The 121,745-nt window shown below is 47.5% G+C and overlaps 5 protein-coding genes and 1 pseudogene across 5 annotated transcripts; 1 reads left to right on the top strand and 5 right to left on the bottom strand.

Annotated features, from left to right (window-relative positions):
* Positions 1 to 23,530: 23,530 nt before the first annotated feature.
* On the bottom strand, positions 23,531 to 24,495 carry LOC118642274 (alpha hemoglobin stabilizing protein). The gene is made up of 3 exons (XM_036279943.1): positions 24,363 to 24,495; positions 24,106 to 24,184; positions 23,531 to 23,892 (listed from the first exon to the last, which is right to left on the bottom strand). Exons 2-3 carry the CDS (start codon positions 24,178 to 24,180, stop codon positions 23,689 to 23,691), a joined length of 279 nt encoding a protein of 92 aa, XP_036135836.1. The 5' UTR covers positions 24,181 to 24,184; positions 24,363 to 24,495; the 3' UTR covers positions 23,531 to 23,688.
* Positions 24,496 to 40,972: 16,477 nt separating this feature from the next.
* RUSF1 (RUS family member 1) lies at positions 40,973 to 75,937 on the top strand. Its single transcript, XM_036279342.1, has 13 exons — positions 40,973 to 41,257; positions 41,409 to 41,523; positions 51,876 to 51,921; positions 53,576 to 53,608; positions 53,688 to 53,793; positions 56,866 to 56,967; positions 58,899 to 58,969; positions 59,048 to 59,232; positions 59,313 to 59,370; positions 72,139 to 72,209; positions 73,720 to 73,863; positions 73,965 to 74,042; positions 74,500 to 75,937. Exons 1-13 carry the CDS (start codon positions 40,988 to 40,990, stop codon positions 74,595 to 74,597), a joined length of 1,377 nt encoding a protein of 458 aa, XP_036135235.1. The 5' UTR covers positions 40,973 to 40,987; the 3' UTR covers positions 74,598 to 75,937.
* On the bottom strand, positions 74,883 to 80,724 carry SLC5A2 (solute carrier family 5 member 2). Its single transcript, XM_036279341.1, has 14 exons — positions 80,599 to 80,724; positions 79,988 to 80,059; positions 79,808 to 79,912; positions 78,816 to 78,980; positions 78,434 to 78,539; positions 78,133 to 78,213; positions 77,757 to 77,986; positions 77,308 to 77,443; positions 76,959 to 77,066; positions 76,695 to 76,845; positions 76,398 to 76,566; positions 76,105 to 76,320; positions 75,211 to 75,340; positions 74,883 to 75,127 (listed from the first exon to the last, which is right to left on the bottom strand). The coding sequence occupies exons 1-14, from the start codon at positions 80,722 to 80,724 to the stop codon at positions 74,901 to 74,903; spliced, it is 2,022 nt and encodes a 673-aa protein (XP_036135234.1). The 3' UTR covers positions 74,883 to 74,900.
* A 3,890-nt stretch (positions 80,725 to 84,614) lies between these two features.
* Positions 84,615 to 89,535, bottom strand: TGFB1I1 (transforming growth factor beta 1 induced transcript 1). Its single transcript, XM_036279662.1, has 11 exons — positions 89,457 to 89,535; positions 88,091 to 88,206; positions 87,925 to 87,977; positions 87,683 to 87,825; positions 87,447 to 87,534; positions 87,226 to 87,331; positions 86,914 to 87,108; positions 85,896 to 86,069; positions 85,552 to 85,633; positions 85,093 to 85,241; positions 84,615 to 84,881 (listed from the first exon to the last, which is right to left on the bottom strand). The coding sequence occupies exons 1-11, from the start codon at positions 89,467 to 89,469 to the stop codon at positions 84,615 to 84,617; spliced, it is 1,386 nt and encodes a 461-aa protein (XP_036135555.1). The 5' UTR covers positions 89,470 to 89,535.
* Positions 89,536 to 91,885: 2,350 nt separating this feature from the next.
* ARMC5 (armadillo repeat containing 5) lies at positions 91,886 to 98,682 on the bottom strand. Its single transcript, XM_036280218.1, has 6 exons — positions 98,193 to 98,682; positions 96,461 to 96,568; positions 95,574 to 96,360; positions 93,848 to 94,338; positions 93,076 to 93,208; positions 91,886 to 92,975 (listed from the first exon to the last, which is right to left on the bottom strand). Exons 1-6 carry the CDS (start codon positions 98,665 to 98,667, stop codon positions 92,156 to 92,158), a joined length of 2,814 nt encoding a protein of 937 aa, XP_036136111.1. The 5' UTR covers positions 98,668 to 98,682; the 3' UTR covers positions 91,886 to 92,155.
* An 11,737-nt stretch (positions 98,683 to 110,419) lies between these two features.
* Positions 110,420 to 118,444, bottom strand: LOC118642172 (annotated as a pseudogene).
* Positions 118,445 to 121,745: the final 3,301 nt, after the last annotated feature.

Genomic DNA, 121,745 nt, shown 5'->3' with positions numbered 1-121,745 from the left:
GGGGGCTGGAGTGAAGAATTTATATTTTGGCTTAAATGCACCTTATCCCCACTTACTGAGAAACATGGTCCAATGGACACCAGTCTCTCTTCAATCTCCCCAATCCCAAAATGTAACCTGCCCATAAGCAGGAGCTAATGAGAGGAGCCCCTGAAAGTGTTCCTCCAATAGGACACCCTCCCACCTTCCCCCCGACACCAGCGCCTGGTTAAAACCCTCACTGCTGACACTCTCACTCCGGAGTAAAGTGACTCCCACTAGGACTGAGCTGATTAGCACATGGGAATAGTTCTTGGAATTTCTCTGACAAAAGCCTTCTGAAATGTTCCTTAAAATCTGGTCCTTGGCCTCCCAAGCCCTGGTCTCCAAATTAGATATGAAACCCCAAGGGTCTTTGGGGCACAGAAGTCTAGAATTCTCAGCCCGGAGGACCCGGAGAGGCCACTGCTCCAGGCTTCCTCCAAACTTCCCTGCAGGCTCCCACTGTTGGTTAATGTGACACGGGAATCCACAGCTTCTGGCCTCTCCGGGTCCCCCACGCTCTCTGGCTTCTACCCAGTCCTCCCAGTCAGGACTTCACGCTAGGCTCACTCCTTCATTCAAATATTTATGAAATAATTACTCCCTGAGAAGCAATTGTTAAACGAAAAATACATCTCATATTATGAGCATGGATCAAAGTTTTACTTTAGATTTACAGGAAGGAAATCAGAAAAAAAAAAAAAAGAACTTTAGTTCAACGAACAATTTTAGGAAGTGGTTTTATAGCAAGACATGAGTGTCTGGGACGGTGCTGTCCAACAGAACTTCTCACCATGGAAACGTTTCACTGTCCGGTACCCTGGCCACTAGCCACGTTCGGCTGTCAAGCATTTGAAATGTGGCTAGTGTGGCTGAGGAAATAATTTTTAAATTTGAATTGACCTGTAAATTTAAATAGCCACACATGGCTAGTGATTCCAGTATTGGACAGGGCAGGGCTAGTAGATCACTTTAGTTCACTTACAACCTAATTGTCTCAGCGTGGAGGGGGGAGGTAATGACCAGAAAGATGGAGGGAGAGAAGGGGAGCGACAGACTGCACCAAATGTCTGTCTCCAGAGCCACGAGGGCGGGTCTAGAGGATCCGGTGGGCCCAGCCCAGGTCCGTCCCGCCTGAGCTGGAAGTAGGCGGTGGGTGTGAGCAGTTTGGCCCCTCAAGGCTGGGCTGGAGCTGGAGCAGCTCAGAGGGGGCTGGGGGGGCTCTGGGGAGGGCCTTGGCTCATCCCCAGGAGGCCTCCAGAGCCATCGATTTCAGGATCCCCATGCCGCAATTTTGCACACCCTCAGCCTGGACTTTACAAAGATTTTTCCTGGGGGGTGGGGTGCTTTAGTTTTTTGTTTGTTTTTTAACATAAAACCGACTTTTTGCTTTTTTCTGATTACTAGGTTGGCACGTGCCAACCTTCTCCGATTCAGAGAAAACTTAAAGGTATAAATAGAAAAGAGAAAACCACCGGAAATCCCATCCTCCGCCCCAGCACCTGGCTCCATGTGGGCGTCACAAATGAATGTTTCTGAAGATCTATCTTCATCTTGTAGAATAGCCTCTGATATTTTTTTTCTATAAAAGATATTAATTAAATTTTTAAAAATACAGCAAGAGAGGCATGACCTCACCAGCTCCTCACAGCTGCGGAGACCTCTGTAGGACTTGCCCATGATGCACCCTGATTCCTAACCACCCCTCCCCCACAGATCCTTACACTTCCTTTTACAGGTGAGAACACTGAAACTCAGAGAAGCAGGGGCTCTACCTTCATCCTGTCTCATTTTGAACCTGCTTTTGCCAGTGGAGCTGTGTGACCATGGGAAAGGTACTTGACCACTCTGGGCCTCAGTTTCATCCCCATCAAAGACAGATGAGAGAAGTACCCTGCAGCCCACAGTGGTGGGGTGAGGATCGAATGTCAAGATCAGCGAAGGCCCGATGGTGCCAGCTGCTCTTGTGATTAGCTTACCTAAAGCACCTGGCAGCAGCAGGACCCTGCCAAGGCTTCCTCAAAATCCCATCCTTTCGGATCATGTCTATTGACAAGCTGGCCAGTGGAGAGGCAGGCCGCATCAGATCGGTCCCTGCTGCCCCCTAGTGGCCTGCTCCGGCCCCAGCGCCTGCCTCTGTTCCAGTAGCTTGAGGTTCAGGTTCAGGTCCAGTCCCCGTGCCCTGTCAAGCCCAGAAAACCAGGCCTGGGAGATTCCCACCCTCTCTTTCATCTTCGCATTTCTTCCCCACCCCGTCCAGCACCTGGGAAAAGGGCTTAGTTGAATTACATTAGGAACTCCTGGTGCTCCAAGGCCAGTCATATAACCTCTCTGTGCTTGCTTCTGTTATCATTGTAACTAGCTAGTTATTAATAATTGGGAAGGAGCAAAAGGGAAGCCAGACATTAAAGCATGGACACCTGGGCAGCTTCACCAGGAAGCTGCAACTCTGCTCCCCTCCCTATAGACGCAGGTTTCAGAGCTTCCAAAAGGTCCTTCCAGAGGAGAATGAGACAAGAGAGACAGGGTTGTACAGAGAGAGAAAGACATTAAACCAAACTTCTGACGCTAGCTGCAGGCTGATACCTGACTCCAGCCACAGAATGACCTCTGACTCAAACCATAGACTGATTCTTTACCCACACTATGGACCTATTTGTGATGCTGGCTGCAGACTGATTCCAGGCATATGCTAATCCCTAGCTCTGACTGTTGTAACCCAGGAGAGTCATCCTCACTCAGACATCAAGTAATTTTGAATATTAGGAGTTTTATTACCTGTGCAGGGACTGCAGCCAATCTACACAGAGGAGAACTGCAGCCCCGAGCTCAGGGGGAGGGTTGCTTATATAGGACAGGGGTTACTCAAGAGTTTTGCAGAGCAAGCAAGCTATGTGTACAGAAGCAGATATCAGCAGTTAGTAGCTGTACAAGTTGTTTATTTTATATTTCTTAACATTTACTAGACCCCAGCCTTGAATGCCTCATTGCCCCGTCTGGCATCTCCTGATTAGTTAAGCTCATGGTCAATACCCTCGTGGTCATGGCTGATGCATACCTTCCTCTTCAAGAATTTTTGCAAAAACAACTCGGGTTCAAGGAACCCAGGAGAGGTTCCTTCTTCTAGCGGATGGAGAATTACTGGATTATAACACTGACCACAGACTAATCACTGATCCCAGGCATAGACAGATCTCTGAGTCTGGATGCCCGGATCCCTCACTGACACTCCACCCCATCCAGGAACTGACATTTCCTGATTTCTAGCTGGTAAATTCAGCTTGAGTTGGTCAACACATCTTGTCTGTCTGTCCTGCCTCTCTACCATAGAATCACAGGGCGGCAAGCTGATGGTTCTTTTTAATCAAAGAGAGCAGCATTGAAGGCCCCTTTGCCAACTTTCCTCTGCTTTGGATGTAATGTCTGGTGGTTTGGCAGCCATCTTGTGATCATGAGGAGACAAGCCTGGAGATAAAAGACAGTTTTCTGAATATGGCACAGTGGGAGAAGAAAAGAGCCTGCATCCTAGATCACTTCATCAGGTGATCAAATCGACCTCTGGGTTCTTAATAAACCATAAACCTGCTTTTGTTGAAACCATTGTGGAGTTGCTTTTGCAGCTATAAAGCAGCCTTAAAGATCATGGGGGGTGGGGGTGGGGATCATGGTAGGTAGAAAAATGGACCTCCAAAGAAATTCACATCCTAAGCGATCTGGAGATACTATGACGCTGGCTCTAAAGACGGAAGAAAGAGCCATGGGTTCAGGAATGCAGGTGACCACTAGAAGCTGGAAAAATCAAGAAGCAGGTTCTCTCCTGGAGTCTCCAGAAGAAACATGACTGCTGAGACTGTGGTTTTTAGCCTGCCCACTCCTGACCTGGCTACTGAGACCCACTATCTCGAATTCTCAGCTTTTTGAAAAAAGAAGTCCTGAATTTTCATTTTGCACTGCGCCCTCAAATTCTACAGCCATTACTGACATAGCGTCATTCATTCTCTACAAAGTTGACTTGTCACTCCCTCTGGACCCCCAAACACCATCACCCCCGTGTTGCAGCTTCTTCCTCCTGCTGCGGGCTTCTTCCCATCGCTGTGGTAATCCGTTCAAGTCCCTTCCATCTGCAGATGGCCAGATTCCTCCACCGCGCCGCCTGCTCCTCCCTCTCCCGCTGTCCCCAGAAGGGGTCTCCTGAGCGGTCTCGTCGGGCTGCACTCCCTTCCTGCGCACCGGCTCCTCGGCCCTCTGTGCAGCCGCTGCCCGCGTCTGCCACCAGCCTGCTGTCGCCGCGCCAGCGCCAAGGCCGGTCTGTTTCAGCCCGCACCCGTCCGCCCCGAGCCTCTGCCCCTGTGCTCGCTGCTGCTGGCCGCTTGCCCCTGCTCAGGCTCATTTCCCAGAGTCCTCTCCTCTGCCCTCCCTTAAGCCTGGGGGTCCTCGGGGCTCATCTCAGGCCCTGCACACGCGCATGCGCACGCACTCCATGGGCAAGCTCGTCTGTGTCCATAGACTTCACTACAACCTTTACTAAATCTACTGGGGTTTCCTGAGGCGGGGACTGGGTCGCCCAGCACCCAGCACAGTGGCTGGCACACCAGTGTGCTCGACAATCATTTGTTGAATGAATGGATGATGCCTTCTGAGTGTATCTCCCAGCCCAGATCTCTTGCCCCAACCGCAGACCCATGTGTCTGTCTGGGTTTCCACATCTCCCGCACACACTCCCTGTCCCATCTGTGCGCATCACTGTCCATGTGACACATATGAGGAGGTCTCGTGTATTCACTGCGTCCTTCATGTCCCATCAGGCCTCCCATGCCTCCCCTCCAGGAGGTAGAGACTCCATGGGTACAGAGGCCTTTCGTTGGTTGGTTCCATGTATTCCAGGGCCTTCGAACAGTGTGCGGTACACAGCAAGTGCTCAGTGAATACTTCCTGAGCAAATAAATGGATCTCCACATGGATGGCCACACACTCAGAGCCAGTGTATCCAAAACCGAGCCCCGCTTCTTCCCCACACCTGCTTCCCTAGCTAGGCCCCGTCTCAGTTGTTAAAGCTCAGGAGCAGGCATTTCCCCAGCTCGCCTGTCTCCTCCTCCTCCCCACCGAGAGGCAGGTGCGCGAGTCTGTCCCGAGGACCCCTTCTCTCCCCCAGCTCTGGACAAGTCCGCCTCCTCATTTTTATCACCTAGAATTATGCAAATAGCACCTTACTTCTCAAACACTCTCCCACCAGGACCAGAGTTGTGTGTGTGTTTATTGTGTCCTTTCTCTGCTCACATAGCCTCCTGACTCCCATTTGCCAAAATCATGGGACACGTGCCCGCAGGGTAACCCAGGTAAGGGGCACAACGCCCTAAGGAGATTTTAGGTGGCATAGGGGTGTGCTGTATAAGGACAAGGGTGTAAAAGGGCATCAAACCAAGGAAAAATTTCTTTGTCAATTCTCCTTCTTCTGACCAGCCCTCCACAGGCCATACAGCAAGCTAGGGTTTAGTAACTCTGAGTTTACTTCCAATTTTTCCTCTTTTTGGTTTTCTAGAAAATAGTTTCAATTTATGGGTGAATACTGACACTTTATTATTAACTAAATTCCATATTTTTCAGGTTCCCAATTCAGGCTCAGTCTCAGTGCTGCCGTTGTACCTCCCTCTGAGGTCTCAGCTGCCAAGAGCTTCCCAGTGGCTCAGGGTGGATCCAGGGCGGCAGCTCCTGATGCAGAGTGGCTGAGCTCCAGACAGGCACTGCGCTGGCCAGCTCCCCCCCCTCCCCCCAGGGGCTCAGGGTGGATCCAGGGCGGCAGCTCCTGATGCAGAGTGGCTGAGCTCCAGACAGGCACTGCACTGGCCAGCTCTCCCCCCACAGCGGCTAGGACTGTTGGGGTTACTCTATAGTCCAGGACACTGTGTGTGCGTGCTCTCAGGCACATCTTAGCCCATTTAGGCCTTGGTTCTGGACCCAGAACTGTCTTAGAATTAGATCATTGTCCCTGCTTCGTCTGGCAAATGGAAGCAATGAGATGATGGATACGAAGAGCCTAAAATAGGATTTATGTCAAAGTGAGCTTAGTACCATGGGTGTGGATTCTAATTTTATTTATTTACTCATTTATTTTTTAATTACAGTTGACATTCAATATTATATTAGTTTCAGGTGTATGGCATAGTGGTTAGACGTTTATATAACTTATGAAATGATCCTCCATGTAAGTCTAGTACCCACCTGGTATCACACATACTTATTACAATATTATTGACTATATTCCCTATGCAGTACTTTATTTACATCCCCATGACTGTTTTGTAACAACTAATTTGTGCTTCTTAATTCCTTCCCCTTTTTCATCCAGACCCCCAAGCCCCCTCTAGCAACTGTCAAAGTGTTCTCTGTATCTATGAATCTGTTTCTGGTTTTTTGTTTATTTGTTTGTTCTTTTATTTTCTTATTTATATTCCACATGTAAGTGAAATCACATGGTGTTTGTCTTTCTCTGCCTAACTTATTTCACTTAGCATAATACCCTCTAGACCCATCCATGTTGTCAAAAATGGCCGAGTAATATTTTGTTCTGTGTATGTACCACCTCTTATTCACTCGTCTATTGATGCACATGTACACTGCTTCCATATCTTGGCTATTGTAAATAATGCTGCAATGAACAGAGGGGTGCATATATCTTTTTGAATTAGTGTTTTGGATTCCTTCACATAAATACTCAGAAGTGGGAGTGCTGGATTGTATGACAGCTCTGCTTTCAATTATTTAAGGAACCTCCATACTGTTTTCCACAACAGCTGCACCAATTTGCAATCCCACCAAAAGTGCACTAAGTTTCCCTTTTCTCCACATCCTCACCAACACTTGCTGTTTGTTGATTTATTGGTGATCACTATTCTGACAGGTGTGAGGTGATATCTCATTGTGGTTTTAATTTGCATCTCCCTGATGATTAGGGACATTGAGCATCTTTTCATATGTCTATTTATCATTTGAATGTCCTCTTTGGAGAAATGTCTACTCAGGTCCTCTGCCTGTGTTTTTTTGTGCATGTTTTTTTTAAATCCTCACCCAAGGATATTTTTCCATCTATCTTCAGATAGAATGGGAGGGACAGAGAGAAAGAAAAATATCAATGTGAAAGAGACACATCTACTGGTTGCCTCCTGCAGGACCCCGACCAGGGCCAGAAACCAAACTGCAACCGAAGTAAGTGCCCTTGACTCTTTGGTCCAAGGGCCAAGGCTCTAACCGCTGAGCCAAACTGGCCAGGACCTCTGCCTGTTTTTTACTCTGATTGTGTGTTTTACTTTGGTGGTAAATTATGAGTTCTTTATATATTTTGGATATCAGCCCCTTATTGGATGTATCATTGGCGAATATCTTCCTCCATTTGGTAGGCTGTCTTTTTGTTTTATTTATGGTTTCCTTTGCTGTGCAAAACTTTTTCATTTGATTTATTTTATTTTTTCGTTTGTTTCCCTTGCCCTAAGATATATAGATATAGATATAGATATAGATATAGATATAGATATAGATATAGATATAGATATAGATAGATAATTTACTGAGAGCAATGTCAAAGAGTTTACTGCCATCATGGTCAGTTTGCTCAGCAGTTAGAGCATCGGCCCACAGACTGAAGGGTCATGGGTTCGATTCTCTGTTAGGGGTACATACCTGGGTTGCATGTTTGATCTCCAGTCCCGGTGAGGATTGTGTGGGAGGCAATCAACCAATGTGTCTCTCTCATATCTATGTTTCTCTCTCTCTCCTTCTCTCCCTTCCACTCTAAAAAGCAATGGAAAAATATCCTCAGGTAAGGATTTAAAAAAAAAAAAGAGTTTACTGCCTATGTTTTCTTCTATGAGTTTTATGTTTTCAGATCTTACATTTAAATCTTTAATCCATTTTGAGTTTATTCTTATATATGGTGTAAAAAATGCCATTGGTATTTTGTTAAGTATTGCATTTAATCTATAGAATGCTTTGGCCAGTATGAGCATTTTAATGATGTTAATTCTTCCTATCCATGAACATGGTATAGGTTTCCACTTACTTGTATCTTCAATTACTTTGTTCAATGTTTTTTGGGGTTTTTTTGTTACAGATATTTATCCTTTTTTTCCCCATTGACACCCTCTTCCCCATCCCCCCCACCCCATCCCCTGCTTTGATGTCCGTGTCCATTGGTTATGCATACATGCATATAAGTTCTGTGGTTTATCTCTTTCCTCCCCCCACCACCCCCTCTTCTGGGGGTTGTCAGTCTGTACCCTACTTCCTCATCTCTGGGTCTACCCTATTCCTCAGACTGTTATGTTCATTATGTTCCACAAATAAGTGAAATCATTTGGTATTTGTCTTTCCTGCTTGGTTTTTTTCACTTAGGATAATACTTTCCAGGTCCCTCCATGTCGTCTCAAAGGATAAGAGATCTTTCTTTCTTACAGCTGCATAGTACTCCATTGTGTATATGTACCACAGCATTTTTATCCATTCGTTTACTGATGGACACTTAGGCTGTTTCCAAATTTTAGCTATTGAAAATAGTGCTGGTATGAACATGGGGGTACATATATTCTTTCTGATTGGTGTTTCAGGATTCTTAGAGTATATTTCTAGAAGTAGGATCACTGGGTCAAATGGAAGTTCAATTTTTAATTTTTGTATGTAACACCATATTGTTTTCCATAGTGGCTGCACCAGTCTGCATTCCCACCAGCAGTGTACTAGACTCCCCTTTTCTCCACACCCTCGCCAACACTTGTTGTTTGATGATTTGTTGATGGCGGACATTCTGACAGGTGTAAGGTGATACCTCATTGTTGTTTTAATTTGCATCTCTCTGATTATTAATGATGTTGAGCATTTCTTCATGTGTCTCTTGGCCATTTGTATGTCCTGTTTGGAGAGGTGTCTATTTAGTTCCTCTGCCCATTTTTTAACTGGGTTCTTTGTCTTCCTTTTGTTGAGTTGTATGAGCACTCTATATATTTTGGAAATTAACCCCTTATCTGATGAATCATTGGCAATGATGCTCTCCCACTCAGTGGGTTGCCTTTCCATTTTGATGGTTGTTTCTTTTGATGTGCAGAAGCTTTTGAGTTTGATGTAGTCCCATGTGTTCATTTTCTCCTTTGTTTCTGTTGCCTTATGTGATATATCAGTGAAAATTCTGCTGTGTCTGATGTCTGAAATTTTGTTGCCTACAGTTTCTTCTAGGATTTTTATGAATTCATGAGTCACATTTAAATCTGTTATCCATTTTGAGTTTATTCTTGTGTATGGTGTAAGTTGATGGTCTAGTTTCATTTCTTTGCAGGTAGCTGTCCAATTTTCCCAACACCATTTATTAAAGAGGCTGTCTTTACTCCACTGTATGCTCTTGCCCCCTTTGTCAAATATTAATTGAGCATACTGCCTTGGGTCCATTTCTGGGTTCTCTGTTCTGTTCCACTGGTCTATATACCTGTTTTTGTGCCAGTACCAGGCTGTTTTGATTACAGTAGCTTTGTAGTATAACCTGAAATCTGGTAATGTGATCCCTCCTACTTTGTCCTTTTTCAAGATTGCTGTGGCTATTCGGGGTCTTTTTTGGTTCCATATGAACTTTTGGAGTGTTTGTTCTAGTTCTGTGAAGTATGTCGTTGGTATTTTGATGGGGATTGCATTGAATCTATAAATTGCTTTGGACAATATGGACATTTTAATGATGTTAAATTCTTCCAATCCATGAACAAGGTATGTGCTTCCACTTTTTTATATCTCCCTCTATTTCTTTTTTTAATGTCCTATGGTTTTCTGCAGATAGGTTCTTTACTTCTTTGGTTAAATTTATTCCTAGGTATCTTAATTTTTGTGCCGCGATGGTAAATGGGATTGTTTTTTCAGTTTCACTTTCTGTGAGTTCATCATTGGTGTATAAGAATGCCATCGATTTCTTGACTTTTATTTTGTATTCTGCTACTTTGCCAAATTCATTTATTAAGTCTAGTAGATTTTTGATGGAGTCTTTGGGGTTTTCTATGTATAAAATCATGTCATCTGCAAATAATGAAAGTTTCATTTCCTCCGTTCCAATTTGGATCCCTTTTATTTTTACTTCATGTCTGATTGCTGTGGCTAAGACTTACAGTACTATGTTAAATAAGAGTGGAAAAAGTGGGCATCCCTGTCTTGTTCCTGTTCTTAAGGAAAATGCTTTTAGTTTCTGCCCATTGAGTATGATGTTGGCTGTAGGTCTTTCATATATGGCCTTTATAATGTCAAGATATGATCCCTCTATTCCCACATTGCTGAGCATTTTTATCAGAAATGGATGCTGGATTTTATCAAATGCTTTTTCAGCATCTATTGATATGATCATGTAGTTATTATTCTTCATTTTATTTATGTGGTATATCACATTTATTGATTTGTGAATATTGTACCAGCCTTGCATTCCTGGAATGAATCCCATTTGGTCATGGTGAATAATATTTTTTTTTATTTATTTATTTATTTTTTTTATCCTCACCTGAGGACATTTTTCCATTTTTAGTTCAGGTAGAGTGGGGGGGGGGGGACAGAGAGAGAGAGAGAAACATCGATGTGAAAGGGACACATCGAGTGGCTGCCACCAGCACAACCGACCAGTGCCAGGGACAAACTGCAACCGAGGTACGCGCCCTTAGCGGGAACCGAACCCGGGTCTCTCAGGACCGCAGGCCGATGCTCTAACCGCTGAGCCAAACCGGCCAGGGCTCATGGTGAATAATTTTTTGATGTATTACTGTATCCAATTTGCTAGCATTTTGTTCAGGATTTTGGCATCTATGTTCATCAGGGATATTGGCCTGTAGTTTTCTTTCTTTGTAGTGTCTTTTTCTGGTTTTGAAGTTAGAATTATACTGGCCTCATAAAACTAGTTTAGAAGGCTTCCTTCTTGAATTTTTTCAAATAGTTTGAGGAGAATGGGTGTTAGTTCTTCTTTGAATGTTCGGTAAAATTGCCCTGCGAAGCTATCGGGGCCTGGGCTTTTGTTTGCTGGGAGAATCTTGATTACCTCTTCAATGTCCTTAGTTGTTATTGGTCTGTTCAAGTTTTCTATATCTTCTTGGTCCAACTTTCTTCGATGTTTTATAGTTTTTTGAGTAAAGGTCTCTCACATCCTTGGTTAAATTTATTTCTAGGTATTTTTTATGCTATTGTAAATAGAATTGTTTCTTTCTTATAGTTCTTTATTAGTGTATAAATATGCAATCTATTTCTGGGTATTAATTTTGTGGCCTGATACTTTGCTGAATTTATTTATTAGTTCTAATCATTTTGTTTTGTTTTGTTTTGTTTTTGGTACTCTTTAGGGTTCTTTATAGAGAGTACCATGTCACTAGCAAACAATGACAGTTTTACTTCTTCCTTTCCGATTCGGATGCCTTTTTTTCTTTTTCTTGTCTGTGACTAGAACTTCCAATACTATGTTGAGTAAAAGCGGTGAAAGTGGACATCTTGTTTTGTTTCTGATCTTAAAGAAAAAGCTTTCAGCTTTTCACTGTTGAGTATGATGTTAGCTGTGGGTTTATCATCTACGACCTCTATTATGTTGAGATATATTTTCTTTATCTTCACTTTGCCAAGAGTTTTTATCATAAATAGATGTTAGATTTTGTCAAATGCTTTTTCTGCATCTATTGATATGATCTTTATCCTTCATTATGGCTGTGTAGTGTATCACATTAATTGATTTGTGAATATTGAACCATCCTTGCAACCAGGAATAAATCCCACTTGATCGTGTATGATTTGTTTAATGTATTGCTGAATTTGGTTTGCTAATATTTGTTGAGGATTTTTACATCTATCAGGGATATTAGCCTAAATTTTTTTTTTTGTAGTGTCTTTGTCTCGTTTTGTTATCCAGGTAATGCTGGCCTCATAAAATGAGTTTGGGGGACTTCCCTCCTCTTCAATTTTATGGAATAGTTTAAGAAGTATTGGTATTAATTATTCCTTGAGTATTTGGCAAAATTTATCTTTGAAGTCATCTGATCCAGAGCTTTTGTTTATTGGGATGTTTTTAAATTACTGATTCAATTTTGTTAGCCATTTTCAGATTAACCGTTTCTTCTTGATTCAGCCTTGGAAAATTGTACGTTTCTAGTAATTTATCCATTTCTTCCAGGTTGTCCAATTTGTTGGCATATAATTGTTCCTAGTATTTCTTTTTGCTTATAATTTTTTATTGATTTTTAGAGAGAGAGGAAGGGAGAGAGAGATAGAATCATTGATGAGAGAGAACATTGATTGGCTGCTTCCTACGTGCCCCCCCACCTGGGGATTGGGCCCACAACCTGGGCATGTGCCCTGACTGGGAATCAAACCGGAGACCTTATGGTGCATGGGTCGACGCTCAACCACTGAGCCACATCGGCCAGATATGTTCCTAGTATTTCTTTATAATTCTTTGCAATTCTGTGGTATTGGTTGTCACTTCTCTTTTCTTTCTGATTTTATGTATTTGCCCCCACCCCCCTTTTTTTTTTTTTGTCTTGATGAGTCTAGCTAAAGCTTTATCAATTTTGATTATCTTTTCAAAGAACCAGCTCTTGGTTTCGTTGATCTTTTCTACTGTTCTTTTTAGACTTGTTTAGTTTATTTCTGCTCTGATCTTTACCACTGACCTTTTTAACTCACTTTGGGCTTTGTGTGTTTGTTCATTTATTAGTTCCTCTAGGTATAAGGTTAGATTATTGATTTGAGATCTTTCTTGTTTCTTGAGCAGGACTGTATTGCAATCAATTTCATCTTAAAACTGCTTTGGCTATGTCCCATAGATTTTAGGTTATCGTGTTTTCATTATCATTTGTCTCAAGATATCTTTTTATTTCTTCTTTGATCTCATCGTTAACCCATTCATTGTTTAGTAGCATGTTATTTAGCCTCCATTTGTTGGTGTGTATTTCAGTTTTCTTCTTGTAATGGACTTCTTATTTCATATCATTGTGATGGGAAAAGATGTTCGATGTGATTTCAATCTTCTTAAATTTACTGAAACTTGTTTTGTGGCCTAACATGTGGTCTATGCTGGAAAATGTTTCAGGTGCACTTGAAAAGAATGTATATTCTATTGCTTTTGGGTGAAATGTTCTGGAAATATTATTTAAACCCACCTGGTCTAATGTGTCATTTAAGGCTGCTGTTTCCTTGTTGATTTTCTGTCTGGATGTTCTATCCATTGATGGGGTTTAAAGTCACTTCATGTTCATCAATATTTGTTTCATATATTTAGGTGCTTTTATGTTGGTGCATAGATGTTTATGAGAGTCATATCCTCTTGTTGGATTGATCACTTTATCTTTGTCTCTTGTTACAGCCCTTGTTTTAAAGTCTATTTTGTCTGGTGTAAGTATCGTTACCACAACTTTTTTGTTCCTTTTCATTTGCATTAAATATCTTTTTCCATTTCTTTTCTTTTAATTTGTGTATATCTTTTTTTATTATTTATTTTCTTTATTTATCTTTAGAGAGAGAGAAAGGGAAAGGGAGAGAAAGATAGAATCGATGAGAGAGAACACCAATTGGCCACCTTCTGCATGTCCCTGCCCTCCACTGGGTGTTTTGCCTACAACCTGGGAATGTGCCCTGACCGGGAATCAAACCAACGACCTCTTGGTGCTTGGGTCGATGCTCAACCAGTGAGCCACACCAGCTGGGCCTGTGTGTGTCTTTTGATCTGAAGAGGGTCTCTTGTCAGCAGCATTATGTACAGGTCTTGTTTGTTAATTCAATCACCCTATGTCTTTTGATTGGAGCTTTAGTTGATTCACATTTAAAGTAATTATTAATAGGTATGTAGTTATTGTCATTCTATTAATCATTTTCTGATTGTTATTGTAATTCTTCTCTGTTCCTGTATTTTTTCTCTGTATTTTTTAATTTATTGTTGTAATGACAGATAAACTTTCTACTTTTATCTTTTTACCTTTATACCAGTTTTATAGTTGGTTGTTCCACTGCTTTTACTAAGTGTTTGATTTGTCACTGAGAATTTTTTTAAATCTATTCTATTTTCTCATTTATATTTTTTATTTTCCTCTTAAAGAAGTTCCTTTAACATTTCTTGTAATACTGGTTTAATGGTGATTAACTCCTTTACCTTTATCTTGCCTGGGAAACTCTTTATTTCTTCTTCAATTCTAAATAATAGTCTTGCTGGGTAGAGCAATCTTGGCAGGTCTTTCACTTTTATCACTTTGAATATTTCTTGACAATTCCTTCTGGCCTGCAAAGTTTCTGTTGAGAAATCAGCTCTCTTGTAGGTAACTAACTGCTTTTCTCTTGCTGCTTTTAAGATTATCTCTGTCTTTAACTTTTGGCCTTTTAATTATGATGTGTCTTGGTGTGGGCCTCTTTGGGTTCATCTTGTTTGGGACTCTTTGCACTTCTTGGACTTGTATGTCTATTTCCTTCACCAGGTTAGGGAAGTTTTCAGTCATTATTTCTTAAAATAGATTTTCAATTCCTTGTACTCTCTCTTCTTCAGGGACCTCTAGGATGTAAATGCTTGATGTTCCAGAGATCCCTTAAATTGTCCTCATTTTTCAATTATTTTTTGTTTTTGTTGTTTTGATTGTGTGTTTTCTACTACTTTGTCTTCCACAATGCTGGTTTGATTCTTTGCTTCATCTAATCTGCTGTTGATTCCTCTAATGTATTCTTCAGTTATTGTATTCTTTATTTCTGACTGGTTCTTTTTTTTATGTTCCCTATCTCCTCATGTAAGTTCTCATTAATTTATTTTTTCTTTCCCTAAGCATCCATTTCATTTAGTTCTTTTTTTAGAGTTTTTTTCCTTTTCTTTTATTTAGGACATGTTTCTCTGTCTCCTCATTTTGGTCGACTCCCTGTGTTTGTTTCTATATATTAGGTAGATCAGCTAGCTCTCCCGGTCTTGACAGAGCAGCCCTATAGGTAGGTATTCTATGGGACCCAGTGGCACAGCCTCCCTGTTCACCCGAGCTGAGCGCTTGAGGGGTGTCTCTTGTGTGAGTTGTATGTGCCCTTCTGTTGTAGTTGAGCCTTGATTGCTGTTGGCACATTAGTGGGTGGGATTAACCCTCAGGCTGACTGGCTGTGAGGACTGGCCATGAGTACAGAGGACAAGCTGTTGTGCAGCAGGTGACCCTGTGGAGCCAGAGTTGCTTTATCAGGGGTCTGATGCCAGCCAAGTCTGCCCTTCATGTTTGTCATTTGTGAAGCTGGTTGAGTGGAGTTCTGGTGTGGTCTGAAGCCAGCCACCAGGTATGTTGGTTCTAGAGCCTATTAGGAGGGATTCTGGTGTAGGCCAAGGTCAGCCATCATTTGTTCCCAGCTTGGGACCACCGGGTGAGAGCTACAGTGTAATCTTATGTTGGTTGCTGTTTGTCCCGGGCTTAGAGGTGTTTGGGGGAGGCCATGCTGTGAAAAAAGGCCAGCTGTGCCCTGGCCAGTTTGGCTCAGCGGTTAGAGCGTTGGCCTGCGGTCCGGAGAGACCCGGGTTCGGTTCCCGCTAAGGGCACGTACTTCGGTTGCAGTTTGTCCCCGGCCCTGGTTGGTCGTGCGGGTGGCAGCCACTCGATGTGTCCCTTCACGTCGATGTTTCTCTCTCTCTCTCCCTTCCTCTCTCTCCCTCCCACTCTATCTGTACAAAAAATGGAAAAATATCCTCGGGTGAGGATAAAAAAAAAAAAAAAAGAAAAAAGGCCAGCTGCCACCGGTGCCGGCCTTGGGCCCCTTCGGGGGACACCATGATGCGAGCTGAGGCCATTTGCAACGTGTGCTGGGCTTGTGGCTGCTTATTTGAAGCTACATTTCAAGTCATTACTGGCCACAGCTTTTGCCAGACTTGCAACCACCTGTTGGGAGTTACAATGCAAGTTGAGACTGGTCACTGCTTGTGCTGGATTTACAGCCGCTTTTAGCAAGATTTGCAAGGCATGTTGAGGCCGGCCACTGCTTGTTTGAGGTTGGTGGACTTTAGAAATATTTTAGGAAAGTCTGCAGCATGAGCCAAGGCAGGTTGTTTGTGTGGAAAAGCCACTGGAAGCGGCTCCAGCCCAGGGCACAAGTTGGGTGAGGCAGATTCTCAGGGAGTCACCAGGGCAGGGGAACCAGTGTTAGCCAGGCTAATGGAGAGCTCAGATGTGGAGCCCACCTGGACCTGCCAGCCGGTTGGGAAGTGTGTTCAACATGGGGTCAATGCGCCTGCTAGCAGTTCTGTCTCCAGAAAGAGCTGCCCTTGGCTCTGTCCCTCCAGCCCTCACCCTGAAGCCCATCCCTTTAGTTTCTCCCTGTATGTCCCTAGTGGTCTTTGAGCTGCTGCCCCCACACTGGAGACCACAAGTGATTCTGCGAGTCCATGCGCGGGCTCAAGAGGAACACCCGGGGCTCCAGCTACTGCTTGTCTCGCTCAGACACAGTTCCTGCTGGTTTCTACAGCCAGATCTCATGGGGACTCCTCTGTCCCGCACCGCTGCCCCAGGCTGGGTAGCCCAGTGTGGGGCTGGTCACTTGCTCCTGAGGAGAGACCTCCACAGCTTAGTCTTTCCAATTCTTAATCACCCCACCTGCCCATTTGGTGGTTCTCAATGATGGTTGTCCTATAATTTAGTTGCAATTTTTATGTGGTCGTGGGAGGAGGTGAGAACAGCATTTACCTACTGCACCATCTTGACCAGAAGTCCAGTAGGAAATCTGATCCTTTCTTTTTAACCACTCTGCTCAGTTTTATTTTGTGTTGAGCGCCCCCACGCCCCACCTTGGGAAAGTTTCCCCACAGGACCCTAGTCTCTGGCATTTGGGTCTGATTCCCGCTGCTGTGCTGGCTTCGTGCTGTTCTGGCACCACACGTGAATAAACACCGACAGTGTGCAACAATGTCCTGGACAACCCATGAGACGCTGGGGTCACTTTTCTTGTTAGGGCAACTCGTACCACTGAGTACCCACTTGAGTCAGTACAGCTTGTAGGATGGTCCCTCTGGAGCTCCGAAGGAGCCAGGTCCACCTTGCTGCAGGTGGGGACATGTAAGGTAGCATGCTTGATGGATCCAGGGAGGCCCTGACTCTGCCCATGCTGAGGGCAGCAGCTGGCTCCGTGGGCACATTGGGACCAGCTCCTCAACTATTCTGGTCCCAAACCAGGGATGGCACTCCAGGAGCCTCAAATTCCCAGCCTGCTCAACCTCTTACTCGTGGGGGTGCAGAGAACATTTTAGAAAAAGAAGCAATCGGCAGGTGCAGAACCCATGGTAACTACAGTGGGTCCTGGGCCATTCTGTGGGGCAGAAACCCAAGCAGGCAGGATGCCCCCCATCTCCTGCCACCTCGCTCATTTGCTGTTTCTGCTTTTCTACTCGGTCACCTTTGGAGGTGAAGAGAAAATACCCAGTGGACGACAATTAAGACTAGAATTCCTTCCTCTGGGACTTTGCGGCTTAGATTACTTCGGGCACACATCCCACGCCAGGCACATTCGCCTAAACTGCCAGGAAACAATAATCAAGCAAAGAAGAGCATTTATTTGGGATCAAAAATTGAAATTTGAGGCACTGATTCTGGTAGCAAATCAAACAGTGTTCTGGTGATGAATAAAAGTCAGAGGGGGTTAAAGTCAAAATGGGGAGATTTGCATAAGTCATTCACAAAGAATTTTAACTGGTGCTGGTGGCAAAATGCTACCCTTGGCTCAGCGCAATTGATTGTGTGAAGAAAGAAATTTCTCTATCCTTCTAGATTTTTCTGGTCTAATAATAAAATAGACATGAGTCAGATTAACAAGAGAAAATAACCAAATTTAATTACATACGTACACATGAAAACTCCACATACACGAGAGAATCAGACAACCTACATACATGACGGGCTCAAAGACAGAAAGTTAAAATGATGTTTATATAGTACTCGAGGCTAAGGTAAGATAAGGCATCTCAGGCTTTAGTGGGAAGGAAGATCATTCCCAGGACAATAAGAAAAACAGATGGACAACCACATCAAAGTTACAACTAAACTACAGAACAACCATCATTCAAAACCGCCTGAAATCAAGCTGAATGGAAGTCCTACAACTACAAAGTTAAAGAAGCCCCATCCAGACTGGTAGGAGCAGCGGAGGCAGAGGGGCTGGCCCCACACCCACGTGTGGCGGATAAAAATCAGGAGGACACCTCGGCTGGGAAGATCCTCCCTGAGGACGAGGGGTCCCCATCCCACACTAGGCGCCCAGCTCAGGGTTCCAGTGCCAGGAAGAGAATCCCCATAACTTCTGGTTGGAAAAACCAGCGGGAACTGAGGCTCAGGGAGGCTGAGGCAGCTGGAGCCCCAGGCAGCTCCTTAAAGGGCCCGCGCACGGACTTATCAGACTCTCTCCCTCTAAGCTTGGAGGGGAGGCAGCTCCAGGGGCACCAGAGACATACAGGGAAGAACTGAGCTGTTCGGCATTGGAGTGAGGGCTGGAGATGGGACTTTCTCCGGGACAAACGTGCTGTCAGAGGCCTTTGTTCCTTTGGTGAGCCCTTCCCTGAGGCGGCAGACAGCTGCCATATCTGGGACTCCAGCAACCTGGCTCACACTGGTAGCCCCGCCCTGGGGATTCCCTGAGGCCCCGCCCCACCCCGCCCAACTTTCAGGCCCACCCAAGCTGTTGCCAGTTGTTTAACCATAGGTTTGGCCTGTCTTGGATCCTGCTTCAGGTTTTCCTAAATTCTTTCTAATAAGCAGCATCTGGTCTCAGCTAGCCCCATACCTCTCGTTACGTAATACACAGAAACAAACACAGAGAGGCAGCCAAAATGAGGAGACAAAGAAACAGGTCCCAAATGAAAGAACAGAAAAAATCTCCAGGAAAAGGACTACATGAAATAGAGATAAGCAACCTAACAGATGCTGAGTTCAAAATACTGTTTATAAGGATGCTCAATGAACTTAGTGAGAACCTCAGCAAACTTAGTGAGGACCAGTCAGAAACGAAGTGGCACTAACTGAAATAAAGAATAATTTACACAGATTCAATAGTACAGTAGGTAAAGCCAAGAAGCAAACCATCGATTTGGAATATAAGGAAGCAAAAAACACCCAATCAGAACAGCAAAAAGAAAAAAGAATCCAAAAAAATGAGGATAGTGTAAGGAGCCTCTGGGACAACTTCAAGTGTGCCAACATTCGCATCTTGGGGGTGCCAGAAGGAGAAGAGGGAAAACAAGAAACCGAAAACCTATTTGAAACAATAATGGCAGAAAATTTCCCTAACTTGGTGAAGGAAACAGACATACAAGTCCAGGAAGACAGAGAGTCCCAAACAAGATGAACCCAAGAGGCCCACACCAAGACACATCATCATCAAAATGCAAAAGGTTCAAGACAAGGAGAGAATCTTAAAAGCAGCAAGAGAAAAGCAGTTACCTACAAGGGAGTTCCCATAAGACCGTCAGCCGATTTCTCAAAAGAAACTTTGCAGGCCAGAAGGGAGTGGCAAGAAATATTCAGAGTGATGAAAAGCAAGAACCTACAACCAAGATTACTTTATCCTGCAAAGCTGTCATTTAGAATCGATGGCCATATAAAGAGTTTCCCAGACAAGAAAAGTTAAAGGAGTTCATCACCATCAAACCGTTATTATATGAAATGTTGAAGGGTCTTTTTGAAGAAAAAGATAAAATATATGAACAAGCAAAATGGCAATGAATACATATCTATCGACAATGGATTCTACAAACAAAATGAACAGGCAGAACAGAAACATTCTCATAGATACAGAGAACATTTTGTTGGTTGCCAGATGGGAGGGGGGTTGGGGAATGGGTGAAAAAGGTGAGGGGATTAAGAAGAACAAATTGGTTGCTAGACTGACAAACCTCAAAGAGAAGGGGGATGGGGGGGGGAAATAAACCAAAGAACTTATATACATAACCAATGGACACAGACAACAGTGTGGGAAAAGGCGGGAGGGAGGCAGGAGGGGGCGGGAGTGGGGAGGAGGGGGTCAATGGGGGAAAAATGAGGAACATCTGGAATACATTCAACAATAAAGATTAAAAAAAGAAAAAGAAAAGCAGATGTTCAGTACCTAGATGTTTGCCCTGCCATATATATAACTCATAAAAAGTTATCTCTGGGCTCGGGACAGTTTGGCTCAGCAGTTAGAGCATTGGCCCACAGACTGAAAGGTGGTGGGTTTGATTCCCAGTCAAGGCCATGTCCCCGGGTTGCAGGTTTGATCCCTGGCCCAATCAGGGTCATGTGGGAGGTAACCAATTGTTGTGTATCTCTCACATTGATGCTTCTCTCTCTCTCACACACCCTCTCCCCCCACCCCTTCCACTCTATCTAAAACAATCAATGGAAAAATATCCTCAAGTGAGGATTATCCAAAAATAAATACATTTTTTAAAGTTGTCTCTGGTGATAAGGCTTATTATGGACAAGGCCCCAAATTTATATTCTTTAAGACAGAGGTAAAAGTTTCTCATGAGCCCACAGAGTCTCAACTGCCTTCAGCTCAAAATAATTCCCACGACAAGGTCGCGCATCTTGGACAGACTGCTCTGTCCCCTTCAGCCCCGCCTCGGAGACCCCGGGGAGTGTTACGGTCCAGCAGTCGGGTGCTGGCCGTCCCACATCTCGAGAAGGTCGGCTCAGCTGACTACTGCCTCTCCGTCGGGGGAGGGGGGGGGGCAGGGGCGCCGGGGGCCCCAGGCAGGCCTGCGGCAGGAGCAGTGAGGCAGCCAAGGGGCAGCTCGGTGGAAACTAAAGGCAGGAGTGGTTCCCAACTGGAGCGGACTGGAACCCGGCTCCTGAGAGCAGCAGGCGGCCAGTCCAGAGCTCCGACGTCTCACTCGAAGCCTCTTCAGACGCAGGGAGAACAGCGGGCCGGCTGACGGCTCCCGGTTCGCAGTTGCAGCGCCCACAGCGCGGCGCCCACAGCGCGGCGCCCACAGCGCGGCGCCCACAGCGCGGCGCCCACAGCGCGGCGCCCACAGCGCGGCGCCCACAGCGCGGCGCCCACAGCGCGGCGCCCACAGCGCGGCGCCCACAGCGCGGCGCCCACAGCGCGGCGCCCACTCCCGCGAGCGGCTGGGATCCTGCCTCACATCGAGCCGCCCACGCTGCGCTGTGGCTTTGGAGAAAGGTCTGTTTTAGTTCTCAATAATTCCAAGTCAGAAAGGTGGAAAAACAAACAAACAAAATGTCAGCGTTCAGTCCAATTTGCAGATACAAAACAAAAACCTCAAAAGACAGTGAACAGCACTAGAATTTAATATCCAAAACATGCGTTACTGAAATAGAATTTTTATCTTTAAAATTATACCTATTTTGATCAAAGATAGCCAAATGAAGACTAATTTATACACAAATTATGTCTAGTTTCAATAAACTTAGCCTTTTATTTACGTAGGTGCAAAGAGAATTGTGAATAACCATATAGAATATCTTGAATCTGCTTTGCTGGAATTTTTCGTAAGAAATTTTTATGTTGAACTTTAAAAGGCCTCTCAAGGCCAGAAATGCCAAGCCAAGGATTTGCCATTAGGCTCTGCCTACAATACCCATAGATTTGGGTGAATTCCAGTGTACTTGAGGTCCACAAAATATATTGAATTTCCTGCACCTGCTAGGAAGTGGCCTTCCGTACTCACCTGGTAAGGTTGCTGGGAACCCGGTGTGCAAGATAGCAGGCCAATATTTCCAAGGGTTTTATTGGCTTTCATATGTAAATATTTTCTTTTTTCCTTTAAATTTATTTATTTATTTATTTTTTGTTAATCCTAATCAGAGGATTATTTTTTTTCCATTGATTTTTAGAGAGAGTGGAAGTGTGGGATGGAGAGAGAGAGAGAAACATAGATGTGAGAGAGTCACATCAACTAGTTGCCTCCTGCACACACCCCAACTGGGCCCAGGTCTGAACCTGAAACCCAGGTAAGTGCCATGATCAGGAATCGAACCCGAAAGCCTTCAGTGTGTGAGGCAACGGCTCTAACCACTGAGCAAGGTCTAAGCCAACACCAACCAGGACTAAGTCTTTTCTTGTTTTATCCTCGCCAGAGGATATGTTCCCATTGACTTGAGAGAGAGAGAGAGAAACATTGGTGTGAAAGAGAAACACTGATTTGGTTGATTGCCTCTCCTCGGAGTCCTGAGGTGGGTAGGGAGTCAAATCGGCCACCTTTTGGTGCATGGGATGACACTCCAACCAGCTGAGCCATCCAGTCAGGGCAATCTGATATTTTTTAATATGGTTCCTTATTCTCTCTGCTCCACTCATGCACAGTAGTCCAGATCTTTTTGCAAAGATTGTGTTATTGATTACTGACCCACCGAAACAGGCCCTGGATCCCCATAAATGGGCTGAGATTTCCTGGGGGGTGCAGTGGGAAGGCCCTGGCCTCCTCCTGAGCCATACTTTGAGGTGTTCGCTTCCTGTTCCCTAGAATGCCACCATTCTCCTGCTGGGTCTGCGGCCTCCTCACACCCCAAGTTTGAAAGGATGGTTGTGAGTACTGAGCTAGTTTCCTTTAGAACTTGAACCAGACTACACAGACCCAAAAACCAAAAGTCAGAGATAGGAATGCACAGATCCGTAACGAAGGCTACTGAAAGTTGGCATGAGAAAACAACCCCTCTCAGCTTCAAACCTTCCTGCGGAACAGACGGTACAGAAAACAAGGCGCAAAGAGCGGGGGGGGAGGGGGGGGGGCTCCTCGGGCGCGCCCCGCCTCCTGGGCCCGCCCCTCCTGCCAGCCTCGCCCCACCCCGGGCCCGCCCCTCCTGCGCCCGGAGACTCTCCTCAGAGCGCAGCCGCGGGTCCCTCCTTGTTCTAACAGCTTCATTTCGTTTTTAAAAAGCCTGTGAGCCTGGGCTGGCCCTGATTCCACCCAGATCCCTAAAATAAGGAAGCTTGGGGTCTAGGGGTCGAAGAGAAGGTGTGTCTAGTCAATAACAGGGGCAGGCCGGGCTGCAGGGAGGGCGGGGCAGGAACACCTGCCTGCATTCTGGAGTCTGCAGCCCAGGAATGTTGGAGCAAAGGTCCTGCCTTCTGGGGGAAAAAAGGGAGGTAGTAGAGTTTCCAAGATCCCTTCCAACTCTAAATCACAGCACTACTCCAGGGACGTTTTGTGTGGGGTCTTTATGATCAGACGATCCTAGAACTTTGTTCAAGCTGGGGCTAAGGGCGGGAAATTGGACAATGGAGGCAGGTGGGCTCTTGCCTGATTCCATCCGGCACAGAAGGAACAAGACTGGGAGACTTCCAACAGCTGTCTTCTAGACAAGCATGTCACGGGACAGTTTCTGGAGAACTTCTCTCTCTCTCTTTTCAGTGACCCCCTAACCCCCAAAACTTTCTCTAGTGCCTGCCCCCTGGCCCTCTTTTAGGCTGTTTTAGTACTTGCCAGGACTTCCCTTGTGAAATCTCCAAGACCATACCTAGGAAGCGGGACTGAAGGAAAGAGACCAATTGCTTCCACAAGTCAGGGACAGACAACCACAGGAGCACCAGGGAGACCAGCAAAACCAGTGTTGGTTTTTATTGAGATGTCAAGGTAGAGTAACGCCGAAGAGCAGAGCCGACTTGAGTACAGAGGCAGGAATTAAGGGTTTCATAGACAGGCAGGCCTCGGTCTCCGGACTAGGAGAAAGTAGTGGGTGATTTGGGTGCTCACAAGGACTTCAGGAAGGCCCTATATTTGTCCAGGAAAGGAACAGACAGCGTGTTCAGCTCTTGCCGAAGTTCCTCCAGAGCCCTGTCCCGCTCTTCCTGGGTTCCCGTCATCTGCTGCCTATAATAGGTGATGTACAAGTTCACCCAGTCATCCACTATAGTCATCATGGCTTCTTCGGAGACATGGGGTTCACTGAAGACCTGGGTGAGGGAGGTCAGCAATGTAAGTCAGAAACAACCCACACCCACATACTCTGACATCCTCTTCTCTCTGGGTTGTATTCCCTGTCCCTAATTAGTTGTTTCCATCAACTCCAGCGTTACTCTCCCAGCTACAAATGATTCTCCCTTCCCTGCCCTCGCCACCCCTCAACACTCCAGGCCTGTCCTTTGAAACAGAGTCCCTGGGCTTACCTGCTGATTCAGCAGAGCATTGAATTGCTTTATTCCTGTGGAGATGACATCTTTATTAGCCTGAAGAAGAGCCATCTGCCTGTTTAGAGAAAGAAAATTTAAGTATCCTTTCCCTCATCCCTAGGTAGTTCCCCCAATTTCCTCTCTCCTCTTAAAGATTCCTGGTGCCCTGCAGGGTCAGCCCCCCCACCCCCCCACCCCAATACCTTTCAAATCCTGCCCTGATCTGAAATTACATTTCTCCCACTTTGGCTCACCTTGAGGACCAACGGTGCTGTTATGTCTCACCCACACTTTCAGAGAATGTGTGTCCCTTTGCGCCAAGCTAGATGCAGGCAAGGAGTCAAGCGCCAGCCTAAGAGGGAAACGCCCTGCATCTGGGTCCTGAGGGAGGGTGATAGGTCAACCAGGGGAGGGGAAGGAGGGAGAGGCGTCCCTGAAGTTAGAAAGATAGCAAGGCCATGAGGCACAGATAAGTGGAGAGACCCAGAAAGCCAGACCAGGGCCAGATCCTGGCCCTCTACCCACATCGCAGTATCCAGGCTCCAAATGCTAACAAAACTAACATTAACTGACCCCCTATTACATGACAGGCACTTTAAAATCATCACATCAATATAATGGCAATTATTCTCCCAGTTCATAGATGATATATTAAGAGCAGCTTATATTTATCACTGATGCCAGGCACTGTTAGGCAAGTGCAAGTCATGTCACGATTTACACATGGGCCATCTGTAAGATGTGGGGACTGAACTGTACCAGGCTGTGCTCTGCCAGAATGGAGACATAGTTGTCTTGTTCTCTAACATATCATTAGATACTCAACAAAGTAGAAAATCTCCTTCTTCTTTTTAAATATTTTCCTAATGTTTTCCATTTTTAATAGATGTTTTTCAAATTTCAAAACAACACAGACTAATTGAGTTAAGTGAAACATTACAAAAACTGTACTCTGAAAAGGTGATTATTTTTGTTCCCTTCCTCTACAGCATTAAAGATGTGTGTGTTTCCCGTTACATCTTTCTGAATTCAAAAACCAGCATTCATACTTCATAGGTGCCTATACATTCATAGATATTTGTTAATTTTATTTTTTGTTTATAGCATTTTCTTAATTAACATACAGCAAAATTGACCTCATTTTGGTATACAATTTGTGAATTTTAATACATAGATTCATGGTCACCGGTTCAATTCCCAATCAGGCACATGCCCAGGTTGTGGGCCCAATCCCCAGTTGGGGGCATGCAGGAGGTAGCCAATTGATGTTCTTTCTTGTCGATGTTTCTATCTCTCTCTCTTTCCCCCTTCCTCTCTCTCTAAAATCAATTTTAAAAAAATGTAGATTCGTGTAACTACTACCACAATCAGGACACAGAACATTTCCATCACCCCAAAAAACTCCTTCATGCCACCCCTTTATGGTCTCCTCCAGTCCCATCCCTAAACCCTGCCAATAATCGATCTGTTCTCCATCACCACAGCTCAGTGTTTTTGAGGATATCTTATAATGGAATCATATAGTGTTGGAATCAAGCTTTAAAACTGGCTTCTTTCACTTAGAATAATGCCTTTAAGATTCATCCAAGTTTTTGCAAGTAGCAATCATTTGATCCTTATCACTGCTGTGTGCATCGCACGAATACATCCAGTTTATCATTCACCCACTGATGAACAACTGGATTGTTTGCAGCTTGGGACAAGCTTGAGTAGAGCTATAAATTTTTGTCTACAGATTTTTGTGCCAATATGTTTTCATCTATCTAGAGTAGAAATGACTTGTTACCACCAGGACAAGTAATTGCAATACAACCTGACAAAGTTTTTCCGAGGAATAATTTGACAATACTTGTTCAAATTAAAATATACATACCTTTGGCCAGGCCAGTGTGGCTCAGTGGATTGAGCATCGTCCCATGAACTGAGAGGTCCTGGTTTGATTCCTGGTCAGGGCACATGCCTGGGTTGTGGGTTTGATCTCCATCAGGGGACATGCAGGAGACAGCTGATCAATGTTTCTCTCTTACATCGATGTTTCTATCTCTCTCTTTCGTCCTCTCTCTCTAAAAAAAATCAATAAAATATGCATACCTTTTAACCCAATGATTCTGCTTTGGCCTCTATTTTAAAGAAATATTCATTTTCAATGTACAAAAAGGCCTGTACAAAGAATTTACCATACCAGTTTGAAATCATGAAAAGGCAAAATCAACCGGAAGGTCCATTAATATGGGGAATCTAAAGAAATTATGACACATTCATACCAAGGCATGACATGCAGTTAGTAAAATAAATGAGGTTGATATATATGCGCTGATATGAAAAGATCTCTAAGGTGATGTTAAACAAACTACAGTTAGAGCAGGACATCCAGGCTGCGAGTATGGGCAATGAGAATGAGACTAAATGTCAAACTCTGTGTGTGTGTGTGTGTGTGTGTGTGTGTGTGTGTGTGTAGAATGGTAAACAATATTTATTTCTGGGGATTGATGGGCATTAGTTGGGAAATGAAAAGAGGGATAAATGTCAAGTGAGAATTTGACGTGTGTGTGTGTGTGTGTGTGTGTGTGTGTGTGTGTGTAGAATGGTAAACAATATTTATTTCTGGGGATTGATGGGCATTAGTTGGGAAATGAAAAGAGGGATAAATGTCAAGTGAGAATTTGACCTTACCTCTCTATATTATTGTTTAAATTCCTTGTATCCTTCTATTCTTTATGTAATTCATAAAAAAAAAATGCAAATTTAAAAAGAAAGGAAAAATGGTATAGTTCTAAAATCCTTAGCCGCAGGTTTAAATCCTGCCCCGGTGCCTACAACAGTAGCAGCTCTCACTAAATCTTTGTTAAATGAATAAATGAATGACTGTTTTGGCCATCTTCAGTTCTGCAACTGAAGCTGCTTCACATATATAAGCCTCAGTTTTGTCTGTAAAGGAGGAATAAAGTAATACCTACCTTACAAAGGCTATTCATTCCACAAGTAGGATTTGGTACCTACCTTTGTGCCAGGCACTGGCACGAGGCACTGGGAATATATCAGTACCAAAGACAACCTTTCTGTCCTCCTGGAGCTTATGTCCTACTGGGGGGGGGGGGGGGGTGAGAGGATGAATGAAAAGTGGCCAAGTCTGAGAAATGGGCACGGCCCATCTACAGAGTTTTGCAGACCATGACAAAAAGTTTGTGTTTTGTTTTCAATGTGAAGAAAAGCCATCGAGGCTAGTATCAATAAGACAAGAAATAACAAGTGTTGGAGAGGATATAGAGAAAAAGGAACCCTCATGCACTGCTGGTAGGAACGTAAACTGGTACAGCCACTGTGGAAGACGGTGTGAAGGTTCCTCAGAAAATTAAAAATAGAGCTACCTTGTGACTCAGCAACCCCTCTTCTGGGTATTTTCCCCAAAATTTTAAAACATGTACATGTAAAGATATATGTACCCCTATGCTCATTACAGCATTATTTATGGTAGCCAAGACATGGACACAAACAAAGTGTCTTTGATGGATGATTGGATAAAGAAGATGTGGTACATAATACAACGGAATACTCAGCCGTAAGAAAGAATGAAATATTGCCATTTGCGACAACGTGGATGGATCTTGAGAGTACCGTGCTAAGTGAAATAAGTCAGATGGGAAAGGACAAGAACCATGTGATTTCACTCATATGTGGGATATAAAACAGAAAATAACCTATGAACAAACAAAATAAGCAAACTCATAGACACAGATAACAGTATGGTGGTGACCAGAGGGTAACAGGTATGGAGGTAGAATTAAGAGGGAAAAGGGTCAAGTATGTGGTGATGGAAGGAGACTAGATTTTGGGTGGGAGCACACAATGCAATATACAGGTGGTGTATCATAAAATTGTACACTTGAAACTAATATAATGTTATTAATTAATGTTGCCCCAATACATTTAATTTAAAAAAAAGAAAAGCTATCGAAGGATTTGGAGGAGAATGCTACAAACTTCTTCCATAAAGCAATAGGTAGCCACTGAAAGGTTTTTAAGCAGGGGAGTTTTATTGATTGATTGATTTTTAGAGAGAGAAGTAGAGAGAGAAAAAGAGACATCAACTTGTTGTACCACTTATTTATGCATTCATTGATTGACTCTTGTATGTGTCCCGACCAGGGATCAAACTGACAACCTTGGTATATGGGTACAATGCTCCAACCAACTGAGCTACCCAGCCAGGGACTTTAAGCTGGGGAGTTTTAAGCTGCGTGGAAAATGGACTGTAATGAGTGTTGACTGTGTGGGGGTTCAAAACAAGTCACCTCAAGGTGTGCCTCTGTGGTATGCAGATTGTTTTGATCTAGAGGAAACCGAAACACTGTTGGCTCAATAACTTCTTCCCTGACTTAATTACCTAGTACAGGTCCTCCTGCCCATAATAAGAGATAATCAGAGATAACATTTTTAACCTATAGATGGGGCAAGGAAACATTATTATTATTATTATTATTATTGAAAGTATTACAGATGTTCCCCTTTTTTTCCCATTGACCCCCTCCCTCCCAATCTCACCCTATTCCTGTCTTCCCAACCTAATATCCATGTATATTGGTTGTGCATATATACATATAAGTTCTTTGGTTTTCACTGGAGATTTTCAAGATGGTGGCGGGGAGGAATGGAGCAAGGGTGAGTGTGTGAGAGTGTGAGTGAGTGTGACAGAGTATGAGTGGACATGAGTATGGAAGAGCAACCTCAAGCAGTGCAGAAACGTAGGGCAGAGGGTTTCTATTCTGTGGATGAGAAGCAGCCAGCTACCATGGTAAGTGGCTTGTCAGGGTGCTTCTCCCTGCATGGCCAGAAGTCCCTGCCATTTTGGAAGATCCTTGGTCTTCTCTGGGAGGAGGCAGCAGGGAGCAGATGGAGCTGAGCCACCTGAGTCCACCAGTTCGCCTTGTACCACTGGACCAGTGGACCCCACTGTGTCAATGTGGACCACCTCACAGTAGCAGTGCTATTGAGGTGCCTGCTGTGGTAGCCACAACCGGCCAGGAGCTGAACACCCTCCCCCACAGTAGCAGCCTGATGGGAGCAGAGCACCATCCCCCACAGCTGCAGCCTGAGCAGAACCAAACATCACCCCAAGCAGCAGCAAAATCCCGGGAGCTGAGCAGCCTCAGCCTCCAATAACAGGAGAGGATTGGGAGCTGAGAGTACCCCCTGGCAACAGCAGCAGCAGTAGCAGCACAAACCATGAGTTGACACTTGTCCCCAGCAGCATCAGCAGTGACTGATCAGGAGCTGAGCCTGACCAGGCAGCAGCACACCATAGCAACACCACAGCAGGAACCATGTACCCCAGAAGCATACCAGCTGGACCCACACACCCCAGGAACACTTACCAGGACAGACCAATACCAGCCGCCAGTTGTCAATCCTCCAGGATCCACAGTAGGCAAGAGGCACCACACACCAAAACAGTCTGGGAGGCACAGCAGCCTTATTTGATACACACTGACATGCCTACACATTCCAACATCCCTAACCAGGCCTAGCACTACCAGACTGCTAAAATGGTAAGACAAAGAAACAACACGCAAATGAAAGAAAAGGAGGAATCACCAGAAAACAAGCTACATGAAATGAAAGAAAGCAATTTGTCAGATAAAAAATTCAAAACAATGACTTTAAGGGTGCTCAAACAATGTAGTGAAAACTATAAGCAACTTAATAGGAATTATGAAGAGCTCAGGGGGAACTATATCAGCTTAAAAAAAGAAGTAGAAGCTATGAATAAAAATCAAGACTAAATAAAGAATGACACAGTGGTTATGAAATATACCTTAGAAGGATTCAATAGTAGATTAGAAGAAGCTGAAGACAGAATCAGTGAGTTAGAAGATAAGGTAGACAAAACGCCCAAATAGCTCTGGCTGGTTTTGCTCAGTGGTTAAACCATCAGCCCTTGGACCAATGAGTCTCAGGTTCGATTCTGGTCAAGGACACGTACCTCAGTTGCAGTTCAGTCCCTGGCCCTGGTCAGGGTTGTGCAAGAGGCAACCAGTCAATGTGTTTCTCATATCAATGTTTTTTTCCTCTCTCTCTTTATCCCCCCACCCCCAATTCTGTCTGAGGATAAATGGGAAACTATCCTTAGGTGAGGATTAAAAACAAACAAAAAACAAACACACACCCAAATAGAGCAGCAAATGGGGAAAACAGTTAAACAGCAGGAGGAGAGTTTAAGGGAGCTTTGGGCCAATACAAAATGTAACATCATTCGTATGATAGGGGTACCAGAAGGAGAAGAATCAGAGAAAGGAATAGAGAATCTGTTTGAAAAAATAATCACAGAAAACTTCCCTAATTTGGTGAAAGAAAAAGTCACACAAGTCCAGGAAACACAGAGAGTCCCAAGAAAAATTAACCCAAAAAGACCCACAGCTAGACACATCATAATTAAAATGGAAAACATTAAAAACAAAGAAAGAATCTTAAAGGAAGCAAGAGAGAGACAGAAAGTTACCTACAAGGCAGCTTCCATTAGACTGTCAGCTGAATTCTCAATGGAAACACTGCAGACCAGGAGGGAGTGGCATGAAGTATACAAAGTAATAAAAGGCAAGGGACTGAATTCAAGACTACTCTATCTACTCTTCAAAACTGGAGGAGAAATGAAGAGCTTCACAGACATAAAAAAAGAAAAAGCTAAAGAAATTTATCACCACCAAAAAGCACTGTAAGAATTGCTAAAGGGATTGTTGTAAGAAGAAGAAAGAGAGAGACGGGGGGAGGGGAGGTGGAGGAACACAGGCATATAATAAAAATGGCAACTATTAATAATAACCTTAAATGTAAATGGCTTCAATGCTTCAATAAAAAGACATAGGGTAGCTATTAGATAAGAAAACACAACCAATATATATGCTGTCTACAAGAGACTCACCTTACAACAAAAGACTCACACAGGATGAAAGTGAATGGATGAAAAAAAAAAAAATTCCAAGCAAATGGAAATAAAAAGAAAACCTGGTGTAATAATATTCATATCTGATAAAATAGACTTCAAAATGAGGGCCATAATAAGAGACAAAGAAGGTCACCACATAATATTAAAAGGATCAACCCAACAAGAGCATATATCCCTGGTAAACATATATGCACCAAAATATATTTTTCAATTTCTGGAGGACATCAAAGAAGAGATCAATAGTAATACAATCATAGTGGGTGACTTTAACACCCCACTGACACCACTGGATAGATCTTCTAGACAAAAAATTAATGATACACAGAATCCTTAAGTGGCAAACTAGATCAGTTGGACTTAATTGATATTTACAGAACATTTCACCCCAAAGCTGCAGAATATACATTCTTCTCAAGTGCACACAGGATATTCTCAAAGACAGACCACATGTTAGGACACACAAAGTAAATCTCTACAAATTCAAGAAGATTAAAATCATATCAAGCATCTTCTCAGATCACAATGGCATAAAACTAGAAATCAATTACAACAAAAACATTCAAACACATGGAGGCTAAATAGCATATTATCAAACAACAAATGGGTTACCAAGGAGATCAAGGAAGAAATCAAAAAATTCCTGGGAACCAATGAAAAAGAATACAAAATCTATGGGACGCAGTGAAAGCAGTCCTGAGAGGGAAGTTCATAACACTACAGGCCTACCTCAAGAAACAAGAGAACTTCCTTCCTGCCTGCCTGCCTTTCTTCCTTCCCTTCTTCCTTCCCTCCATCCTTCCCTCTTTCTGTCCCTTCCTTTCTTCCCTTCCTTCCCTTCCTTCCTTCCTTCCTCCCTTCCTTCCTTCCTTCCTTCCTCCCTCCCTCCCTCCCTCCCTCCCTCCCTCCCTCCTCCCTCCCTTCCTTCCTTCCTTCCTTCCTTCCTTCCTTTCCCTCCCTTCCTCCCTTCTTTCCTTCCTCCCTTCTTTCCTTCCTCTTTCCCTCCCTTGGCTGAAAAAACAAAAAGAATTTAAAAAAAAAAAAAAAAAGAAACAAGAAAAATTCTTAACTGACTTTCCAACCCTACAACTTAAAGAACTAGAAAGGAAACAAACAAAAAACCCAGAGCAAGTAGAAGAAAAGAAATAGTAAAGGTCAGACAGAAATAAACAATATAGAAACTAAAAAAACAAACAAACAATTCAAAAGATCAATGAAACAAAGAGCTGGTTCTTTGAAAAAATAAATAAGATTGATGGACTCTTAGCCAGACTCACCAAGAAAAAAAAAAGAGAGGACCCAAATAAACAAAATCAGAAATGAAAGAGAAGTAACAACTGACACCACAGAAATACAAAGGATCATTAAAACATACTAAGAACAGGTATATGCCAACAAATTTGACAATCTAGGTGAAATAGACAAATTTCTAGAAAAATATAGTGCCCCAAAACTGAACCAGGAAGAGATAGAAAACTTGAACAGACCAATAACAACTAAGGAAACTGAAGATGTAATCAAGAAACTCCCCGCAAACAAAAGCCCGGGCCTGGATGGCTTCATGGGGGAGTTTTAACAAACATTCAAAGAAGATCTAATGCCCATTTTCCTCAAACTACTACAAAAAATGCAAGTAGATGGAACACTTCCAAACTCATTTTATGAAGCCAGCATAATCCAAAATCCAAAACCAGATAAAAACACTACAAAGAAAGAAAACTACCAGCCAATATCCCTGATGAACACAGATGCCAAAATCCTTAACAAAATATTAGCAAATCAGATCCAGTAATACACAAAAAAATTAATCATGATGACAAAGTGAGATTCATCTCAGGGATGCAAGGATGGTACAATATTTGCAAACCAATAAATGTGATACACCACATAAACAAAATAAAAGGAAAAAACCATATGATCATATCAATAGATGTTGGAAAATATTCAACAAAATCCAGCACCCATTTCTGATAAAAAATGATCAGCAATATTGGAATAGAGGTATCATATCTTGACATAACAAAGGCATATATAAAAAACCTACAGCCAACATCATACTCAATGGACAAAAACTAAAAGCATTTCTCTTAAGAATAGGAACAACACCACTCTTATTTAACATAGTACTGGAAGTCTTAGCCACAGCAATCAGACATGAAGAAAGAAAAAAAGGATCCAAATTGGAAAGGAGGAAGTGAAATTGTCATTATCTGCAGATGATATTATCTTGTACATAGAAAACCCTCAACACTCGATCAAAAATCTTCTAGATTTAGTAAATGAATTTGGCAAAGTAGCAGGATACAAAATTAACATCAAGAAATTGATGGCATTCTTATACACCAATCATGAACTCACAGAAAGAGAAACTAAAAAAACAATCCCGCCCTGGCCGGTTTGACTCAGAGGTTAGAGCGTCGGCCTGCGGTCCTGAGAGACCCGGGTTCGGTTCCCGCTAAGGGCGCGTACCTCGGTTGCAGTTTGTCCCCGGCCCTGGTCGGTTGTGCGGGTGGCAGCCACTTGATGTGTTCCTTTCACGTCGATGTTTCTCTCTCTCTCTCTGTTCCTCTCTCTCCCTCCCACTCTACCTGAACAAAAAATGGAAAAATGTCCTCGGGTGAGGATTAAAAAAAAAGAAAAGAAAAAAAAATCCCATTTACCATTGTGGTAAAAAATATTAAGATACCTAGGAATAAACTTAATCAAAGAAGTAAAGGACCTCTTCACAGAAAACTACAGGTCATTGAAAAACAAAATAGAGGAAGATATAAAAAAGTGGAAACCCATATACCTTGTTCGTGGATTGGAAGAATTAACATTATTAAAATGTCCATATTACCCAAAGGAATCTATGGATTCAATGCAATCCCCATCAAAATACCAATGACATATTTCACAGAACTATACCAAATACTCCAAAAGTGTATATGGAACCAAAAAAGACCTTGAATAGCCACAGCAATCTTGAGAAAGAAAAACAAAGTAGGAGGGATCACAATACTGATATCAGGTTATACTACAAAGCCATGTAATCAAAACAGCCTTGTACTGGCACAAGAACAGGCATATAGACCAATGGAACAGAACACAGAACACAGAAATTGACCCAAGTCATTATGCTCAACTAATACTTGACAAAGGTGGCAAGAGCATACAGTGGAGTAAAGACAGTCTCTTCAATAAATGGTGTTGGGAAAATTGGACAGCTACACACACAAAATGAAGCTAGACCACCAACTTACACCATACACAAGAAAAATCTCAAAATGGATAAAAGACTTAAATGAGACTTGTGAATCCATAAAAATCCTAGAAGAAAATGTAGGCAACAAAATTTCAGACATCACATGCAGCAGAATTTTCACTAATACAACACCTAAGGCAAGAGAACAGAAAAAATGAACACATGGGACTACATCAAACTGAAAGGCTTCTGCACAGCAAAAGAAACAAGCATCAAAATGGAAAGGGAACCCACTGTATGGGAGAGCATAATTGCCAATGACACATCAGATAAGGGGTTAATTTCCAATATATATAGAGTGCTCATACAACTCAACAAAAGGAAAACAAAGAACCCAATTAAAAATGGGCAGAGGACCCAAATAGACACCTCTCCAAACAGGACATATAAATGGCCAAGAGACATGAAAAAATGCTCAACGTTACTCATCAGAGAAATGCAAATTAAAACGACTATGACATGTCACCTCACACCTGCCAGAATGGCTGCCATTAACAAATCATCAAACAACAAGTGCTGGCAAGCATGTGAATAGAGGACTCTAGCACACTGCTGGTGGGAATACAGACTTGTGCAGCCACGTGGGATCACTGGGTCAAATGGAAGTTCCATTTTTAATTTTTTGAGGAAACACCATATTGTTTTCCATGGTGGCTGCACCAGTCTGCATTCCCACTAGCAGTGTACTAGAGTCCCCTTTTCTCCGAATCCTCGCCAGCACTTGTTTAACAATTTGTTGATATCCACCATTCTGGCAGGCGTGAGGTGATATGTCAGTCATTTTAATTTGCATCTCTCTGATGATTAGAGATGTTGAGCATTTTTCATATGTCTCCTGGCCATTTGTATGTATGGCCATTTGTATGTAATTACTAAACATCTGCCCTTCTCATCGTCCTGCAATAATCCTTTGAGGCCCCCTACCACATCTTTACTCAGAATGTCACAGATAGTACATTGGGGACGAAAAGTAGTGCTATAATAAATCAGAAATTCCTAACTAGACTGATCATGGTGGGTGGTCACACCCCAGGCATATAGGTTCTTTAGTGAAGGTTTAAGCAAACCCTGTCCATTGTTATTGTGCATCTGGTTTAACACACCTTTGAAATGCCAGATCACCCCATGAGGTCACTTTCCATCACTGGACTTGTCAGTTTTACTACAGAACCTCTATTTTGTCCACAATAGCAGGTACTATGTGCCAAACAGAGTTATGACACTCATATGGATGAAAAAGGGGTTCTACACAAAGTCACCTCACAGGACCATCTGATCATAAATTCCTAACTGGGCAGGTCATGGTGGGTAGTCACATTCCAGGCATATATTAGGTTTATCTTTGCCCTAAAGCAACCCCTGTCCATTTTCTCTGTGCAACTAGATCGGGGGTGGAGAATGTCTGGCCCTCAGGCCACATAAGGTCCAAGAAATTATTTGGTCTGGCCCTGCCAAAGCAACCACAGGTGGGACTTGAAATTCAATAAATCTAGAACCTTTATTCATAGCAACATAAATTTATATTAAGTGAATCATAATAGTAATGTAAATTTTGAGGGACAAGCAAAGAATGTCCATTATGAGATAGACAGGACACATACAAGTACATGATGGGACAGATATGTATGCTTCTCGTTGGCTGCTGGAGGTTCATCTGCCTGTATTATGGTGACTACTCAGAGGACAGTCAGTGCCAGGCAGGCTGGGAGTATACATATTAGAAAGTGTTAACACATTATGGCAAAACTACAGTGATTCAGTGATGATGAGACCAGGTGCGATGAGATGATTCCTCGAGACATTGATGACCTTGCCTCCGATGATTGACAACTTCTTTGTTGACACAGTCGACAACTCCAATCCAACATTGGATATTCCAAATCCAAGATGCAGGATTAGAACAGCGATCAAAGCAAAATAATCGCATCACTGGTGACACACACACTGGATAACTATTACAACTTAAGTGGTATAACATCCTACAAATGGCGACTACAAAGAAAAGTTGATGCAGAGTGTCGATCTTTCCAAGAGAAATGGACAAATGATTATTTTTTGTTGAAGTCAAAAGCAAATCTGTGTGCCCAGTTTGTGGCAATGTTTTGGCAGTAACAAAAAAAAAAAAGCCAATCTGGAGTATCATTACAGCTCAAAACATGCTAAACTCAATGAATCTGGATAAAATCAATCCTCTTTAGCAGACTTTGGAACCACACAAGGCCTCATTGTGACAGAGACAACGTTATTCAGATGAGTTGTGTAGTGAGCAAGCTAATTGCAAAGAAGGTGGGGCCGCATGTAGAGAGGGAATTTGTGAAAGTGCATGGGGGCTGCTGCGGAGCTGTTAGTCCCAGAAAAGTAAAAACAAATTGTTTCAGAGGGTTAGTTTGTCTCTGAGAACCGTCTCAGATCAGATTATTGATTTAGCACAAGATATTGAAAAAACACTGAAGGATTCTGCAGATTTCCTGTTTTTCTCTCTGGCTTGCGGGATAACTGCAGAGTTTGACACTCGAGAGGAACTGCTGTCACTGGAAGCCATGCAGGGCACTACAAGATGTGAGGACTTGTTTGAGAGACTTGTTTTATCAATGAAAAAATTTGAGCTAACATTTGAAAAGTTAAGTGGCCTTACAATAGATGGAGCTCCAGCCATGGGTTGGCTCACGAAAAGGGTTAATTGCATTTGTCAAAAAAAGAACTGAATCGTCTGTCTGGGCCCAAGTGATTTAATTATATGCCACTGCATCATACACCAAGAAAATCTCTGTGCACAATCATTGCAACTCAACAATGTGATGTCAACAGTAGTGTCATGTATGAATTCTGTCAAAAGCAGAGGGTTTAACAGCCGAAGGGAGTAACTGAATGATCTTGTTTATCACTGTGAATTGTGGTGGTTGAGTCCTGGGAGCATGCTCATGAGGTTTTAGAAACTGCAGGATGAAGTCAAGCAGCTCATGGAGATGAAGGGAAACCTGTCAGGGAACTCAATGATAGCAAGTGGCTGTGTGATTTAGTGTTCATGGTGGACATTATCAAGTACCTTTCAGAGCTGAATGTCAAGATGCAGGGCCCCAACCAGCTTCTCAGCTCCCTGCTTTCAAACATGAAATCATTTGAAGCTAAATTAAGGCTGTAGAAAGTGCAACTTGAAATAACACAGTGCATTTCCCTGCTCTGGAAGGACAAAATCCTTCCATGACACTTGAATATGCTGGTGAATGTGGGAAACTAATTGAGGCATTTAATGAAAAATTCAAGGATGTGAAAAGTAAACAAATGGAAGGGAACATCTTTGCTACACTGTTCAATGTGGAACCAGCTGATGTGCCTGATCATTCAGCTGCAAAGCGATGATGACCAAAAACTAGGTACAACCACCTCCCACTGCTTGAGCTCTACAAACGTTACATAAGCAATGATGAATTTCCCACTTTGAGGAGACATGCATTGATATATGCACCTGTGTTCAGAACAACTTACTGCTTTAAGCAGGTCTTTTCAAAACTTACCATTGCAGAGTCGACTGCGCTCCAGACTGACGAACACAAACCTGGACAAGCAGTTGTGAGTAGCAACATCATCAGTACAGCTGACGTCACAGCCTCACCACAGAGAAGCAGGTCCAGCCCTCACATCAGGGGTGAGTTAATCAAATGTTTGCCCAAATAGAGCAGGCTAATTTTTAAAGTTGATAATTTTGTATGGCCCGAAAATTATGTTATAAATGCCACATGGCCCTTGGCAGAACAAAAGTTTCCCACCCCAATACAGATTAACACTCCTTTGGAAATGACTCTTTTGTCCTGTAATCCAATTCCCACCTTCATATAATCTTCCTTATGTTCCCTCCTTTTTTTTTTTTTTTTTTTGAGTACATTTATTAAAGATGGGGAGACAGTGAAACAAGGAGGGGCTCAGGCAACAGGACAGAGACCAGGCGGGGCTGCTGTCAGCTCACTGGAGAGAGAGAAGCGGGCCTTGGACACAGGCTCAGGGGTTAGCCCGGGACGAGCTGCCGCTGCCTGCTGCTCCCCTGGCTGCGAGTCTCATGTGAACCCTTAGAGATGAGGAGAAAGAAATTCACTCAAAAAAGAGATTCAGGTGGGTGTGCCCCAAGGAGGGGGCACAAGCCCTATGTTCCCTCTTTAATTCCACACTGCCATTCTGAGAAGCATTTTTCAGTCTGTTGAGATCTTGCTTCTAGTAGCACGTTCTGTTTGGCTAAAAAAAAAATTTTTTTTCTTATATATGCTGCCAAAGTGAGCACTCAAATTCTTATAAAAATTCTGTACAGGTTTGGATATTCTTATGTCAACACTCATTCAATCCTCATCCCAACCGTATATGGTGGGTGCTAGTATTATTTCCATTTTACAGATGAAGAAACTGAAGGACAGAAAGGTAAGAAACTTGCCCAAGATCTCACAGATATTGACACTCACAGAAGCTAAGATATTACATGTTTGCAGCCCTTCAATTTTTCACTCCAAGGAACAATTCAAAACTTTTTTTAAAATAAAGAAACAGAAAGTCCCCTGGGTCTATCTCAGCCTCAGAGAGACTGTACAGGTCTAAGATAAGATGAGGTGGAATAGAAGGGTGTTCCAGGCTGAAACAAGGATGGGCATCCCAGAGGAAGGTGATAGTTTGGGAGACTCAGAAGTTTCTTTTTGTTTTTCTTTAATAGTTTATTGATTTTTAGAGAGCAAGGAAGGAAGAAGAAAGAAACATCAATGTGAGAGCACAACCTGGATCGGCTGTTTCCTGCATGTCCCCTGCTGAGGATCAAACCTGCAACCCAGGCATGTGCCCTGACCAGGAATTGAACCAGCAACCTTTTGGTGCTCAGGATGATGCCCAACCAACTGGGTCACACTGGCCAAGGCAGAATCAGAAGTTTTAAGCAGGGAGTCAAATGGGAGGGGGTGGGTGTCCAAGAATGCCAGTATCGGGGAGAAACAAATTCTCCTCTACCCTCAGAGTTCTTCTGGTTGGTCTATCATCAAATAGACATAAGACAGATTCGCAAGAGAAAATAACCAAATTTGCCCAGCCGGTATGGCTCAGTGGACTGAGCGTCTGCCCCTGGACTGAGAGGTCCCAGTTTGATTCCCTGCCAGGGCACGTGCTGGGGTTGCAAGCTCCATCCCCAGTAGGGGGTGTGCAGGAGGCAGCCGATGGATGTTAATATCTCTCTTTCCCTTCCTCTCTCTCTAAAAAAAAAATCAATAAAAACATATTTTTAAAAATAACCAAGTTTAATACATATATATGTCTGGAAACTGCACATATGAGTCTGAGACCCCCACATGCAGGAGAGGTTCGGAGACAGAAAAGGGGGATATAGACATTTGAGCTAGGTTTGAGGTAAGGTGCCTTGGGGCTTCAAAGGGCCATTGCAGGATAAGAAGAGCAGATGTTTATTAAGTAAAAGTTTTCTCTGCCATATACATAGGTTGAAAAGGTTATTGCTAATAATTTCTTGTTATGGGCAAGACCCCTAATTCAGTTTCTTCCTAGGTAGTTAAAGTGATGGGCAGAAGATTCTCTTGAGCCTGAAGCTAAAATTGCCTTTAGCTCAAAACAACTGGAATACCACAGAAGCATATCTTTGGGTGACTCCTTCTGAACCGCCACACCACTAAGGAATCAGGGTATTTTTCTGATAACTAGAGGGCACTTTTGGCAAATTTCTAGGTTGGAGTCAGTACATTGCACTAATGAGAAGGTGGAAGGGAGAAGAGGAAAGAGAAAAAGGTGAGTTGTGAAGGAGAGAAACGCTGTCTTTAGACTCTCCCCCAACAAACACACAAGAACTTTTTGCCCATTTCTCTTGTTTTCTGACACTATTCTGCAATCCCTGGATTTTCTCATTCCTCAAATGTCGTTAGGATCCTTTCAGAAACAACTCTTCCAGTCTTGGGGAAGGCTGGCAGGCAGGTCATTTCTAGTGACGTGCCAGAGTCGCCCAGAAGAAAAACAAAAAGGGAAGTTTAACAGAGCCGCCTCAGGGCTCACCTGGTCAAACGTCTCATCCTGCGTTCATTCATTTATAAGTATCTTTTTTTTTTTTTTCTTTTTAAGAGAGTGGAAGGGAGGGAGGGAACTTACAACCCAGGTAGGTGCCACTGACCGGGAATGGAACCCCGGACTTTTCGGGTGTACGGCCCACGCTCTAACCACGGAGCCAGGCCAGCCAGGGCTACAGGTGTCTTCTAAGCACCTTCTTTGTGTTAGTCCCTGGGGGTAAAATAGGAGTCAAGTGGCCCTGGCCTCACAAGGAGGAAGGCGTGAGGCCCAGGGGCACGGACTCGCCCCAAGTCACACAGCTAAAAGTTCTGTGGCCACACCGGGTCTGGAACGCAAAGGTTCCCCAGGGACACTCTCTGTCCTTTTCCCGGGAACTGGAAGTAGCGCGTCTCAGGAATGCAGGTCCCTGCAGGACTCGGGGGGCCGGAGGGTCCCCACTGTTCCCACGGCCCAGCTACAGAGACAAGGGCGGGACCAGCACTGGCGGGTCGGAGGCGGGGCCGAGAGGTCACAGGACCCTGCAGCTCCAGGGCGGACCCAGGACCACGGGGGGCCGACGGCCCGCTCGCGAAGGAGAATTGTCCCTCTGCAGCCGCCGTAGCAGAGCCGAAGCGGGCTCCGCCCCCGAGCTTCGTCCCGCCGGACAGAGGGAGTGACCAGGGATGGCTGGCCACGCAGGTGTGGGGGCCCCGCTGTGCTCGGAGCAGTTCGGCTCCCAGGCGGCCCGGAGCTGCTGCGCCGCTGCCGACGGGAGCCTGCAGTGGGAGGCCTGGGGGTGGCGCTGGTGGGGGCGCTCGGGGGCCTTGGGAGGGAAACCCGGAGGGCGAGCCTCGCCCCCCCTCTCCCGTCTCCTGGCCGTGTTCCTGCCCCAGGGCTTCCCGGACAGCGTCAGCGCGGACTACCTGCCCTACCAGCTCTGGGACTCCGTGCAGGTCAGCGGCGGCGGGGGGCGGGCGGCGGGGGGCGCCTGCCCTCGGCGTGGGCCGCTGCGACGTCGCCGGTCACACACCCCGAGCTGATGCTGGAACTTAGACCTCCACGCCCCTGAGCCCACTCCTCACCCCATTTCTTTTTTCGGTCCAGGCCTTTGCTTCCAGCCTCTCGGGCTCCCTGGCTACCCACGCAGTCTTGCTGGGCATAGGGGTGGGTAATGCAAAAGCCTCCGTTTCGGCTGCCACGGCCACCTGGCTGGTGAAAGGTAAGCGGGGCCCCTGGAGCCTGACCTGTCGCTGCCCTCAGCCCTGCCGTCTCTGGCCTCTTCTCCTCCGACCGAGAAGCCCAGCCCCTCCTTTACTCCTCTCCGTGTTCTGGACTGTGATGTGTGCATTTCTGGACCTGTGCCTGATGAGGCCCGGGAGCCGAGTCCCCAAGTGCCTGAACAGTGCCTTGTATTCCACTAAGGAAAAAACAAAATTCCGTTGAGTAAATTTTAAATATTTTTATTGGCTTTATTCAGTGATCCTGCGCACCAGCCTTGCAGCCACAGAACTGTTCAGAGACCCTAAATTATCTGGATCCCAAATCCCTAACTTAACCGGCCCCTCCCCCTCACCCCCAGGCTCTTTGTAGAGCGCGCTTAAGAAAATAAAAATGCCAGCTGCCTGCGGTGTGGGGAATTGGTTGGTAGTAGAAGAAAACATTTTGTAGTTGGTCCTAAAAGACAGGAGGTTCAGAGAAGAATGAAAGGCATTTTAGATTTTTTGGGATACTAGATGGTGCTATAAATAATAAATGTAGTAATCCTCTGTTAAATGTGTACAGTTTGTTGAGAAACCACTGAAAAAAAAGAAGAGACAGTTTGGCCCCATGCCACCCAGAGAGTGAAGTAAGGAAGGAAAGGGAAACTGCCCTATGCCCCACCTGTATCAGTAGGACCCATGGGGTGCTATCCACCATCCTTTGCATGAACTCCTGTTCCCACTGAGGATTGAAATGAGAGCCAGAGTCCAGCTCATCTGCTCCTAGCCTCGGCCTGGCCACATCTCTGATGAGCCTCCCTGAATCTTTTAGAGAATCAGGAGGCTCCTGCTTACATCCTTAAGCATTAAGACTGAGGAAACTGGCCTGACCGGTGTGGCTCCTGGTTGAGTGTCGACCCATACACCAAGAGGTCACCAAATCGAGTCCCGGTCAGAGCACATGCCCAGGTTGTGGGCCTGATCCCCAGTGGGAGACATGCAGGAAGCAGCCAGTCCACGTTTCTATCTCTCCCTCTCCCTTCCTCTCTCTCTGAAATCAATAAAGAAAAAAAATAAGCCCTGACCGGTTTGGCTCAGTGGTTAGAGCATCGGCCTGCGGTCCGGAGAGACCAGGGTTCGGTTCCCGCTAGGGGCACGTACTTCGGTTGCAGTTTGTCCCCGGCCCTGGTTGGTCGTGTGGGTGGCAGCCACTCGATGTGTCCCTTTCACATCGATGTTTCTCTCTCTCTCTCTCTCTCTCTCTCTTCCTCTCTCTCCCTCCCACTCTGTACAAAAAATGGAAAAATGTCCTCAGGTGAGGATTAAAAATAAAAATAAAAAATAAAAAAATAATAAGAAGAAGAAACGTATATGTCCTTAAAAAAAAAGACTGAGCAAACTGGCCAGACATGAGGTACCTCTGGGATAGTGCACATCAGTGAGGAGTGGTGATCTGTGGCTGCTTGTCCTACTTCACACAAACAATGCTTATATGCCCGTCTTTAAATGTACTGTCTCCGTCTTCATAGTAGTTCCGAGATAGGTATTGTCAGTTTTATAGATGAGGAAACTGAGGCACAGGAAAGTAACTTGCCCTGGGTCATAGCCAGTAAGTTGTAGGGCATGGATCTTAACCCAGGAGGGGTAGTTCAGAGTACATTTTCATACCACTGAACTGCTTAATTTGGATCTTTTCCGTTGCTGTCCTGTTGGCGAAGTGTCTGGAGCGCAGCAGGAGGCTGTGTGAGAAGCTGATGTTTCCATGTAAAGCTGAGCACCCTAGTCCTAGCACCAGCATGCTGCCTATAAATGTCTTTAAATTAATTTAAAAATAAGACCACTTTAAGATATAAAAAAATAACCATTTACTTTAGAGCCTGTTGTTGATATTTTTTTAATTAGAAAGAATTTTACAGACTCATTTCCATCAAATATGGGGAATTTGTATGTAGAACTTTAAGAAACTCCCTTAGAATTTTCTGATGTGGTCATTTTCAGTTACAGATCTCTTTTTTTTTTTTGAAGTTTTTCTTTGTTTAATTTTTTTAAATTGATTTTAGAGAGAGAGGAAGGGAGAGGGAGAGAGAGATAGAAACATTGATGAGAGAACGTCGATCAGCCGCCTTCTGCATGGCCCCCACTGGCATGTGTCCTGACTGGGAATCGAACTCGCGACCTCTTGGTGCACAGGTTGACGCTCAACCACTGAGCCACATGGGCTGGGCTCAGTTACAGGTCTCTTAATGGAACATGATATTAATTGTCATGTCTAACAAGAGGAGTAGTATTGTTAGCAGCTAATATTTTGACAGGCATACTGCACACTTCCATAATACATCACTTAATCTCTGGAGCAGCCATATTAGGTGGATGCCACTGTTGATCCATTTTTCAGAGGGGAAAACTGAGACACAGTAAGATTTAGTGACTTGCCTAAGATAACGTGGGGCCAGGTTTTGGACCCAGACTGACAGACTCCTGTGTCCCACTGTTAGCACCATACTCTTTTTGCCAGTTAGGATTTTAGAGTGGAGCTAAGTGCAATTTGTGGACAGCTGATCCCTTACTGGGACTCAAAAATCTCTAGATTTTATAGCTCAACTAATTGTAAACGAGGCAGAGACGAGCAGGTAGAAATTAAGTTTTCTAGTCTTGTGGACAATGCTGACTTTAAGATAATAGGGAGGGTATGGGTCATCATTGCATCCTGGTGCCAACCTCCAGATTCTGCCAGGGGCCTTTGCAGACTGCCTCTGGTGAAAGATGCAGTAGGCCCCCTTTCTGCCACGTGACCCTTGTATGCAGGACATACACCTGAGTGGTTATGAGTGTGCAGTTAAGGGAAGAAAAATGAGTCTGGCCCAGTGAACTGTCTCTCAACCAGTAAAAGTAATCTTGCCATGTTCAGAGCCACTAAGTTGGTTTTAAAGAATTTTATTGGCTTTATTCATTGATCCCGCCCACTGGCCTTATAGCCACAGACACTGTTCAGAGACCCTAAATCATCTGGATCCCAGATCCCTAACCTAACGGCCCCTCCCCTTTCCCCCTAGGCTCTTTGTGGAGGGCTGCGCAAGGAAATAAAACTGGCAGCTGCCTGCCGTGTGGGGAATTGGTTAGTACTAGAAAAAAACATTTTGTAGTTGAATCTTAAATGGAACGGTGAAAACTTTGTGTAGAATAAAAGGTATTTGAAGGGAAGGGGTAAGGTGAGTGGCAAAGAGAGGATGCCTATATAGCCAGCCTGGTGGGTGTTACTTGCAGGGACATCAGGAGATGCAAATGGAGAAGAGGGCAGGCTGGGAGGGAAAGGTGTTGACCTGCCTGTGAATGAGACAGCCGCTGCTCAGCCCCAGCCAGCTGTGACAGTGAGGGAGGGCAGGTCCAGTGTCGCCATATCTTCAGGTTCTTTCTGAAAAGCTGGGAATCCAGATTTTCTGTAAAATGTCCCATGTAGTTCATCTGTCTTCTTCAAGTTTCAGGTGCTTCGTCTGTGAAAGGGGCTGATTCCTCTGAAACTCAGGACTGTTGTGGAGATTGAAAGGCATATGTATTTCAGGTGTCCACCAGAGTGCTTAGTCCAGGACTGGGTAAAAGATGTCTCGTTAGAAGGCCTCAGTGTCTAAGGAGGGAGGCTGTGGCAAAGGATGAGTTCATCTGGTTCCAGTGGAGAATGGGGAAGGCTGGTATATATCACCACCTTTATATGTTGTGAGAAGCTCCCCACCTTCCTATCCACCACCCAGCTTCCCTTCCTGCATCTCCACTTAAGGATTCATGCCCTTAAGCTAAGACAAGTTGGGAATCCTCTGTCTGCTGTATCTGTCCTTTCCAATGCCCACTGTATGAGGCCTTTCTGGTTGTTTGGTTTTCAAATGTCCTTTGTGATCCCCCTGCTGAACGTAATGAGCCCTATTCCCAGTATAAGGTATAGTCTAAATCGGGGCGGCAGACTTTCTGTAAAGGACCAGATAGTAAATATTTCACACTTTGCATAGTTTCAGTCACAGCAACCTGATTCTGCCATTGTGTCACAAAAATATCCAATCTGTTGCTGACCTAAAAATAGAAGGCCTTTCAAAGTGAGAGGCAACAAACATTTATTTGAGGTTAGTAATAGCTATTTGGGATTCCTGCCTCCCTTCCCGACCTTGGTGGATCACGCCTGTGCAGTGGGGAGCGGCTCCCAGCTCCTCCTTGCCTTAGGCTGGCTGCAGTCTTAGTCTGAGTGCGGCTGTCTCGAATAAGATGAGGCTTTGCTGCTGTTCCTGGTGGTGGTGTTGGCATTGGTCCAGTGCGATGCCCAGTCAACCTTCAATGCCTAGCAAGAGATTAAAGATGCAGTAGTCCATGGGGCCACTGCTCAAGTTCCAGATTTGTGTTTCCTGAGGTTATAGACGGGTGTTTGAGGAGAACATACGGGCTATTAGCCAGAGATACCCAGACATCCAACTGAATATATGTACCAATATATAGACACACGGCATCTTTCCTGTCAGTCTCCAAACTAGTATTAATAGGCTTAATAATTGTTGGCAAGGATCCTTTAGCTTTCTTTTTTTTTTTTTTTTTTTTTTTGTTCCTTTATTAATTTTAGAGAGAAAGAGACATCAGTGAGAGAGAACATCGATTGGCTGCCTCCTGCATGCCCCCCACTGGGGATTGGGCCCACAACCTGGGCATGTGCCCTGACTGGGAATCGAACCAGTGACCTCTCGGTTGCATGGGACTATGCTCAGCACTGAGCCACACCGGCCAGGCAAAGATCCTTTTGCTTTCTTTGGCATGCAAGCTCCTATCATCTGGCAGTGGGGCCAAGACTATAAAGTCTATGCATTATGATGGTTTTCTTTTTATTTTTTTATTATTGATTGATTTTAGAGAAAAAAAGAGAAACATTGGTTGGTTCCACTTTTTAAAAATATATTTTTTTAATTGATATTTAGAGAGGAAAGGAGAGAGAGAGAAACATCAATGTGAGAGTGAAACATTGACTGACTGCCTTCTAAACACCCCTTACTGGGGATGGAGCCTGCAACCTGGGCATGTACCCTGACCAGAAACCGAACCTGCAGCCTTTCAGTGCACGGGACAGTGCCCAACCAAGCCACACTGGCCAGGGATGTTCTACTTACTTTTGCATTCACAGGCTGATTCTTCTATGTACCTTGACCTTGGATCAAATCCACAACCTTGGCATATTGGAACAATGCTCTAACCAACTGGGTTACCTGGCCAAGCCCAATGGTTTTATTCTTGAGCAACATGTTTGAGAACCATTGTATGTCAACAGATGCATTTGCGATAACTTTGAACGATGTACCTATGTGGTCTAAGCTGGAATCTGGTCACCTTCCATCCGTGCAGCAGCTTGTTCAGTGTGCATATGGATTCAATCCCACACCACTGATCATAGCCCCGCCTATCAGCACTGAAAACTCTTTTGCCTTAGGGATTTTTGCAAGAGCAGCATGACTGATATTATGAAGGCCTGAACTGAAGACAGCAAACTGTTAGTACAGGCACATTCTTTCTTGGCAGGCTCACTGTACCTCTTGGAAAACCTCAATGCAAGACAGTTTTTCATTGCTGGCACTTTTTTTTCTCTTCTTTTTTAGAGAGAGAGGGGTAAAGAGAGGGAGAGAGAAACATCCATAGGCTGCCCCCCATGGCAGACCACACCCACAACCCAGGCACATGCCCCACCCAGGAATTGAACCATCCGCCTCTTGGTACACTCAACCAACTGAGCCCCATCGGCATATTTTGGAATTCTGCACATTCGTGGAGTGCAATAATACTGGATAGTTATTTTTTTCTCCCCCAAGTTCACTCAGTTAATAGTTTTTTAAAATGTAGACATTTCCCAGCTAGTGTGGCTCAGTGGATTGAGCGTTGTCCCGTGGACTGAGGTCCTGGTTCTGGTCAGGGCACATGCCTCGGTTGCGGGCTTGATCCCCAGCAGGGGGCGTGCAGGAGGCAGCCGATCACTGTTTCTCTCTCACAGATGTTTCTATCACTCTCTTCCCCTTCCTCTCTCTCTAAAAAACCAATATAAACATATTTTAAAAAAATATAAATAAATAGCCCTGGCTAGTTTGGCTCAGTGGTTGGAGCATCAGCCTGCGCACTGGAGAGTCCTGGGTTCGGTTCCCGCTAAGGGCATGTACCTCAGTTGCAGTTTGTCCCTGGCCTGGTTGAGGTCGTGTGGGTGGCAACCACTCAATGTGTCTCTCACATTGATGTTTCTCACTGTCTCTTCCTCCTTCTCTCCCTCCCGCTCTATCTGAAGATAAATGCAAAAAAAATGTTCTCTGGTGAGGATATATATAAAATGTAAACATTGCTACTTACACCTTTTTTTCCATTAGTCATATTTGAAAAAATAGCATAATGAGTTAGAATTTGATTTTTTTTTAAAGATGTCTGTTAAATTTGTTGTGATTTTATGTGAATTTTCCTTTTTTATAGTTTAGAATTGATCTTTTGGGGAATATAGCTAAAGTTCTCAAATACTTTATAAGAGTTTATAAGACATCTCTGATTTGATCATGTCCAACTTATATAGGTTTCAAGATACTGCAGATTGTGAATAGTGCATTATACAAGATTATGGGAGGAGATCCTATGTGCAGAGTAGTCTACCAGTGTGTGTGTGTGTGTGTGTGTGTGTGTGTGTGTGTGATTACCAGAGAACTACTAAATGACTACTTTTTTTTTTTTATCTTTATTGTTGTAAGAATTACAGATGTTCCCCCTTTTATCTCCCATTGATACCCTCCTTCCCGCTCCCACCCCCCTCCTACCTTCCCCACACTATTGCGTATGTCCATTGCTACCTTCTTTTTAAATCCTGTTATAGGTCAAGTGTCTTGCCTTGACCAATCTAATGAGTTGATTAACTGGGCCTTTATTCTTAACTCAGTAAAAAACTAAGCAGATATAAGTTAAATAAAAACTTTGAATTTATTGCCCAGCATACCTATTAACATTATATATAACAGTCATCTGCTTAGATTTTTGTTTTTGACTTAGTTAATTTCATAATGCATACACTTTAGATTTACACACAGATAATAGACCATTTACCAGTTTTAGGCTAATTGAAACTCGCCTTACTAAAGAAAGTTTATTTGAACTTCTTTACAACATTAATATTAGATGAATGGAGATCAGTTGTCTAATTAAACTTGCCTAACATATATCAGAATTGTATTATATTTAAGAAACAAAGTTGAAAAGTTTTTTATTCAGTGAATTTAATATCTTTTCAGAATTCTAAAAAGACTATAACTAATTTAGTAGGAATAGGGCCATAATGTAGAAAAATAGTCATATAACAAGAGTCATGACAAACTTCAGCTTCTATATAGGAATAGAAGTGGCAGGCCTAGGTTTGTTAGTGGAAGTAAAAGGATTTATGGGAAAGATAGTTCATCTTTGGATCCACCATTTAACGTGACTGTATACTGTTTCTGGATGCTTGTTGAATGCATTTCTTAGGATGATCATGATTGTGACAGCCTCAAGGTGGAGCCTGCTGTACCCTCTAGCTGACAGGAAGTTAGTCTGCAGAAAACTGGTTAAAACGGCTTATCCTTTTCATTAAGACTGCAGAACTGTTAACCTCCGTTCATGCAGTGGCAAGAGTCAATACAGTTTAAACTGGGAAGTTACTTGCAGGTTATTGCTATTCAGGTGTAATAACATTTTGTTCTCTTTTCTCTTTATTGTTGACACTATTACAGGTGCCCCCAATTTCCCCCACTTTGCCTACCTACACCCATCTCCCACCCGCCTTCCCTCTGGCCATCAGCACACTGTCGTCTGTGTCTGTGGGTCAGGCATATGTGTTCTTTGGCTAATCCCTTCACCTTCTTTCATCCAGTCCCCACCCCACCCCCTGTTATCTTTGACTAGGGCTAAAACTTTATTTGTACCAGCTCAGACTTCCTCTCTTCTGTAAGTTGAACACACTGTTGAGTGTGTCCAGGGTCTTTCTTCAGATGGGCATTCCACTAGTGACAGTCAGCCATGAAGAAAGTAGGATTTTATTTCAACGTTTTCCGTGTTTGCCTTGGGTGGATAAATTGTCCTTTAGAGACTAGCTTTAAGTAGCTTAGACTCTGATAAAACTCAGCTATTTTGTTGATGCCCATCTCAATATTGTTGTTTCATCTTTGGCCATATTTAAATCTAGGATTTGATGGAGATTAGTGAAAAGTTAGTGGGAAGCATGAATAAAAAAAAAAAAAAAAAAAACTTGAAGGGAAACGGGAAAGTTTAAATGAAACTATTTACAATATAGTTTTATTCCTAACATTTCAGAATTTATTAGTTGCTTATAAACTTGTGTGGCTCTGTAGTTTATAAATGTCTACGTACTACATTAACAGTGGTTAGAAGACCACAGAACATGACGGCAGGTTGGCTAATGTTATTGGGGTTTTACTGCAGTTGCTATTGTGGAAGAAATTATTTGTTAGATTAGTTTTTTAAACGTTTAAAAAGAAAAAAAGAATAATTATTCAGGAAGCATTGATTCAGGCAAAAGCCGCAATCTAATTAGGAGATAAACGCAATGGGTATGAGCAGGGCAAGGGAACAATTATATCCACAGAAGGAAGGCATTTCTGTTAGTGCAGATAACATAACAGTGATTCTGGTTCTAAACAGTGGTTTGACTTTTCAGTCACTAGTCATGATAGTCTGCTTTCTTGTTATCTTTGCGAACAGATCTCTAGGGCAAACAGTTGCTTCAGTCCAAATTTAAAGGTTATTGTAGCCTGTTTTAACATTCCAAAGATTTGAGGCATAATACATAAAGGCAGTTCCTCTGGGATGGCATCTCTGTCTCCATTTTAAAGTGGCTCCATTTTTCTCTCTTTTTACTTTGTAAATTAATGGGCACAGCTGTGTTCCTATAAAACACTAAAAAAAAAACAGGGCCCTGGCCAGTTTGGCTCAGCGGTTAGAGCATCGCACCGCGGATCAAAGAGTTGTGGATTCGATTCCAGTCAAGGGCACGTACCTCGGTTTTGGCCCGGTCAGGGTCGTGTGGGAGGCAACCAATCCATGTATCTCTCTCACATCAATGTTTCTCTCTCTCTCTCTGTCTCTCTCTCTCCTTCCCTCCCACTCTATCTGAAGATAAATGGAAAAATATCCTCAGGTGAGGATTTAAAAAAACAAAAACAAAAAAACAGGGATTGGAAGCCCACAGACCACAGTTAACTGATCCTTGGGCTAAATCAGTGTTTTTCATACTGATTTTTGTTTGCTTTTTCACTGTATTTGGAGCCTAAAACCATCCTTTTCTGGGTCACTGTGGTGTCCCCCGTGTCTCAGTGCCTGGCACAGAGCAGGTGGCCAGTGAGCCTTTGTTGTACAAATGAAGGTCTAGTGATTCCATAGACTCTCTGACTCCCTAGGCTGAGGAGGCTGCTCCCTCTGCCCCATACCCCCAGTTCTCTGTCACCAACCTGCACTTCAAATCCTTTTTATCTATTTGTATTCTGGTGACCACCTGTGAACCTGCTGCCCAACCTGAGGGCCAGAGTATCACCAGTGAGCTCTGAACTTTCCACACAGGATTTCCTGTTTCTTTAGTGGTTTACATATAGATGTACAGTCGTCCCTCGTTTATCGCGGTTAGTCTGTCCAGACTCTGGCGGTCGCACCTGACGTTGAAGGATTCCTGGGGTGCTCGAATGCACAGGCCTACAGTCCATACGTACAGTAATTTTAATTGTAATTGTAATACGGGGTGTATAATTGACTCAGACAACCGAGCGCACGCTGTATCATTTTCACTGTCTTGATCAACTTTTTAATGAATATATTTGAAAAAACTGCGATAGAGTGAAGCCCCGAAAGTCGAAGCACAAAGTGGCGAGGGAGGACTGTATACCTAAACACTATATTGTTTAGTTTTTTGTTTGTTTTAGAGCTTTGTGAAAAGTACAATGTGCTGTATACAGTCTTCAGGACCGACTTTCATGTCAGTTTTACCAGGTTCCAGCCGTGTTGACGTGAGGAGCTGTCGTCCATTGGGTTTTCACAGCTGTGTGATGTGCCAGAGGGCATTTGTGCATTCTGTGATGAGCATTTGCATTTTTCTATTTTTTTGCTGTTATGAGCAATGCCACAGACTATTTCTGGGCCATTATGTACACGGGTACATAGTCCTCTTGGGTGCCTGTGGGGGAACTGCTGAGTCTGGGCACTTCTGACCCGTCACACACCTATGTCTGTTTAGAACTTATTGACTGGGCTCCCAAGGACGGTGACTCAAGGCCAGTCAGACATCTCGATGCCAGGGTCTGCCAAGCCCAAAGGCTCTTCATTCCTTACCAATGCCTCTCTCCCCCAGATTCAACTGGCATGCTGGGCCGCATCATCTTTGCCTGGTGGAAGGGGTGAGTTTGTCTTCCAGGTCAGAGAATTCTGGCCACTTTCCCCAGACAGTGGTCATGTCTGTCTCAACCCTGGCTGTATTTGTAGCTCTTCCTCTCTCCTACCAGTTTCCAGGGTAGAGGAGATTTAGCGACCGTAGCATTAGAGCCGAGGAGTCTTTAGATAGAATGCCCAGTGCAGGTGGCTTGCCCGGGGTCACCTAGCAGTGAAGCCACATGGCCGTTGTGATCAGATCTGCCTTCGTGAGCACTGATTGCCACTTGCTGCCCATCGTGAAACAACATAGAGTCACTCAGGCTCTGAGTGTCTTTTGTTTGCTTGTTGAAAGAAATGCCTGAATGGGGCAGTTCTTAGCCCAAAAGGAATGACTGCTGCAGACACTGGAGTGGTTCAGACACTTAGTTGGACTTTGCTGAGCTGAGTGGGAAGTGGGCTGGAGCAAGTCATCAGGATCCCTGTCTCACATGAGATCCACATCACCATTTATTTTGAAGGGATGGAGGACCTTGTGTTGCCTGCTTCCTCCTCAAGTCAGTATTGGGCAACCTCAGGAGCAGTCGAGTATATTCTGTTAATTGTGATTGTGAGGTATATTGGGACAGTTTATGCTGAGTACTTAACACATTGCGTGGCACATAATATGTGCTCACTGAACACTAGCTGCTATTAACAGCTCTGTGCCTCACAAGTTCTCTATATGTCATCTCTAATTCTTACAACAACTTTTTAGAGTAGGATTGAATGTGTACATTTTACAGATGTGAAGCAAACCTAAAAGAGGGAAATTACTCACCCATGTCACTCAGCTTGTAACTAGTGGGGTGGGATTTGAACCCAAAGCCTGCACTCCTTCTGTGGTGTCAGGCTCCTTTATTGGGCAGAGCCCTAAACCAGGCCCATGCGTTCCAGTCCTGCCTCTGGCACATATTTCCTCGGGGGTTCCCTGTGTGTGTCCCATTCCCCACCCAGGAATGCTCCCTTCCCCTCTGGGAGATGTCAAAGTAAGGCTCAGGGTTGATGCTGCAAATTCTAAGCTGGGGCTGCAACATCTTCTGCCATTGGGGAAGTTGTCCCCAGGCGTTTGTGCATGGATCAGGGAGTCACTCTGCCTGGCAGAAGATGTGGCCATCATGGTGTTGTGTAACAAATATCCTAGGCCTGGATGGCAGAACCTGGCTCTTTCCCTTGGCCTATCCCCCCACTCTCCATGTGATCTGAGGGGAGTCATCTCCCTTCTCTGGGCTGATTGTCTGTAAAATGCAGAGGTACACTAAATGTAGTGCTTACCAGTCCAAAATATGTGGGCTTCCTGCTGGGTACCCTCAAAAGCAGGAGGGAGAGAAAGGGAGGTGGCAGAGGAACCCAGGGATAGCCTCGCTCAGCAGAGGGCCAGAGGGTGGGAAGCAGCTATAAGACAGTTCTATACCTTGATGTGCCCTGGGTTAGTGAGAGGGAAACACTAAGTGACCACCGAAGGTCCTCCCTACTAATGGTAGCATCTCAGGCAGCAGGGACAGGGTGCTGGGACAGGTGTCTGGCTGGGGTATAGGCTTTCTTGAGCCCTTCGGACCTAACCTTGGCCTAAGGATGGCCTGCACTGTCCGCAGGACGTCTTTTCTTCTTGAATCCAAATCGCAAACCTCTCCCCCCCAACAGGAGCAAACTGGACTGTAATGCCAAGCAGTGGAGGTGAGGAGCTGGGACTGAGGGGAGGGGAGTCTTCTATTATGAAGGCCTCTCACCTCTAAACTCTGATCCTTTCCCCCAGGCTTTTTGCTGACATCCTCAACGATGTAGCCATGTTCCTCGAGATTATGGCTCCCATATACCCAGTGTGTTTCACCATGACCATCTGCATCAGCAACCTGGCCAAGGTACCCACCTATGGGGAACCTCTATACCCATATGCCTAAGGTATCTGCCTTAGTGGTGCTGTGTGTGGGCTCCCTTAGGGCCCACTGCTGAGTCCAGCCTAGGCCTTGTGTTCAAGGCACTTCTAAAAGAGTGAAAAGTTCAGATGTTTCTACTCGGACCCAACCATACTTCCTGATCCTTCTTTTTTTTTTGGTACGTGCCCTTAGCGGTAACCATACCCGGGACTCTCTGGTCCGCAGGCCAACGCTCCAACCGCTGAGCCACACCGGGCAGGGCCTGATCCTTCTTTAGCAGACAGCCGTGGTGACTCAGACCGTCTGCAGCGGTGTCAGCACTGTGAGGGAGCTCTCGGCTGAGTGGGGTGCTCCAGTGCTGCCGTCTGGGGACAGCTCCCTACTGCCTTTCATTCCTTCAGTAAAATATTGATTGAGTGCATTTAACACAGAAGGTGGGCCCTCCCATCTTTGAAAAAGATTAAACAAATATTTATAGAATTATAGCTCCAGCCCTGGCCAGTTTGGCTCAGCAGTTAGAGCGTCTGCCTATGGATCAAAGAGTCTTAGGTTCATTCCGGTCAAGGGCACATACCTCTGTTGCAGTTTGCCCCGGCCCTGGTCGGGGTCATGCAGGAGGCAACCAGTTGATATGTCTCTCTCACATTGCTGTTTCTCTCTCTGTCTCTTACTCTGTCTGTCTCCCCCACTCTATCTGGAAATAAATGGGGGAAAAAAAGTGTCCTCAAGTGAGGATTAAAAAAATTTTAATTAAATTAAAATTAAAAAAAAAAAAAGAATTATAGCTCCAGATATTCCAGATGAGAAGTGTAGGGGCAAGAGAGTTCAGGAGGGAATGTGGCCCAGTTAGGAGATGAAAGCAGCCCCCTGGGGCTGGGTCCTAAAGAACGAGTTTAGGGTGCAGGGTAGGTGTTCTGAGCAGAAAGAACAGTGTGGGTCAAGGACCAGCGGCAAGACAGAGCACAGACTGGATGGTGAGGCGAGAGCAGCAAGAGGGGTGAATGCGAGCTCGGATGGGCCAGGCCGCTCACCCTCACGGTTCCTGTAGGCCAGCTTCACCCAGATGCGGCACCGGAAGCCCAGCATGGTTCGGGACAGAGCTTAGCAGTCTTCACCACACAGTGAAGTGCGTGGCCCAGACTAAAGACCCCTAAGAAGATTGAGATCCGCCTGAAAGGGCCCTCTGCCTGCTCACACTCACTCGAGAGTAGTGCTGCTCCCAGGGCAGTGCTGACTTTCAGATGCAGCAGCAGCTCTTCGTGGTGGGGACACCCAGCTTCCCCGGCCATGCACTGGAGGCTGGGAGCATCCGCTCACCCCCAGGGAGGAGACCGGAGAACACCCAGCTTCCACAGCCATGCACTGGAGGCTGGGAGCATCCGCTCACCCCCAGGGAGGAGACCGGAGAACACCCAGCTTCCCCGGCCATGCACTGGAGGCTGGGAGCATCCGCTCACCCCCAGGGAGGAGACCGGAGAACACCCAGCTTCCCCAGCCATGCACTGGAAGCTGGGAGCATCCGCTCACCCCCAGGGAGGAGAACGGAGAACACCCAGCTTCCCCGGCCATGCACTGGAGGCTGGGAGCATCTGCTCACCCCCAGGGAGGAGAACGGAGAACACCCAACTTCCCCAGCCATGCACTGGAGGCTGGGAGCATCCGCTCACCCCCAGGGAGGAGAACGGAGAACACCCAGCTTCCCTGGCCATGCACTGGAGGCTGGGAGCATCCGCTCACCCCCAGGGAGGAGACCGGAGAACACCCAGCTTCCCCGGCCATGCACTGGAGGCTGGGAGCATCCGCTCACCCCCAGGGAGGAGACCAGAGAAAATCCTGCTGTGGCTGTGAACCAAGGGTTGTGACCTCTGCCATGTTTCAGATTCCACACTGAACTCTGCCTTTGGGGCCTCAGTCTCCATATCGGGGAGTAGAACAGGGCCCTGAACTTCCTCCTCCCCTTTGCCCCAGTGCTCGCTAGAGTTCTGATCTCAGTGACCAGCACCTCCGTCCCCCAGGTACTGCAGCCAGAAGCCCGGCTGTCATCCCTGCCTTCTTTTCCCCCCTCACCTGTTACCCTCAGCTAATCTCCGTTCAATTCTGTTATTTTTCCTCCTGAATCTCTGTACTCCAGTCACTCCTGTTTCCATGCCACCCGCTGCCTCCTAACTGCTGAAAAGCACAGTTGCTCCCTAGGTGGTCTTCCTGTTTCCGTTCTCACCCTCTCAGTCCTCAGAGCAGCCCAGGCATCCTTCTAAGAGTGAAAATCAAGTCAGCTCACGTCCCTACTCCATTGCTCTTAGGATGAAGACTTACGAGGTTTTCGAGGTTCTGTGTATTTGGGATCCCGCATCACTCCAGCTCCTTTAGTACCACACTCCTTACCTTTGAGCAAACTGTTTCATCTGCCTACATAACAGCTTGTTTACTTTTTTATCATCTATTGATTTACAAGCTTCCTGAGGGCAGGGGTTGAGGCCGAATTCTATCATACCACTTCAGTATGTGCCTGACATCTAAAAGAGATTTGAGAAATGTGAGGTGAATGAAGGTGATTAGTGAGTGACGCTTGTCAATCAGCTTTAGATTTCAGAGGGCGAGACCAGGTCCCCTTTGGAGGTCAGGGCCGCTCTGTGTTTGGACTGGCCTGGAAGGCTTGGCTAGGCCTCCACTGGGGCAGAAGAGAGTGCAGTTAGTTACGGGCAGGCAGAATGCAGGCGCAGGCGTTAAGTTGGACCAGACTGGGCCAGGGGGAGGGTGCAGCCAAAGTAGAAGTTGGAGAGCAAGAAATTCTGGGCTAAGACTGGGCTTTGGGTCCCCACCTTGGAGAAGGAAGTTGAGTTTCCTTCGGGCGGGTCCACAGGGCGGTATGGCAGGCAGAACTTGAGTGTTCTCCTGGAACAAGACTGAGGTGGCCTAGTGGAAGTGCAGAGGGAGAAGCAGTACCAAGGACAGCATTCAGGGATTTGCTGTAGGGTTGCCTGAGGCCTGCTTTCCTCAAGCTGGTTTGCATTCACAGCCCAAGGCCACTGACCTGCACTCTTCCCTGTCCCCACCCAGTGCATTGTGAGCGTGGCTGGCGGGGCCACTCGAGCTGCACTGACCATGCACCAGGCCCGGAGGAACAATATGGCCGATGTGTCAGCCAAGGATGGCAGCCAGGTGAGCAGCCAGGACTGGAGGGACGATGTGGGTGAGGATGGTGGTGTGACAGGATGGGGGGCATCGGGCCAGGTCACGGTTTGGGAGTGTGGAGAGAAGCACCTGAGCGCTCCTGGGGTAGTGTGGGAGACACGCAGGAAGAAATGTGGGTACTCCCTGCTCTGACTTTCAGGATGGGTGGGCAGGTGTGAGGGTACAGGCCTGGGGGCAGTAAGTCCAAGCCGATCACCCCAGTCTCTGCCTAGTGCCCATGCGACGAGGAGGAGCCTGGCCGTGGCCCTGGTAGGCCGTGGCCCCGGGCTGGAAGGTGGATGTTCTGGTCATATGAGGCTCCACGGGTTAAAGCACTTGGCAGGTCAAAAAGTGCTCAGCATGTGAGGTGACTGGGGTCACTGACTGGCCAGGCATCCACTCAGCAGTTTAGCAGGCCTTCTGGCCCAGCCCCTCACCTGACCAAGGGAACCTGAGTAGGGATGTCTCACCCCTACAGGCTGAACCCTACAGGTGTCGGGCCCCCCTAACCGCCATGCTAAGTGCGTATGTGCATTGCCTCATTTAACTCTCACATCAGCCCCGTGAGGTCAATGCTGTTACTAGCCCTGTTTTACCGATGGGGAAAGTGAGGTCCAGGGATGTCAGAAATGGGACATGATTTTCTTTGACACTGGAGCAATTTAGGAATCTCTCTTCTCTCCAGTTCTACTTTCTGGCCTTCTCCTAAATTGTTTTGCTTGGTTTCTAAATAGAACATCATTTCTTTAAAAATTAAAACTAACTCCTTTCACTAATATTAATACAAGCTAAATTTGTTATGCATCAACTATGTATTTCATTTGTATGCACTCATTAAGCCCCTGTCGTGGTCCTGTGCAGGAGGTACCCCTTGTTGCCATTCCACCAAAGAGGAGATAAGGAATAGAGCCGGTCTCCCTGGGTCCCCTTGCAGGTCCCTTCTCTCGGGAACTGGTTGAACTAGTTCTTCCGCATTATCTCTCCTGTAGGTTGTTAGGGAAAAGACAGAAGTACAGTCCAAGCCTTGCTCTTTAGGACTCCCAGCGGCTGTGCCAGCCCTCACATCTACTCTCCTGCTAACCCTCAGCCCTCCCCACCCCCAGGCTGCATTTTCCAAGGCTCCAGGGCTTCCTCCACCGCAGGGGCAGTTACACCTCCCAGGGGCAGCCTGGGACATGTTCAGTCCTGCAGCAACACCTGCCTTCCGCTGATGTGGCTGCTGGACATGACTGTTCCCACCCAGGGAAGAGGAGGTTTCTGGTCCCCAGTTTACTGTCACCCCCACAGCCTTTGTGTCCATAGCCCACTCCCTTGCCGAGATGTCTGGGTAAGAAAAGTTCACCAGCCTCAGGCACCCCCTCTGTCAGGACCAACTCTCCTGGGGACCCCAGTAATAAGGGGCACAATCCAGACTCTTCCTCCCTCATGATGAGTTGGGGGCAGGTGAGCTGGGGTCTTTCCCTCTTGGGCCAGCTCAGTCAGACCATCAGAGGGATTTAATAACGTTGATTTTCAAGGTAAGAGATTTGGATCTTGTGACTTTCTTCCTAGGTCATTCCTTAACCATTTGCAAAAGTATTTGCCAGTAATAGCACACCCAAGGGACTAGGAGGAATTCAGACATTTTTAACCACCCAAGAAAATACTGCCCCATGCTGTGGACATTTATTTGGTAGGGCTACTCAGGTGACTCCTGCAAAGGAGAAGACAGTGTTTCAAGGGCGTTGCATCTGCCCGGGCAGAGAAGCAGCCGCTCTCTTTCATGTGACGGCATACTCACTAAATGTACTAGGTTCCCTCATCAGGGTGTGGAGCAGGTGGTTCTGGGGCAGGGAGGGGTGTTGAGAAAGGTGCTTGGGGCTATTCATTCTGGCCTGGAGGGGAGCCCTCCAACTCCCAACCCTTCTGCCATTTTCCAGGAGACGCTGGTAAACCTGGCAGGGCTCCTGGTCAGCCTCTTGATGCTTCCCCTGGTGTCAGACTGCCCGAGGTAAGCCAAGGGCAAGCACGGGACAGAGGTGCCAGCTGGGCTGCTGCCCCTACTGACCGCCTCACACCATCATTCCAGCTTCAGCCTCGGTTGTTTCTTCCTCCTCACCGCCCTCCACATCTATGCCAACTACCGGGCAGTGCGAGCCCTGGTCATAGAGACCTTGAATGAAGGCCGGCTCTGGCTGGTCCTGAAGCACTTCCTTCAGAGGGGAGAGGTACTTGATCCCACTTCCGCCAACCAGATGGAACCGCTGTGGACAGGTGACCCAACCCCTTGGTCTCAAGTTTTATGTCTCAGCCTGACCCCCCTGCCTGGGACTCCTGACTCCAACTTCCCACAGGTTTCTGGCCAACTCTGTCTCTGTCCTTGGGGGTCCCCCTGCATCGTTTGGTCTCCAGGTAAGTAGCTCAGTGTCCCACTAGTCACTGCTGGCCCCCACTTCCCACACATACATGTTCCAATTACACACTGGCCTTCCTTATTACACATGGGTTCCTCATTACACACTGGCCTTCCTCATTGCACACTGGGTTCATTACACACTGGGTTCCTTATTACACACTAGCCTTCCTCATTACACACTGGGTACCTCAGTACACACTGGCCTTCCTCATTACACACTGGGTTCCTCATTACACACTGGGTTCCTCATTACACACTGGGTTCCTTATTACACACGGGTTCCTCATTACACACGGGTTCCTCATTACACACGGGTTCCTCATTACACACTGGCCTTCCTCATTGCACACTGGATTCCTTATTACACACTGGCCTTCCTCATTACACACTGGGTTCCTCATTACACACTGGATTCCTCATTACACACTGGATTCCTCATTACACACTGGATTCCTCATTACACACTGGGTTCCTCATTACACACTGGGTTCCTCATTACACACTGGGTTCCTTATTACACACTGGGTTCCTCATTACACACTGGCCTTCCTCATTGCACACTGGGTTCCTCATTACACACTGGCCTTCCTCATTACACACTGGGATCCTTATTACACATGGGTTCCTTATTACACACTGGGTTCCTTATTACACACGGGTTCCTCATTACACACTGGCCTTCCTCATTGCACACTGGGTTCCTCATTACACACTGGGTTCCTCATTACACACTGGGATCCTTATTACACATGGGTTCCTTATTACACACTGGATTCCTTATTACACACTGGCCTTCCTCATTACACACTGGGTTCCTCATTACACACTGGGTTCCTCATTACACACTGGGATCCTTATTACACATGGGTTCCTTATTACACACTGGGTTCCTTATTACACACGGGTTCCTCATTACACACTGGGTTCCTCATTACACACGGGTTCCTCATTACACACTGGGTTCCTCAGTACACACTGGGATCCTTATTACCATGGTGCCTTTATTACACACTGGATTCCTTATTACACACTGGCTTCCTCATTACACACTGGGTTACCTCATTACACACTGGGTCCTTATTACACATGGTTTCCTTATTACACACTGTGTTCCTTATTACACACTGGCCTTCCTCATTACACACGGGGTTCCTCATTACACACTGGGTTCCTCATTACACACTGGGATCCTTATTACACATGGGTTCCTTATTACACACTGGGTTCCTCATTACACACTGGGATCCTTATTACACATGGGTTCCTTATTACACACTGGGTTCCTCATTACACACTGGCCTTCCTCATTGCACACTGGATTCCTTATTACACACGGGTTCCTCATTACACACTGGGTTCCTCATTACACACTGGCCTTCCTCATTACACACTGGCCTTCCTCATTGCACACTGGCCTTCCTCATTACACACTGGGTTCCTCATTACACACTGGGTTCCTTATTACACACTGGGTTCCTCATTACACACTGGGTTCCTCATTACACACTGGCCTTCCTCATTACACACTGGGTTCCTCATTACACACTGGGTTCCTCATTACACACTGGGTTCCTTATTACACATGGGTTCCTCATTACACACTGGGTTCCTCATTACACACTGGGTTCCTCATTACACACTGGGTTCCTCATTACACACTGGGTTCCTCATTACACACTGGGTTCCTCATTACACACTGGGATCCTTATTACACATGGGTTCCTTATTACACACTGGATTCCTTATTACACACTGGCCTTCCTCATTACACACTGGGTTCCTCATTACACACTGGGTTCCTCATTACACACTGGGATCCTTATTACACATGGGTTCCTCATTACACACTGGGTTCCTTATTACACACTGGCCTTCCTCATTACACACTGGGTTCCTCATTACTACACTGGCCTTCCTCATTGCCACACTGGGTTCCTCATTACACACTGGGTTCCTCATTACACACTGAGATCCTTATTACACATGGGTTCCTTATTACACACTGGGTTCCTTATTACACACGGGTTCCTTATTACACACTGGCCTTCCTCATTACACACTGGGTTCCTCATTACACACTGGGTTCCTCATTACACATGGGTTCCTCATTACACACTGGCCTTCCTCATTACACACTGGGTTCCTCATTACACACTGGGTTCCTTATTACACACTGGGTTCCTCATTACACACTGGGTTCCTCATTACACACTGGGTTCCTCATTACACACTGGGTTCCTCATTACACATGGGTTCCTCATTACACACTGGGTTCCTTATTACACACTGGCCTTCCTCATTACACACTGGGTTCCTCATTACACACTGGGTTCCTCATTACACACTGGGATCCTTATTACACACGGGTTCCTTATTACACACTGGGTTCCTCATTACACACTGGGTTCCTTATTACACATGGCCTTCCTCATTACACACTGGCCTTCCTCATTACACACTGGGTTCCTCATTACACACGGGTTCCTCATTACACACTGGCCTTCCTCATTGCACACTGGGTTCCTCATTACACACTGGGTTCCTTATTACACACTAGCCTTCCTCATTACAAACTGGGTACCTCAGTACACACTGGCCTTCCTCTTTACACACTGGGTTCCTCATTACACACTGGGTTCCTCATTACACACTGGCCTTCCTCATTACACACTGGGTTCCTCATTACACACTGGGTTCCTCATTACACACTGGGTTCCTTATTACACATGGGTTCCTCATTACACACTGGGTTCCTTATTACACATGGGTTCCTCATTACACACTGGCCTTCCTCATTGCACACTGGGTTCCTCATTACACACTGGGTTCCTCATTACACACTGGGATCCTTATTACACATGGGTTCCTTATTACACACTGGGTTCCTCATTACACACTGGGATCCTTATTACACTGGGTTCCTTATTACACACGGGTTCCTCATTACACACTGGCCTTCCTCATTGCACACTGGGTTCCTTATTACACACGGGTTCCTCATTACACACTGGCCTTCCTCATTGCACACTGGCCTTCCTCATTACACACTGGGTTCCTTATTACACACTAGCCTTCCTCATTACAAACTGGGTACCTCAGTACACACTGGCCTTCCTCATTACACACTGGGTTCCTCATTACACACTGGGTTCCTCATTACACACTGGCCTTCCTCATTACACACTGGGTTCCTCATTACACACTGGGTTCCTCATTACACACTGGGTTCCTTATTACACATGGGTTCCTCATTACACACTGGGTTCCTCATTACACATGGGTTCCTCATTACACACTGGGTTCCTCATTACACACTGGGTTCCTCATTACACACTGGGATCCTTATTACACATGGGTTCCTTATTACACACTGGATTCCTTATTACACACTGGCCTTCCTCATTACACACTGGGTTCCTCATTACACACTGGGTTCCTCATTACACACTGGGTTCCTTATTACACACTGGGTTCCTTATTACACACGGGTTCCTCATTACACACTGGCCTTCCTCATTACCCACTGGCCTTCCTCATTACACACTGGGTTCCTCATTACACACTGGGTTCCTCATTACACACTGGGTTCCTCATTACACACTGGGTTCCTCATTACACACTGGCCTTCCTCATTACACACTGGGTTCCTTATTACACACTGGGTTCCTCATTACACACTGGGTTCCTCATTACACACTGGCCTTCCTCATTACACACTGGGTTCCTCATTACACACTGGGTTCCTCATTACACACTGGGTTCCTTATTACACACTGGGTTCCTTATTACACACTGGGTTCCTTATTACACATGGGTTCCTTATTACACACTGGGTTCCTTATTACACACTGGCCTTCCTCATTACACACTGGGTTCCTCATTACACACTGGCCTTCCTCATTACACACTGGGTTCCTTATTACACACTGGCCTTCCTCATTACACACTGGCCTTCCTCATTACACACTGGCCTTCCTCATTACACACTGGCCTTCCTCATTACACACTGGGTTCCTCATTACACACTGGGATCCTTATTACACACTGGGTTCCTCATTACACACTGGGTTCCTCATTACACACTGGGTTCCTCATTACACACTGGCCTTCCTCATTACACACTGGCCTTCCTCATTACACACTGGCCTTCCTCTTTACACACTGGGTTCCTCATTACACACTGGGATCCTCATTACACACTGGGTTCCTCATTACACACTGGGTTCCTCATTACACACTGGCCTTCCTCATTACACACTGGGTTCCTCATTACACACTGGGTTCCTCATTACACACTGGCCTTCCTTATTACACACTGGGTTCCTCATTACACACTGGCCTTCCTCATTACACACTGGGTTCCTCATTACACACTGGGTTCCTCATTACACACTGGCCTTCCTCATTACACACTGGCCTTCCTCATTACACACTGGGTTCCTCATTACACACTGGGTTCCTTATACACACTGGTTCCTCATTACACACTGGGTTCCTCATTACACACTGGGTTCCTCATTACACACTGGGTTCCTCATTACACATGGGTTCTCATTACACACGGGTTCCTCATTACACATGGGTTCCTCATTACACACTGGGTTCCTTATTACACACTGGGTTCCTCATTACACACTGGCCTTCCTCATTACACACTGGGTTCCTCATTACACACTGGGTTCCTCATTACACACTGGGTTCCTCATTACACACTGGGTTCCTCATTACACACTGGGTTCCTTATTACACATGGGTTCCTTATTACACACTGGGTTCCTTATTACACACTGGGTTCCTCATTACACACGGGTTCCTCATTACACACTGGGTTCCTTATTACACACTGGGTTCCTCATTACACACTGGCCTTCCTCATTCACACATGGCCTTCCTCATTACAACACTGGGTTCCTCATTACACACTGGGTTCCTCATTACACACTGGGTTCCTCATTACACACTGGGTTCCTCATTACACACTGGGTTCTTATTACACACTGGGTTCCTCATTACACACTGGCGTTCCTCATTACACACTGGGGTCCTCATTACACACTGGGTTCCTCATTACACACTGGGTTCCTTATTACACACTGGGTTCCTCATTACACACTGGGTTCCTCATTACACACTGGGTTCCGTCTTACACACTGGGTTCCTCATTACACACTGGGTTCCTCATTACACACTGGGTTCCTCATTGCACACTGGCCTTCCTCATTACACACTGGGTTCCTTATTACACATGGGTTCCTCATTACACACTGGGTTCCTTATTACACACGGGTTCCTCATTACACACTGGCCTTCCTCATTGCACACTGGGTTCCTCATTACACACTGGGTTCCTCATTACACACTGGGTTCCTCATTACACACTGGGTTCCTCATTACACATGGGTTCCTCATTACACACTGGGTTCCTTATTACACATGGGTTCCTCATTACACACTGGGTTCCTTATTACACACTGGGTTCCTCATTACACACTGGCCTTCCTCATTACACACTGGGTTCCTCATTACACACTGGGTTCCTCATTACACAGGGGTTCCTCATTACACACTGGGTTCCTCATTACACACTGGGTTCCTCATTACACACTGGGTTCCTCATTACACATGGGTTCCTCATTACACACTGGGTTCCTCATTACACATGGGTTCCTCATTACACACTGGGTTCCTCATTACACACTGGGTTCCTCATTGCACACTGGGTTCCTCATTACACACTGGGTTCCTCATTACACACTGGCCTTCCTCATTACACACTGGCCTTCCTCATTACACACTGGGTTCCTCATTACACACGGGTTCCTCATTACACATGGGTTCCTCATTACACACTGGCCTTCCTCATTACACACTGGGTTCCTCATTACACACTGGGTTCCTCATTACACACTGGCCTTCCTCATTACACACTGGGTTCCATATTACACACGGGTTCCTCATTACACACTGGGTTCCTCATTACACACTGGGTTCCTCATTACACACTGGGTTCCTCATTACACACTGGCCTTCCTCATTACACACTGGGTTCCATATTACACACGGGTTCCTCATTACACACTGGGTTCCTTATTACACACTGGGTTCCTTATTACACATGGGTTCCTCATTACACACTGGCCTTCCTCATTACACACTGGGTTCCTCATTACACACTGGCCTTCCTCATTACACACTGGGTTCCTTATTACACACTGGGTTCCTCATTACACACTGGCCTTCCTCATTACACACTGGGTTCCTCATTACACACTGGCCTTCCTCATTACACACTGGGTTCCTCATTACACACTGGCCTTCCTCATTACACACTGGGTTCCTTATTACACACTGGGTTCCTCATTACACACTGGGTTCCTCATTACACACGGGTTCCTCATTACACACTGGGTTCCTTATTACACACTGGGTTCCTCATTACACACTGGGTTCCTTATTACACACGGGTTCCTCATTACACACTGGGTTCCTCATTACACACTGGGTTCCTCATTACACACTGGGTTCCTCATTACACACTGGGTTCCTTATTACACATGGGTTCCTCATTACACACTGGGTTCCTCATTACACACTGGGTTCCTTATTACACACTGGGTTCCTCATTACACACTGGGTTCCTTATTACACACTGGCCTTCCTCATTACACACTGGGTTCCTCATTACACACTGGCCTTCCTCATTACACACTGGCCTTCCTCATTACACACTGGGTTCCTCATTACACACTGGGTTCCTCATTACACACTGGGTTCCTTATTACACATGGGTTCCTCATTACACACTGGGTTCCTTATTACACACTGGGTTCCTCATTACACACTGGGTTCCTCATTACACACTGGGTTCCTCATTACACACTGGGTTCCTTATTACACACTGGGTTCCTCATTACACACTGGGTTCCTCATTACACACTGGGTTCCTTATTACACACTGGGTTCCTCATTACACACTGGGTTCCTCATTACACACTGGGTTCCTTATTACACACTGGGTTCCTCATTACACACGGGTTCCTTATTACACACTGGGTTCCTCATTACACACTGGCCTTCCTCATTACACATGGGTTCCTCATTACACACTGGGTTCCTTATTACACATGGGTTCCTCATTACACACTGGGTTCCTTATTACACACGGGTTCCTCATTACACACTGGCCTTCCTCATTACACATGGGTTCCTCATTACACACTGGGTTCCTCATTACACACTGGGTTCCTCATTACACACTGGATTCCTCATTACACACTGGGTTCCTCATTACACACTGGGTTCCTCATTACACACTGGGTTCCTCATTACACACTGGGTTCCTCATTACACACTGGTATCTCATTACACACTGGGTTCCTCATACACACTGGGTCCTCATTACACACGGGTTCCTCATTACACACTGGCCTTCCTCATTACACATGGGTTCCTCATTACACACTGGGTTCCTTATTACACACTGGGTTCCTCATTACACACTGGGTTCCTCATTACACACGGGTTCCTCATTACACACTGGGTTCCTCATTACACACTGGGTTCCTTATTACACATGGGTTCCTCATTACACACTGGGATCCTTATTACACATGGGTTCCTTATTACACACGGGTTCCTCATTACACACTGGCCTTCCTCATTACACACTGGGTTCCTCATTACACACTGGGTTCCTTATTACACACTGGCCTTCCTCATTACACACTGGCCTTCCTCATTACACACTGGCCTTCCTCATTGCACACTGGCCTTCCTCATTACACACTGGGTTCCTCATTACACACTGGGTTCCTTATTACACATGGGTTCCTCATTACACACTGGGTTCCTCATTACACATGGGTTCCTCATTACACACTGGGTTCCTCATTACACATGGGTTCCTCATTACACACTGGGTTCCTCATTACACACTGGGTTCCTCATTACACACTGGGTTCCTCATTACACACTGGGTTCCTCATTACACACTGGGTTCCTCATTACACATGGGTTCCTCATTACACACTGGGTTCCTCATTACACACTGGGATCCTCATTACACACTGGGTTCCTCATTACACACGGGTTCCTCATTACACACTGGCCTTCCTCATTGCACACTGGGTTCCTCATTACACACTGGGTTCCTCATTACACACTGGGTTCCTCATTACACACTGGGTTCCTCATTACACACTGGGTTCCTCATTACACATGGGTTCCTCATTACACACTGGGTTCCTCATTACACACTGGGTTCCTCATTACACACTGGGTTCCTCATTACACACTGGGTTCCTCATCGCACACTGGGTTCCTCATCACACACTGGGTTCCTCATTACACACTGGCCTTCCTCATTGCACACTGGGTTCCTCATTACACACGGGTTCCTCATTACACACTGGGTTCCTCATTACACACTGGCCTTCCTCATTACACACTGGGTTCCTCATTACACACGGGTTCCTCATTACACACTGGGTTCCTCATTACACACTGGGTTCCTCATTACACACTGGGTTCCTCATTACACACTGGGTTCCTCATTACACACTGGCCTTCCTCATTACACACTGGGTTCCTCATTACACACTGGGTTCCTCATTACACACTGGGTTCCTCATTGCACACTGGGTTCCTCATTACACACTGGGTTCCTCATTACACACTGGGTTCCTCATTACACACTGGGTTCCTTATTACACACTGGCCTTCCTCATTACACACTGGCCTTCCTCATTACACACTGGGTTCCTCATTACACATGGGTTCCTCATTACACATGGGTTCCTCATTACACACTGGGTTCCTCATTACACACTGGGTTCCTCATTGCACACTGGGTTCCTCATTACACACTGGGTTCCTCATTACACACTGGGTTCCTTATTACACACGGGTTCCTTATTACACACTGGCCTTCCTCATTACACACTGGCCTTCCTCATTACACACTGGGTTCCTTATTACACACTGGCCTTCCTCATTACACACTGGGTTCCTTATTACACACTGGGTTCCTCATTGCACACGGGTTCCTCATTACACACTGGGTTCCTCATTACACACTGGCCTTCCTCATTACACACTGGGTTCCTTATTACACACGGGTTCCTCATTACACACTGGGTTCCTCATTACACACTGGCCTTCCTCATTGCACACTGGGTTCCTCATTACACACTGGGTTCCTTATTACACACTGGCCTTCCTCATTGCACACTGGGTTCCTCATTACACACTGGCCTTCCTCATTATACACTGGGTTCCTTATTACACACTGGGTTCCTCATTACACACTGGGTTCCTCATTACACACTGGGTTCCTTATTACACACTGGGTTCCTTATTACACATGGGTTCCTCATTACACACTGGCCTTCCTCATTACACACTGGGTTCCTCATTACACACTGGCCTTCCTCATTGCACACTGGGTTCCTTATTACACACGGGTTCCTTATTACACACTGGGTTCCTTATTACACACTGGGTTCCTCATTACACACTGGCCTTCCTCATTGCACACTGGGTTCCTTATTACACACGGGTTCCTTATTACACACTGGCCTTCCTCATTACACACTGGGTTCCTCATTACACACTGGCCTTCCTCATTGCACACTGGGTTCCTTATTACACACGGGTTCCTTATTACACACTGGCCTTCCTCATTGCACACTGGGTTCCTTATTACACACTGGCCTTCCTCATTGCACACTGGGTTCCTTATTACACACTGGCCTTCCTCATTACACACTGGGTTCCTTATTACACATGGGTTCCTCATTACACACTGGGTTCCTTATTACACACTGGCCTTCCTCATTGCACACTGGGTTCCTTATTACACACTGGCCTTCCTCATTGCACACTGGGTTCCTCATTACACACTGGCCTTCCTCATTACACACTGGGTTCCTTATTACACACTGGGTTCCTTATTACACACTGGGTTCCTCATTACACACTGGCCTTCCTCATTACACACTGGGTTCCTCATTACACACTGGGTTCCTCATTACACACTGGGTTCCTCATTACACACTGGCCTTCCTTATTACACACTGGGTTCCTCATTACACACTGGCCTTCCTCATTACACACTGGGTTCCTCATTACACACGGGTTCCTTATTACACACTGGGTTCCTCATTACACACTGGCCTTCCTCATTACACACTGGCCTTCCTCATTACACACTGGGTTCCTCATTACACACTGGGTTCCTCATTACACACTGGCCTTCCTCATTACACACTGGGTTCCTCATTACACACTGGGTTCCTCATTACACACTGGGTTCCTCATTACACACTGGGTTCCTTATTACACATGGGTTCCTCATTACACACTGGCCTTCCTCATTACACACTGGGTTCCTTATTACACACTGGGTTCCTCATTACACACTGGGTTCCTTATTACACACTGGGTTCCTCATTACACACTGGGTTCCTCATTACACACTGGGTTCCTCATTACACACTGGGTTCCTCATTACACACTGGGTTCCTCATTACACACTGGGATCCTTATTACACACTGGGTTCCTTATTACACACTGGGTTCCTTATTACACACTGGGTTCCTCATTACACATGGGTTCCTCATTACACACTGGGTTCCTCATTACACATGGGTTCCTCATTACACACTGGGTTCCTCATTACACACTGGCCTTCCTCATTGCACACTGGGTTCCTTATTACACACTGGGTTCCTCATTACACACTGGCCTTCCTTATTACACACTGGGTTCCTCATTACACACTGGGTTCCTCATTACACACTGGCCTTCCTCATTACACACTGGGTTCCTCATTACACACTGGGTTCCTTATTACACATGGGTTCCTCATTACACACTGGGTTCCTTATTACACACTGGCCTTCCTCATTACACACTGGGTTCCTTATTACACACTGGGTTCCTTATTACACACTGGGTTCCTTATTACACACTGGGTTCCTTATTACACACTGGCCTTCCTCATTACACACTGGGTTCCTTATTACACACTGGCCTTCCTCATTGCACACTGGGTTCCTTATTACACACGGGTTCCTTATTACACACTGGCCTTCCTCATTGCACACTGGGTTCCTCATTACACACTGGGTTCCTCATTACACACTGGCCTTCCTCATTACACACTGGGTTCCTCATTACACACTGGCCTTCCTCATTACACACTGGGTTCCTCATTACACACTGGGTTCCTTATTACACACTGGGTTCCTTATTACACACTGGCCTTCCTCATTACACACTGGCCTTCCTCATTACACACTGGGTTCCTCATTACACACTGGGTTCCTCATTACACACTGGCCTTCCTCATTGCACACTGGGTTCCTTATTACACACTGGGTTCCTCATTACACACTGGGTTCCTCATTACACACTGGGTTCCTTATTACACACTGGGTTCCTCATTACACACTGGCCTTCCTCATTACACACTGGGTTCCTTATTACACATGGGTTCCTTATTACACACGGGTTCCTCATTACACACTGGGTTCCTCATTGCACACTGGCCTTCCTCATTACACACTGGGTTCCTCATTACACACTGGGTTCCTCATTACACACTGGGCTTCCTCATTGCACACTGGGTTCCTCATTACACACTGGGTTCCTCATTACACACTGGCCTTTCTTATTGCACACTGGGTTCCTCATTACACACTGGGTTCCTCATTACACACTGGCCTTCCTCATTACACACTGGGTTCCTTATTACACACTGGGTTCCTCATTACACACTGGCCTTCCTCATTACACACTGGGTTCCTCATTACACACTGGCCTTCCTCATTACACACTGGGTTCCTCATTACACACTGGGTTCCTCATTACACACTGGGTTCCTCATTACACACTGGGTTCCTCATTACACACTGGGTTCCTCATTACACACTGGCCTTCCTCATTACACACTGGGTTCCTTATTACACACTGGGTTCCTTATTACACACTGGGTTCCTCATTACACACTGGGTTCCTCATTACACACTGGGTTCCTCATTACACACTGGCCTTTCTTATTGCACACTGGGTTCCTCATTACACACTGGGTTCCTCATTACACACTGGCCTTCCTCATTGCACACTGGGTTCCTTATTACACACTGGGTTCCTCATTACACACTGGCCTTTCTTATTGCACACTGGGTTCCTCATTACACACTGGGTTCCTCATTACACACTGGGTTCCTTATTACACACTGGGTTCCTCATTACACACTGGGTTCCTCATTACACACTGGCCTTCCTCATTACACACTGGCCTTCCTCATTGCACACTGGGTTCCTTATTACACACGGGTTCCTTATTACACACTGGGTTCCTTATTACACACTGGGTTCCTCATTACACGCTGGATTCCTTATTACACACTGGGTTCCTTATTACACACTGGCCTTCCTCATTACACACTGGGTTCCTTATGTCCACTGAACAGGTTGGGGGTCAGCCTGGGTGCTTGAGTGCTGCAGGTGTGTAACGTAGAGTAGACATAAAGGGTACATGTGTTGGATGAAGGGAGAACAGGTGAATGGGGCAGGTGGATGCCCAGATGCAGAAAGAAGGGAAGCTGGCTGCAGGGTGCATGGCGAGTGGCTTAGGGATAGGTGGGAAGTGGGTGGAGGACAGGTGAAGTGTGGACTGTTACGGTGAACGGGGCTGTTCGGTGGACTGGATGGTTACCCTACTTTGCCGTCTCCTCCCCCACTGCACTCTTTCTTTCAGTGTCTTTGAGCTGCAGCATCTGGTTGAGGGACACCAAGAACCATACCTTCTTCACTGGGACCAGTCACAAAGTAAGTGCCGTGTTCTCTCAGCCTTAGACTTGTCCTCCTGGGATCGGCCTCTTATTCCTCCAGCTCCAGGCCCACGGGCCCTGGACAGTTTGGAGTCCATCTGGTGCAGGGAGCTCCAGACTGACTTGATGCATTCAGATCATAGCTGCATGCCCCAGTGACATTCCCTTACCCCTCTGAAAAGTGGACGCCCTGGCCAGTGTGGCTAAGTGGTTAGAGCATCGGACCATGGACCAGAGTCGCGGGTTTGATTCCAGTCAAGGGCACGTACCTCAGTTGCGGTTCAGTCCCCAGCCCTGGTCAGGGTCGTGCGGGAAGTAACCAGTCAGTGTCTCTCTCTCACACTGATGTTTCTCTTTCTCTCTCTGTCTCTCTGTCTCTCCCCTCCCCCACTCTGTCTAAAAATAAATGGAAAAATATCCTCAGGTAAGGATTAAAAAAAATGGAGCCAATAATACCTGCCTTATTATCCACAGTGTGTTTTGAGGATCAAGGTGATATGTAAAAGCACTTTGTACATTGCAGTACACATCAGCAAGGTTATGACCTTTACTTATCTCGGGAACCACTTTTCTCTTTCATCTGGAGTCACTTATTGAGGAAAAAAGTACTAGAGTTTACTGGTTTGCCGGTCATGTGTTAAAAGGTGCTAATTCTTTTTATTTTTTCCATTCCCTAAGAGTAGTGGGGCTTGGGAAAGTTTTTATTTACTTATGTATGTATGTATTTATTATTTATTTATTTTATTATTACTTTTTTTTAATCCTCACCCAAGGATATTTTTCTATTTATCTTCAGATAGAGTGGGAGGGAGAGAAAGGGAGAAAGAGAGAAGCATCAATGTGAGAGAGACACATCAACTGGTTGCCTCCCACGCGACCCTGATCCGGGCTGGGGACAAACCACAACTTGACAGGAATCGAACCTGAGACTCATTGGTTTGTGGGCCGACACTCTAACCACTGAGCCAAACCGGCAAGGGCAAAATGTACTTATTCTAACAAGCCATTAAAAACATGCAAAATAGCCCTGGCCGGTTTGGCTCAGCGGTTGGAGCGTCGGCCTGCGGTACAGAGAGACCCGGGTTCAGTTCCCGCTAAGGGCACGTACCTCGGTTGCAGTGTGTCCCCGGCCCTGGTTGGTCGTGCGGGTGGCAGCCACTCGATGTGTCCCTTCACATCGATGTTTCTCTCTCTCTCTCCCTTCCTCTCTCTCCCTCCCGCTCTATCTGTACAAAAAATGGAAAAAATGTCCTCGGGTGAGGATAAAAAAAAAGCAAAATAGATCCACCTCAGTGAGCTGCTGTGAAGTTGTAGTTGAAAATTGGGTGTCTCAGTTTGGCCAGAGCATTGGGGAGCAACACGAGATGACATTGGAAAGGAAAGGGTGGGAGACGGCCTCCCGTGCCAGGCCAAGGCCTCTGAGGCCACACAGGGATGAAGCAGGTGATAGGGTCAAGAGTGTTTGGGCAGGTGGCCATCCCTGGTACCAACCTGTCCCTGGTCTCCAGACCAGGTACAGGTCGTTCTGAGCCAGGTGGCAGGCCCTGAGACCGTCCTAAGGGCTGCCACACACGGGCTGATACTTGGAGCCCTGCAGGAAGATGGGCCCCTCCCAAGAGAGCTGGAAAAACTGAGGAACCAAATACGGGCAGGTAAGCGCCCCACAGCCTACACTGTTGATGACTTGAAGTGGGGTGGAGAGAGCATGTTGGGCTTGAGGACCCAAGAGTTCCTGTTCCGCGCCCCCATCCAGGTCCTAACAAACAGAGCTGGCTCATCGTCCAGGAGACACACCAAGTGTTGGACCAGCTATTCCCAAAGTTCTTGAAAGGTAACATCCTTCAGCCTGCTTGGTCTGAGGCCTTCTCCCCAGGGGCCCTGCCTGCCCCCGTCCCCTCTGCCTGGGAGATGGTAGATCTGGGTTCTCTCTGTGTGCAGGATGGAGAGGTGAGGATGGCCCCTGGGCTGTCAGTGCTCAGTGTCTGATTAATCCCAGCTGGCACTGAAGAGCCGGGAGTGCGGGGAGGCTCACAAGTGGCCGCTGCCAGCCTCCTGTTTAGCGCCTATTCCACCCCCCTTTCCCAGGTGCTAGCTCAGTGAATTCTTGCTACAACCAGATGAGGTGTTAGCCTCATTATATGCCAGAGACACCCAGCAGAGGCAAGAGAAACCAGAGCAGGGCATAAAGGCCGTACCTAGCCTGTGCCACTCCTCACCCCTCTCTCCATGGCCAGCCCAGACTCCTCCCAACTGGCCCCTAGAACCAACACCCCATGACCTCTTTCCAGGACTGCAGGATGTGGGCTGGAAGACTGAGAAGCACCAGCTGGAGGTGGATGAGTGGAGGGCCACATGGCTCCTGTCTTCAGAAAAGAAGGTCCTGTGAGCAACCCAGATGGAGGGCCAGGTCCCCGGCTAAGAGCGGGAAGCAAGAACACTGGCTATGGCAGGACATGAGAAAGGCAGCTTTATTTTTGTGGGGGAAACTGCTGGCCATGGCCTCACAGGAGGTAGCTACCAGGTGGATAGGTTGGGCCCCAGGCAGAGACAAGGCAGAGAGAAGGGGAACCACGGCCTTCCTCTTGCCTTCCTGCCCCACTTCATTCTCACCAATGTGGGCTCTCCAGCCCCTCGTTGTGAGGCTGAGCCCTGCCCCCGCTGTGGTCCCAGTGCCTCAACACAGTTGGCCTCAGGCATAAAAGCCCCAGAGGAACGTGGCCACGGCCATCATGAGCAGGGCGTTGAAGTTGACCACACGAGCCCAGCTCGGGTCCTCACTGATGTCTTCCAGCCGCCTGGCTGCTGCAGCCGCCTCCTCCTGGGTAGGGGGTGGGGAACCACCTGCCCCACCCCTGCTCATTCCACAGAACCAGAGCAGGCACTGGCGGAGCAGGCCTGGTGCCTGGGATTGGGGCTCTGGGAAAACTGAAGCCCTACAGTTAGTCTGAGGGAACTTGGCTCCCCAGCTCCTTAGCCCCACCTCCTGGGCAGTGCCTCACCCTCCATGTCCACTGCATGCTCCGGACGCCCATTCTGTACAGGGGATGAAGCCGGACCTTCTCGCTCATCAACATCCAGGTCCTCCCGCTCCTCTTTGCTGTGCCGGAGACTGAAAACCAGGCGGTGGAGCTGGGGAAAGGCGGGAGCAGGGACCAAATGGCAGTTCTGCTCCCCAACCCCAGATCCTGATGTCTCTTGTCCACACTGGCCCTTCCTAGCCTCCCTCTGTCCAGCCTGTATACCCAGCCCAGGCTCAGCTCACTCAAACATGACCTGTGGCTGCCCTTTGCCCTCAGGTTAAACCCAAGCCCCTCAGATGGGTGTTTAAAGCTCTTGGCCCAGCTTCATCACCCCAAGTCTCCAGTCTGTGCTTAAAATTATAGTACTTTAGACTCCAGTCTTACAGTCCTGCTAACACAGGGTTCCTTCCTGTGGGTATTTGCTCCTATTTCCTCCTGTTGCCTTTCCCCCCACTTCTCCACTTGTGGAACCCTGCCCATCCTTCCAGCCCCCCAGTCAGCCCTGTCCTGGGGCACTTGCCATGCAGTGGAACAAGACCAACCCCCTTTGTGGGCTTTCAGGAAAGTGCCCTGTCCCTCTCAGCCACCAATCAGAGCCTGTGTTTTGAGTCCAAAGGGCCATGTCAAGGAGTTTGGGGGCTTTAATCACTTCCCCTACCATCTTCAAGCTACCTCCCCCAAACCATCTCAAATAAATGTCATTATTTGACAAGTAAAAACGCTGTGCTTGCTTTGCAAATGCACCTTCAAACTGGACTCCCGGCCTGCCCACACCAGCCCTCAACATAGGAAACCAGGTCTCCACCGGGTGTCCTTGGAAGCACACTGGCCAGCGCCGTGCATGTTCGGTGCTGTCCCGAAGCTGACACTTACGTGCTTGCGCGGGATGGGTGCTGTGCACAGGGAGATGACAAGGGTGAGCAGGCCAGAGCAGACAAAGAGCACGATGGCAAAGTAGAGGTAGTGCACCCCGCAGAGGAGTGCCGGGCACATGGAGGGTCGAACGCAGCTGCCAGAGCCGAAGGAAAACTCGGGAATGAGGCGCGCCAGACCCATCAGCAGGCCCCCAATCAGTCCCCAGAAGGCGCCCTGCGGAGGTTAGAGAGCGTCAGCCTTCTCCGATGTCCAAACCCTGCACCAAGCTCACAACCTACACGCATGCTCACCTTCTCATTGACGCGGGGCACGAAGAGAGCCAGCACAAAGACCGCGGACACCGGCGGTGCCAGGTAGCTGGAGACCGCCTGGATATAGTCAAAGAGCTGCCCGCCCTGCGCTGCCTGCACCACGGGTAGCCAGGCCACCGACACCGCCACGATGAACACCACCCAGAGCCTGCAGTGGCGGCCATCAGACTTCACCAGGACCCCAGTCCCTCCCCAGCCCTACCAGTGCTCCCTGCCCCGCTCCCGAGCTGATTCATGGGGCAGGAGGTAGGGGTGGGCGGGGTGACTCAGGCGCACCGTCCTACTAGCAGCAGCTCGCCGTCACCTGCACGAGGCCGCAGGCGCGTGTAGATGTCCATGGTGAAAAGTGTGCTGCTGCTGTTAAAGATTGAGGCCAGCGAGGACATCAGCGCGGCCAGCATGACCGCCAGCATAAGTCCACGCAGACCTGTGGGCCAATGGGAGCAGTGAGTCCTGGGACACCAGGGTGCGGGTTTGGCGATGGGTGATGTCAGTCTCCGAAGCTTGCCCACAGGGGGCAACCTATGTGCTCGCCCTCACCATTGGGCATGAGCTTCACGACGAGCCGAGGGTAGGCGATGTTGGAGCAGCCCACCTCAGTGCCGCACACGCGCTTACACACCTCGGGCACCACGCACGCCACTTCGTCTGGGGGAAGGGCACGACACACCTAGGACGGGACCTGGTCTGGGAACTCAGATACCCGGAGTGGGGGCTGGGAATTCTAATAGAGGTAAGATGGGAGCCCTGGTGGGAGGTGGGACTGGATGACTGTATTCCCAGATCTTGGGACTGTAAGGGATATGGGAAGCAGGCACCCGATCCTTACACAAGAAAGGGTCTGGATGGGGCACAGGACTCTTGGTCCGGGCGTGGGTGCATACATTACCCGGATAAAGAATGCGGCTGATCATGCCCGGCATGACCATGAGGAACATAGGCATCAGCTTCAAGTAGCCGCACAGGATGCAGCCCGCCTTGATGTGGGTCAGGTTCTTCCCTGCCAGGCAGCGCTGCACAATAACCTGTAACAAGGGGTGTTCAACTGCCTGTGTCAGTCCCGGATACCGGGCCTCCTCAGGCCCTGCCTGAACTCCCGGCTCTGATTCAGGCCCTGCCTGGCTCCGCGCTGCAGCAATTCGGCTCCATACACCGCCCCTGCTGGTTGCATTCAGCCTCCTCATGTTTAGCTCCACCCAGGCAGGGTTCCGCCCCCCTTAGACCACGCCCTCGACCCAGCCCCATCAGAGGGTTTCAGGCTCCACCCACCTCAGCCCCGCCCACTTTGGTTCTAGTTCTGCTCCAGCCTTGCTCCCCACCCAAGACCTGAACCCGCACCTGGTCGCTGCACCAGTACCAGCCTGAAACGATGGTAAGCCCCAGGAGCAGCGCAGGCCACGGGAGGTCCCCCGTGACAGGGTCCCGGAGCAGATGGTAGGAGTCAGGCCGGGGTTGATAGCAGGAGCTGGAGATGTTGCCCACAGCCGGATCCTCGGACACCGTCAGCGACGTCATTGCCCCCAAGTATTTGTCGAAAAGCCCGGAATACCCGCCCACCTCATGGAAGGCTGTGCGGGCAACACCGTTAGGGGACCCGGCGCCCGCGCCAAGGCCCTCCCTAGGACCCACACGCCTGAGATGCGGGATGTCCCAGCTCCCAGAGTGAGAGCCCTGCAACCCTCGACCTCCCCACCCCTCCCCTATTGGGGCATACCGTAACCCATGAGGATGAAGGCCCCCCCGAGAATGACGAAGGTCTGCACCGTATCCGTGTACATCAGCGCTGCCAGCCCTCCTGCAACGGGCCTGGGTCAGTGGGAACAGCCCAGACAGGCTGCTCCTAGTACAGCCCATGTCGTTGTTCGAATATGAAAAAGGTGCCCCTTTCCAGAGAACAGATTTCAAAACGATGGCCCGTGCACTCGGGAAACAGGAGGCAAGACTTGGTGAGCGGAGGGACGTTCCTATCACATTTCCCGAGCCCACTTCCTTCCCTAAGCCCCTGCCGCGGCCACCTGTCACAGTATAGACCATGGTGATGCCCAGGAGCGCGATGACGGAGGCATAGATGTTCCAGCCCAGAGCCTGTTGAATGAATACAGCCCCGGAGAACATGTCCACCTTGGGGGGAGGAGCGAGCACGCAGATCAGGACTCAGCCCAGGGCAGGGACCAGTTCCACCTCCTGCCCAGACCACACTCCTATATGACCATGTTTCATTTTGCGGTGGCCTGGCCTTCCCAGGTCCCACCCCCAGAAATCCATGACTTCCAGTCCCTACCTCCATCAGGATCTTACTTCTACTTCTCCCGCCCCCTCCAAGGCTTTCTAAAGACCCTCAATCCGAAGTCCCATCCTCCCAGGGCCCCGTCCCGCCCGCCGGCCTCGCGTGCGCACCGAAATCTTGGTGAAGATGTACAGAAAAAGCGAGAGCACGGACAGGTAGAGGCGGATGCGATGGCCACCGAAGCGCTTGCGTAGGTACTGCGGCATCGTAATGACGCCCGCGGTCAGGTAGACCGGTGCGAAGAGCCAGCCGAGTAGCAGAACCACAAACAGCGCCTGCGGGCACAGCGGGGCGGCTGGGAGTGACTCCTGCCCGAGATCCGGCCATGAGCGGCTCCTACGCCCTCTCCGTGAACTTGCTACTCTAACGGCAAGGTCACACCTAGGGCCCAGAAGACACAAATTCACATGTTGTCCCTGGGCATTAAAGGACATGACCTGGTCTTGATACCTTCTTGGGCTCTTAACTAGACGCCCCCCTCTGCCCTCCCAGGCCACAACCCCTGGCCAGTCTCTCCCAAGATGGTCCCTATTTCCTAGCCCCCAAGCACATGAGTCCAAGCACAGACCCCTCAGCCTGACCCCAGCCTCTGCCAGGAAGGGCTGCTTCTGCTTTCCTCTCCACCCAGGAAAACATCAAGGCTCAGCTCAGAGGCCCCCCTCTGCCAGGAAGCCCTGGGCTCAAAGCCCCGATCTCCCCAGCTTCCCAGGGCGAGTCCCAGTCCCAGAGCTGCCTCCCTCCCACTTCTGCAAGGAGCTTTCATTTGGCCCAGAGACCCCATAGGCCACCTCAGAGAGCATCAGAACACGCACTTCACTTAGAGGCTGTTCACACCACTTCAGAGGGGAGTAAATCAAGGCCACAGAAGGTAGTGGCCGGTCCAGGCTCACATAGCAAGTCAGAAGCAGGACCTACCCCAACCGTGAAAGAGGTCATTTCCTACATGCTGGACATGTGACCCTCACTTGAAGCCCAACCCCAACCCATTATCAGGAAGTTCTACCTTCAGTCTCACACCACCTCTGCCTGGAGCCTCCCTAGGTGTGACCCTTCCAGGGGTTCCCACTGGGGTTGAGGATTATTGGCAAAAAGGGGGCCTCACATTCCATTCAAATCCAGCCACAGCCAAGCCGCTGGCAGCACCGGTCCCTGCCAGGCCCACAAAGTGGCCGCTGCCGATGTTGCTGGCAAAGAGAGAGGCCCCGACCTGGTGGCCAGAGGTATGGGTGAGCCAGGATGCTTCTCCAGGCCCCCTCCCACTCCACAGACCAGCCTCTCTCACCGGCCACCACACCATGCTTCGTCCTGCCAGGAAGTAGCCGCCCACAGTGCCTCTGTTGGTTCTGCACATGGACTGGGAGACAGGAGTTGGGGGAGACCTGGGTTCAGGGCATGTCTTTGGACCTCATTAGCCTCCTCAACACATTCCTCAGCCTTGTTTCAGGCTGAAAATTAACCAGTACTCAGCTCCCCGATGGTTCACACCCCACCCCCACAACCTCTTCCCAGTTCCCCAGAGCTACCCCCAGCCTAATCTGGTGTCCAGCTGCCCAAGGCTAAGTGTAGCTAGATTCAGCCTGACTTTCCTGGGGGCCTTGTATCAGGCCTACGGGCTCTGGTCTGCCACCATTTAGACAGAGGAACAGAGGCCTCATTTAGAATGCTGTCCTCGAGGAATTACTAGCCCAATCCCATGGTGGGAAGACAAAGAATGAGTGTGGACTTGGCCTTCCTAAGGCTATCAAAAGACTTGCTTGCCTCCCTTCCCCCAGCCCCTGGTTTCTCCCTCAAAGATCTAGGCAGCCAGCCCTACTGCCACCTGCAGTCTCCCTGAGACTTTCCCCCCCATGTCCCAGAAACCTGGCCCCCAGCAGCACCCCCTCCACTTCTCACCCACAGGCCAACACCAATGACCAGCAGGAAATAAGCAGCAATGACCAGGATGTCAGCAGGGTTGTCTATTAAGACCCTCTGCTCCCCCAGCTCTGGAGCCAAGCTTGCCTCTGTGTGTTCCTCCATTCTGTCCAAGATCTGCCCCTCAAGGGACCAGCCCCTGGGTTCTCCCAGGGGAGGGATTAATGGTTACCTCAGGTGCAATGAGCTGACAAATCCCCCAGGCCTTGTCCCTGCGCGCAGCCTTTGTTCCGCTGAATCAGGCTACATCAAGGCTGGAGGCTGGTCCTGGGGAGGTGGGCCCTTTCAAGTTCAGGAACACTCCTTTCTGGGCTTTAGCCCCTAGCCCTTCCCCAGTACCTCAGACTCAAAATCACTTCACCCCCTAAAAATGCCTCCTTTACAGCCTTGACCTAGGGAGCCTGGCTGAGCCAGCTCCCTGGTTCTGACTAATCCAGAGGGATCATTCTTCAACCCTAATATGACATTGTCACTGCCCTGCTCAGAAACACTCCATAGCTCTCCATCACCCTCAGCGGGGGAGTAGAAGCTTCTCAGCCTGGTGTGCAAGGCCTGCCATTCCCCAACTCCTGCCCACCCTTTCCCTTGCTCCCATACCAAATCTAGAGTTTCCTTCCTACTCCTTTGCCTTGCCCAACTTACATATTTTCATACCCCAACTTGTATGAGTTGTGCCTTCTGCTTAGTGTGCCTCTCTGCCTCCCAAATGGTCAACTCCTATCCAGCCTTCAGAAGCCAGCCCATGTTACCTCTGTAGGATAGACTTCTCTGACTTTTTTTTTCTTTTTTTATACTCACCTGAGGGCATTTTTCCAGGTTTTGTTCAGATAGAGTGAGAGTGAGAGAGAGAGAGAGAGAGAGAGAGAAACGTCAACGTGAAAGGGACACATCGAGTGGCTGCCTCCCGCACAACCCAACCAGGGCTGGGAACAAACTGCAACCGAGGTACATGCCCTTAGTGGGAACCGAACTCGAGTCTCTCTGGACTGCAGGCAGACGCTCTAACCGCTGAGCCAAACCAGCCAGGGCTGACTTTTCTGATACAGTTCCCAGCATCTTGTGTGGCCTTTATCTGGGTTCAGCTCTGTCTCCTCAACAGGCTAGAGCCTCCCAAAGAGTTGGAAATGATCAGGTTCATCCCTGGCGTTCTATTGCTCAGCACAGGGCTGGATATAAGAACGGAGGGGGTTGATGAATAGCTGTACCTCTACCTTTCTTCCAAAATTGACTAGACTTGTATGTCTGACTATGGCAATTGGGTCCATGCCTGAGATGAGGTAGAGAGAACACTATTTTAGAGGAATATAATGAGTTATGTTTAGGGAATGGCTTAAAAAGCAGACCCCCAAAATGAGAATTGGAGTGAAGGACATTACTGGGGAGATGGATTGCCAAGGAGTGGGGAAGTCAGACAGAGAAAGGAGAAAAGCCATAAAGGGTGTCCACTGACAGGTTACCATTGTGCACAACTGGAATCCAATTCCAGTGGGTACCCTTGGAGACTGTGGAGAACACACCTCAGAACTGACCCTAAAGCAGCCAGGAAGCTGGGTATTTCTTCACTATTCCTATCTCCAACTAGTTGGAGGTTGCAGAACCTCCCCAGCCACTTCAGCCCTGTGGGGTACAACAGCACACTCCTTCCTCCAGGGGGCACCCTTAGCAGAAACTCAGGAAGCAGCTGGGGAGACTGAGTACCGGGGCACTGTCTACATATGACTTCCCAGGTGGGCAAGCAGATATGGGTAGGGCACCCACAGGGTCTGCTTCAGGGGGTGATGAAACTGAAGTGCCTGAGAGAAATACAGGGCCAGTATCAGAGGAGGCACTGGGACTATTGTCTGCACTGTGGCCTTCAAAGTCCTTCATGATGTGACATGTTTCCTCTTTGACCTAATCTCTTGCTACTCTCCTCCTTGCTCACTCTAATCCAGCCACACTGGGCTTCTTTCCTTTCTTTCAAGCTCTTTCTACCCCCTGGCCTTTGCACTTGCTGCTTCCTCCACCTGGAATGCTCTCCTGAGGCTCTTTGCCTGGTTGGCTCTTTCTCAACCAAATCTCAGCTTAGACATTACATTTTCCCTGAGGTTTTCTCTAACTATCTGGTTAAAGTAATTCCTCCCCTACCTTCTCTTAGTTCTCTATTTTTTCCTTCTCTTTTCCCACCTTTCCTTTCTTCCTTGTTCCTTCCTTCATTAACAAATACTTATTGAGCCCTTATCACATACAGGATACCATTCAAGACACTGGAGAGACAATATCATCTGACAAATAAATATGTCATCTGACAAGCTCTCAGGAGCTTGCATGCCAGTTTCAGAAACAGCCATAAACAAGCAACAAATAAACATGAGTTTGCAATAGTGATCAGTGCTATGAAGGACTAGGGAGGTGCTGCTGTGGGTGGAAACAAGTGGGATGAATCAACTTTACCTAGGCTCTCAGGGAAGTCCCATGACGTCATCACCCTTGTCACTGTCTCCCCTACTAGATTTCAGCTCCATGAGGGCAAAGAGCATTTCTGCTCTGTTCCCTATGGTCTCCCCAGCACTTGGTATGGAGCCTGGCACAGTAAGTACTCAATAAACATTTGGCGAATGAATGAATCGAGACTGGAGATTTGGGTATCCCCAAGACAGGCGGTGGTTACAAGCCAAGGGATGGACAGCATTGCCCAGGGAGAATATGTGGAATGGGAAGAGCAGGAGGCCTGGGAAGACCAGGGAGAGGAAAGGATCTGGGGGTCTGCCTGAGTCTATGGCAGATAACACCTTCTCTATCTCTTGCCCACACGTGTTCTGTTTGGCCGCTAGCTCCTCCTTGAACCGGAAGGGGCTGTGAGGGTTCATCTTTTCCATCCTCAAAGGCCCCTATAATTGGACCCAGGAGTCCACACCCCCTCCCTGGGGAACTGCAGTGTCCAAGGTAAAGGTCTGGGGCTCAGCAAGGCCCCTGGAGCTTGGGGATTCAGATGGAGCCTGAACTTCTCCACATCTAAAATCTCTTGGCCCCACCCGTCTCTGCTGGGGCTTAGCTCAGGTGTCAGCTCCCTCAGGCAGCTTTGCTTGTCTCCCAGTTAAAGCCCCCTTCTGGCTCCTCCAGTCCCCAGTGCTTCCCTCAGCCACAGCCTTGACCATGCCGAGTGTCACTCTCTGCTCAGGGGAGATGTTACGAGTCAAACTAGTAAAAAGAAAGCTCTGCCTTAGTGCCCAGATCCTGCGGGTAGGCAGGCATACAGCGGCTCTTCTAGATGGAGCCCCATCTCTGACCATCTTATAAGGAGTGTGTGTGTGGGGGGGAACCAGACAAGATGGTGGGGGGTCAGGGGAATTGGGAGGGGAACAGTGTGTTTATTTTAAAAATATAGAGAGCTTAAGGGGGGTTGGGGAAGTGGAGGCGGGAAGATTCTTTGGGGCCCAGCTTGAGCTCCTGCTGGCTCTGCCGCTATCTGTACAATCCTGCTCTGGTCACTGTCCTTTCCAGCGTCAGACTCATCTGATACGTGAAGGCGGAGGCTGCAGGCACCGCTCCAGCCGCGGGGCGGGGGGCCTAGAACCCGCAGCCGAATGAACCGGCAGCAGAGCCGGGCGTCGCGACACGAGGCTCCCCAGTGCAGAGACACCGCACCAGTGTGACGTGAACTGTGTGTTTATGTAGGTAGAAAAAAGTGAACAGAGCAGTGAAGGGACGGGGAGAGGAATGTCCCGACCTGGCCTCCGATCAGTCGTAATTGCAAGGAACCTCCTGCAGTCGGGATCCCCTCAAGGGTGGGAATACGGTGAAGAACTCGGGATAGCTAGTCGGTGTACGTCCCACTTCGGGGCGCGTGGCCTTGGGGGTGGCCTTGCCCCCGGAGAAAGTAGAGTAAGGTACCTTAAGGGCGGGCCTCTCCAGCGGGTGGTGCTCACGGGGTGGGGCTGGGGAGAGCTCCGAGCTCAGAGCAAGGCCTGGGGGCAGGAGGCGCAGGTTGGGGGGGGGGGGGCGATGGGGCCGAGTCAGCCGAAGAGCTTGAGGAAGCAGGGCTGGCAGTAGGGCTTGCCGGCGCGCTCCTGGAACGAGCCCTTGGTGAGCGGGCGCAGGCAGAAGGTGCAGGTGAAGTGGTCCGGGTGGAAGCGGCGGCCCAGGGCCGACACACAACGGCCGGTCACCGGGAGGCCACACGTGGCGCACAGCGAACCGCGCCGCGCGTGGAAATGGTTCTCGCACAGCGGGCGGCCCTCGTGCTCGAAAAAGCTGCCGGCCGAGAAGGGCGTGAAGCATTCCTGGGGGAGGGCGGCCACGACAGGACGGGTCAGCCGCCCAGCCTCCCACCACACAACTCCTTTAGGAGCCGAATAACCCGTCTGCCTGACCCCACAGGCCCACCCAGAAGTGAAACCTGGCCTCAAAGCACCCTGCCCAGAGAAAGCGCCCCGCCCCCGGCGCCTAGCCCCGCCCCGTCGGCCCGCCCCCGGCCCCGCCCCCAGAGCGCACCCGGCAGACGAAGCAGTCCGGGTGCCAGAGCGCACTGAGCGCTGAGATGTAGTTATCCAGAATGGGGCCCTGGCAGCCCTGGCAGCGGGGGGCGAACAGCTGCAGGAAGTCCCGGCGGCAGTAGGGGCGGCCCTCGCGCTCGTGGAAACCTATAGGAGTGGAAACCAAGTGGGCTGAAAGAAAATGGTGCCGAGCCGCACCCAAGACCCACAGGTGTTAAGGTGTGGGGCCACAGGAGGGGCAGTCAGAGAGAGCGGGCGGAGAGGGGGACGTGGGCTAGGGAGGGGGCAGAGCGGAAGGGGATGGGATGGGAACCCAGGGGCTCAGGGGCTGGGGCCAGAAGAGAGCAGGAGAACATTTATGGCCCCAAGGACTAAGGTCTAGCGGGCCGGGCCAAAGGGTGCGCTGTGAGGCGGATGCCGAGCAGACTCCTGGCTTTCAGGTGGGAGGCAAGCTCACCCTCATCTCCGAAGGGCTCCCCGCAACTGACGCAGCAGAAATGCTCTGGGTGCCAGTGGGTGCCCAAGGCAGTAACCATCTTCTGCAGGAAATGAAAGTGTACACTCAGTATGACCTTCCATTCCTTCTTCCCTCCCTCTCCCACCCTGAACCTAGGTGAGTAGGTTGAAGTGCGAGTTAAGGCGAGGGAGACCTAAGGAGTACTTGGGAGTCCAAGAGAGAAGGCGGAGTCCAAAGGAATAAGGAAGAGGCCAAGGGGGGATGGGGCAGTGAGTGGATGAAGCCCATCTCACAGGCTACTTGGGTGAGACAGTGCAGTGGCTTGTGGGCCAGGCAGGGCTCACATGTCGAATGGGTTGATTGCAGAGGCCACATCGTGGGGAGAAGCGCTCGAAATAGCACTCGGGGCAGAAGGGGGCTCCATCCTTCTCGAAGAAGCTGCTGCCTCCTAGGGCGGTGGAACAGCCACTACAAACGAAGTGCTCGGGGTGCCAAGCACGCCCCAAGGCAGTCACAACCTGCGAGTTAGGGTTAAGGCCCGGGTCAGAGTGGCCCTTGGGCCACCATGTCCCCAGTGAGCTAAGGTTTATACTGCACTTTTCAAGTCTCATCTCTGATGAAGAATCTAATGCTTGCTACTTGGTCTGTAAGTGATGGAGATTCAATCAGATTCAACCCAAGCACAGTGCCTAGGGCTCACAATACTTTTTAGGAGCCCACAAAGAAGCTGTAATTTCCTTTAAAATCAGAAGAAAAAATGAGCTAGAAGAAAATTATTTCATACATAATATCAATATATTCATCTGTACATTAACACAGTCATAACATACACTTTTTAATATTTTTTAATGGAGGAAGGGACCTATAAAGGCAAACATGCTTAAGGCCCATGAAAGTCATAATGCCACCTGCTTTGTTCAGATCAGAAATTCTGGAATGGAAGCAGGGCACTTTATCTACCAGGAGGATCTAAGTCAACCACTGGGCACAGTTATTGTCAATATCTGATTAGTCAATAAGCCAAGAACCAGAGTTCCACCAGACTGTGGTGGAGGAAAAACTCTTGTGGTGGGTGGAGCCAAGTAGGCTTCTATGAAGATTAAATGTGATGCGGGGTTGTAAGGGAGCCAGTAGCACAGTGCCTGGCACATCGGAAGACCACAATAAATGGTAACTGGATTGGAATTCTCACCCTGCCACTTACTTGCTGTGTGATTCAGAGTTTCAGTTTTCCTCATTCATAAATAATAGATAACAATTTCTGGAGTTATTTATTAAATTAAAAGGGAACGGCACAAAGCTGGCTGTCAGTGAAGGTAGGTCTGAGGGTCTCTTCCTCACTACTCACAGAGCTCCACTTACTTGCCCAGCGATGGGTTTATTGCAGGAGCCACAGAGGCCCTTGGCCTGGGTAGGAATGCCACGGCGGCTGAGGTCAGACTGCAGCAGTCCCAGCATGGTGTCCAGGCTGCCCTTGCTGGTCGGACCTGGTGGGGGTGGGGAGCCCTCATTCACGGAGCTTGGCACTGGTGGCTGGGTTGGCCCAGAAGCTGGAAGCTACAACAGGGAGGACATGAGTTGAGTCAGCAAGGCAACAGATGGGGAAAGGTCTAAAATGGGTTAGGAAGCCACAAAACCACATTGGCCCACCCCCTCACCCCCGGCCTGACTCACATGGTTCTGGACTCTGAAGTCAGAGAGTGAGGCCATCAGTCTATCTAGCTCCTGGGTGGCCGAGGTGGCAGAAGGTTTTGGGAGAACAGGGGATGGGCTGGGAGGGCTATGAAGAACAACTTGTATCAGCTCAGAGCATCCCAGAGTACGCTCCCTCCAGTAACTCGGGCATCCAAGACCAATCACCTCTCTCCCAGCCCTCCCAACTGTGCCAAACTCACAGGCTGGGCCTTTTCTTGTCCTCAGATTGGTCCTCCTTCTGCTCCCCTGCAGTCTCTTTACTAGATGGGAACTGAGACATTATTTCATCTGCAGAGAGGAGAGAAGGGCACTGGACGTAGGGCCATGCTTTACTCACCCTCCCACTTAAGGCTTTGTCTCCTTTTAGCTGCTACTCTGCCCTTCCCTACCCTGCCCCCAGCCCATCCATCAAGGCCTATTTCAGTAACGGTAGTACCTGTGATGTTGAACTGAGTAGCATTAAGTTCCTGAAGCAACCGGTCTAGCTCACAGAGCCCTGTGCCCAAGACACCACTGGAAGATGAGAATGGAGGAGCCGCAGGGGCCGCAGGCTTTGGGGACTGAGGCTTGCATACCGTACTGGGAAATGGTGGGAACTTGGGTTCAGGGTGGGGAATCCAAGACTCCTCACCTGAGTCTCAATTGGCTTCCCCATCTCTCAGTTCCCAGGCCTCTTACCTGTATAGATGGTCCTTGTCCCCAGAAGCTCCCGAAGACTCCCCAGACCCCATCTACAGATAGACGGACACATGTGTGGGGTGATAGACCTATACTTTGCCTCACTCAGGCCCAGATTCCCCTGGCCTTGGCCAGACTGGCCCCAGACCATCGCATCTGATCTCACCTGTGGCTGGTGGCCGTAGGGCAGGGGAGACGTGAGGGGCTCTGGGGGTCGTTCTTTTGGAGCCCCTGACCTTGGCATGTGTGAGGTGGTGGTCTCCAGGTCAGAGAGCAGGGCATCTGCAGGGAGAGGCCCAACAGTGTGAGAGGATGAGAGGTCAAGGTTAGGACAGAGACAGGGCCTTAAGATATCAAAATATAAGGGCTCCCAGGGGGGCAGTATTTGAGGACAGAAGCCAGAATTAAGATTAGAAGTCAAGAATCAAGGCAACAAAGGAAACACAAAGTCAGACCAAGGAAGGGAAGTGGAAGGGCAGCAAGGAATATCTGTGACCAGAACATCCCAAACGGCTCATCCTGGGAGTCATGCACAAACCCTGCTGCCTGATTTTTTTATTCTCAAAATCTTCCCTAATGCAGTCAAAATTGGCTCTTGACTGGAGCCAAATTTGGCTCCACCCCAAATTGCTCAATTGGCTACATGCCTGGCACCCAGCCTTCTTATTGGATGCTCTTTTGCCACACCCACTAATTCTTCCAGGGATCTAAACAGGCCCACTCAGCTCTGGCCCACCTCCAGGCCCCACTGGGTCCCACCCTATGCACCTCATTGGTCAGTCTGCAGGGACCTGCTTTCTGATTGGCTTATTCTCCACAATACCAGTGCCCATTACCCCTACTGAGCAGCACCCCCTATTGACGGGCACTGGAACGCCTTCTGTCTCACAGTTGGAGGGCACAGCCTTCCAGCCCCAGTTCCAACAGACAGGGAGTACAAAATGCCTCCTCCTTCCTATCCCGACACCACTACCACCAGCCTCCTTCCCCCAACCCCCTTTCCCTTCCCGAGCCTAGAAGCCCCTGCCCCTTTACTCTTCATCTCTGAGCACCATGGTGGAACCCTTAACCTCTCCCTGGCATCTACCTGACCCCTACCAAACTTAGGGACCCTTAACTCTTTCCTTCTCCAAACCCTGGGGCAGGACGGTTTCTTTTCCAAAACTTTGTCATAGCCTCCCTTCCTGTCTACTTTCCTAGTCCCGGGACCCAAGACCCCTTAACTCCTCCCATCCTAGAGCCCCTTATCCCAGGCGCCGCGGGCAGGCGCTGCATCCTGCCGGTCCGTCTGCAGCTAGTGATGGAGGGGCAGAGCGAGGGAAGAAGGGAGGGAGCGGCCGGCCGGGAAAGGCAGGAAGGGAGAGGCAGGAAGGGGGACGTGGAGTCGGAAAGGAGGCGCAGGCTGAGACCAGAAGCGAGAAGACAGGAGGCAGGATGAGGGGATGCGGGGAGTGCCAGGGGGCTCCAGGACGGGGAAGCGGGTCCAGAGGATGGCGAAGGGCTGGGTACAAGGGGACCCGGGCCCCACTCACCCAGGTCCTCCATGGTGGGGCGCAGGCCGACCACGCTGGGCTTGCAGGGCGGGGGCCGTGTCCGGTGGGGGCGGAGATGGGTGGGGGGGTGAGGAGGACGTCCGGGAGCTGGAGGCCCAGCCGTGACCATGTAAGGAAGCCGGGATCCGTTGGGATGGGGCTGGAGGGAAAGGTGGGGAGAGTGGGGGGCAATGAACGGGAGAATCCTGGGTGGGGGCGTGTAAGGGAGGGAGGGCTGCGGTCCACGCAGGCCCAGCCCGCTTGCTCGCGGGGAGGTAGCCACACCCCAGCCTTGGCCTCAGCTGCAGGGAGCCCCAGGCGGCCACAGCCAGAGTCAGAGAAGTGGCTCTTCCAGACCATGCCTGGGATCCTCTGCCCAGTGACTCTCAGACACACATTGAGGCCCCCAAGGAGACACTTATCAAAGTTAGCACCCTGAGTCTCAGGCAGCGCCCCCTTCTCACCTGACAGACTTACTCCAGACAGAACTTTGGGATTGGGAGCAAAAATCGCCATTCTAAAGATCAGTCAGACCCCAGGTTCAGAGACCTTCCCTTAGAGACTCTGCCAAACAATGACATAAACAGCGATCCCAAAAGGCACAATACTGAACACAAAGAAATCTCTGAGACAGAGACAGACACAATGGACCCTTCCACAGACTCTGAAGCAGGACCTTTTCTCCAAGACTTGAAAACAGACATACAGACACAGTTAAACGGAAGCCCAGGCACAAGCCCCAAGCAGACTCAGAAAACACTCCCAGGCAGCCAGACCCCAGCCAGCCTTCAAGACAAAGCCCCTCCCCAACAGTGAGGTGGCTCAGATATGTACCAAAAGAACTTCTTCCCAAGACGCTGATGAACACAGAGAATAACGAGATTCTCCAGCACTCCCCACCCCCAAAGGAACAAGAAACCTTCCTTGGATTGAGACTCTGAGAAATCAAGACTGAAATGAGACACCCTATAGATGGGTATAGACAGACCCAATAGTACTGCAGCCACTGGACTGTGGGTCTCAACCCAGACCTGAGTCCAGACATGAGCACTTCAGCCTTAAAAACTTAGCTGGCCAATTGAGCTGTGTCTACTACCATGCCACAGAAGAATGGGTTTACTTTCATTGCATCTACAAAATATATTTCATCTGCTTCTAAAACTGTACGGCAAAGCATCATTGCAAATTACTTCATACAAAATGGTGGTTTCATTGGGTGGAGAGAGTGTTTAATATTTAACATTGGCTTTAATTTATATGTATAATTTTTAACTAAAATGTAACTTCTCACAGTGCACACCTCTTTGGATGTGAATTAAGGTATACAATGTTCTGTTGTAAATAGAAAAAATGCTTAAAACAAGGCTAACAAGCGTGGAATAGGGTACAATCCTTGTTTTAAGACTGTAATTCAGAAAAAAAAATGTAGTAAAAATCATAGTGCCATAGATGGTTCTCAATTGTCTAGTTATATTTGCTAATACTATCTTACAATATAGCCCTGATGTTGAGCTGAGATCCGTACAAGAACTGATCTTAATTTCCTACTTTTTCTGTAAGGCAATAGGCCATGTTAATTAAACTGTAGGGGAAAAATAAAACAGCAGCAAATCAGAACAACCTGGGAGGCATTTTAAAAATACTGATGCCCAGGGCACCCTCCCCTAAGTTCAATTCAATCAGAAAGGGCTCAGGCATCGATATTTGTACATATCTTTAAAAAGCTCTCTGGGTGGTTCTAACACACAGCCTAGTAAAGAGGCCTGGACCCTCACAGAGGTACAGAGAAGCAGAGTCAGCCTTAGCTCCCCAGAGGCCAGCAGACAGCCTCGGTCAAGGCATTCCAAGTTAGGCTGCCACCTGAGTGGTCAGGGGTCTGGGAGCCAGGTGATGGAGGCCCTGCACTGGAGACCAAAGCAACAGGAGCTCTTCCCTTGTGCCAGCCCAGGGCTCTGGCTCTCTCTGGGCTTGACTAAGACAGGGCCTCAGGGACTCCAGGAACACAGCAGGTCTTCCTTCAGGCAAACACAGAGATTGAAGGCCCAAGACGGGTGATGGACACTCAGAAAACAGTAATGCCAAAGCCTTGGCCATACATAGCCAAACTCACAGCTTTCCCTCAGCACGGCCCTCTCAGCCCTGAACAAGGTCTGTGTCCAGCTGAGTGGCTGTCCGAGCAATGAAGTCACGTGAGCAGGAAGCAGGCTACCCTTGGGCCCCAAAACCACATCCTAGGGAGAAACCTGGGAAGTTTACCCTATCCCAGGGCTGCAGGAACAACTCCATACTACTTACTAAACTCCTACATGCCAATGACGGCCTGTATTGAGACACAGAGACCTGGACAAGACCCTCCTTGGTGGGTGAAGGGGTGAGGAGATGCCCACAGGAAAGTAAGCAGAGACACCACACAAGAAGAATATCCAACTCCAAAGTTTTATTCCCAACTCCAGAAGGCTGGGTGAGGCCAGGGGCCCGGAGCCCGGGGCCCGGGGCCCGGGACTCTTCTCCATTTCGCGGGTCCTATGTCCAGACTCTGGCCTTGGCTTCTCGCTCCTGAGTCTTCAGCCCATCTTCCTGGGGCTAGTTCCAACCTCTCACTGGTCCTTGGTGGTGACTCCTTCTGCTTAGCCTCTCCCCATGCCACTCTGAGGGAGGTCTTCTTGCCAATTCATTGTTGGGTCCCCTCCGCGGGAATATCAACAGTCTAGGCTGGGACCCTTGCTCCCCACTTCAACTCCCGTCACCACAGCCAGTAAAGCCTCAGTCAGGGGACCTGCTTCCTCACCTGCTGCCTCTACAAGCCCCACTAACCCCAGGGCCCGCTTCCGTGGGCACTGCCCTGGCCCCAGGGTCCAGCGGGCACAGTGGGCAGCCAGCCGGGGCCGGCCCAGGCGGAATACCTCCCCCACCGACTCTGGGCCACCTTGGGGTCCCAGGTGGATACGGCCCACGGCCTCTTCCAGCTCCTCCTCCAGCCCAGGCAGCAGGAAACGACCAGCAGCCTCCAGCGCCTCCTCCGCCTCTGAGCCCAGCAAGGGCTGGCCTGGCGGGGGAATGGGCCCCAGGGCTGCCCCACAGCCCCGGCAGCCATGCAAGTGATGCAGGATAGGCCAGGCTGCACTGGGTGAGAGGCCTCGAAGAGGCACCAGGTCCATCTGGGCTTCAGCAAAGCCGCCACTTAGCAGGGCCCGGAAGAAAGGGGAGGCAGCAGCTGAGGCAGCTCGCTGGGCAGGGAGCCGTAGGCCTGAGTCCAGTAGGAAGTGTAGATCAGGGGCTGGGATAGGAGCTGGGCCCAGCAGAGGTTCATAGAGGCACGGGGAGGGCAGGTCTAGGTCCAAGGGGATTGCAGGTGGAAGGGCTGGGATCACAGTAGGAGACACCAGGCCTTGGAGGCAGGAAAGGGAGTCTGCAGCAAAGAAGAGGAAGAGTGGATGCGGAGCTGGCCGAGTGAGGGCTGAGAGGAGGAGACGGAGGCCGCCCTGGTCCAGAAGTAGCCGGCGCCACAGAGAGGGTTTCCTTTGGGAAGAAAGAAAATCTTTCAGAAAATGGAAAAGGGTGGGACTGGGGAATAACAACCTTGTCCCCCTGACCGTGCAAAGCACCCACATCCCCTCACCGACAGATGAAGGGCAGGGTCAGTGCGCAGGCCACGCGGTCCTCGGGACTCCCAGAGAGCAGTAGGTGAGTGAGGGCCCCCACTCCAAAGGGTGACTCAGCTTGCACAGTCAGGTTCTGCAGCAGCATCTCACCTGCAGGGATGGGCAGTGGGTCAGGTTGGGAACTGGTGTCCAAGATTGGGGTGGGGTAGGCAACACAGGTCTCTGGGCCCCTGAAGGGAAGGTGGGTAAAACCTCAGGGCAAGACACCAGGGCATGGGAAAGGAGAATGACTGCAGGCCCTGGAGGGATGGGGCCCAGACACTAGGAATTGGAAGTCAAGGGCAGGAACAAGAAGTGGCATGGTCAGGGAGTAAGTCAGGGCCCTGGAAGACTGAGACAGGACACAGGAGACAGGGCAGACCCTGGTGGCGTTGGAAACGGGGGTGAGACCTGGAAGGACAGGGTGCCTGAACACGGGTTCGCGAGTCAGTAACAATGCAGAGCCAAAAGTCCACTGGGAAAGGAAATGCCGACAGGCACAATTCTAAATTATTGGGGCCAAGCCTGGTTTGGGGGTATCTGGACCCCACGGCTTGGACAAAGTATAGAGCAGAATTCTGCAGGCTGGGAGGGTGGAGCAGGGTGGAGCCAGATGGAGCACTCCCTCCTCAACCCTGCTGGCTGGGGTTGTGGGCTGAGAGGGCAGCGAGGGAGGGAGGTATTGTAAGGCGAGGTTCTGGGCTCGCTGAAGGCACAGTGGAAGCCAGGGCGGGAGGTACAGGGACATACCCAGCTCCCGGTGCTGGCTGTGCAGGCTGAGGGGCCGGGCACGCAGCGTGGGCCAGTCGTCCGGGGCGACCCCGAGCACCAGCCAGGCGCGCAGCAGGGCGGCGCCGTAGCTGCGCACGAAGGCCTCCAGGCAGGCCGGGTTGCAGGTGAGACGCGCCAGGATGCGCAGTGCACGCGGGCTCGGCGGGCCGGGCGCACCCGTCACGTAGGCCAGCAGGCCACACAGGGCCGGGCCAGTCACCAGAGCCGCGCTTGGGTCTGGAGCCTGGGAGAAGCGTGAAAGCAGCAGCAGCGCGGGCCCCTCCCGGCCCCAAGGCTCCTCAGTGGCAGAAGGGCAGCGGCCTCGAGGCGTCCGCACCAAGGCTGAGCCCCGGGCGGGGGTTGCGGGCTGGGCCGGCTCAGGTGGCGGAGGGCGCGGACAGCGCTCTGGGGACCTGTCCGGAGAGATGTCTCCTGGGCCTGCGGCGTAGCCCTCAGATATCAGCCACGACCTGCAGCAGGGAGAATGAGGAGAACCTAAAGCCAAGGCGAGGGCGCAGGTCCAAAAGGAGGTGACAGAAGCCTGGGAGAGGGACAGGCTCCAGGGGAGATAGAGGAGAGAGGAGGAGGGGAAACCTCAAGTCATTCAGTAATGACTGATGCCTGTTATGTGCCAAGCCTCGTTTTTGGTGCTGGGGAGACGCAATGAACAAACCAAAACTTCCTGTCCTCTGAGTTTATATTCTAGTAAGAACAAACAGACAACAAAATAAACAAGAAATCATAAGGTCTGTTAGTATGGAGTTAGTGAAGTAATGCATATGGAGAAAAATGAACAGGAACAGAAAAGAGCCACGGGAGGGAAAAGTTGACATTTAAAAACCAGTGGTGTGCCTGGCCGGTGTGGCTCAGTGGATTGAGCCTGGTCCCATGGACTGAGGTCCCAGTTCAATTGCGGTCAGGGCAGTGCCTGGGTTGGGGTTCCATCTCCAGTAGGGGGCGTGCAGGAGGCAGTAGATGGATGGTTCTCTCTCTCCCTTCCTCTCTAAAAAAATAAAACAAAACAAAACAAAAAAACAGTGGTGATGGTAGCCCCCACTGAGAAGGTAAGAGCTAATCAAGGCATTTAGGAGGAAGGATGCTCTAAGCAGAGGGAACAGCAACTAAAGAGGCCCTGAGATGGTACTTACCTGTCATGTTAAAAAACTAGCTAGGAGGCAGTGTGCAAGAGTGGAGTGGGCACCAGGGACAGCGGGAGGAGATGAAGTCAGAGTTCACAAGACGGCTGACATCTATTGAGTGCTGTTTAGTGCCAGGTAAGGTGCAAAGTACCCTCATTTAATCTTTACAACAACTCTATGGGGGAAGGTATGTATTATTATCCTCCACTTTACATACAAGGAATTAGAGGCTCAGAGAAGTTAACTTTCCTGTAATAACCCAGCTGGTAAGTGGTGGTACCAAAATAAGAGCTTAGATTCCAGAGCATACCATCACAACCAGTGCACATACTACCTTCCAGTGAACCTGTCTGGACCCCAAAGTTCAGAGGTCCTGGGGTGGAGCTAAGGTCAAGGTGGACCCAGGGGAGAAAAGGTATGTCTAATGGGGACTGGAAAGTGGTCATGTCTGGGGAAAACAAGGATCAGGAGTCAGAGTCAATAAAAGTCTTACTGAGATGGAATGGGGTGCGGGTAGTGAAGAGAGCAGACACAAACCCCATCCCAAAGCTCAGACAGGGACTCACCTGAGGCTTCGGAAGCTTCCAGCTTCTACCCGCTCAGGGGTCTGCTCCTCAGGAAAATCCCAGGAAGCAGCTTCTTTTCCCTCTTCTTCCTCATCACCAGCCTCACCACACAGTTGCCCAGCCAAGAGAGGTACAAGTCCCAGAGCCTGTAGCCGGCCCAGGGCCCCTGTATCATAGAGGAAGCCCACAAGGGCAGCCACGACACGAGGGTGCCAGGCACTGGCACGAGGATCCTGCAACAGGCCCATCAGCAGCTCCAAACCACCAGCATCCCGCAGCCGGGCTCGGTTGATGGCCTCTCGGCAAAGTAGGCACACAGCCCGCACCAGGGGCTGCTGGGAGGCTGGGCCAGCCCCACTGGAACCTCGGCGCCGCTGGAGCTCACCCAGTAGCACCTCCACACCACCAGCATTGCCCAGTGCAGGCCGTACCAGGCCCTGGGCACACAGATTGGCAAGGATCAGGATAGCTGCCTCACGTACCGCCTTTTTGGGATGGGAGGCCAGGCTGACCAGTGGGCCTAGTCCCCCACCCAGACTTAGCTGCTCAGCACAGGCCCGGGAGCAGCCTCGACTCAGCTCCAGGAGGGCACGCACTAGGGCCAAGGTAAGCGCAGGGTCTGGGGCAGCAGCCAGAAGCTCAGCCAGTGGACGCACTGCCCCCTGCTGTGCCAGAGCCAGGCGGTGCTGGGGTGAGTCCGCCAGGTTGCGGAGGGCACGAACCACACTCTGCAGGCAATGGGAGTCCTGGCAGGCTGTCAGGCTCTCAATGAGTAGGGGAACAGCACCTGGAGAGGGAAGGGGAGGACACAGAGTGAGCAAAGACAGATACCCAAGCCCCTCTCCCAGCCCAAGCCCTAGCTAACTCCACCCTCATAGCCTTCTCACCAGCAGAATGGATGTCCTCACAGCTCTTAGGTTCCATGGCTAAGTTGCCCAGAGCACGAGCTGTTCGGTTCTGGATGCTGTCCGTCTTCACACACTGAAGAATAGTCACTGCAAGAGAGTTTGGCCTCTTGAGGATTCTAATCCTTCTTGTCTCTCACTAATCACCTCAAGAATGTGGCCTGAGAGGGTCAGGGAAGGCCTTCAGAAGAAACTAACACTTGTTGGGTCTGGAAGGTTAAATAGGTAGGTATTTACTAGATGGATGATCGATGGGGCTGTTACAGGGCATTTAAGGTTTGGAATCTGCCTTTGCAGGTCCAGAGATGAGACCCAGTGTCTGCTATGACCTCATGAAGGGCCTCAAATGCCAGGCCAAGGAATTAGGGCTTGAATGTGAGGGCACTGGGAACCACATTGGACTATAAGAACAGGAGTGTTGTGATAGAATCTGGCAGCCAAGAGGGAGAATGGGCTATAGGGAGGAAGAATGAGGCATGGGAAGCACCAAGGAAGTTGTTGCAATAGTCCAGGTGAGAAAGGGCAGTGGCTTGACCCAAGTCAGCTACCAGCAAAGCCCAGAGCATGGTCACAAGTCTCTGGGCACATGATGGAAGAGGGAGAGAAGTGGATGGATTCAGGAGATATTTAATAGGCAGAATAGTGACTGAATAATGGAGGTTATATACAAATAACAAAACCTTTCATTTTGAAGACTAATTAATGTGCCAGACTTCTTGTCAAACACATTTTGGTCCAGATGCATTTTATGCAAGTTTAAAATATATTGATGTTTCACCCTGGCCGGTTTAGCTCAGTGGTTAAAGCACTGGCCCATGGACCAAAGGGTTGCAGGTTCGATTCCTGATCAAAGACACATACCTGGGTTGCAGGTTCGATCCCTGTGCAGGAAGCAACCAATTGATGTCTCTCTCTCTCACATCAACGTTTCTCTCTCTGTCTCTCCCTCCTTTCCACTCTATTTAAAAAAAAATCAATTAAAAAATATCCTCAGGTGAGGATTAACAAAAAAGTATATATACGATTATGTTTCATTTTATCCAAAATTTTAAGATTTTGTCTAACCTGACCTAATTTCATACAGGCTATGTGTAAACTGTGTTCACAACGTTGCCACTAGGTGGCGCCAACTTAGCTGGAAAACAGAAAAGCTTGCTCTTTTGTTAGGATTTGTTCTAACAGTGCTAGTTTATAACTCGAAGTACCCAGTTCATGCTTAGGGTATCTGTGTCCTGTATCTGTATTTCATTTTCTCCCGACTCCTGTTTTGCGAGGTAGCCATTATTATCCCATTTTACAACAGGGAATCCTAGCCTCCAGGGGTCTAGCTGACTGCAGAGCCACTACATCTTCTGGACTCTAGCTCATCAAATGACAGCCCTGTACAGGGCGGGACATTCAGGACACATTGTCTGCAATGAACCTCATTAATGGAGGGTAAAAAGCCACCCATTAACCCCTTTGGCCTAACCGGCCCAGATGCGAGGGTGAATACCCAGGCAATGGCTGGAATTATTGATCTGGGAGGGCTCGTATAATCTATTAACAGAGCTGTAACGTAACGAGGCATGAAAGCTTGAGAGGTGTGGGCGCCGCGCTGTCACAAAGCACGTTTTTCCAGGAGACAACACAAAGAACTGAAGACACAGCCCAGGCCCAGGCAAGGAATGGGCGTGCGTGGAACCCTTCTAGGAAATGAGGGCGGAGCACTTACCCAAAGGGAGAATGCCTCCGAGTCTGCGCACTTCATCCCGGCACGCCCTTTCCGTACAGCAGTTGGCTAGGATGCTAAGCGCCAAGTCCAGGGTCTTGCGCAGGCGCACAGGCGGCGAGGGCGTCGACGAGGACGCAGAGGGGGCGGGGCCCGATAAAGGGGCGGGGCCATCAGAAGCCGCAAACTCGACCGACGAAGGGGCGGAGCCGGGGCCAGCCAGGGAGGGGGCGGGATCCGCTGCAGACGCTCGCCGTAGCAGCGCCAGAAGGGGGAGGAGCCCGCCGCGCGCCCGGAAGCGCTCGATTCCCCCCGCTGCCTTGACGTGGCGCGTGCGGAGGGCTAAGAGCGCACGGGCCAAGGGTGTCTCGTTGGTAGCTGTGTCCTTTACCCCACCTAGACCCTCCCCGGCCGCCGCCGTGAGCTGCGCGAGGCAGAATGAGAGCGAGTCCGTAGGGGTTGGTTTCGCAGCCGCCATCTTGGCTCAGGCCTAAGGCTCCGCCCCCCTCTAGCTGCTGATCCAAGGGAGCGGAACTGGAAGAGAGGGACGTAGCCAGGCACCTCCTCTCTGACGCTTTTTAAATAGCGCCACCTCAGGTTTTAAGCAAGTCGGACGTTGTAGTTCTCGATGCCGGTACTCTGACTTGCACAGTCGCAGAAAGCACTGGGAGGGTAGTGGTTATCTAATCGTTGAGCGAGCCCAGGAGGCGCGTGCGGTGCATGCTGGGATGTGTAGTCCAGCCCAGCTTAACCCGCCGGGTTTAGTAGGGATGGGAAACTCCCAGGGGACCCCGAGGGTGCTGGTGCTTCTGGAGACCCCAGACACACGACCATGGAGTCTCAGTGTTGTGCTGTATCTGCCCCCAGGATGTCCTCGGCAGCGACCACCTTTGCTTTCAGGCTCCTTTCGCTGCCACCAGCGAAGCGGGCACCGAAGTCCGCACTGAGGTGCTCAGAATCCCCGGCCAGGCTGAAAGGATCAAATTCCTTGACAGCAGCTGCAGACACGGAGCTCTAGATCGTCAGCTTAATAAGAGGGTTACACCTACCGAAACCACTCGTTCCCGCTTCCTGGAGCAGCATGGGCTAGTGGGCATTTCCATTTTCGTCCATACTCACCTCTGGATCTGGGGAGGAAGAAGCCCCTGCCAGGACCAACTCCCCTGCAGTCTCCCAAGCCTTGGAGTGCCGGAGTGTGGACTGACCGCAGCCCACCTCCCTGACCTCATTCACCAAAGCAGCCAGGAGCAGGACAAGCTCTAGAAAACCAGAGGAATGGGTCCCCTGCCTGTCACTACTTGAGCCAATTAAGCAGAGACAAGGTTGAATCATTTATGAGCGTTTATTCCAATAATGCGGGCAGTATGGGAGAGCAGTGGGTCATCCTATAAAATCTGCTCTGCCCCCCTCACTTCTAGCTGCTTTTAAAGGGTAGAGAAACAATGGCTACACGAGAAAGGGCAGTTAGTCAAAAAGGGGGGAAAATGGTTAGAGGCAAGGGGGAGGAATGGGCTGGGGCTGTAGGGGCTGGTCACCAGTGAGTCACAGTCACCCATCCAGTGTTCTGATAATCAGGTTGTTAATCTTTCCATGATGTCAGGTAGGCCCCCTTGTCCTCAGATCAGGATCATGGGGAGCATTCCTGAAGTAAGCTCCCAAGGCACACAGTTCCCAGCCAGGTCAGGCTGGGCTTTTCTTTAATCAGCACAAAACAACCACAATTAACAATGCAAAGGATGATTAACTTATCTTATTGGCTAGTATGCCACTATGACTAGTTCTCTATTCTGTTATTCTCTCCTGCCCCTTTCACTACTGCTGTCCAGAGTGTGGCAAGAGCTTCGGACATGGCTTCAGATCTGGTTAAGCACCACTGGGTACACACTAGCGACAAGCCATACCCCTACCTTGAGTGTAGCCATTGCTTTAGCCTCAACTCTAACCTCATCCAGTATCATCACTTCCACTCAGGCTTCTGACCCCACAACTGCCCAGAGTGTGAGGAGGTTTTTGGCTGCTGCTAAGACCTGGTTAAACACTAATGGGTGCACACAGGTGAGAAGCCCTTCACCTGTGCCGAGTGTGGTAAGACTTAGTGTTAGCTCCAACCTGATCCAGCTCCAGTGTACACACACAGGCGAGAAACTGCCTGGTGCGGTGGTCTCTTTGGATGCAGTTGGTATCTGCTCAGGCACCAGCATCCACACTGTAAGTGCGGCAAGAACTTCAGTAACAGCTGACTGCCTACAGCACCAGCACACGCACAGTGGAGAATGGCCCTTCAAGTGTTCTGAGTGTGGCCATGGCTTTAAGTTTACTGAGCACTAGGGCATCTGCTTGGGTGAACAGACCCTATGCCTGTCCAGAGTATGACAAAACCTTCTGCTACAGCTCCGAGCTCCTTGAACACCAAAGCTCACACACGGGTCGAGAAAGCCTCTAAGTGCCCCAATTGCAGTAAACGTTTTGTAGACAGTTCAAGTCTGCACACCCACATGGACCAGAAGCCTTACATTTGCAGCAAGTGTGGTGACAGCTTCAGCCAGAACTCCCACCTGCCCTTCCACCGGGTGGCCCACAGCAGCTAGAAGCCCTATACCTGCCTGCAGTGTGGCAAGGCCTTTGCCTGCAGCTCCAACCTGGGCCAGCACCAACAGACACACCAGGGTAGCAGCCCCTGCCAATATTCCTGGCTTCAGTTTTAGCCCAAACTTCAGCTCTGACTTTGGTCCAGTCCTCAAGGAGCCTAAGGTGACCAACATCTCAACAAACCTCTTTTCTGCTCCTGTAAGGCTGTTGGTTCGTGGGCTTAATCAGGGAACCCCAGGTGGGAAGAATCAGAACAGTAGAGCTGGGGTCACTGCTTAAAGGACCTTCCCAGAAAAGAGGGCGTAGGTCTGTCTGTGAGGTTCCAGAGACAGAACACCAGCTGGCGGGAGACCTTTTGGATGGCAGGAGCTGTCCAGCACTGGCCCTTTGGCAGTTTTAACCAGATCCCTTCACAGGCTTAGAGCATGAAGAGGTGATCACAAGAGGAACAGCGATCTCACCACAGAGGAAGGGGCCAGAGACCAGGCGTCCCTGTGAGGAATGCAGTGGGGGAAGGGTTTGCGAGTCCTAACCTCCAGAGGGTACCATAAAGAAGGCTGTGTTCTGGCAGGAGGACCTGAGAATTTGAACTTGGGATCACTATGTAAGTTCTGGGGTCTATGACCCATCTGAAAGAGAACTGTCTTTACAGGGTGAAGCTGGAACTGAGGGGGCCCAAGGTGGCCAAAGCAAAGGACTGGGAGACCTGTCTGTTGAGTTCAAGGGGAGCCTTGTGGCATTTCTAGGCAGGGTCAAAGGCCCAAGGTTTGTCATCTGCCCCTTTACCTTCTTTAGTTCCTTCCCTCACAGATTTCCCAGGCTCTTTCTCTGCTCCTTAAATAGAGGAAAACATGGTGAAGATTCGCTTGTTCAGACATTGGGGACTGAACATGGTCCTTTTGCCTGGGCATTGGGGGTGGGGGGGTGGCTGCCCAAACAAACATTTCTATTGGTAAAAATTAGAGTACAAGGGAGCCAGATGAAGGTCTTCCCAGAACACTCCATAATTTGTATTCAGAGTAGAGTCCATGCTGTGAGGCCCTTCTCTTTCCTCCTCTAGCTGCCTGTGTTCCTGGGAGAAGCACAAGCTGCAGCCTTTTTGAGGCTGAGGGAGGCCCAATGCCCACCTTTCGGGCCCCATGCATCTAGCGCCCTGTCCCAGATTTTGCCTTCTCCTGTCAGACTTGCTGCATCTAGAACCGCACCCACAGAGAATAGGGGCTGAAGGGAAGTCACCCCTCTCTCAGCTTCTAGCACAATGTCCAGGCTTGTCTCTTCCTGGCTGTGTGCCCTTGGACAGGCACCTCACAGGGCTGTGGTGGGGTTGTGTGGGATCGCCTACATGAAACACAGGTCCAGGGAGTGACTCTGTAAACCTCAGTTCTCCTTCTTCCCTCAGGTCTAGACCCCTCCCTAAGGTTACGGAAACGAATGAGAGCACAGTCCTGGGGTGGCTCGGCGTTGTGCAGGAGAGGCACTCGGACCCAGCAGCAACACAGAATGCAGGAAACTGCAAGTGGAGAAAGGACCTCGCCTGGAGCAAGTTTGGAGGCTACACCAAAGTGACATCTCATGGATACCACTTGTCTCCTCAAGCTGGGAGCAACAAGTGCCCTGGAATGGGGTCAGTGATGAAGGAAGAGTTCTTGCCATGTCCCCCATCAACAGTACTTCAAAGGGCACAAGCTAGGGTCTGAGTTGGAGGCCTGGGCCCAGCACGTATATAGTAGGTGAAAGGGCTAATAACGCTTTAAAGAGTAAAGGCAAAAGCTTGAAAAAGGTGGAAACTGTGAAAAATGTATTGCTTGCATGACCTTTGCCCAGCCTTCTGTTGAGTAAAGATTATCGGATTATCCACGAGACAGTGAATCACCCAGCAGATGCAGGATGTGACAGACCAGTCCAACTGCAAAGTGGACAGTGGGCCAGGCAGAGTGTCAGCAGGAACTGCCGGAAGCTAGAAGTAGAGTATGTAACCTACACCCCAACTGTTATTCAAGGCTGCCCCCTTCTCGGGCTCAGCCCCCTGCACCCAGGTGCATGCAATAAAGCTGTTTTGCTCTACATTGGCCGTGTGTTGTGGACGTGATCTCCTGCCGGCTCAGACCTTTTAGTAGGCACTCATTAAATAGTTGTCATGATCAGTTCCTGTTTATACTGCTTACTAGTGGCTTCCAGGTCTCAGCTTCCTCAGCACAATATTGTGTCCTTTACAAAATCTGTAACTGCACAGTGATATTAGATATGTGGCGGAGGTGAGTATGGAGGAGGATCTGTTTGAAAAACCCCTTTCAGAGAACTGGAAGCTAATTTCTCACATTAAGGCAAGTGTTCTGGGACCCCATCTCTCAAACTGCAGAAACAAGTCCTGCTCAGGGCAGGAGGCATGCCAGACCTTGGAAACAGCAGGGATGGGCATAATCCGACAGGTGTTCCTCCAGCATTCACAGTGCCCTGAGCTGGCAAGAGAGGCAGCCTCACAGCCCAAGTTTGCAGCCAGTGCTTAGGCCAGAGATGGCAAACACACTTGTTTTGTTCTACACTGTGTGTGTGTGTGTGTGTGTGTGTGTTTAAACGATTGAGCCAACGTTGAAATTGGAAGCTTTCCCACCATCTAGCTTTCTAGTTTGGTGAGGTTTGTTTGTTTGTTTTTGGTAGAGAGGAGAGGATTAGAAAATTTAGCAACCCTGGGTCTTTTTTTAAATCCTCACCCGAGGATATTTTTCCATTAATTTTTAGAGAGAGTGGAAGGGAGTGTGTGTGGGGGGGGATCATCAATGTGAGAGAGACACATCGATTGGTTGCCTCCTGCATGACTCTGACCAGGGCCAGGGATTGAACATGCAACCCAGGTATGTGCCCCTGACCAGGAATCAAACCCATGACCCTTCAGTCTGCAGGCTGATGCTCTTAACTGCTGATCCAAACCAGCCAGGTGCAACCCTGGGTCTTTACAGCATCAACCTGTTGACCAGGGCTGAGTAGTGGCTGCCCTGGACATGGACAGTCCCCACTTCATTTGTGTTACTTGCCTAACGCCTGCAGAAAGGCATTTGGGGTTACAATCCAAATCGTCATGAGTGAGAAAGACCTTCTCATGCAATAGAGCCAGTGTCTTTCCTGCACCTCTTCCGGCCCCCACCCCACCGTTTTCCTTCTCCCCGCCCTCCCCAGCGAGTGACCTGCTTTCCTTTCCTGCACTTGCTGTGCCCTCTCCCCCCTGGCATCCGACCCTCTGCGCCTGGAGCTTCTTTCCCCATCTGAAAGGAAGCAGGGGCAGAGCACACAGACCTGGCTGCAAGGCTAATCCCTGTGTGCCTCCGTCAGAGGTCAGAAGACAGTTCTTGGCAGACGTTCCTCACAGGGCTATTGTGGGAAGCAGACAAGTGTGGAGGGGCTGGGTGAACACCAACCTGGAGGACAGGGTGGAAATCAGTAACATTGATTGTCTCCCCTGGGCTGGCCCTGCTTCTGCCTAGTTCAGTGATGTTGATTCCAATGCAACCCAATTCAGTTCTGATCTCACCCCCTCCTGAGACGCAAGTTCTCCCTCAGAGCCTGGTGGACCACACAGAGGCTCCTGCCGAGTGCTAGGTTCTGGGAATACAGCAGGGAACAAGACAGATGCAGTCTCAGCTTCAAGGCTTTTTCACTCTAAGGAATAAGTCATGCCTGCCCTCAATGAGCTCACCATTCGCTTGATTCCCTCCTTCGAAACACAGAGCAGGGAGCAGCTTCAGAAAACACAGGCAGGCTTCCCAAAGGAGCTGGTCCCGGAAAGGCTTTGGGTTTTTCTCCTTTCTGTTTGTTCTCCTTTTTTTCATTTAAGAGGACAAGGAATTTAGTATTCCAAATAATGAGCGTATAAATAGGCTTAGATCTGTGATGGGCAGACCTGTAAACAATCCTCTGCTCCCCAAGGACTGCCAGAAGCCCACGTTTTACTTCCTTGTGTGCATCCCTCTTTCTACCCACCTCATCTGGGTTTACAAGGGAACATTAGGAAATGGGAGGCCCAGAGCCAGTGTAACAGTTACCCAGTTACAAACTGACGGCTGGACTTTGAAAACTTGAGACTCACTCTTCTGTACATAGTTATTGCTGCTTGTTGGGTAGAACAAGGGGCTGGAGTTGAGGGTCTTTTTCACCTCAGGAAGATGAAGGTGGGGAGCTGGGGACTGAGGCAGGTATCAGGAGAAAGACCAGGAGGTGCATGGGAAAGGCTTTGGAAATCTCAGTCTAGCCCAATTCCAGAGAGCCATCCTTCTTGCTCACTTCAGCCGCTGAAACCTCAACATGGAAGGAAAAATATGGTTTGATTGCATATAAGAAACGGATAGATTCTTTTCTACCTTTATTAATGATCAATCACTGCAATGTTGCCATAGGAAACCCCCATGTCTTTTTTTTTTTTTTTTTTTTTTTTATCTTATTGACCATCCGAAATAGCCAACAGCAGTAAGAAACTGTCTCATTTCTCCCAAGGGACTTAAAACAACGAACATGTATTATCTCACCATTTCTGTGGGTCAGGAATTTGGACTCAGCTCAGCTGGGTTCCAAATTCTGGTTGTGATGAAGGTGTCGCCAGGGCTGCAGTCATATTAAGACTCAAGTAGGGAAGGTCACAGTTGGCAGGCTTCATGTCCTCCCTGGCTGTTGACCAGAAACATCAATTCTTTGACACTTGGGTCAATTCTTAGGGCATCTTACAACTGGCAGCTGGGTCCACAGGACAAGCAACTGAGAGAGCGACAGAGGACATGCAAGTGAAAGCTGAAATCTTTTTGTAACATTATCTTGGAAGTACCATCCTATCATATCTGCCAAATTCTATTTCCTAAAAGGGTGTCCCTAATCTCGAGGGGCAGGGATTACACAAAGGTGTGACTATTGGGAGGTGGGAATCATTGGGACCATCTTGGAGATTGCTTCCCACACTCCCAGCAAACTGTCATTGACCACGCACATACCTTGTGAACTATTTCTCTGTCACATGTAAACGTCCCTAGTTTCCACCCTATTTTCAGGGTGGGGCATCCTAAGGTGTTGGTAGCATTTTCCTGGGCTAAGAACGCCAAGTGAGCTGTGAGGAAAGACTTGGCAAGGGCAAGGAGGTGGAGGTGTGGGAGAAGTCAGGAGTAGACAAGGGCAAAGCACAGAGAACAGCTTCCAGAGGCTTCATCCTCACACATTGGCCACTCTGTACCAGCAGTCGCTCATATTTTCCAAGAAGTTGGGTATAAGTAACTAGATTCACACAAATAAGCAGATGTGAAAGTGTTTGCAACCTGGAAATTGTGAGCTTTGTCAACAAGAAAGGGTCAGAAAACCTGAACATTTCAATAACAACTAAGAAAATTGAAGTGGTAATCAATAAACTCCCAGCAAACAAAAGTCCTGGTCCAGATGGCTTCACAGGGAAGTTTTATCAAACATTCAAAGAAGAACTAACACCTATTCTCCTCAAACGATTCCAAAAAATTTAAGAGGAAGGAAGACTTCCAAGCAATTTTTATGAGGCCAGCATAATCCTAATTCCAAAACCAGATGAAGACAGTACAAAGAAAGAAAATTATAGACCAATATCTGTGATAAACATAGATGCCAAAATCCTCAACCAAATATTAGCAAATTACATCCATTGATATATTAAAAAGAATTATTCACCACAACCAAGAGGGATTCATCCCAAGGATACAAGGTTGGTACAATATTCACAAATCAATAAATGGGACACACCACATAAACAAAATGAAAGATAAAAATCATACGATCATATCAATAGATGCTGAAAAAGCATCTGACAAAATCCAACACCCATTTCTGTTAAAAACTTTCAGAGAAGTGGAAATAGAAGGATTATACCTCAACATAATAAAGGCCATATATGACAAACCTACAGCCAATATCATACTCAATGGGCAAAAACTAAAAGCATTTCCCTTAAAAACAGGAACAAGAAAGGGATATCTGCTCTTGCCACTCTTATCCAACATAGTACTTGCTAAGTCTTAACTACAGTGATCAAACAAGAAGAAAAAATAAAAGGCATCCAGCTTGGAAAAGAAGAAATGAAACTGTCATTATTCACAGATGACATAATATTGTACATAGAAAACCCTAAAGACTCCACCAAAAAAACTACTAGATTTAATAAATGAATTTGGCAAAGTAGCAGGATACAAAATTAGCATCCAGAAATTGATGGTATTTTTATACACCAATAATGAGCACCGAGAAAGAGAAACTTAAAAAACTGCAATAAAAAAAATTAAGATACCTAGGAATAAACTTAACCAGGGAGGTAAAAGACCTGTTCTCAGAAAACTACAGGACATTGAAAAAAGAAATAGAGGGGAAAACAAAAGGAAACATATACCTTGTTTATGGATTGGAAGAATCAACATTATTAAAATATTTATACTACCCCAAGCAATATATAGATTCAATGCAATCTTTATTAAAATACCGGTGGCAGCCCAGATATTGTGGATCATGGATTGAGCCCCAACCCATGCACCAAGAGGTTACCGGTTCAATTCCCAGTCAGGGCACATGCCCACATTGTGGGCCAAATCCTCAGGTGGCCAATCGATGTTCTCTCTCATCAATGTTTCTATCTCCCTCTCCCTTCTTCTCTCTCTAAATTCAATAAAGAAATAAATAAAATAAACTATCAATGACATACTTCACAGAACTAGAACAAAACTCCAAAAGTGTATATGGAACCAAAAATGGCCCTGAATAGCTACAGCAATCTTGAAAAAGAAGAACATAGTTGAAGGGATCACAATACCGAATATTAGGTCATACTACAAAGTCACTGTAATCAAAACAGCCTGGTACTGGCACAAGAACAGGCATATAGATCAATGGAATAAAACAGAGAACCCAGAAATTGACCAAAGACAATATGCTCAATTAATATTTAACAACAGAGGCAAGAGCATACAATGGAGTAAAGATAGTCTCTTCAATAAATGGCGTTGAGAAAATTGGACAGCTACATACAAAAAAAAAAAAAATGAAACTAGACCACCAACTTACACCATACACATGGATAAACTCAAAATGGATAAAATACTGAAATATAAGTCATGAAAGCATAAAAATCCTAGAAGAAAATGTAGGCAGCAAAATTGTAGACATCACATAAAGCAGAATTTTCACCGATACATCACCTACGGCAAGAGAAACAAAGGAAAAATTAATAAATGGGACTACATCAAACTAAAAACTTCTGCACAGCAAAAGAAACCAGCATCAAAGTGGAAAGAGAACCCACTGTATGGGAGAACATATTTGCCAATGATACATCGGATAAGTGGTTAATTTCCAAAATATATAAAATACTCATACAACTCAACAAAAGAAAGATAAACAACCCAACTAAAAAATGGGCAGGGGGCCCTGGCCAGTTTGGCTCAGTGGTTAGAGCGTCGGTCCCCCGACCAGAGAGTCCCGAGTTCGGTTCCCGCTAAGGGTATGTACCTTGGTTGCAGTTTGTCCTCGGCCCCAGTTGGGGTTGTGTGGGTGGCAACCAGTTGATGTGTCTCTCTCACATCGATGTTTCTCTCTCTCCCTCTCATTCTATCTAAAGAAAAATGCAAAAAATGTCCTCGGGTGAGGATAAAAAAAAATGGGCAAAGGATCTGAATAGACACTTCTCCCAAGAGGTCATCCAAATGGCCAACAGATAGGAAAAAATGCTCAAAGTCACTAATCATCAGAGAGATGCAAATTAAAATGACTATGAGGTATTACCTCACACCTTTCAGAATGGCTGCCATCAACAAATCATCAAACAACAAGTGTTGGCGAGGGTGTGGAGAAAAGGGGACTCTAGTACACTGCTGGTGGGAATGCAGACTGGTGCAGCCACTATGGAAAACAGTATGGTGTTACCTCAGAAAATTAAAAATGGAACTGTCATTTGACCCAGTGATTCCACTTCTAGGAATATATCCCAAGAAGCCTAAAACACCAATCAGAAAGAATTTATGCACCCCCATGTTCATATCAATGCTATTTGCAGTAGCGAAGATCTGGAAACAACCCAAGTGCCCATCAGTAGATGAGTGGATAAAAAAGCTGCAGTACATTTACACAATGCAACTCTATACAGCTGTAAGAAAGATCTCTTACCGGTTTAGATGACATGGAGGGACCCGGAGAGTATTATGCTAAGCGAAATAAGCCAGTCAGAGAAAGACAAGTATCACATGATCTCATTTATTTGTGGAATATAATGAACAAAATAAGCTTATGAACAAAATAGAGCCAGAGACATGGAAGTAGGGAACAGACTGACAAACCTCAGAGAGAAAGGGAGTGGGGGATGAGAAGAGATAAACCAAAGAACTGCTGTGCATATGCATAACCAATGGACTTAGACAACAGTGTCATGATAGCAGGGGTGGGGGTGGCAGCAGGGAGGAGGGTGTCAATGGGGGAAAAAAGGAGTTACATTTGTAATACTTTAAGCAATAAAGATAAATAAAGGTACAACATAAAGTGAAGTACCTGAAAAACAAAAATCTCGCCTTTCCCAGTTTGGATGTCATGCAAATCTATTCTCACCTCCATCTTCTGCCTCTCTGGACTTTAGATGTTGGAAAAGTAAACACTATGTTTCCTAGATTCCCTTGTACATTGGGTTCTTCCATTTAGTCTTGAGAGCTGAGACCACATCTGTCTTGTTCACTACTGTATTTCTAGAATCTACCATCGAATCGAGCACTTGGAAAGTGTTCAATATGTGAGTATGAATGAATGAGTGAATGAATGAAGTTACTTAGTATATTACAAGGAAGCCAAGGAGTATCACAGCCATCAGAACCCGGAGGAGGCAAGAAAGGATGCATTCTAGAGACTCCAGAAGAAGTGCAGTCCTGTCCTCAACTTGATGTCAGATTTCTGGTCTCCAGAACTGTGAGAAAGTAAAGTTCTGTTTTAAGTCACCCAATATATGGTCATTTATTGCAACAGCCCTAGGAAACTAATATACCTCCCCAAACCCAGAACTTCCTGCTAAGCTGGGAATTCCTTGGTTCTCCCGCCTTTCCTGACACACTCCACAGCTAGATGCTAGATCCCCTTCCTGGAGGGTGAGGAGGTAGAAGAAGGAGCGAGATACGATCACCACCTTCCAGCAAGTCTACCATCCTTTCTTTTCAGGAAGAGGGAGCTTGTGTAGGTAGTGATGAGGGACAGAGTTATTGTCAATATTTCAAAAAGCCAAACAGAAGTCATACTTTTTCTTACACACAACCAATAAGTTTGGTTTGGCCTGAGGTAACCACTGCCACCCCATTAACTTGATGTAACTCCTGCCCAAAGCAAAGAAACTTAGCCAGGCCAGGCCCTTCAACTGGCCAAGGGTTCTCCTCCCTGGGGAAGCAGATGTCACAGAATCACAGGACTTTAGAACTGGAAGGAACCTCAGAGTCTTGAGAAGTTTCATACATCGATGACTGTTGTTACTACGGATACTATATTGGTATCTGTTTTTGTTTGTTTGTTTTACTCAATCTAGTGTATTTATTGACTAAATACAGTCTGGGTTAAGAGAAAAGAGAACTAGTTTTGGGGACAGAGGTTGGGGAGGAAGTCCCTGGGCCCTGTATGTAGGGGAGGGGTCACTTGTAAAACTCTTGTTCCTGCTCATCCTTCTCAATGACTACCTTGTATGCTTTCTTGAAGTCCTTCATCAGAACAATGCAACGGTTCTCTCAGACAGACTGCTTTCCACGCTCTGGGCAGATGGAAAGGGTATTCACTCCTGAAATCTTTTTTTAAATTAATTTATTTTTTCTTTTATTAATTTATTTTTGTTACAGGTGTTTCTTTTCCCCCCATTGACACTCTCCTTCCAATCCCGGCCTGCTCCCGCACCCAGCATTGTTGTCTATGTCCATGGTTATACATACATACATACAAGTTCTGTGGTTTATCTCTTCCCTCCCCCCACCACATCCCCCTCTTCTGAGGTTTGTCAGTCTGTATTCTACTTCTACGTCTCTGGGTCTATTTTGTTCATCAGCTTGTTTTGTTCATTGCATTCCACAAATAAGTGAGATCATGTGATATTTGTCTTTCTCTGATTGGCTTGTTTCTTTTTTTCTTTTTCCTTTATTGATTTTAGAGAGCGAGGAAGTTAGAGCAAGAGAGAGAGATAAAAACATCAATGAGACAGAACATTGATTGGCCACCTCCTGCATGCCCCTCACTGGGGATGAAGCCCACAACCTGGGCATGTGTCCTGACCAGGAATCGAATGGGCAACCTCTTGGAGCATGGGTTGATGCTCAACCACTGAGCCACACCAGCTAGACTGATTGGCTTGTTTTGCTTAGGATAGTACTCTCCAGGTTTCTTCATGTCATCTCAAAGAATAAGAGATCTTTCTTTCTTAGAGCCACATAGTACTCCATTGTGTATATGTACCACAGCTTTTTTATCCACTCATCTACTGATGGACACTTGGGCTGTTTCCAGATTTTAGCAATAGTAAATAGTGCTGCTATGAACATAGGGGTACATATATTCTTTCTGACTGGTGTTTCAGGCTTCTTAGGGTATATTTCAAGAAGTGGGATCACTGGGTCAAATGGCAGTTCAGTTTTTAATTTTTTGAGGTAACACCCCATTATTTTCCATAGTGGCTGCGCCAGTCTGCATTCCCATCAGTAGTGTACTAGAGTCCCCTTTTCTTCAAACCCCGCCAGCACTTGTTGTTTGATGATTTGTTGATGGCGGCCATTCTGACAGGTGTGAAGTGATACTTCATTGTTGTTTTAATTTGCATCTCTCTGATGATTAGTGACATTGAGCATTTTTTCATATGTCTCTTGGCCATTTGTATGTCCTATTTGGAGAGGTGTCTATTTAGTTCCTTTGCCCATTTTTTAATTGGGTTATTTGTCTTCCTTTTGTTGAGGTGTAAGAGTACTATACATATTTTGGAAATTAACCCTTTACCTGATGTATTGTTGGCAATTATGCTCTCCCATATGGTGGGTTCCTTTTCCATTTTGATGGTTATTTCTTTTGCTGTGCAGAAGATTTTTAGTTTGATATAGTCCCATGTGTTCATTTTTTCCCTTTGTTTCTCTTACCTTAGGTGTTGTATTAGTGAAAATTCTGCTGTGTGTGATGTCTGAAATTGTGTTGCCTACATTTTCTTATAGGATTTTAATAAATTTATGAGTCACATTTAAGTCTTTTATCCATTTTGAGTGTATTCTTGTGTATGGTGTAAGTTGGTGGTCTAGTTTCATTTTTTTGCATGTAGCTGTCCAATTTTCCCAACACCATTTATTGGAGAGGCTGTCTTTACTCCATTGTATGCTCTTGCCACCTTTGTCAAATATTAATTGAGCATAATGTCTTGGGTCAATTTCTGTGTTCTTTTCCATTAATATATATATGCCTGTTCTTGTGCCAGTACCAGGCTGTTTTGATTACAGTGGCTTTGTAGTATAACCTGATATCAGTATTGTGATCCCTCCTACTATGTTCTTCTTTCTCAAGACTGCTGTGGCTATTTGGGGTCTTTTTTGGTTTCACATAAACTTTTGGAGTATTTGGTCAAGTTCTGTGAAATACGTCATTGGTATTTTGATGGGGATTGCATTGAATCTATAGATTGCTTTAGGTAATATAGACATTTTAATGATGTTAATTCTTCCAATCCATGAACAAGGTATACGATTCCACTTTTTTATATCTTCCTCTATTTTGTTTTTCAATGACCTGTAGTTTTCTGTGAAGAGGTCCTTTACTTCTTTGGTTAAGTTTATTCCTAGGTATCTTAATTTTTGTTACCACAATGGTAAATGGGATTGTTTTTTTAGTTTCTCTTTCTGTGAGTTCATTGTTGGTGTATAAGAATGCCATTGAGCCCTGGCCGGTTTGGTTCAGTGGTTGGAGCATTGGCCTGCGGACCAGAGAGTCCCAGGTTTGGCTCTCGCTAGGGGCATGTACCAAAAAATAAATAAATAAAAAATAAAAGAATGCCATCTATTTCTTGACATTAATTTTGTATCCTGCTACTTTTCCAAATTCATTTATTAAATCTAGTAGATTTTTGATTGAGTATTTAAGGTTTTCTATGTACAAGATAATGTCATCTGCAAATAATGACAGTTTCACTTTCTCCCTTCCAATTTGGATCTCTTTTATTCTTTCTTCATATCTAAGACTTCCAGTACTATGTTAAATAAGAGTGGTAAAAGTGGCATCCCTGTCTTGTTTCTATTCTTAAGGAAAATACTTTTAGTTTTTACCCATTTAGTATGATGTTGGCTGTAGGTCTTTCATATATGGTCTTTATTATGTCAAGATATGATCCCTCTATTCCCACACTGCAGAGCGTTTTTATCAGAAATAGGTGTTGGATTTTGTCAAAGGCTTTTTCAGCATCTATTGATAAGATCATATGGTTTTTATTTTTCATTTTGTTTATGTGGTGTATCACAGTTACTGATTTGTGAATATTGTTCCATCCTTGCATCCCTGGGATGAATCCCACTTGGTCATGGTGAATAATTTTTTTGATGTATTGCTGGATCCGAATTGCTGATATTTTTTTAAGGATTTGGGCATCTTTCATTTGGGGTATTAGCCTGCAGTTTTCTTTCTTTGTAGTGTCTTTATCTAGTTTTGGAATTAGGATTATTCTGGCCTCATAAAATGAGTTGGAAGTCTTCCATTTTCTTGAATATTTTGGAATAGTTTGAGGAGAGTGGGTGTTAGATATTCTTTGATTGTGTGGTAAAACCCCCGAGCAGCCATCCAGGCCCGGGCTTTTGTTTGCAGAGAGTTTCTAGATTTCATCTTCAATTTCCTTAGCTGTTATTGGTCTGTTCAAGTTTTCTATCTCTTCCCAGTTCAGTTTTGGGAGATTGCGTGTTTCTAGAAATTTGTCCATTTCACCTAGATTGTCCAATTTGTTGGCATGTAATTGTTCATAGTATGTTTTAATGATTCTTTGTAGTTCTATGGTGTCAATTGTTACTTCTCCTCTTTTGTTTCAGATTTTGTTTATTTGGGTCCTTTCTTTTTGTTTCTTGGTGAGTCTGGCTAAGGGTCCATAAATCTTGTTTGTCTTTTCAAAGAACCAGCTCTTTGTTTCATTAATCTTTTGAATTGTTTTCTTTTTTTAGTTTCTATGTCGTTTATTTCTGCTCTGACCTTTACTATTTCTTTCCTTCTACTTGCTCTGGGTTTTTATTTTTGTTAACTTTCTAGTTCTTTAAGTTGTAGGGTTAGAAAGTCAGTTAGGAATTTTTCTTGTTTCTTGAGGTAGGCCTGTAGTGCTATGAACTTCCCTCTCAGGACTGCTTTCACTGCATCCCATAGATTTTGTGTTGTTGTGTGTTCGCTTTCATTGGTTTCCAGGAAGTTTTTAATCTCTTCCTTGATCTCCTTGGTAACTCATTCATTGTGTAATAGTATGCTATTTAGCCTCCATGTGTTTGAATGTTTTTGTGTGTTTTTATTGTAATTGAATTCTAGTTTCATGACATTGTGATCTGAGAAGATGCTTGATATGATTTCAATTTTCTTGAATTTTTAGAGACTTACTTTGTGTCCTAACATGTGGCCTATCTTCAAGAATGTCCCATGTGCACTTGAGAAGAATGTATATTCTGTAGCTTTGGGGTGAAATGTTCTGTAATTATCAATTAAATCCAACTGATCTAGTTTGTCATTTAAGGACTCTGTATCCTTGTTAATTTTTTGTCTAGAAGATCTATCCAGTGGTGTCAGTGGGGTGTTAAAGTCGTCCACTATGGTTGTATTGCTATTGATCTCTCCCTTAAAGTCCTCCATAAGTTTTTAAATATATTTTGGTGCTCCAGTATTTGGTGCATATATGTTTACCAGGGTTATATCCTCTTGTTGGATTGATCTTTTTAATATTGTGTAATGCCCTTCTTTGTCTCTTATTATGAGATTTGTTTTGAAGTATATCTTATCAGATATGAGTATTGCTACACCAGCTTTTTTTCATTTCTATTTGCTTGGAAATTTTTTTTCCATCCCTTCACTTTCTTTTTTTTTTTTTTTTTTAATCCTCACCCAAGGACATTTTTCCATTTTTCACTCAGATAGAGCGGGAAGGAGAGAGAGGAAGAGAGAGAAACATCGATGTGAAAGGGACACATTGAGTGGCCGCCACCCACACGACCCAACCAGGGCCGGGGACAAACTGCAGCCAAGGTACATGCCCTTAGCGGGAACTGAACCCGGGTCTCTCTGGACCGCAGGCTGACGCTCTAACCGCTGAGCCAAACCGGCCAGGGCTCCATCCCTTCACTTTCATCCTGTGTGAGTCTTTTGTTGTGAGGTGAGTTTCTTGTAGACAGCATATATATGGGTCATGTTTTCTTATCCAGTCAACTACCCTATATCTTTTGATTGGGGCATTTAAGCAATTTACATTTAAGGTTATTGATAGATACATATTAGCTGCTATTTTTATTTTATGCATGTGTTCCTCTCTCTATATTTTTTCTTCTTCTTACAACAGTCCCTTTAGCATTTCTTACAGTGCTGGTTTGATGGTGGTAAATTCCATCTGTGAAGCTGTTTATTTCACCTTCAATTTTGAATGATAGCCTTGCTGGATAGAGTAGTCTTGGATTCAGACCTTTGCCTTTCATTAATTTGTATACCCCATGCCACTCCCTTCTGGCCTGCAGTGTTTCTATTGAGAATTCAACTGACATTCTAATGGAGCTCCCTTGTAGGTAACTTTCTGTCTCTCTCTTGCTTCCTTTACAATTCTTTCTTTGTCTCTAATGTTTGCCATTTTAATTATAATGTGTCTAGCTGTGAGTCTTTTGGGGTTCATCTTGCTTGGGACTCTCTGTGTTTCCTGAACTTGTGTGACTTTTTCCTTTACCAAGTTAGGAAAGTTTTCTGTCATTATTTCTTCAAACAGGTTCTCTATTCCTTTCTCTAATTCTTCTCCTTCTAGTACCCTTGTGATGTGAATGTTGTCACATTTTGTATTGTCCCAAAGCTCCCTTAAACTCTCCTGCTCTTTAATTGTTTTCCCCATTTGCTTCTCTATTTGGGTGTTTTTTTCTACCCTATCTTCTAACTTGCTGATTTTGTCTTCAGCTTCTTCTAATCTACTATTGAATCCTTCTAAGGGATTTTTCATAACAGCTTTGTCATTCTTTATTTCATCTTGATTTTTATTCATAGCTTCTACCTCTTTTTTTAAGTTGATATAGTTCCCACTGAGCTCGTCATAATTTTTATTAAGTTGCTTGTAGTTTCCACTAAATTGTTTGAGCACCTTTAAAATTATTGTTTTGAATTTTTTATCTGACAAATTGCTTCTTCCATTTCATGTAGTTCCTTTTCTGGTGATTCCTCATTTTCTTTCATTTGAGTGCTGTTTCTTTGTCTCACCATTTCACTAGTCTGGTAGTTCTAGGCCCAGTGAGGGATGTTGGAATGTGTAGGCAGGTCAGTGTTTATCAAATAAGGCTGCTGTGCTTTCCAGACTGTTTTGGCATGTGGCACCTCTGCCTGCTGTGGGTCCTGGAGGATTGACAGCTGGCAGCTGGTATTGGTCTGTCCTGATAGGTGCTCCTGGGGTGCATGGGTTCAGTTGGTGTGCGGCTGGGGTGCATAGGTCCAGCTGGTGCACTGCTAGGGTGTGTGGGTCCTGCTGGGGAGTTCTGGGGTGTGATTCTGCCTGGTGGGGCTCAGCTCCTGATCAGTCTCTGCTAATGTTGCTGGGGGCGAGTGTCAGCTCGTGGTTTGCTCTGTTACTGCTGCTGCTGCTGCTGCTGCTGCTGCTGCTGCTGCTGTTGCCAAGGGGTGCTCTCAGCACAATCCTCTGTGCTGTTGGAGGCTGAAGATGCTCAGCTCTCGGGACTTTGCTGCTGCTGGGGGAGGAGCTTCACACCAAATCCAATGCTGCAGTTGTCAGGGGCAGGTCTCAGCTGCCTGAGCCTTGCTTCTCCTTGGGCTAGGGTATCACTCCTGATCAGCCTCTGCTGATGCTGCTGGGAATGGGTCTCAGCTGCCAATCTGTGCTGCTGCTGCCTGGGGATGGATGTCCGCTTTAAGCCTCTGCTGCTGGGGATGTGTCTTTGCTCCTGAGCCTCAACTGCTGTTGGGGATGGGGCTCCACTCCCACCTAGTCACTGCTGCTGTGGGGGAAGGTGCTAGGCTCCAAGCTGGGGCTACTGCTGCTAGGGGTGGTGCTCAGCTCCTGGCCAGCTGTGGCTACTGCAGCAGGCACCGCGGTAGCACCACTACTGTGTGCTGGTCCACGTTGACACAGTGGATTCTACTCGTCTGATGGTGCAAGTGCACTGGTGGACTCAGGTCACTTGGCCCTAGCCACTCCCTGCTGCCTCCTTCCAGAGAAGACCAGGGATCTCAAAATGGTGAGGCCTTCCAGCCGCACAGGGAGAAGCACCCTGACAAGCTGCTTACCATGGTAGCCGGCTGCTCCCGTCCACAGCACAGGAACCTTCTGTTCCATGTTTCTGCACTGCTCAAGGTTGCTCGTCCACTCACACTCTCTCTGACACTTGCTCACACTCTCACACACTCACCTTTGTTCTGGTCCTGCCCCCTGCCATCTTTTTTTCCTTTTTTAAAAAAATATGTTTTTATTGATTTTTTTAGAGAGTGAGGAAGGGAGAGACATAGAAACATTGATGTGAAAGAGAAACATCAATTGGCTGCCTCCTGCACGCCCCCCACTGGGGATCAAGCCTGAAACCCAGGCGTGTGCCCTGACCGGGAATCGAACCAGGACCTCTTAGTCCATAGGACGATGCTCAATCCACTGAGCCACATTGCCAGGATGCTCCTGAAATCTTATGTGGCTGAGACACATAGTCTTCCCAGTCAACCTCCTCAGAGAGATTCATCTTGCTGGTGGTAGTGGAGAAAAATCAATCTTTTCTGGCGGCATTCAGGGAGTGGAAATTCACTGTTACTGTCAAGGTGTTCTGGCCTCAGCAGGGCAGGATCCAGGGTGTCTGCTCTGTTTATTGCTATGATCACCTTGACATTGACATTCTGGTCAAATCCATCCATTTGATTAGCAGCTTCAGCAGGATTCTCTGAACCTCCTTGTCAGTCTCTGTCTGGACATCAAATCTCTTGGTGGCGATGGCATAGATCTCGTCTTGAAGATGATGACAGGTGCATTCTCCTTGGCCAGGCAGAACCCATCCCAGATCATTCGAGTGCCCTCACCCTGGTACTTCTATACAAATTCCAAGCCCACGACCTGGATAAACGTAGCAGTAGTGTGTGACCTTTGCTAACATGGTCTTCCCCGGGCCAGGACGCCTTGGAAGGATCGATGCTGATCTGCTTGTAGATATCAAAGTGTGTAAGAAGGAGCTCCATGGCCTCCCGCACCTCCTGCTTTTGGATGTCCATGCCCCCGATGTCTGCATACATCACATCTGGTTTCTGGTCTAAAGTGATCATGATAATGCTGTCCGCCTCACCTCCTCCTGGGTAGGGAAGAATTTCTTCTTCAGGTTCTTTTGCTCACCCTTGATGTACTCCTCTTGCACTTCCAATAACTTCAGCTTTTGCTGCAACTTCTTGTAGCAGCTGTGCAGGTCCTCCAGGTCCCCAGGAAGGACAGGCCAGTCTGGGGATCTCATCCTGAGCTTTCTCTACCAGGATACATACCTCCTCCATGGTGACCAAGCCTGCCTGTCTGTACTGGTTACCTATTGCTGCATAACCAATTACCCCAAATTTAGCAGCTTAAAACGACAAGTATTTATTATATCAAAGTTTCTGAGAGTCAGAAATCTAGGAGCAGCTTAGCTCGTGATGCTGGCTGAGGGTCTCTGATGAGAGTGTAGTCAAGTTATCCTCCAAAGCTGCGGCCACCTGCGGGCCTGACTAGAGGACCCGTCACCAACACGGCTGTTGTCAGAAAGCCTCAGTCCCTAACCATGTGGGCTTCTCCACAGGGCTGATTACAACCAGCTGCTGGCTTCCCCCAGAGTGAGTGATGGGGGGAAGGGGAGACACAGAGCGGAGAGAGAAAATGGAGTGTCTTTTTTTACTGTCCTAAACTGTTTATTAGGTAAGCATTTTATTTATTTATTTTTTTACATTTATCTTCAGACAGAGTGGAAGAGAGAGAGAGAGAGAAACATCGATGTGAGAGAGACACATCGATTGGTTGCCACCTGCAAGACCCCAACTGGGGCCGGGGACCAACTGCAACCAAGGTACATGCCCTTGGCTGGAATCGAACCTGGGACTCTGGTCCGCAGGCCAACACTCTAACCACTGAGCCAAACCGGCCAGGGCTAGGTAAGCATTTTACAAATATTACTTTTAGCAGTAACGGTGGAGCTGGAGAGGATGTGGCTTCTCCAAGCTGCAGGTCGACAACCACCAATAGTGTGGTGGGACTGGTGGCCTTTCCAAGGCCACGGCTCCCGCACCTGCAGAGGTCAACCCACCATCTCCTTCTGCTTGTGGACTGGTTTGGTGACCACTGGGCACCAGGACTCCCTCTGATAGCTTTATGGAATGGATCAATGAGGATAACCTCAAAGAATTTGTGCGTGGAATCTTCACAAACTGGTAATGATTCAGGACTCTCAGAGCCCCACAGTGGTGCCCAGCTCATTCCTCAGCAACAGACTGAAGGCTTCGAGCAAACTTAGCTGGTTACTATCATGATGGACAGATGTGCCGCGGGTCACACCCTTAGGAACCGGGCGTTTGCTGCCACAGTGCACACAAATTCAATATGACACAACCTGGTTTGGCCTTGTGTCCCGGCCCCTGAGCTTCATGGGCCAGGCGGGGTGGGGCCCTGCGGGGCGCAGAGAGCAGGCAGTACTGCGAGCAGGCACCCTGGGGAGAAAACGCTCCTGGTGCACTTGTAAGTGCCCCTCTTGCTTATGATGGCTGCAGCCAGACAGAAAGGGTGAGAAGCTGTAGTGTGTTTTTAAAAACAGCTTTATTGAGATCTAATTCCTATATCATACACGTCACCATTTCAAGTGTACAATTTCATGGCATTTGGTATATTCACAGAATTGTGCAACCATCACCACAGTCCCATTTAGAAAAATTTTAATACCCCCAAAGAAACCCCACATCCCTCAGCTATAGCCCCACAGTCGCCCTGTATGTGTCTGTGCAGGCTGCCATAACAAAATATCAGGGACTGGGTGGCCTAACCGGCAGGCATTTCACTCCTCACAGTTCTGGGGACTGGGAAGTCCAATATCAAAGTTCCAGCCAACTGAGTTCCTGGTTTGCAGACAGCCACGTTCTTGTTGTGTCTTGTGTCTTCATATGGCAAAGGGGGGGGGGGGGGAGAGAGAGAGAGAGAGAGAGAGAGAGACAGAGAGACAGAGAGAGCGAGAGCACTCTAGTGTCTCTTTCTCTTCTTATAAGGGTACCAAGCCTGTCAGATTAAGGTCCCACCCTTATGACCTTATTTGGCCTTTATCATCCCCTCACCCTATCTATCTCCAAATACAGTCACATTGGGAGTCGGAGCTTCAACATATTAATTTGAGGGGGAAACAAACATTGAGTCCATAATACTCCCTATCCTCCCAGCCCTGGGCAACCACTAATATACTTTCCATTTCTACAGATGACCTGTTCTGGACCTTTTATATAAATGGGATCATAGAGTGTGTGGTCCTTTGTGATCAGCTTCTTTCACTCAGCAGCACGTTGTTAAGGTTCATCCATGTTGTAGCATATATCAGTCTTCATTCTTTGTTTTTTATTGGATTTATTGGGGTTTCATTGGTTAATAAAATTATATAGGGTCAAGGTGTACACTTCTATAATACATCAGCTGTATATAATATTGTGTGCTCACCACCCCAATTCATGTCTCTTTCTATCAGCATTTATCCCTCCTTTACCCTCTCCTGTCTTCCTCAACCCCCCTTTCCCTTTGGTAATGATCATACTGTTGTCTGTCTATGAGCTTTTGTAATTTTTTTTCTTTATCCCGTCACCTTTTTTATTTAGCTCCCCTACACTCTCCCCTCTCACAGCTACGAATCTGTTTCTATTTTGTCTGTTAGTTTATTTTGTCCATTAGATTTCACATATAAGTGAAATTATATAGGATTTGCCTTTCTCTGACTGGCTTATTTCACTTAGCATGATATTCTTCAGGTTCATTCATTCTGTACAAAAGATAAGATTTCCTTTTTTATGGCTGAGTAGTATTCCAGAAAGCTGTACCACAGCTTTTTTATCCATTTATCTACTCACAGGCATTGGGCTGCTTCCAAATCTTGGCTATTGTAAATAATGCTGTAATGAACATAGGGGTGCATATATTCTTTCAAATTAGTATTTCGAGTTTCTTCAGTTATAGTCCCAGAAGTGGTATTGCTGGGTCATAAGGCAGTTCCATTTTTAAATTTTTTTCTTTTTTAAAATATTTTTCTTTATTGATTTTAGAAAGAGAGGAAGGGAGAGGGAGAGAGAGATAGGAACATCAATAAGAGAGAACATCTATTGGCTGCCTCCTGCATGCCCCCCACTAGGGATGGGGCCCACAACCTGAGCATGTGCCCTGACCAGGCTCCATTTTTAATTTTTGAGGTAACTCATACTGTTTTCTACAGGGGATGCACCAACCTACGTTCCCATCAACAGTGCACAAGGGTTCCTTTTCTCCATATCCTCACCAACACTTGTTTGTTCATTGATATATTGATGATAGCCATTCTGACAGGTGTGAGGTGATATCTCACTGTGGTCTTAATTTGCATTTCTCTGATAATTAGTGATGTTGGGCATTTTTTCATATATCTATTGGTCATCTGTATGTTCTCTTTGGAGAAGTGTCTATTCAGTTTCTTCACCCATTTTTTAATAGAATTTTTTGGGTTTTTTTTTTGCCGTTGAGTTGTATGAGTTCTTTATAAATTTTGGATATTAAACTCTTATCAGATA

Source organism: Molossus molossus, unplaced genomic scaffold (genome assembly GCF_014108415.1).
Source record: "Molossus molossus isolate mMolMol1 unplaced genomic scaffold, mMolMol1.p scaffold_m16_p_3, whole genome shotgun sequence".
In the NCBI taxonomy this organism is placed as follows: domain Eukaryota; kingdom Metazoa; phylum Chordata; class Mammalia; order Chiroptera; family Molossidae; genus Molossus; species Molossus molossus.
Note: the sequence above shows the minus strand (reverse complement) of the source record. Positions and strands in the feature narration are given on the sequence as shown.

Bases quoted from the DNA above. Each gene is read 5' to 3' on its own strand.
- ARMC5 (XM_036280218.1), bottom strand. From the start codon at position 98,667: ATGGCGGCTGCGAAACCAACCCCTACGGACTCGCTCTCATTCTGCCTC. The intron at 96,569-98,192 runs GTAAGTGCTCCG...ACTCTCTTGCAG, and splicing joins CGGAGGCATTCTCCCTTTGG to TGACTATTCTTCAGTGTGTG. The intron at 96,361-96,460 runs GTGAGAAGGCTA...TTCCCTCTCCAG, and splicing joins TGAGGACATCCATTCTGCTG to GTGCTGTTCCCCTACTCATT.
- LOC118642274 (XM_036279943.1), bottom strand. From the start codon at position 24,180: ATGGCTCTTCTTCAGGCTAATAAAGATGTCATCTCCACAGGAATAAAG. The intron at 23,893-24,105 runs GTAAGCCCAGGG...TCCCTCACCCAG, and splicing joins ATGCTCTGCTGAATCAGCAG to GTCTTCAGTGAACCCCATGT.
- TGFB1I1 (XM_036279662.1), bottom strand. The intron at 87,978-88,090 runs GTGAGATCAGAT...GTCTATCTGTAG, and splicing joins CCTACGGCCACCAGCCACAG to ATGGGGTCTGGGGAGTCTTC. The intron at 87,109-87,225 runs GTGAGTCAGGCC...TCCCTGTTGTAG, and splicing joins ACTTCAGAGTCCAGAACCAT to CTTCCAGCTTCTGGGCCAAC.
- RUSF1 (XM_036279342.1), top strand. From the start codon at position 40,988: ATGGCTGGCCACGCAGGTGTGGGGGCCCCGCTGTGCTCGGAGCAGTTC. The intron at 53,794-56,865 runs GTACCCACCTAT...GTCCCCACCCAG, and splicing joins GCATCAGCAACCTGGCCAAG to TGCATTGTGAGCGTGGCTGG. The intron at 58,970-59,047 runs GTAAGCCAAGGG...CCATCATTCCAG, and splicing joins CTGGTGTCAGACTGCCCGAG to CTTCAGCCTCGGTTGTTTCT.
- SLC5A2 (XM_036279341.1), bottom strand. From the start codon at position 80,724: ATGGAGGAACACACAGAGGCAAGCTTGGCTCCAGAGCTGGGGGAGCAG. The intron at 77,987-78,132 runs GTATGCCCCAAT...TTGCCCGCACAG, and splicing joins CTTCATCCTCATGGGTTACG to CCTTCCATGAGGTGGGCGGG. The intron at 75,128-75,210 runs GTGAGGCACTGC...CAGTTTTCCCAG, and splicing joins GCATGCAGTGGACATGGAGG to AGCCCCAATCCCAGGCACCA.